Here is a 144,179-nt window from a genome sequence, read left to right on the forward strand (position 1 = left end):
AGAAATTTCTAAAATGCAATGAAGAATTAGGTTGTGAGGTTCCATAAGTTGAACGTGACAAATTTTCTAAAAAAAGAATTAAGAATTTTTGGCTTTTAGGCTGAAGACAATGGCATTTAGATCATTTTCTATTGGTCTCTGAGATATATCCTAAGTCAAAGGGGGCATATTATAACTATACAAACTGAGAAAGGGCCAATGCCAAATCACTTTTAATGTTTGTGGGAATTAACGTGGGAAAAAGGAATCCAATCTTTTAGTGGGATTCCTCTTTTTCGATTTTATGGTCTTGGCAAGCAATTGGTTTCGCTAAACACTTCTAATACAATAAGCTTGTCTAACGAACACTACTTTTGGGGTTAGTGTAGCTTACATGTTAGTTGGATAAACTAAGGGTGCAACTTGGTTCAATTCAAATTGAGAACCGAACCAAACCAATAGCTTTGGGGTGGTTTGGTTCAGTTTGGAACAAGTTGCGGTTCAGTTCCGGGTTACGAAGATGGAAAATCGATCAATTTGATTCGATTCTCGGATCAAGTTTGTATAGAACTTAATCAAACCAAAAAAACCCCTATGCAATAAATAAATATATATAATTATTATTATAAATCATTTTTGGAGTTAGGACAAAAATTAGTAATCTGTTTTGAATAAACTAATGACTTTTTATGGATAGATTTGTGATTTATTGTATGAAATTTTATGTTTATATTTTCATTAAAAAATATTACTCACAATTTATAGAATATTAGCAATCCAATTATGAACTGAACATAACCAAATCGACTTTAATTGTGTTTGGGTTGGTTTGGTTCCAATGGAATTTGGTTCGGTTCTGATTTTTATTTCGTAGAACCGAACTATGTTGGTTCGGTTCTAATATAACCTTAAACCGAACCAAGTTGCACCCTTAAGATACACTATATTTAGTGAGTTAAGCGCAGCATACATTCTGATTTTTATCAATAAAAGAACAGAAGAATGTGTTTTGTTGGAAGGTTGGAGGTGTCCTTATTTTTCCAAGAAAGAAAATACAATCAAATATTAAAGGGGGAGTTAGAAAATCATGACTCCAAAATTAGGAAGAAGAAAGAGTACAATTTATTTCATTTTTATTTTTTGGAGTGTGCAATCATAGATCTTAGCAATAGAGTGCGAATGTGATTTTTTTAAGTGTGAGTCTACAATTGGTTGTAGCTACTCTGCAAGTAGTTGCTGCCACTTATTAATCTTTACTATTATAATGTGAGAAGGTTAAGTGGTTGTGATTTGATATCAAAATATAGATCTTCCAAATGCCCCCTCTCCCCACCTTTACATTTAAATTTAAGAATAATTTATCAAAATGGTACAGTTTTTGAAATTAATTATCAAAACGGTAACTGTAGTAATTAATTTCGAAAACGATAAATTTATCGTTTTCGAAATTAATTTTTTTTATCAAAATAGTAAAAAGGTAAATTTATGTACCGAAAACACCCTTTTTTATTTTAAGTATGCATTTAGAATTATAACCTTCACAATAACTCAAAATCCAATAAAATTTTAGGATTCACTCTCTCGGTCAATGGTAAAAATAGGGGAAAATGTGAACTTCATCTTCTCCATCCCCAACGGAGAGATAGAGAGAGAGAGAGAAAGAGAGAGAGAGGAAGGGAGGTTGCATACCTCTTCGACTTCTTTGACCTCTTACGAAAGTTATTCAAAGGAAAACCCATTACAAATGAAATCAAAGATATATTTATGAAAGAGGAGATGACTGATTCGTAATTTCAATCAAAATTAAGAAAAAGGTATTTTTGAAAAAAAAGTTTTTACTATTTTTATTGATTTGATAAAAAAAATTAATTCCGAAAATGGTAAATTTATCGTTTTCGGAATTAATTGCTACAGTGTACCGTTTTGATAAATATTCGAAATGTTGAGCATGTTTTAATAAATCTACCTAAATTTAATATAATGAAGGTCAATTTTTGTCAAAATTAAGAAAATTGTTGCTTAAAAACTTTCAAGATGACAAAAATATAATTTTTACTATGTAATCATCCAAATCCTTTAATAAATATTTTAAATTACAAATACACTCTTTTGATATAGACAAATGAAAGGCACTCGCTTGACATGGCATGTGCACATAACCAAAGATCTATGGTTATGTGTACATGCCACTTTTCAAGCCAGTAGCTTTTTTTGAGTCAGTTTATCTACTCTTTGCACATGCCACTTCTAGTGCATCGTAACACCATAATTTTTTGGGACAATGATTGTAAAGGCCGATTTGTTGATAATATTTATGATAGTCCTTCAACAAAGAAAAGGGACTCTTTAGGATACCCTTTATAAAATAGTAGTGTAAATAGACCTTTTGAAGTAATTTATGCAAAAATACCCAAATCACCCTTTCAACAACTTTGAAATATAAAGAAACCGTGTATGTTTTGAGAGGTGGCTCTTCGACATTTTAACAAATAATACTTGAGATAGCCCTCGATTTTAAAATTGATGACAATCCACTTGACATTCTTATTCACTTATAGATTAATGAAAGGTGATGATCTAAATAATAAAAGAATCCTTTTTCTTTTTTTTTTCCTTCCCAAAAATGTGTCTTCTATCCTCTTAGATGATGACAATAACAACCATGACAGTTGCAATGATGGAATAAGAATGATGATTATCATCCAACTGAGTTTGATAATACTGGTAGAACTAAATTATTTGGACTCCTTCACACACACACATAGGATCACGATCCTTATACATGTATTGTCTTTTATGGGCAAAAAGGTTCGGAATGAGATGATTTTTTGTGAGGATGATCTCTATGGCGAGGAGATCGTCCTTGCCAAAAATCAGCCTATTCTAAAACTTTTAGTCCCATTTTACAAGTTGAAGAATTATTGTTCGTCCATTTTTTGTAAATCACTTTTGATGAGGCTAGAAGTTTTAGAATGGGTTGATATTTTTCAAGGATAATCCCCTCACCATAGAGATCATCCTCACAAAAAAACAACCCATTCCAAATCCTTTTACCCATATAAGACAAAAACATTGTAGTTTTATGAATAGTTTTTATGTGTCTACAGATCCTGACCCATATATATATGGGAATGCTAATATCCAAGATCTTATAGAGATGTTAGCATTCTCCAATACTTTTTTTTTTCTAATAATACCCCTACCTATTTTTTTTTCATTTAGTGAAAAAGACAAGAATATATTAATTTTTTTACATAATAAATACTTATTTATGTAATTAATAATTGTCTCTTTCATAATAAATGCTAATGGTATTTAATATTTAGAATTAAACGTCTTGTTATAATAGATTATTTGGCAGTCAGTGCAAATAAGTGTTTATTGTGTAAAGACCAACATACCCCTATTTATTTTAACTAAAAGATAAAATGAATAGAGGTAATATTGAATATATATATATATATATATATATATATATATATATATATATATATATATTTAAAAACATTGTGCCAAACATTTTTTAAAACATGGGTTAGAATTTTTGAAATGGGCTGATTTTTTGTGAGGATGATCTCAATGATGAAAAGATCATCCTCATAAAAAATCAGCTCATTCCAAAACTTGTAATCCTAATTTACAAGTTGAAGAATCGTGGATCGTTCAATTTTTGTAAATCACTTTTTGTAGGGTTAGAAGTTTCAGAACGGGCTTATTTTTGGTGAGGATGATCTTCTCTTCATAGAGATCATCCTCACAAAAAATCAGTCCATTTTGAGACTTTTAACCCATGTTTTGAAAAATGTTTGGCTCCCTTTAGGGCCTCCAAACGCTCCCCATATATATATATATATATATATATATATATATATATATATATATATATATATATATATATATATATATTAAATTGAATCAACTAGAAAACTAATGAGTTGACACAAATAAAATTATAGTAATTTTATATATATTTAAAAACTAATTATCAAAGTCTAAAATAAATAATATATTTTTTTTGATAGGTATAAATAATGAATATTCATTTTTTGTTGTCCGCAAAAAATATATATATATATATAATCCATTAACCAAATAACTTTGTCAAGTTTCTAATTAACATTACCCAGTGCATGTTCAAGTTGACCAGGTAAGTTGTTCTACCGAGTGTAGGACCGAGTCATCATAAAATCCAATCAAGTCAAGTTGGCCAACCAATTTTTAAACATCGCTATCAAATTGATTGGATTTCATAGTGACTCAGCCCCAAAATTGGTGGAACCAACTTTTTGAGTCAATATGACCGAATCAACTCCAAAATGCACTGGGTAATGCTAGAATCTTGACTGGGTTATATGATTATACATAATATTTTTTTGTGAAAAACAAAAATAAATAAATATTTTTATTTTTTTAAACATAAAAACTATTTTGTGATACTAAGATAGTTTTATTTGACTCATTTGAGTTGATACATGAGTTTTCTAGTTGATTTGATAATAGATATTTGAGTCGAGTTTTAAAACTATGTTTTGAACCATAAATTGGTCTAACTACACATAAAAAATAGGTCAGATGATGATCATTTGAGAGACTAAAATGACTATCGTTGAGAGAGAGAAAAAAAAGTGTTTTTTTTTTAGTCATTTAGATCATTTTCATTAATTTATAAGAGGAGAACAAGGTCAAAGAACATGTCACAATTTTCTATGACATGGGGATATATGAAATATTTAAGAAAACGTGGAAGGAAAAAACACACAATGTGTTGAACTTTTGGGAAAGGGTAATTCAAGTATTTTATATTAAAATATTCTATATGTCTTTTGAGGGTAATATTTTATAAAATATATCCCAAAGACTCCAATTTCTTGATGGGAGGACTTCTTGGTGTATATTTTCAAAAAGAGTAGTTATAATCTGACTCACTAAAACATGTTTGGTCGATAAGTCGTTGAGGTAGAAAATGCATAGAACCACAAAGTATGTTGGATTGCACATGAAAAATACAGTGGAAAATGAATTTTCATAGAAAATGATATTTTTCATATGTTTGATTGTATTTTTCATAAAAATTGATTTTTCACCCTAATCAAAAAGTCCATCAAAACATAAATTTTACTTTTCCACTCATATGGGTGGAAAAAGTGAAATCGACCCATATTTTTCATCCCTCAAATATTATCTTTTTTTTTTCCTATAACCATCACAATCACCACCACCACTACCATAGCCACTATCACACTAACATCGCCGTTGTCACCATCGTTGTCGCCGTCATCACCATCTCCAGCTATCTTCTCTCTCTCTCTCTCTCTCTTTTCTTCTTTTTCTTCTTCTTCTTCTTCTTCTTCTCTTTTCTCCTTCCCTTACCTTCACTGCCACCACCACCACGTCCTCCCCCCTCCCTCTTAGCCGCTCCCTCTCCCTCTCCACTCATCTTCTTTCTCCTCCACTTTTTCTTCCTCAGATATTTTTCCCATGATTTTATTTAAGTAAAATCAAACAATGAAAATTGATTTTCGAACTTTACTTATTTTTCACTATTATTTTTTTATGGATTTCAAATTTCATGAGAAGTCACTTTCCATGCAATGAAACATACCTAAAATCTTTTATTTTTAGGAAACATAAAGAAAAAAAAATCTATGATTGTGCACTTGCCACGTCAATTGTATATATTTTGGTGAGTTGTTTTTATCTTTAGTCTTTCAAAAGAAGCTTTTAGCATCATTATCTCTATATTTTTAGCAATCTAATTAATCTAACTTAACAATACTTAGGGGTGTTGTTTACATCTTTCCTATGGGTAAGGGTTAAGAATTTAAGATACATCACCTACACTTAAAAAAAAAAATCACTACCTACCCTAAATAAAAGAAAATTACTTAAAAGACCTTGATGGAGGGATTTCTTTCTAAATAACCCTCAAGTTTTGGGCGATCTCTTGATAGTCAATTTAGTAAATTTTCATTTCTTAATAGTCCTTGAATTTTATCTTAGTTTGTATTTGAAATACCCAAACTACCATTTTCTCATCTTCTTCACCTAATTCGGGTTTTCAATAGTGATTGTAATAATTTTATTTTTATAAATTATTGAAATAAATAATAAAAATATGTCTAAATATTCAAAATTAAGAGAAGTTTTGGAATGATCATCCTCACCAAAAATCAGCCCATTCCGAATTTTTTAGCCCCATGTTTACAAGTTGAAAAATCGTGGACCGTTCATTTTTTGTAAACCATTTGTTATGGGGTTAGAAGTTTTGGAATGAGCTGATTTTTGGAGAGGATGATCTCCTCACCATAGATATTAACCTTACCAAAAATCAGCCCATTCCAAAACTTCTAACCCATGTAGGAGTGTAGGGTAAAGCTTAGGGTGGGGAACGGAATATATATATATATTAAATTGAATCAACTCGAAAACTAATGACTTGACACAAATAAAATTATAGTAATTTTATATATATTTAAAAACTAATTATCAAAGTCTGAAATAAATAATAAATATTTTTTTGATAGGTATAAATAATGAATATTCATTTTTTGTTGTCCGCAAAAAAATATATAATATATAATCCATCAACCAAATAACTTTGTCAAGTTTCTAATTAACATTACCCAGTGCATGTTCAAGTTGACCAGGTAAGTTGTTCTACCGAGTGTAGGATCGAGTCATCATAAAATCCAATCAAGTCAAGTTGGCCAACCAATTTTTAAACATTGCTATCAAATTGATTGGATTTCATAGTGACTCGGCCCCAAAATTGGTGGAACCAACTTTTTGAGTCAATACGACCGAATCAACTCCAAAATGCACTGGGTAATGCTAGAATCTTGACTGGGTTATATGATAATACATAATATTTTTTTGTGAAAAACAAAAATAAATAAATATTTTTATTTTTCTAAACATAAAAACTATTTTGTGATACTAACATAGTTTTATTTGACTCGTTTGGGTTGATACATGAGTTTTCTAGTTGATTTGATAATAGATATTTGAGTAGAGTTTTAAAACTATGTTTTAAACCATAAATTGGTCTAACTACACATAAAAAATAGGTCAGATGATGATCATTTGAGAGAGTAAGATGACTATCGTTGAGAGAGAAGAAAAAAAAAGAGCTTTTTGAGTCATTTAGATCATTTTCATTGATTTATAAGAGGAGAACAAGGTCAAAGAACATGTCACAATTTTCTATGACATGGGGATATATGAAATATTCAAGAAAACGTGGAAGGAAAACTTCTCAAAAACACACAATGTGTTGACTTTTTGGAAAGGGTAATTCAAGTATTTTACATTAAAATATGCTATATGTCCTTTTGAGAGTAATATTTTATAAAATATATCTCAAAGAATCCAAATTCTTGATGGGAGGACTTCTTGGTGTATATTTTCAAAAAGAGTAGTTATAATCTGACTCACTAAAACATGTTTGGTCGATAAGTCGTTGAGGTAGAAAATGCATAGAACCATAAAGTATGTTGGATTGCACATGGAAAATATAGTGGAAAATGAATTTTCATAGAAAATGATATTTTCATATGTTTGATTGTATTTTTCATAAAAATTGATTTTTCACCCTAATCAAAAAGTCCATCAAAACATAAATTTTACTTTCCCACCCATATGGGTGGAAAAAGTGAAATCAACCCATATTTTTCATCCCTCAAATATTATCTTTTTTTTTTCTTATAACCACCACCACCACCACCACCACCACTATCATAGCCACTATCACACTAACCTCACCGTTGTCACCATCGTCGTCGTCATCACCATCTCTAGCCATCTTCTCTTTCTCTCTCTCTCTCTCTCTTTCTCTCTTTTCTTCTTCTTCTTCTTCTTCTTTTTCTTCTTCTTCTTCTCTTTCTCCTTCCCTTACCTTCAGTGCCACCACTACCACGTCCTCCCCCCTCCCTCTTAGCCTCTCCCTCTCCACTCATCTTCTTTCTCCTCCACTTTTTCTTTCTCAGATATTTTTCCCATGATTTTATTTAAGTAAAATCAAACAATGAAAATTGATTTTCCAACTTTACTTATTTTTCACTATTATTTTTTTATGGATTTCAAATTTCATGAGAAGTCACTTTCCATGCAATGAAACATACCTAAAATCTTTTATTTTTGGAAAACATAAAGAAAAAAATCTATGATTGTGCACTTGCCACGTCAATTGTATATATTTTGGTGAGTTGTTTTTATCTTTAGTCTTTCAAAAGAAGCTTTTAGCATTATTATCTCTATATTTTTAGCAATCTAGTTAATCTAACTTAACAATACTTAGGGGTGTTGTTTACATCTTTCCTATGGGTAAGGGTTAAGAATTTAAGATACATTACCTACACTTAAAAAAAAATTCACTACCTACCCTAAATAAAGGAAAATTACTTAAAAGACCTTGATAGAGGGATTTCTATCTAAATAACCCCCAAGTTTTGGGCGATCTCTTGATAGTCAATTTAGTAAATTTTCATTTCTTAATAGTCCTTGGATTTTATCTCAGTTTGTATTTGAAATACCCAAACTACCATTTTCTCATCTTCTTCACCTAATTCAGGTTTTCAATAGTGATTGCAATAATTTTATTATTATAAATTATTGAAATAAATAAATAAAAATATGTCTAAATATACAAAATTAAGAGAATTTCATTCTCCACTTGTCATTCATAATCGAATATCAGTGGAGAAATGATCACCATCCCCATTGGAAACTCCAACTAAGTGAAGAAGATGACAGATGGTAGTTTGGATATTTCAAATACATTATTATGGCCAAAAAATAACTTGTTAAATTAGCTGGTCATTTGAAGAAGAATGCAAATTGGTAGGAAACGTACCGGCTACAAGCTGGTGGGGAGGGCTGCTCTAGCACAAGTTGATCAGAAGGTTTTCGAGATTCAGAAGTGCTGGGTAAAGAACAACCAAGCAGTCAGGGTAGTGGAGAGAAGAGATAAGGGTGGGGCGGAACTTGTGTTGTTCGATAGAGAACGACTGTGGTTGGTGCAGATCCTGGAAGATGCCAAGAGTTGGAAATCTGGAAATTTATTTTGGAAGAAATCGACAGTAATGGGAAACTGCAAGATGGCATGGGGGTACGAGAACGAGTACGGACGATTTTTAAAGATATCGGAATACTCAGGACAAGGTTGGTTCCCATCTTTGTTGATTCCTGAAGGAAGCGGTGGATTAGGATGGGATAATCTATCTGAGGCGCTATTGGAACCAATAGCAATCTTCACAAATCATTAGCTCCAACCTATGTGACTGAATCAGTAGAGAGTTTTGGCGAGTGGAGGTGGGGGATTATTTGTGAAGCTGGAGATCAGAAGGTTTGTTGGGATGAGGTGGAGAGAGCGATTAATTCCATGGTTTCAACCCCTCATAAACTTATTTTTAGGCCATGTGGATTTAATACGAGAATATTTCTGTGCCGTAGGAAAAGGGAATTTGATGCCTTTAAAAATCATAGACAAGTTAGAATCCAGGATGTTGTGATTGGGTTGAAAGCTTGGTCTGCTAAGTGTAACAGTATCACGACTCGATGGGGACAAACTGGTACATGGATAGATATTGTCGGCCTACCATTTCACAGGTGGGAGCCAAAGACGTTTACCTTCATTGGTGGCCTACTAGGTGGACTCATGGAGATCAAAGAATCCACGAGGAATTTGGATGATCTCACATCGGCAAGCATTAAAGTCAAATGGAGGGCATTTGATATCCCAAGTTGGATTAAAATTCCAGCTAGAAGCGGATCAATAACAGTGGGTGTTAGAGTTTTTGACGAGAGGGGCGTTGGATTGGAGAAGATGAAGTTGGGTGTTAACAAAGAAGATGTGGTTTTATCAAATCCACAATTGCCAGGTACATTTAATGCAAATTTAAATATTAACACCGTAGATGTGGGCCATTTGGAAATCTGTAAGGAGAACTTGGTACTTTTAGATAAAGGTAAGGCTGCTTTTCTCGATGATAGTGAGGTGTGTGATACAAGTTATCGCAACCTAGGAAATAAGGAGATACTTGGGAGATCGATCGTTGACGATATTCATGTGGATCAGCCTCTACCACTAAGACACGTGGCACATGCTATTGGGACAACAGATCCAATATTCAATGCGATTCTGTGCGAGGATTTGGGCGAGCATGTAGGCTTTAAGCCCGCAGAAGTAGAGGATAACGGGTCGAGCCAGTTGGATCTCTTCTTATTGGAGATAGATCAGGCCAAGCCCACAAACACTAATCAGGCCACAAAACCTACAAAGACTAATCAGGCCATGCATGAGTTAGGTGGTGTTTGTTTGCGCTATTTTTCAGTGCTTATTGCTGAAAAAAATTAAATTCAGCACTTTTGTCAAAATAGTGCGTTTGTTTACTCGTGCTTATTGCTGAAAATAAGTGAAAAAAATTCAGCACTATTTTGATGCTGAAAAAAAGTGTTGAAGCGGTAAGCACTTCGCTTTTTCAACACGGACAAGTATGCCCTTTGTTTTTTTTGAGCATGGACAACTATGCCCTTATTCTTAAAAGGATATTACCTCTTATATCCCATGGATAAGTATATAGACACCCCACAAATTAATAAACCCACACCATAGCTAAATTATTTTGTCTTATATGGGTTAAAAATTTTGGAATGAGTTGATTTTTAGTGAGGATGATCTCTACAACGAGGAGATCATTCTCACAAAAAATCAGCACATCTTGAAACTTTTAACCCTATCAAAACAAGTTCAAGAATAGTAAATTGTCCATTTTTTTTTTTTTTGAAAACTATTTTTAACGAGTTAGAAGTTTCAAAATAAACTGATTTTTGGTGAGGATGATCTCTAGACCATATAAATTATCCTCACTAAAAATTTGGTCATTCCAAAAATTTTAATCCATATAAAACAAAACAAAAAATGGCTATAGTGTGGGTTGCCCTTATTAATTCATAGGGTGCTTTTATAATTACACATCCTTCATTTCCATCGAAAATTATTCATAAAAAATTAAGTTCTTTTTAAAGTTGATTTCAAATTTTGGTGACTTGTATGACATTATTATTTTTAATTTGAAATTTGTGGGCTTTTATAAATAGAAATTATTATTTCTAAATTGAAGATTTGAGTATTATTTATTATTTAAAAATAAATTGTATTTTAATTTTATAAGAAATAATATATTTTATTGTGTTTGATAATAAATAAGCATTTAAAACATGTAAACAATGTATAATATGATTGTAAGGGTAACAAGACAATTTATCAGTTTCAGCAATGTGTAACAAACATGATTCAGCATCTAAACAAACAACTTTTTTAGCACTTAAATTCAGCGCTTATAAGTTTCAGCGCTTAATGCTATTCAGCACTTATTTTTTTCAGTTTAACAAACAGCACCTTATTGTAGGGGTACGGGCTTGCTGATCCGTTGAATGCAACCACTAGTAATTTAGAGGTAGTGGGCGATGATACTGACATTAGCAACGTGCTGAAGGCCACAACACCTCTTAAGGGACATGTTAAAATCGAAGCCCATTATGGTTGTTGGGCTGGACAAGAACAAGGTACAAGAAAATGATGGAGAGAAGGCAATGTGGTTAGCTTGCAGGGGGGCAGAAGGTCTAGAGGTCTTTGATAATGAGTGTCTAATGTTAGACAAGTATTGCCTAGAGGCAGAAGCATTAGAAGAGGCCACGGTGACGACCCAAGAAGATGGTAATGTTGGTAATCGGATGATTAGAGTTGAGACTCAAATGCTAGGACGAGAGGTGTTGACACAGAAACGGACTGACAATATGAGGTGGGGAGGTGTGAACGTAACGGGACAGGGTGGTTTCCTTTAGCTTATCCAAGCCGTTGAAGGGGCAGACTATCGAGGGGGTCGATGTGATAGGGTGGAGCTTATAGAAAGGGGAACACTTGGAAGTTTTGAAACAAAAGGAGATATGCAGGTGGAAGTAGAGTCAGAGCCATCTCCGTTGGGAATGGTAGATATGCAGGATGCTTTGATGAATTGGGGTGGAGGAAGGACGAGACAACAGGTTGTGGAAGCCTTAGTTGACTGGATCATAAATAACTTGAATGAGATCAGTCAGTCTGCCGGATTGGTTTTAGAAGGACAGACGGAAGGGTCCAGTATTTTGTTAGAAGTGGCACTAAAACAGCGGAATGGGATCGAAGAATGTCTCGATACGGTGATTAGAGAGAGTAATCCATTAGATGAAGTGCAAACCAATATCCGAGACGAGGTGGAGTTCATATTGATGGCACAGGTGAATCAGGAGGAGGTGGAGCAGCAAGGTCAACTGCGTAAAGGGAAATAAATAGAGGGGGTGGGTGAAGAAACTAAGGGTTAGATTAGCCAAAGAAGTCCAGAAGCTGCAGAAATCAGGGGCTATAATCAAGGAGGGGGCGTCACTAGGCTTAAGAAGTGGGAGAAAGCTCAATGGAATAAATGTCGATTAGATTATTATCTTGGAATGTGCGAGGGCTAAATGATAAGACCAAAAGGGCTTCGGTTAAATCATTACTACAATCGTATAAACCTCATATTGTAACTTTACAAGAAACAAAGATGAATCAAGTGAATAAGGTGGTTACGGGACATTTGGGGTGGTCGAAATAAGGGGTGGAAGTATCTAACAGCCAATGGGACAGCAGGGGGAGTTTGGGTGCTTTGGGATAAGGAGTTGATAGTACTTGATGATTCTTTAGTGGGGGCCTTCTCTGTGTCAATCCTTTGCAAGTGTGTTGGGAAGAAAGATAATTGGGTATTTTCGGGTGTGTATAGGCCTACTAAATAGTGGGAATGCACACAATTCTGGGAGGAGTTGGATGACGTGGGTGTGTATTGGAATCGTCCGTGGTGTTTGGGGGGGGATTTTAACGTTATTAGATTCGCTTATGAAAAGCAAGGGGGATCGAGAATAACAACAAAGATGAGGAGATTTGGGGAATTCGTGAGCTGAAACAAGTTAGTAGATATTCCCCTTCAGGGTAGAAGCTTTACTTGGTCCAACCATCATGAGGTGCCCACACTAAACAGATTGGATAGGTTTTTTGTTTTTGATGATTGGGCTATGTTGTTCTGCCAACTTTCTCAAAAGACCATTCCCATTCCGGTGTTAGATCATTGCCCTATACAGTTGGAAACAGGGTCTTTCGGTAAGGGACCTATTCCGTTCCGCTTTGAAGTTATGTGGTTGAAACATCATAACTTCCAGGAGTTGGTAACAGATTGGTGGAGAGGTTTCGTTTTCTCAAGATCAACAGGGGAGGTGTTTAGAAAGAAGTTGAAGGCTTTGAAGGAAGCACTAAAGAAATGGAATAAGGAGTCGTTCAGAAGGGTGGACGTGCAGAAAAAAGAGGCTCTCTTGGGAATTGAGGAGTTAGACCGTATTGAAGAATTGAACCCAATCTCGATGAATGATAGGACAAGGAGAATGAACCTTCGTGAGAAGTACCAACGGTTAGCACTTATGGAAAAGATTAGTTGGAAATAAAAATCCAGAATTAGATGGCTCAAAGAAGGGAACGGTAATACAAAGTTTTTCCATTGTATGGCCAACGCTCGAAGTAGGAACAATCGTGTCACAAGAATAAATGTAAACGGGGAATGGTTGGAGGGGGAAGAGACTGTGGCTTAAGGGATTGTAAACTTTTATTCGAAACTGTATACTGAAGAAACATGTAATAGACCAAAACCCGATTTATTGCAATTTTCTAGAGTCTATGAGATACAGCGTGAACGGTTGGAAAGACTCGTTGAAGAAGATGAGATCTGACATGCTATTTCAAACATGAAGAGTGATAAGGCTCCCGGATCGGATGGTTTCCCTGTGGAGTTCTATAAAGGTTGTTGGGAGATCATCAAGTGTGATTTTATCGTGGTAGTTGAGGAGTTCTTCAGAGATAGAGTGTTTGATCTAGGTTCTAATTGTACTTTCATCGTTTTGATTCCTAAAGCGGTAAGTACTGAAGATATCAAAGACCTAAAACCCATCAGCTTGGTGAACACTAGTTATAAAATTATCACGAACATCCTCACAAAAAGATTAAAAGGTGTTATCCAAGGGTTAATAGGGAGAAATCAAAGTGCGTTTATTAAAGGGAGACAAATTCTGGATGGGGTTCTAATAGCAAACGAGTGCATTGACTCTAGATTGAAATCGGGCAAGGCAGGGGTGGTGTGTAAGGTGGATCTAGAGAAGGCTTATGACCATATTAATTCGCAATTCTTGGAGTACATGCTGGAGAGAATGGGCTTTGGTAGAAGATGGATCTCCTGGGTTATGACATGCATTTCCTCTTCTTTGTTCTCGATTTTGGTAAATGGATCACCCCACGGTTTCTTTAGGAGTACTAGAGGCTTTCGACAAGGGGACCCTTTATCCCCTTTCTTGTTTATTATTGTGGCAGAAGTGCTCAGAAAGATGATGGAGAAAGGTGTATAGAATGGTTCCTTCTTGGGGTTCTTAGTAAGAGAAAATAATGTTACGGTTACACACCTACAATTTACAGATGATACACTAGTTTTTTTGGATGATTCTATAGATTAGACGAGGAGATTGAGTGGTGTGCTTTGTTGCTTCGAAGCGATATCGGGTATCCCAGTAAATGCAAAGAAAAATAAGATATTTTCGATAGGTATGGTTAGATACGTCACTCTTCTGACGACTTCAATAGGTTGGAAAGTGGGTAGCTTACCTTCTTCTTATCTGGGGATGCCACTAGGTTTGGGATCCGATAGTAGAAAAGATCGAAAGGAAATTAACGGTATGGCAAGCTAACTATCTTTCCAAGGGGGGCAAATTGACTTTGCTAAAGAGTGTTTTATCTAGTATCCCAGTGTACTTTTTATCTTTACTTTCTATGCCCCGAAATGTGGAGCTTAGACTAGATAAGTTATTCCGTAACTTTCTTTGGCATGACAGAGATAGGAGTAGGAAACATCATCAAGTGAGTTGGAAACAAGTCTGTTCAAACAAGAAGTATAGTGGCCTCGGAGTTGGGAGACTTGGAGTAATGAACTTAGCATTGAGGGGAAAGTGGTTGTGGAAGTTTGGGAATGGTGGGAATAGTTTGTGGAGACAAGTTATAGAAGGCAAGTATGGCTCCAATCAGACGGGTTGGGAAAGTGGGCTGGTGAGACAATCCCATGGATGTGGGATGTGGAAAGGTATCATGAAGAGCATTCCAACATTCAAGGCGAGAATCAAGTTCAAAGTGGGCCAAGGCAACTGGGTTAGATTTTGGGAAGATATTTGTTGCGGAGATCGGTCACTTATGGAGATATTTCCGAATCTTTATTGCATATCCTCAAAAAAGGGGAACCCAATCACATCATTCCGTCGTTCATTAGGCGGAGAATGGGCATGGGACCTTGGATTTCGGAGAGGACTCGATAACTTGAAACTTGAAGAAGTTTGTAGATTACTTGATGGAGCTTCGCGTATCGAACTACGTATAGGAAAGGAAGATGAGAGAGTGTGGATGGCGAGTAAGGATGAGAGGTTTTCGGTGCACTCATTTTACCATTCTTTGTGCAATAATGGAGATATGTCCTTTTCCTCATGCCTCAATTTGGGGGTCAAGAGTTCCGAGTAAAGTTGCATTCTTCACATGGATGGCGTCTTTAGGAAGGATTCAAACGGTGGATTTCTTGATGCGACGGGGTTTGTGTGGGGCAAGCTGTTGTGTGCTATGCATGGAGAATGGAGAATCATCGGACTACCTTCTTATTCATTGTAAGTTCGCATATGGCATTTGGACTTATTTTTTGAAATTATTTGGAGTTATAATATGCTTACCACAAACAACAAAAGATCTCTTTACTTGTTGCTCGGCAATTGGATATTCGTTTGACGGCGCTAAGAGGTTGTTGTGGAGTATTACGCCATTCGCAATATGTTGGGGAGTGTGGCTGGAGAGAAACAAACGCATCTTTGAGGGAAAACTAAAAGATTGTAGCAATACGATTTTATCCATTATGGGACTTATTTTCTTTTGGTCCAAAATCTTTAAAGAATTTAGGGGAGTCTTTTTTGACGATTTTATTTTCAATTGGGATGGGATTTGTTGTATTACTAATGAGTAATTTCTTGTTGTAAGGACTTGCTAGGTTGGTTACCTCGACTGACTTGGCCTTGTTTTATTGAATGAAATGCTACTTATCAAAAAAAAAAAAAAAAATACATTATTATAAACGTGAGATGAGGTCAATGGATCATTAAGAAAAAGAAAATTTTACTAAATGCACTATTAATTAGGATTGTAACTCAGGAGGGTTGGGGATCAACCTGCACCTAACTCAAACTTGACAAACACCACACCACTCCCTTGCCCAATTTGACCTCGGGCATGAAATGCTCAAATCAAACCCTAAGCAAGTCAGGTTGGTCGGGTTAATACATTCTTCATTAATGCTAGGTAATTTAATAACAAAGATGATTATTTTTCTAATGAAAATAATCACACATTAATTTGGATATATAGATAAACAAAAAAACATACATATTCAAATATGAATTATGAGCGTGAAAGAAATCAAGATAAAAAATATTTTTAATTATAATCATATTAAGTTCGGGTTGGACAAATTGGATTGGCCGATACCTACACTCACGTTCAATCCGATTTGAGTCGTAAATTTTTTGTTGTTGTCTAAACCCGATGCCGAACCAAAACTAATTATGCAGACATGAGCCAAGGTCGAGTTGAATCCATCGGATTCGGTTTTGCCCGAACAAATCTTACGAACTACCGAGTATCAAAACACCACCTCCAGGGTATTTTAAGTAATTTTCCCTAAAATTCTACCAAATATACCCTCACACCTTATTTCGAGACGGCATTTAATGCATCTTAACACGTGCCACGTCTCTAAAAAAACGCGCGAGAGAGTGAGTCGCGCGGTGGTGTGTAAATTGAAACCCTAGAGGAGAAGGTATAAGGGTTTCCTGAGTTCTTCAGACTTCAGAGTTGAGAATTCTAATGGAGAGGGAAGAAGGCGGAAGAGAAGAGAAAGGAAGTCCGATTTTTAGAGACATAAGGCGTTATTATTGCGATTACTGCGGTCTTTGCAGATCCAAGAAATCTTTAATTGCTTCGCACGTTCTCTCTCACCACAAGGTCTCTCTCTCTCTTCTTTCATGTTAAAGATTAAGGATTTGGTTATCCAATTTAATTTTAATTTTTTTATTTTATGTTTGTTTGCATGTCTGGTAAAATTGATGTTGGGTTTCACAGTGTTGTGACCATAGATGGTTGAATTTAGGATTTGATCAGTGTTTAAAACCCTAGATCTAGGTTTTATCACTATTAGAATTACGCTTCTTAAAACCCTAATTCTTCATTTTTTTTCTTATTATTATGGAAAAGAATTGTGATCCAGAAGACAGATAAAGTCTTTGAGATCTTTGTTTTTCTTTTAGATTGACGATGTGTTTTATAGAGCTACGAAACTTCTACGTTTAGGGTTTATGACTTGTAAAATTAGGGTTTAACCTAAGATATAGCTCAAGATAGAATTGAATGGAAAAACAGTATTCATGTTGCCAACCCTATTATTTTCTTTTGGGTATGTTTGTTATGGTGAAAATTAGGTTACATTGTGACAAAGTTTGGGTTCGGGAAGAATTCAGGAAGTGAAAAATTTGTAAAAAATACCAAAGTGAGGAAAAAATTGGGAAAATTTAGATTATATATTTGTTACATATGGACATTATAGAGGTGTATAGTTAATGTTATAGCATAATACTAGACAAAATTACAAAAATTTATATTATAAAAATGTATTATTAATACAAAATTTCTAATAAACATATAATATAAAAATGATTTAAACTTTGCAAATAGATCAGGATTAAATCATCGATTGAAAGAATTATGAATTAGTCTTGACTTTTTCCAAAAATTGGAGAATTTTTTCACTATGTTTCTTGCCACCATAGAAAAATTTGGATGGCCCTATTTGGAAGATGATCGTCTAAGTGGACAGCGTTCTTGTCCATGGGACCACCCATACATTATGATGTACTGCAAAAAACTTGAAATTTTTTTGTCATCCTGACTAGTTTGTTAACATCAGGGGGATGCATCCTTGGAAATGGTGGGCTTGAACAACTGCTAAGATTTGTTGTTGTTTTTTTTTTCTGATAATTAAACTTCTAAGATTGTTTTCTTATACTCTTAATTCAGGAAGATATTAAAGAGAAAGAGGTTGCTGACAGTGATGGTGGAAATGAAGAAACAAAGTTGAATACATGTGAAGAGTGTGGTGTGAGTTTTCGAAAACCAGCTTATTTGAAGCAGCACATGCAATGCCATTCACTGGAGGTATATCTAAATCTCAGCATTTTAGTTCCATGACTATTTATTTTGATAACTAACTATTTATTTAATATTATTTTTATAATTGTATCACTGACTCTATTCATCTCCTATTATATTGTTCATTTTTGTTCCTTTTATGAAACTTTTGATCTACCATATGATGGTAGGCCACCCTTTTGACAAATGGGTTTTGTTGGATGAGATTTGATTTGCAATAGTTTTTAACAGTGAGATTTTAGGCTCATTTTGATCTACTTAGCAAAGATATGGATGCAGGATGCATGTGTATGGTGTCCAACAATTGATATGAAGTGGACACATTGACCTTACAAACCTGATAAATCCCAAAAAAATTGTATTATTTTGTATCCTCTACGTCGTCATAATGGGTCCATTATACTTGGCATAAAAACAGCTAACTTCAAATCAATCTCTTTGGCAAGATTAGTAATTTAGTATCTAAAGTCTAAGAAGGCCTTTTCTTTTTTGGGTTGGGTGCCTTTTGGAGGTTTTATATAGTTCAACCATATCAGGTACATGAAAACTATGTCCGAACAACATGTTTTTTTGTAGGATGTTATTTTTCATTTTAATTATCAAGTATTTTTATTAATTTTGATGCTTGTCAGAATTTGAATGGTTTAGAGGGAAACAGACTTGCAGGTAATAGGGATTTTTGAATAATCAAAATATTGTGGAAAACCTAATGATGTTATGGTGTGAAGCATTGGATCCCGTGTAAAGAACTCCAAAATGCGAAGAGGCGACATTCTTTTACCTTGAATGGACTAGTAACAGGTTGGGGGACCTCCTGCGAAGCTCCATCAAGCAAGCCTCGTTCACGCACTTGTCCAACTTTTATGAGGTTTGCAGACTTGTTTTTTTTATATTTGGAATGATGATTGTGTATCTTCATAAGCTAATTTCAAACTCTTTATTGTTATTTTCCAACTTCTTGCAGAGGCCATTTACTTGCCCAGTTGATGACTGCCACTCAAGCTATAGAAGAAAAGATCACCTTACACGCCACTTACTCCAACATCAAGGGAAACTCTTTTCTTGCCCTGTGAAAAGCTGCAAGAGTAGGTTTTCTTATCAGGGAAATATGAAGAGACATGCGAAGGAACGTCATAATGGAGGGGATGATTCTGGCTCATGTGATGGTGAGGGTCAGAAGCACTATGTTTGTCCCGAGATTGGGTGTGAGAAGGTGTTTAAATTTGCGTCGAAACTGAGAAAACACGAAGATTTCCATGGTAAGTTTGCTTTACAACTGCTTCTTCATTCTTGAAATTGTTAAAATAAGAGAGCTGCTATTGCACCCCGATTTCTTAAATTATTTCACCCCCCTAATTAAAGAATAAAACACACCATCCAAGCATTACAGAAGGTTCAAGTTAGTACTTCTACATTACAAAGCATTATAACACATTCAAATTACTTTGACGGTTGTTACAATTAGGATTAGCCCCATATAAAATCCTAAATCTAACAAATAGATATCTAAAAAAGGAAAGAGAGAGAGTTTCTATTGGCACCCCAATTTTTTTTACTTATCCTCATTCATTGACTTTTTTATATTCTAATTGGGGTGTAATATGTAAATGTTTTGGGTGCCAATAGCAGTGCTCTGAAATAATAACTTAAAATGCATTCAGTTGGAATTTCCTCGTGTAAGATATGCTCATTACCCTAAACTACTACAGTTAAATTGGATTCTGTGGAGGCAATCTGTGGTGAACCTGGATGCATGAAATCTTTTACCAATGTCGAATACCTTAAGGCCCATATCCAATCTTGCCACCGATACATTTCATGTGAGGTATGCGGAACCAAGCAGCTGAGGAAAAACATTAAGCGGCACATGCGCACACATGAAGCTGGCGGTGTGTCCGAGAGAATCAAGTGCAGTTTCAAGGGTTGCCCTCACACATTTTCAAATGTAAGATTCTTTTTCTTTTTTTCCTTTGTTGGATGACATTTCTTTGCTATTTATTTATTTATTTTTGTAGGATAAGCTTGGGTTCCCCTACTCCCCTAACTCACCTTACTAGTTTAGAGATTTTTTTTCTAGAAACTTGTGCCTTGCCTTGGTTAAGCTTGTTTGGAAGAAATGGAATAATTTTCTAAGCTCCTGTTTGAGTCATTTTTCTGGTGGGATAAGGGTCTGATGAAGGTATCTTTGGTTAAAGATACTAGCATTTAATCGTGGTTGCCTGATTCCCCATTTTGTTGATTGGTTCATCAATTTTTCTCTTTTCAATATACTTATTTATTTGTATATGTACTTGCAGAAATCTAATCTGAATCAGCACATTAAGGCTGTACACCATGATCTCAGGCCATTTATATGTCGAGTTACTGGCTGTGGCAAGAAATTCCCATACAGACACGTGAGGGACAACCATGAAAAAACTGGGTCACATGTTTATATCCAGGTTAGTTGTTTGGGGTTTGGTTTGTATGCATTGTTGCTATTGCTGTCCTATGGTTTTTTATTTTACTAGTGCTCTTACACAACAACAATGGAACTGCTATCTCGGTTTGCACAGGGGAATTTTGAGGAGTATGAAGAGCAATCTCGTTCAAGACCGAGAGGAGGGCGGAAAAGAAAGTACCCAACAATGGATTTACTGATTCAGCGGAAGAGGGTCGCCCCACTGAATCAAGCGCTTGATTCCGTTCTAAATCGAGGATCGGACTACCTTTCTTGGTTGCTTTCCGCAACAGAGGAGGACTAACAGTAGCAGCAAGGATTGTTGTCATGGTAGGTGGGTGTATCTTCCTTTTGAGGGTTGGTTCTCTAATAGAATAGATGTACTGATCTTCCTATATATAACCATAATATACATACATAAAATAAAAGGCTTTGGTGTTAAAAGCAAATGTTGTACAGAGATGGTTGGGAAAAAGAGGAGATGTGTAGTTAGCGCAAAATAATTATGAAGGATTGTCATTTTATCAAATACTCTTCAATTTTGGTTGGATCAACTTCCTCCTCAAACCTCAGTAATTGGAAATTTGAGTAAAGAGGTCGAAACTGACGATGAAAACCATCCCAAATTAAGGGAGTACATATGGAGATACACCCGACTTTTGAATTAGGCGTTTCTCATGCTTCCCCACCCGCCTAATGCTCTCTGGTATTTGCCTTAGCTATTGTAGATCTGGGTTTGTGATGGATTTATATTTTAAAACAGATGTATTTCTAAATAAATTAAATATTAGTTAGGATTTACCCCCTCATCCCTCTTTTATACAAGAAGAAAAAAGAGGATTTTTGGGTTTGGGAACATAGAAAAATTCAATATTTAAAAAGAGGATTTTTCACAGATGTGTGAATTTGAAAGATGATGAAGAAGAAGAATCGTCAAAGCAGAAGGAGAAGATCTTTGCGTGTTCACAAAGGTGGCCACATCTAAAAGTATGATTATTATCCAAGCAAAATTTTCTCTTCTATTTCATAGTTTCATTTTAAGACTTCCGCTAATGTACAATGTTTTATTAAGATAGTATATATTTAAAAAAAAAAACGATTATACATCCCTAGAAAAATTGTAATATTTTTTACAAAATCAATGTTTTATTAGTAGTCTCATTTAAAGTTGGGCAATCTTTTTTCCTTTTTATGTTAGGGGAAAAAAGTCATTGCCGGACAACGGTGCACTAGGATTGATATGTTCAATGGAACTTAAGTTCTGATACCATGTAAAAAACCTGATTTATTGAGTATTCTTAGATGAACATTATATAAATTCTAATGGGATATTTATAAGGAGTACATCAATCAAGATAAATAAATTAGTCTAATATAAATATTTTAATTTATTAAAATTTTCTAATGTGAAATATTCTAATTGATATTGTTATATATATTATTTTCTAACATTTCCTTCCTTTTGAAATGTGATATAATGTATCTCATGTATCATAATATGTTGTATATGGTTCTTTAACACCATACACCTTACGATAAAGACTCCTTGAAAGCTTTGAAATTTTATTTAATGTAAGTTTCAATTAACAATATTCATTATAATAAAACTATGAGAAACAAGTATCCTAGGATTGTACATATGACAAATCACGAGGACACTAACAAACAAATAAACAAACAAAAATTCTCTATTTTTTGGTCGTTAAATTAATTATTTTATATGGAACCATCCAAAAAATGTCACATGGAATTTTTTGGAACTATGGCATCAAACATTTGTATCACAGAAACACATCATGTTCGTGCCAAATTCTAATTAACTTATTTTGGGTAACAAACGTGTGCCTTCTTAGAACGCACAAAAACAAGAATTATAACAAACTCCCCCAAAATAGCCCTTATTTCTTCCTTATAAGCCAACCCTTGTCTCTCAAACACAAAAAGAGACGAGAAGAAAAATAAAATGGCCAACTATTTGCAGGTTCTTCCCCTCCTTGCAACAGTTCTTTGCTTCTTGTCCCTCTTCGGCTTCGCTCATTGCCATAATTACTTGCATGTCAAGGGGAAGGTTTATTGTGATACGTGTCGTACTGCGTTCGAGACCAAAGTTTCCGAATACCTCTCTGGTAATAATAATTTTTTAGTCAATATTTTTCCTTAAAATTTTAAATAAGATCTAAAAAGATATAAAAAATAATAATATTGATTCATACAGAAGAAAAGATTCTCTATTGATTCAAATGTTGAACATAGGAGCCATGAATAGCCTAAGTTATTTTCCCTCACTAATTTCATAGTTGAGAGGTGTTTGGGTATTGAATAGGGCTAGTGGGATCAATTGTAACCCAACCCATTTTTCGAGAGAACAAAATTGTGCCACAAAATCAAACATATTGTATTGGTGCCATTTATAATTTGCTTTACTTATTCATTTCTCTATGTATTGGTGTAGGTGCTAAAGTGAGACTAGAATGTAGAAACCGCGAAGAAGGGCACCCAACATACGCCCTCGAGGGTGAAACTGATGCAACAGGAACCTACACACTTTCAGTCGAAGGAAACCATGAGGAAGAGTTATGTGAGGTGGCGCTTGTAAAGAGCCCCGCTCCCGATTGTAGTGAATTTCTTAACGGACGTGATCGTGCCCGTGTTCTCATCACGGCAAATAATGGCATTGTCGATGCTACACGTTATGTGAATTCCTTGGGGTTCTTGAAGAAAGAACCTATTCCCGTTTGCACTAACGTTCTCAAATCTATCGGTCTTCTTCCCGACGCAATGTTACCTTGATTGAGCTAGCGGAGAAGTCGAATCTTCTTTAACGTGTGCTTATTATCGTAATTAGTTGAATTTCCATTTTTTTTTATATGTTGGAATATAAAACCTCTTAGTAACCCAAAAAATGATGTAAGGTAGGCGGACCTACTCTCAAACAGTCGTTTCACGGATTGCAAACAAATTTGCTTGAAATCCGTGCACTAAATGTTCGAAAAAAAACAAGGGCGAAGACAATACATGTCTTTTGCCCTCGTTCAATCCCTTCACCACCAATGGAAGTAGTACTCAAAACTGGCTATTTATCTTCTGCTCTCAATCCCTTCCCCTTCTCTCGTTCGTGTATTACATATTATAAAATGAGAAATTTTTTGCTCACAGAAAAGTCAATCTAAGGATTTCATAGGATCCTGATGATCAATTGTAAGAAGCCTAATAATGGTAATTTTGTAATTTGGGGATGTGCTTAATACATGTGGATTTGTCATTGGTTGATCTGTGATTCTTTGAAATTTTGGATTATTTTTTTTGTGAGCAATATCACAAAATGCTTTGGAGACCGATATCATTGAGAACAACCTAATGTAAGTGTGAGGAGAAAGGACAGGTTTAATTTTTGGGTGATCAGTTAAGATTATGATTGTTTGTCCCACATGGATTGACACACTGAAAAAATAGAACTACAAGTATAAAATTCACACCCAAACCAAATTGAAACACATAATCTAGAACTTAAAAATATTTTTGTATTTTGCTTGATTCATACTTTGAAAACGTATGACCAATTCTTAAATTTCAATTCAAAATCAATATTGAAAAAGTATATCTTAAGTTTCAAATTCAAGTCCAATGGTGAAAAATTATCATTAATATTTTTTTTTTTAAATTCTTAAAATCTTATAATTTACATCCTTGTGGCATTGGATTATATTTTTGAAGTTGAGTAACTAGATTTTGGGAATGAATCCAAAAAACTTAATTAATATTTAATTTTGGGTCCTACCAGTTTGACCCACTTGTCCAACCAATTTGGGACTACCATGTAAGTCATATGCGTCAATGATCGGTTTGGTTTTAAAAATATTGTTTATGTTAGATAAGTTTTTAAACAAATTTTATCTTCAAAATCCTCTAAATTAATGTTTTAAAGTATAGAAAGGCCTTTATAATTTTTTTTAAATAATGGTTACCGAAAATAGTAAAAAAATGACCTTACCATTGAAATAGATATACGTAATAACCCTAGAAGCAAAGGAGAATCAATGGACTTCTATAACGTTATTAACAAAATGAAAATCATCAAAAATAGTAAAATTGCCTAAAAAACAGGGTACATGAATGAATTAGGCCTAAAATTGAGTTGAAATTAATCTTGACAATCTCGATGTTTCCATTCAAATATGGTTCTTTTTCGATGATTATGAATCCGTATCTCCTCTCGGTCTGTTTGCCCCTATGGGCCTAAGCCTTAAGTTTTGGCTCTGCTTCTGACATCAATGGAAAATTTCAGAATTATATCCTTAACAAACTGCCTCAATGGCAAGCTGCTTTGTGACATAGCCACAATTGCTCAAACTCAATACTTTCTAAGACACATTGATCAAACAACTCTCTTGGCCAGGGCATGCTGACTCCACCATAGATAGAACATTATCGGCTTCACAACTTCCTTTGAAGAATGATCGATAAGTTTCTTTTGGATCTCCAAAGCTAGCAAAATTTATTGCTGAAATGGTTAGACTGTTACCGTGGCACGATAACTCTATTGTGTGTCCCTCGTAAGCCTTGTGGCACATACTGAATCAACTATGATGGTCTGGAAGTTTACTAGCGATGGGTTGCCACCGATTTCCTCAAATAAGACCAGAGTGTTCATGTCATCGAGGAGGAAAGATCATGGTACATGGTACCTATCAATGTATATAAAAAAAAATTAATAACAAATATTCAAAGAAAATCCTCATGAATTAATCGAAATTTATAATACCACAACTTATAGTGCCACATCATTTTTTTTAAAAATATCCCAATTAATGAAATGAAATACAACACACCAAACAATGATATAGATGCACTAAGAAAATGGTATCTAAAACAAAAGGGAAAAAAAAAAAAGGCAAAAGAGAGGTCAAGGGGGTGCAATTAGTAAAAAGTATAATGGTTTTCTATACCCAATTAGGTGTGGCATTATAAGCTATCTTAATCAAACTAGAAATGTAATAATCTTACCATCTCTGAGAAGATCCACCACAGTTGGTAACACATTTTTTATCATTGTAAGGACCGCGATAATCACAAGTATTGCTGCAACCCATGCAACCCAACCTTATATACCCACTTGTTCGACGACAAGTCTTTCATAATATATTTATCATTCAACTTTCGAATCAATTGAACACTAGTTATTCCAGTTAGAATCGAATCAAACTTTGTGCCGTAATTCTAGAAAACAAAAGAGTTTAGAGTGAAAAACATGTTTAGAGGAGTAATTTAATTAACACAAAAATATATATACATACCCTTTGTCCAACTGTGACACTAAGTGAAGTGATTTGATTCTTCCCTAGATTCATCTTAATTTTCTTCTTGAACTCAAAATTAAAATCGAGGTCATCTGAAGCCCATTGAGAACCTACAATCCAATCAAACTATGTTAATATATATTCATTAAAGAGATTTTAATTCTAAAAATTAATTTCCAATTAAGCTCTAAACAATCTCTTATACCCATGTGCTCGCCGTTAACATAGGTATGAAGTACATGACCATTGGAATTCACTCGTAGAGTCATGATGTCATTACCCCAAAAAAGATCATTTTCATTAAGATCAACACTACCACACAAAAAAAAAATGGTAATTAATGATTAACAAATGTCTTAAACTAGTTATTATAAAAAAAATAGAAAAATAAGATCATTTTCATTAAGATGAACACTACAAAAAAATGGTAATTAATGATTAACAAATGTAAATTAGTTATAATTTTTTTTTTATAAATAATTTCAGAAAATTACCTTGTCATGTACCACAAATAATCACTTGAATCATTGGTTGTGGCCTTCTGCTCGACAAGTTGGTGAGTAGCAAATGAACCCACACCATTAACTATAGTGTCCTCGACGTGTTCAGGCCTCCAAACCCAATTGAGGGTAATAGGTTCATCTTCAGCACTATTTGATTTCTTTACCAACACAGAGGTCTGAGTGGTCACCTATATATACAAATAAAACTTAATTAAAAAATGTGATTGTTTGGTAAGAATGGTTAAGTAAGTGCTTTGGCCTTAGAACCACGTTTAAAAGCCATGGGTTATTTAGTTAAAAACAGCTAGCTTTTATCAATATTTGGTCATTAATCTAAAATTCTAGAAACACAATTGTTTGGTAATCCATAACTATGTTCAACGAAATGCAAAAATATTTACAGAGGAGAAGAAAAAAAAAACTCCTTTTTTTTTTTTTTTTCAAAATTTGGTCTAGATTCCCACAAAAGCCATAATCCAAAAACTGGTCTAAGACAGCTTCAACCTCTTGCATGCTTTTGAATTCTGGCTTATACAGGAATCTGAAATCCGAGTCCTCCAAAAAGCACTTTTTAGGGTCTAAAAACTAAAAGTCACCTCACAAGAAAGAAGAAACAAAAAAAACATAACTCTGCACAAATATTACCAAAAAATAAGAATAATGTTTTAAATATTAAATAAATTAATGTATCACCTTGTTTAGAAAATTAATAAGACACATTAACAAAATCAAGATCGTCGAAACTGAGATTAAATATAACTGAATGTAAACAATTAGTACCTCGGGTGCTCTTCGGGGATAATAAATCAATCCTGATGTGTAGGTAGACCAATCTAAGGACCTAACACATTTCGACCCTGTCAAATCTATATTAAACTTAGTAAAATATTGAACAATAATTTTAATATTTATAATGTTGTTCTAAAACTCCAGTCAATGCTCATTGAATCAAATCGACTAGAAAACTCTTAAGTCGACAAATGAGCTAAATAAATTATATTAATTTTACAAATATTATTTTAAATTAATAAAAAATAGTTAACTTTTTTGTTATTCACAGCTATTATGTACAACCAAATAACTTGATCAAGTTTTTTACCTTACCCGATTCATTTTCAAGATGACTTGACAGGTTGATCCCATCGAGTTTGAGGCCATGTAATCGTGAAATCCAATAGAGTCGATAAAAAATTTCTACACATCATCGTCAACTTGATTGGAACCAATTTTAAATTATTTTTAAGTTGTTAAGTGTAAAATTACTTTTGTATAGTATATTTTTAGAGAACTACACCCCAATTTCTTATATTATTTATCACGCCCCAATTAAATTTTAAGACACACTCTTCAAACATTACTGAGATTTGACTCAAATTATAACCTCAACATTACAAAATATTACAACACCCGTTCAAATAATTTCAGTAGTTGTTCATAATTATGATTAGGCTCATACAAAATCCTAAACCCCAAGATAGAAATCTAACAAAATAAAAATGAGAGAGCTTCTATTGCACCCCAACTTTGACTCATATCTTCCTTCGTGATCTTTGGTTGTGAGACCATAATTATGGTAGTGGGTTTGCCCAAATTCTTGTGAACCAGATGACTCGGGTTATTAAGGTATTCTCTTTGATTCAAATCCTTATAATGTTACAATATTTGGATTCAAATCCAAATCCATGATAATTGGATCCAATTTATTGAAATTTATGAATGTAAAATATAATATTCACCACATATTCAAACAGTAAAGGAAAATATAAATTACTTACTCTCAATACCACAATTTCTTACTCCTAAGCTAAATTAAACCCATATAAACCCACTATGGGCCAAGATTTGGGCTTGTACCACTTGATTGGAATTCAAAAGCATTTCTTGATTGTTTGCTATGATGGAACATAATAAGGTATTTTAGAAACACCCCCTGTAAAAGTAGTGATATTAGGTTTACTCCCTTGTTACGAAAATGCAAGTTTAGGCTTACCCCCTTGACCGTAAGTCAACGTTGCATTTTCTTGATTATTTAACGATGAAATTTTGAATTTTTTTAAGGGACCGACTAGTTGCACACCAATCTTTAAAATAAATTTTTTTTATTTTTGTAACTTTTATTTTAACCTACTGCTTATACTCTAATACCCCTTTTAGGGTTCGACCTTTATTTTAATTTGTAGCTTTGTGTTCTTTGCTTGTGCTTTGCGATTGGTTTTGCTTGTGTTCTCTTTGACTGCAATTCAAGGTATTGATTTTCTAATCTCTATTTAGAAATTAATATGAATAGGTACGTGTAGTTGACAAAGGAATTTTTAAAAAAAAAAACTGTTTTTGATGTGTAATCATCCAAATGAAGTGCAAAGGGGAGTTTTTAAGTGATAGAGTGCAATTAGTAATGGGTGGTGTGCAACTAATTTGTCCATCTTTTAAACACATAGATTACTAAGTCAAAATTTGGAAACTATGGCAATTCAATAGCCGCACCGTTTTTAACACCTTGAATCAAGAAGTACCACTCAGCTAAGTGTTAAGACCTTATGGAGATTGTTCCCAAGGTTTTAGGTTCCAACCCCTTGAACCCCTTCTTACGCTAACCACTAATCCTGCCTAGCAAAGAATATATATATATATAGAAAGTGTTAATTAGGGGTGCAAGTTGGTCTAGTTCAAATCGAGAACCAAATCAAACCGATAGTTTTGGAGTAATTTGGTTCAGTTTGGAACAAGTTCCAGTTTGGTTTTGATTTACGAAAATGGAGAACCAACAATTTAGTTCAATTCTCAGATCAAGCTTGTATAGAACCGAACCAAACCGAGAACCGAATCCCTATGCAATAAATAAATATATATCTATATAATAATTATTATTATGAATTATTTTAGGAGCTAGGACATAGATTAGTGATATTTTTATGGATCAACTAATGATTTTTTATGAATAGATTAGTGATTTATTATATAAATTTTTATGTTTATTATTTATTTATTTATTTTATTAAAAAATATTACTTAAAATTTATAAAATATTGGCAACTTGTAAAACCAAACCAAATCAAACCAACTTTAATTCCTCTACAATTCTCAGAAGTTCTTGAGGAATATTAGTTGTGTTTTCTATTACGGAAAAACCATCCGAGAAAGAACCCAACTTTGCCCAAAAAAGTCCTGTTTGTTTCTCTCCACTAAAATTCAAAGGAGCATTCCTCGAACCATTGGTTTTGCCAATTTCCAATAGCACTTCTTCATACTTCCATGAATTTCCTTCTTAATGCACTTGATAGAGTATAAAGAATCCGAAGAAATCAGAATTCTTTTAACTTATAACTTATCTTACTCTTGCATACTTCAAAGCTTCTGAAATTGTTTGAATCTTTACGAATAATGTCCTCTGCCTCCATTCTGCTCCAGCCAGCAAATAGCATCTTCCCAGTGTTTCTACCAATTAAACGTGTTGTATTTATGTTATGGCTATTTAAACCTAAAACTGAGGTTGAGCTACTGCTCAACTTCAACAAAATTCATGGCAAAAAAATAGATAAGCAAAGTCAAAAATTACCACCAGAGAACCATGGTTGTTCTAGTGCGAGTGAATCACGCATTCCTTCTTCATATATCTATTGTTCCGTACAACATTTTGTACATTTTTCATAAATGTCGATTGGATCCCTGAAAGATGGCAGGATTCAAGAGATCCGAAATTGATTTATGAGCATCCACATGTGCAACTTACCCACACCAGCGATTTTGAAATCAACTTTATTTTCGTTTTCATATAATCTAGGCCTTGGGCCATACACAAATACCAAGCTACCATCTGAAATACCTCATTCCATGAGTATTTCCAACCGTTGAGGATATTGAAACAATCAAACAAATACAAAAAAAAAAAATTGACCTAGAAAATAAGAATCTGCAAAAGTAAAAAAAAAAACGGATAGAAATCATTCATAAAGTTGAGAATCTTGTAACAATCAAAGAAACATAAATCTTTTTTTCAACCCAGAAAACAAGAATCTTTAAAGTTCAAAGAATTGATAGAAACCTGAAAAAACCAAGAATCAAACAAGAACAAGAACATGAAAAAGGACAAACATTTACTATCTGGGGCAAAATAAGTCGGGTGAATATTAAGTTATGACTATTTGTCAAGTCACTTTAATTTTATAAAAAGAGATCTATAAACACAAATTGATACACACTATTCAAACATTTCTCTAAAATACAGAATTATTTTGTGCATTTTTCATGAAGGTCTACTTTTTTTGTATGTCCTTGAAAGATTGCAAGGTTCAAGGGATCTAAATCCACACCAAGTGATCAACTTTATTTTCCTATAATCTAGGGTTTGGGTATACACAAATACTACCATTACCTCATCCCATGAATATTTCCAATTGTTGAAGGTCTTGGAATAATCAAACAAATACAAATCTTTTTTTTTGACCTAGAAAACAAGAATCTTTAAAAGTCTAACTGATAGAAACCATTAGTAATATTGAGAATCTTGGAATAACTAAATAAATTTAAATCTTTTTCTAACTTGAAAACAAGAATCTTTAAAGTTTAAAGAATTGATAGAAATCATAAAAAATCAAGAATTAAACTTCAAGCAAGAACATGAAAAAGGACGAACATTTACCATTTGAGACAAATTAAATTGGGTAACAAACAGTCATGGTTACTGTTTGAAGAGCCACTTTAATTCTATGAAAAGATATCTATAACCTTTCTTTAGAATACATGGCTCCATTATTCCTTCTTCTTATTTCTATTTTTTTTATCAAGCCTTGTGATCAAGAGATTGGGCTCATTGTATCATGGAAATGTCTCTATAAAAATATTTTTACAAACTTGAATTTTAATTGAATTGGGAGCTAATAACATTTTAAAGAAAATAATCTCATGCCCGCCTCTGCTAGTTTATTTGGGCCTAATTTGGATCTCAAAAAATATTTAAGGTTCGAAACTGCTGATGAATGTCCCTTATCTATTTTTTAGATGACACTTCAGTTTTTGTTTTCTGTTCCAAAGAAATTGAGATTATAGTTCAATACTATCAAATACTTGAATAACAAATTCAATGGAGTGAGAATTTAGATTTAGAATCGAAAAAAAAAAAAAGAAGAATGAGAATTTCAATAATCATTAGAATTGTGGATTAGAAAAAGAGCAAAGAGTATTATCTAGAATTAAGGAGTTACCATTAAATTCTAATAAAATTTAGTTTCCCTCCAAAATCTCAAATACTTTGATCTTGTAATATGACCATTGACTAGTAAAAGAAAAGATTAACAATAACTAAAGAGCTCACTTCCACTTACTTACCTATAAATAATTGTAAAAAAAAAAAAAAAGTTGTAAATCATGTGAAGTATATGACTTTATGATTTCGTTCGTTCAACCATACAATTATCACCTGATTCCAGACTTTTTCAACTTGTTAACTTTGCAAAAGCAAACCAGTAAAAATTTATTTTTTGGGAAAATATATTTTACTATGTGCTTGATTATAGCTTCTCCAAGGAAAATAGTTTTCAGAGAGAATATCCCACCTTATAAAATTGTTGTTGAATGTGAAACACTATTCACGTGATTTTCTCACGAGAAGGTGAATTCCAACCAAAAAAAAAAAAAAATTATTGAAAATTTTCAAAAAAAAAAATTCTTACATTTATTTTCAAAATTAATTATTATTATTATTTTGTAAATCTATAAATTTCTAAAAGAGAGTTACTATTGCCACACCAACTTTTACTAACGCCCCACCAACTATGTAAAATTCTTTTATGATTTATATAGGAATTGATGTGGCAATATTGTTATTTTAAATTATTATTATAAGTAGTTAATTGTAAAATTATTTTTGCATAATATTTTTAGAGAGCTACACCTGAATTTCTTAAATTATTTTTCACACCCCAATTAGATTAAGACACACTCTTCAAATATTACCAAGGTTTTGCTCAAATTATAATCTCAACATTACAAAATATTATAGTACTCGTTCAAACAATTTCAGCGATTGTTCACAATTATGATTGAGTTCATGTAAAATCCTAAACCCAAAAATAGAAACCTAGCAAAATAAAAAGACAAAAAAAATGCCAGAGCTTCTATTGCAACCCAACTTTTTCTCATCCTCAACCATTCTTGTACTTTCTTTGTATTTATCTGGGGGTGTAATAAGTAAATTTTGGAGTGCCAATAGCAGCTCAAAAATTCTTTTTATTTTTTTCAAAATTTTTAATTACAATTATAATTATAAATGATAAATGTCACTACCAAATAATATTTAAAAAATTTGTATTTTTTTAGTGTAACATGTTCCAAATTTCATTTTTAATTTTATTAAAAGTTATTATTATTATTAAATTGTAAAATTAATTTAGCAAATAGTACTCCTGTTAATACAAAGAGCTGAGCACAACTCATCCCAAAATCTTTTTTATTTTCAAATTCATTTTAAATTTTTTTATTATTCTAATAATAAAGTATGAAATTAATTTTCTCAAAAGTTATTTATTCTATTAGCACAAACATACGAAGTTGAACACATTCTAAATTCTTTTTCTTCTGCAATTTCAAACACTTTTTTAAACAACAGTAACTTTAAGTGTGCAACACATTCCAAAATCTTATTTAGGTAATTTATTTTAAAAACCAATTTATAAATAAAAATGTATAAAACTAATTAATATATCCCAAATTATTATTTTTAACAATTAATCCTTTTAAATGATAATAAAAGGTTATGCAAGCACTTGCTTTGCTGTGAAATTGGTTACTTTGTTAATAGGATAATTATAAAAGCACCCAACCAATTACACTTTAGAGTTATTATTTTATCTTATTTGGTTTTAAAATTTTCAGAATGATCTTATTTTTTTGTGAGGATGATGAGATCATCCTCATAAAAATACAACCCATTCGAAAACTTCTAACCCCATCAAAATAAATTCAAGAACTGTAGATTACCCATTTTCTTATAAACGAGAAGTTTATAAAACTTTTAACTCATTTCTAAAACTTTTAACCCATGCAAGACAACAAAAATTGACTATGATATGGATAACCTTATTAATTCATGGGGTGCTTTTATAATTACTCTTGTTAATTAGGTCCTATATAAAATCTCTAATAATACATACCCAGAGTGGACTTGAGTTAATAATCCGTATCCGTACATTTTACTGTACCCTGTACTACCAATAGGCAAGAGTGGAATCTCCAATCACTTACCCACCGTCACTGTAATTATCGATTAAACTGTGTCAGACTTAATATAATCTTACAAATTTTTTATTTTAATTCATTGAATTAAGTTAAATAATATACAATTTTAGAGAAATTTAACCATCTAATCTTAGAATGTACATGCACAACTTCCTTATTGATCCCTCCGTCTTTAATAGTAATTAATATCATTAAGATGAGATAATGAAAATGATTAATAAGTGCCAACAAAGGTTTTGTAACTTTCATCCACAAATATAAATAAACATCATTTACATCTTTGTTAATTTTTAGTAAAAAGAATTGAAATTTGTGAAAATAAATCATATCTTCTGCAAACCCAAGTACCCTTCTGTAAATGACCAACCACTATACAATTCATTTCCATAGACGGATTACCAAAAAAATAATTCATATAACTGTGACCTTGAGAAAACCCTAACCTGCACCAAATCTACTTTCCCTTGTAATAGAAATCCATTTGTGGGGCTAAAGAAATATATTGAGATTTTTGTTGGATCTAAAAGGAATTAGGAACACTATTTGGCACGGAATTCGTTCCTGAATATGGTTAGGTTTTGTGTGAACTTGTCTCTATTCTTCGAATCCAAGCTTCGAGTAACATCTGTCATCAGTTTATCGAAACAAAGTGCGAGGTGCTGCTGTTGCTCTGCTGGCTGCAAAAACCATTAACAGGAAGCAATTGTCAGACAGGATGACAAACATACAAGTTTACACATAACCTCAGTACTACAAGCTTTTAATAAAAATCAACAGCTTCTAAATCTAAAAAAAGCAAAAAAAAATCCTTCAAACCAAGACTTTCGAAAAGAAAATTTCTAAAAATGAACAAATCCTTCATGGCAAAACCTCAAAAGATTGGTTAACTGTCGAAACATATTAGGGGAAATCATATATCATTAAATAAAAAATTAAAAAAACTATATCATTTATCATTCATCTTTGCTTATTCATATTTTTTACATACCTATAAATATTAGTTCTCAATAATCTTATTTTATCATATATTTGCAACAGCATCAGTTCAATCAGTAACATGGTTTCAAATGACTCCCCCGAGTCATCTTGGTATCATCCATCAACGAGACAGATATACAAGGCATCTCAACTATGTGGAATCTCACGAGATAAACGAGGAAACTCGGCCAAGTCAACTGGAATTTTATATATTTTAATTAAAAATAATATTTTTTTACATATTTAAATACATATTATCTAAACAAAATATGATTTTTCAAGATCAAATATCTTCTAATCAATTTTAATTTATAAAAAATTATTAATAGTTTCATATAACTATATATTTTTAAATAATTGTAAACCGAGTTAATTCGTTTATCTCGTCCAAGACAACTCGATCTCGTCCATGAACAAGCCGAGACATCAAAATGAGATTTGAAACCATTATCAGCAAGCTACATCTTAAATGAGCCGTATCACCAAATCATACCAAACTGAAATCTTACCACCAAGCAAATGGCTAATACTTGGCCGTTTAACAAAAACATATGGAAGAAAAAAGAAGTTCCATATATACGATAATTAGGATAGTCTGATTTTTATGATTTTGGTTTATTGGACATCAAACATCAAACACCAAGCTCCCACAAATTGGCACGTTAGTGCCGGGCTATCCAAGACAAGTAAAAAACTCACTAATTTAACCGCTAAAATTCAGGTACTGAGACTTGATGTCTACCCCAGTTCATCTTAGAAAAAAATGATCAAGCAGAAGCATGGAACTTACTTGCGAAGTCAAAATTTGACCTTTCAAATCAGTGAATGTCTGCATAAGGAATCATGGTCATGTCAGTTCGATATAAAAAGTGCATGTTGGAAATACAGTAGACTATAGGTTTGATTCAGAGTCCAATATTCAATAGTGCATTTGATCAAACTTTGAAGTTCAATTACTCTTTATTACAACAAGATTTCCTTTTAGAAATGGGAGTTTTTACAGGTTAAAAATATGGTTGGAACAAATTGGGTACACCAAACCTGAATCTTAGTCATTTCAGGTGAGAAAATGAAATTATGTTCAAAGTTATACAATATTCCTGACGAATGGTTAACCTTTTGAAGGACAAAATGGTGTTTATTGGGTATGTTGTGTCATCCAATAGTAACAAAGGAAGAAGCAATCTAGTGTGCCCTACACCAGGGAGAAGGGGAATATATATGACTAGAGTTTGCCCATACTGTAGGGGTTAAAGGGGTAAAAGAGGAAAGATAGTAAACTTAGAGGTGTATTATTGGAAAAGGGGGTAAAAAAGGAAAGATAGTAAGATTGGAGAGGCATTATTGAAAAAATGGTTAGAGGGGGCATTATTTAGAAAAAAAATGAGGGGGGGGGGGGGGGGGGGGGGGAGAGAGAGAGAAGAAAATAAGGTTGAAGGGGAAAGGCAATAAAATGTGGGTAGTGTTGGACCCATTCGACTGTAGCTGGGGTGGGGCGTTTATACCCCACAAAACTATAACTGGAGTGGGACCCACCGTTGTGTTTATTATATAGATGTTCACAGGTTCCATGAACTTTTCATTGACAGATGACACCAATGGCATTGTTTGAAAGGTGAGACTATTACTGGGGTAGATTGTGACACATCACACGTAGGAAAAGGAGAAGTTTTTAGGCAGGCAGGCTGGTAGCATTCTTCAGCGACAAGTTGAATTATACACAACGGTGTCAGTCTATACTTATGATGTAATCATCTTCAATTATGTCATTTATGAATGGAGTTCATCACTTGAAGCACTATTTTATTCAGCAACAATCCTTTATTTTTTCTAATTATTAAGCGTAAAAACTAGGGTTGCAACTTGGTTTGGTTTTGTTCGGTTTGAAGCCAAATAGGAACTGAACTGACATTGGTCTGTTCCATTAAATAAGAACCAAAACCAAACTAAGGTCGGTTTGGCTTTGGTTCTAGGGGTTGCCAATATTCTATAAACCAGAAGTAACATAATTTTAATGAAAAAAAAAAACAAATATATAATAAACATAAACAATATATCATTAATCTATCAAAAAAAGGATTTAATTTATCCATAAAAAATCACAAATCTATGTCCTAAGTCCTAACAACTAAAATAATTCATAATAAACTTATATATATTATTACATAAGGGTTCAGTTCTCTATTTGGTTCGGTTCTACACAAGCCTTAACCGAGAACCGAACAAAATTGACCTTTCTCCATTTTCTTAACCCAGAACTGAACAACGTGTTCCAAACCACCCCAAATCTATCAGTTTGGTTTGGTTCTCAGTTTGAACCAGACCAAGTTGCAACCCTAGTTAAAACAGGTCAATGGAAGCAAAAGCTAAATCACAGACATGCAAGTTAGGCTGCATGATCATAATTTGCTTTCATTATTCATTATGAAGCTGAAGTCAAAAAAGGTTGCCAATGTTCTCAGCAAGAGCACATTTTCTATTGAGTACTTAAGAACCTCATGCGATTGAGCTGAAGGAATTATATGAAGTTGACAATGAAGACTTAGCCAAAGTTGGGCACAATGCAAGGATGGAAGATCCGGTGATTACGTGTCGGGTGATGAATTTTTTATTTTGAAATAAAAGATTGTTCATTGATGTTAATTCATTGAGAGAAAAAGATTTAAGAGTCACGAGAGTGTGAACTTGGTGGTTGTCGTGGTAAGACTTCACACTTGTGGAGGTTCTATATAGTACCTGTTCGCTGATAGTATCAAGCTCAGCATTGGTCTGCTAAGACTCCACTGGTTGCTGCAGTCGTCAAATAAAACAATTTCAAAGAGGGTCCTCAATATCTGTAGAAACATGGAGAGGATAAAATTAGATAGCTGCTTTTGGCACCCCTACTTTTACTTATTACACCCCAATTTCTTAAACTATTTATCACTCCCCAATTAAAGATTAAAACACACTTCAAACGTTACAAAGGTTTGGCTCAAATTATAATCTCAACATAACAAAACATTATAACTCTCATTCAAACAATTTCAATAGTTGTTTACAATTATGATTAGGCTAGTAAAAAATCCTAAATAAATAAAAGAGAGAGAGAGAGAGAGAGAGAGAGAGCTTCCATTGGCACACCATTTTTTTACTTATTCTCCACCACCATTCACTTGGAGTGTAATAAGTACAAGTGGGGGTGCCAATAGCAGCTCTCTAAAATTAAATTAACATGGTAATCATGAAATAGTTGACAGATTCATAACACTACATGGAAAGAAAGAGAAAGGAAAAATATAAAGGGATACACGGTGAAGTTTAAACCCCACTTTTTCTTCCCTTTTAAGATCTAGATCAGTCAGACTCAGTTCGATACTTGCTTTAATTCATCACTAGTGTTTTAGAAACTGAACTGTACCAAATGATTCAACCGGTGAACCATTCACTTGCATGTATAACAGTCCAGGGCAAACATCAACCTGGATTTTCATTTAAAAATCTCTCCAAATCATTAGAACCTTTCATTTTGTTGAGTGTATATTTTCCTCCACTCTCGGGTGTGTCATAACCCAATTAAGCCCTGTGACCCTCATATATTCATAGTGCTCCCCTTCTCCATAAGATCGGTCTTTTGGAGTAATTGGTTGGTTAATATGGTATCAGAGCAGGCCTTTCTCTCCTCCACGTCACCCAATTCAAATCTCCGGTGCTTTGGCCCAGTCCGACCCACATGTGCGGGGGGTGTTGAGTTTAGCCCACATCGGACACAATTGCCTTGTCTCTCTCATTATAAGCTCCTAGGCCTCTCCACTCATTGCCAATTGGTATTGAGTTGGACCCTCAAATTTATCACATTTGACACTTTAAAATTAAATTATTTATAATATCAAATGCCATCATAGTTGAACCAGGTTTACCCTAATCAGATCAACCTGGCTCAAATCAATGGTTAATATTCTAAAACATTAATTTGTGATTTTGTGTCCAATGGGGTTACCAATGGTTAATATTCTAAAACATACAATCCAAACAAAGAAGACTATCTAGAGGGAACCCCTTTGAGTCCCAAACAAGAGAGATATGAAGGTCAGATCCGGTGGACTACAAAAATGTAGAGACTGTTCTCATTGAGGATGTACCTTTCTGACTCCAAAATCACAATCTATCATAGTCACAAAGTCGGAGTATGGGTTTAAAACGGAAAGGGAAAACTTTGGAAAAAAATGTTGAAAACGGGAAAAAAAATGTTGAAAGATAAAAAAATATATATATTAAAATTTATGAAAAATATATCTATCTAATGAAAATTCATAAAATCAAGTTATTATCATCAAATCCCATATTTTTATATTTATAAGTCACCAAATTCTATTATCTATCAAATCCCACATTGGAAAAAAATAAGAAAGTGCTTAATTTTTTTGTCCTGTGAAAAAAAAAAAGGGGGAATAAAACGGTGTTTTTTGTCACAAATGAAAAAGTTTAACTCTTTTAATCATCAGAGATGCAAGACGCGTTTTTTGTTACTTTGCAATCTATTGTCTTCCTTATGAGCCAACTTTCTAGGAAAAGAAGGCCAAGAACCAAGTCTATCTCCCAATCATTCAAGTTTCTCCTACAATTAAAATTCCATGGTAAACCTCTTCCACAAAAAAACCATGAATGTAAGAGTCATGAGGCTTAACTGGGGTATGAGTCGTATGACACACCCGAGAGAGAAGGAAAACAATACACTCAATAGGTGCAATGTCCAAAGGCCTTGCTAATTGAGTAGACTCAAGAAGCCAGAATCCCATTCATTGGAATCTCCTTTTTCTGGAGGATAATGTGTTTCTAGATCATGAATCGTTTAGAAAGTCACACATTTCAGGGTCTAGCAGGGGTAGCTTGAAATTAGATATTTTCCCATGCTTACAAGTTAGCTTTGAATTCAAAATAAATAAATACATTATTTGAATTTTATATTATAGCTAGTTATAAAATCATTATGAAATTATCATATTAAATGGGATTTTCATAGTCCCCTTGCTTCAAAAAATCCGGATTTCTCTAAAAATGATCACTTCGTCAGAAATTGGGTTCATTACTACTAAATTGCAGCAGTAACATTTGTTTTAGTAGGTGAAGAGTTTTGAGTTTAATGGAACAAGAGTTGTATGGCTGATCCCATATAGCTGAGATAAGGATAATGATGATGCATGCAAGATTGGAGTGTTCAATGTTGTAGACCTACGGTTAACAACGTGTCAAAGCCTGACAGTCCAGATTTAATGTCAAATCATGCTTCTACCAAAAGAAATGCAATGAAAGGCAAAGTCTGTCTTTGGTAGTAATATAGACCTGGGATCAAAAACACGTCTTCACACCAAAAACTGTTAAAAAGAAAAAATAGAAGTAATGCAAGCACACAAAGTTATAACAACATTGACAAAAGAATGAATAACAGCCTTTAAACGGAAGGATGGATCGATTCACAACGTCCTTGAGTATCAAAAGCATGCTCCTTAAGTCAAAGCTGCACAAGGAATTCAAAGGGATTTTCTAGGAAGATTTTGTATTTTAAGCGTGATGATTTAGTCTTTGGAAATCATCTATACATTGTTGTGCTTGTTTGCCCTTATACCATTTATGCCTTCTTAGGCCTCTCGTCTTCAATTTATGCTTGCTGATTTTTCTTCTAAAAGTTGTCATCTTTACTTACTAAAAGAAATTACATGCAGTCACTAAGAAACCTATTGATAATCATCTTCTAAAAGTTGCACAATAATCAATGGAAGTATTTTGCTAAGAAAGAAGCCATAACTTACTTCTGGAAACAAACTGGGGCACTCTGCAATGTGTCGAGCAAGGGTCATTACAGCTGGAGATGCAGGTGCTTCCCCCACTGTAATATTGTTGAAATAAAAAGCAGCCAGACTATCGATGGAAGATGCACACTGTCATTAAAAATATAATAGGATTAGTACAAATATGAAGAACAATTTGGCCCCCATAGTTGACACTGAGATAAAGTGTCAACTTAAAGATACACTAAATAAGAAGCAAACCAAAAGAATATATGAAACAAGAGAATGAAACTAGGTGCAACATAGATTTAACTATAAGCAGAAAGAAAGATCTACACTCAGCATAGCATTCATACCTGTGATGAGATATTGGCATCCAAATCTTTAAGTCCAGATTCAAGAGATCCAACAATATGCATAAATGTGCTTGTATCTAGATTCAAAATAAAAACAATATGATTGTTGAAGAGAACCTCCACATAGGCAAAGTACGCCCTTGTAAGCTGCAGAGAGGTGACAAAAAGTCTTCAGTAAAATTGAATTTCTTTTAAATACAAATGAAAAGAATAGCAACTTGAACAATTGTGAGTGCACCATGGTTTCTACTATCAAAGCTGACAGTAAGTGTTGGTTTTTGTAGTTCTCATCCAGGCATTGGATAATTCATTGAATGTTTCATTAGATGAGAGATCATCTAGTTAGAAGTTGATTTAATAAAATAAAATAAAAAATCATGTTTTATCTCCAAGTATCCAATCACTTGAACTTTTTCCAACGACCTCCCCCCACCCCCTTGTAAAAGCCCATGGGCCTAACTCATCCTCACAAAACCGGCTTGTAAGGTGAGGATTGCCCCAGGTTTATACATAGCCCAAGCTCATGATACCCAGGCGATGTGGGACTATCGTTCACACTCCCCCTCACGGGTAACGTGTCTCCTACATCCCTGTGGCTACTCGCTCTGATACCATGTAGAAGCCCATGGACCTAACTCATCCTCACAAAACCGGCTTGTAAGGTGAGAATTGCCCCAGGTTTATATATAGCCCAAGGTCATGATACCCAAGCAATGTGGGACTATCACTCACACCCCTTTCCCCCAGATCTGAAATTCAATTAGTACCCCCATGTTTCAATTGTTCCCGGCCACACAAAAATCCCACCTCTACCTCCATAGAAGTGAAGAAGCCAGCTTTCCCTACCCCAAATTGGTGAACGGTAATAAAGTGTTGGAGCTCTAGAACTTGCATTATTAGACAACCGATAGTTTCCCAATTCATATCCAAGGGGATAATCTGACAATCGCATGTGCTCAGGGTTGAATTTGATGTTCGAGCTATTGCAAGTGGCTTTAAACCAAATTGGTGCCCACCCGTTGAGTTTACTATCAAGCCTACTGCCTTGCTGGATATCGACAGACTTTCTTAGGTCGATAAGTGAAAACAGGAGAATGAAGTACGGGGTTGGGATTGCGCAAGAACACCATTGTGAAGATTTGGCCAGTCTCCGATTCTCCACCACTGATCAATCGTCAGCTATATCTCCTTGGGTTTCCAAAGGAATTTCGATTAGGCATTAGAAATTTAGAAGAACAACAAAGATGGAGTCCTTCAGAAGGATTCCTCCAAAATTTTCTCATCTGCAAAGAAATTCTTTGTTGTTGCCTTTATGCTTCGTTAGAAAAGGCTAAAGGATCATACACCGCATCTCCCAAACCCAAACTTGAGTCTGCCCAACCAAACACAATCCTAACATCACCATGTTGAAATCTAAGAAATTCACAAGATCGCAAATTATCATCAATGTAGAAAAATTACATACCCCAAAAATCCTCTCCCCTTCAAAAATGGAAGCCAATAAAAAAAATGGTATCTCTATCTCTCTCATCTGTCTTTGGTGAAAAATATCTCCCTCTTCAAACACTAAAAAGTTGTGAAATCCTCTAAATATCTAGACAAACAATCCAAAACGAAGCTATGAAGTATGAAATGCTTCCCATTATCTATGGATTTATTTTAAAAGCATGTTCATCATGTCCAACTATTTTGGGTTCCTAAACCTGTGCTTGAGATATAGTTGTCTATACACTGATAAGAGATGTATGGATTCTTGAGAAGAGAGGAGTCATGGTGGTTCTATGAAGACTACTTCTCTATCTCTACCAATCCAAACAGGAAATCCACCTTGAATTAGTGAAATATGAATTTGATTTTGCCATCCAACTCGATCTAGACCTACATCTTCTGTAAAGGTATGTAAAAGCAAAAGCACATACCCACATGTTGTGTTATAACTCCAAGCTATCCATCAACCAAAAGTTTCACTGGTTTGTGAACATATTTAACACTTAGAGCTTCTCTGTTCGTGAACATATTTATTTCATGAGAAATAATTTTCTCATAAAACTATTTCCCTTAGAGATTGGGTTATTGGTGCTTGAATTGAATACACATAATTTGGGTTATTGGCGTTTTATTGCCATTTGAAATTAATTGTGTTGCATAATCATGGACAAAACAATTTCAAGTCTCATAAAACATAGCTTAAAATCTTGTTTTGAAGCAATGTTTCGGTCAGGGGAAAAATTGAAGCCGTCTTGACTGAAAGATTTGAGACAATCTGAAACATTGAATTTTTGGGGTCACTGTTTCGTTTCAGTCTTTACCAAAACAAAAATGTTCCTCCAAAACATTCCAAAAATAAACGAAACTTTGAACCATGATCATATGAAGTTATATATACTATACATGATCAAACGTAGCTAAAATTCCGAGGCATTTTACATGTAGTAAGACCATTTGATACCTTAATTGAACCATTAAAAGAAGAAGAGTAACAGGAGTTAAATGTGATTGTATTAGCTTTGGCCAAAGAGTCATCCTCAAGGGAGAGCATATGCTTTGTTGGCTTCATCAAAACACAAAAAGAGGGAAGGGATAGAGCTTGATAGAGGTAAAGAAATGAGAAAAATATTTGGGGGTGAGGTGATTAATGATGGGAACAAGTGAAATTTTCTCACTTTCACGGGGAAATTTTTCCGGGGGGGAGAGAGAGAGAGAGAGAGAATAGAAAAGATTTACCGCTCACAAGAAATCCATTTCTGAGGAAAAAAATATGGGAGAATAGCAAACCACTCTCAAATCCGAACCATTTTCCCAAGCCGATCTTCTAAGCCAAAAAGAAAGAAAAAAACCACTTAAAGATGGATACATAGTTTGTGGATATGGGAGTATCGGGGACTAATACTCAAGATTTGGGTAGTGGAGTGTTATGAAGGATCCATCACTCGAATTGAGTGGGGGAACATGATTCGTGTGGTTAGCCCCCTTATAATGTTAACCAGTCAACTACTACAAGAGACCGATCTGTTGGAGAGGGGAAGAACTATGAATAAAAGAGGGTCACGGGGCTTAACTGGGGTATGACATACCCGAAGTGGAGGAAAATATACACTCAACACTCCCCCTCACCCGTAAGAGTCGAAAGAATCAAAGCCATGACCTTTCCGAACCTAACGCTCTGATACCATGTCAACCAACCAACTACTCCAAAAGACCAACCTATTTGAGAGGGGGAGAAGTATGAATATAAGAGGGTCACGGGGGCTTAACTGGGCTAGTAGGAGCAAGATTTATATGTTAATTAGGCCAAAGATTCCTCCAATTAAAAGCAAGGAACATCTAATTGGACTAAAACATGCACATACAACAATCCATTTTTATCTCAAAGGCCAAATTTGTACTTCTAGTCGTGAACCAATCAAACTAGCAGATTCTCTAAAAAATTGTGTCATGTCAGCTTTTTCAACATCAAACAACTTTATATTGTTTCATCTTATTCATTGTATTTAAACACCTTTAATCCATAGCTCTGCACGTGTTGAACATTAAAAAATACTAATCAATTTTAGTAGTTGGTCCTCTAAAATGAGAGGAAATAAAACTTTGCTAGTCTTTTAGGCATGTCCATTAATCTAATAATGAAAATACACAGCAAGAGACAATAATCCTAGAAATTGACTTCATTATGATTCTCCTTGATTAAATATTTTCAAGTTATAATATAAATAAGTGATTCACCAAAGCTACAACATTTTTCTTTTATCAGTAACGAAATTTATTGATAAAAAGTGACAAGACATTCAAAGCTACTTTTTCAAGTGTCAGTAATGGGACATTCCGTCAATTGAGGAAGGTTTTGATGACAACATGTTGAGACAATGTTTTGATATTTCATTGATATTTATTGTATTTTCTGACTATTGACTTTTTCGTTTAAATGATTATTTCCTATTTTCTTTCTTGTTTATGAACCAGCCTAGGTCCAGTCGAGCCTCAATTTACGTTGGCCATGTTTGCTAATGTAGAAGAAATGGCTCCATCAAGATTGCTTCAACATTGTGTGTTTCATAGTGAAGTCCACGGTAGTAACTGGGCTCAGACCATCATATGAAGAACTTATCAGCAAATTCTATGAGTCCGTAGAAAACATTAGATAGATGAAATGGTTCTTTTTCTTTCAACAATTTTCTTGTAACTTTTTTCTAAGATACATGTTTAATGCTAAAAAGGTTTATTTAAACACATCAAATGATTTTTTTTTTCCTTCAGAAAATTTAAATACATGCATGCACAGAACTTAGCAGCCAAAAGTCATACCTTCCGAAATGCCAGTATGTCAGCCAAAGGAATTGCTAGTATCATCTTTAAAGAAACATCAAGCACATCAGCAAGTGCTCTATCACCATATAGCTCAAAAACACCAAAGTTGACATAATTTCCAGCAAGGGCTGTCATTCGATAGCAAATCACATTAAAAGCAGTAAACAAAATAGTGTGCTTGTTTTTCAGTATATATAAATTTGAGTCGGGTCAAAAAGAAAATAGATTTTTTTTATTAAAAAAAAAAGCACACCATCCAATATAACATTGTAACTAGCAAAATAAAATGTGATGCAATGCAGGAGTAGCCAGTAAAAAATAAAGCATATAAGCCATCATACTGGACAACAGTAAAACACTTCTCAGCATCATTAGATTGGTTTCGCTGTGTTTAAATTTGCTTTCTCACACTTAACTATGAATTGAATTAGAAACTATAGAATTAAATTTCAACATATTTTCCACGAAATATACTGAAATATTTCCATATCCACAAGGTCTGACATGAAATTTAACCGTCAATTTCTTTATGTATATATTTGGGAGGAAATTTCTATTCATTTCGTGAAATATCCGGTGACACTGAATTTCGACCAAAATAATCAAATCTTAGTATAAAAATGCAAGATTTCGATGGAAATATTTCTATCAATAATATATTTCTACCTAAATGTTCATATAAGTGTGCACATATAATCGTATATGTTAAATTAGTTAAATATATTAGTAACTTATCCATACATATTCAAAAGATAATACATAATAGTTTTTTTCAATTAAGAAAGCGGTTTCACATATTACAGTGTTTGTAGATAATGTTGTTAAATTCTTAGGTTATAACTAGTAGAACATGATTTAGAGAAGAAAAGATGAAGGGGAGAAGAAGATGGAAAAGGAAATGAACTTAGTTGGTTCAGCATCCTAAAACATCATATTTCTATTGAATGGGTTAGATGTGGCCTCAAAGAACCAAAGACAACTAAAAAAAATCAACTACAAAAAAACCGGCTGATCGATCGGAACTCACATCCAATCAATCTGTATGAGATATCCGATCAATAGGTATTACATAGCCGATTGATTAGCTGATCTCGATTGATTGGAAATAATATCGGACATTAATTACAATAATGTGAGATTATTATTTCTATTTCCATGAAGCATATAGTTGTTTTAAGTATCAAACTCTTAGATACTTATGTCAATGTGTAGCAAAACATTACTGATCTTCATTTTCACAATTCAAGGTTGTCTATTGTATTTATTTTATTTTATTTTTTATTTTTCTAATAGGTAAACAGTTAGTGGTTAGCAAATGAAGTTGGGTTCAAGGGGATTTGAACGTAGGACGTGGGAACAACACTCCACACGTCTTACCACTTGGCTAAGTTGGCACTTCATCGTGTATTCTATTTTGATGAGTTACAAGTGTTTTCATGTGTGTTTTATCATTTCCTATACTTTTAATAAAACCTTCCTCGCCATTTCCATCACTTCCTCGAAAATTGTATTCATTTCCATACTGGCTGAAATATTTCCATTTCCAAGATGTGCGAAATAGACATCGGAACCAAAATTTAATACCTGGTTAGAAACAAATGAAAATTTTCCTTTGGATACTTTCCACACCATAGGCAAAGAAAGGAATGTCACCACAGTTTCTACCAAATGCTACTACACTATTAAACATCAAATTTTAACAATTTCCTATTTGAAGTCTACCACTCTGAGATATGTTCAGGGGTATTTGACGATAGTAACTGCAGCAAGCACTGTTCAAAAATTTTCTTTTGTTCATGGATAAAGTCCGTACTCATTTACACAGAAGATATATTTCAAACTAATCTTCCACCACAGGAGGGAACGAAGCATGTTTCCTATGTAAAAAAATCAATAAAAAGCAATGTGGACTTCTATGTGGAACAAGTAGCGAAGGTACAAGGATAAAAGAACAAATAATTCAAAAAACGTGCTGCTTTACAAATTTGTCCGATGCTAGGCATTTAGCACAGAAAAATGAGATAAAATGGCAAAACATAATCTATAAATCATGTCTTCCAGCCATTATGCCGCAAAAAATATTGGGCTCCACAACAGTAAACATTACATAACTGTATGGATTTACCACAAAAAGTATTTGAAACTGTATCTTTTCTTTTCTTTCTTCCTTTTTTTTTTGTTCTTTGATCAGTAAAGGGTCAGTGGTTGCCAAGGTGAAGTTAAATCCAGGACGTGGGAACAACACTCCACATGTTTTACTAACTTAGCTAAGTAGGCACTTTTAGTTAAAACTGTTTCTTTAGTTTGTGCTAAGTGCTAATTGTGTTTCTGGCATGTTTGTTTGAACTGTGCAAGTCCATGCTTCATATTTGTATCATTCTCAAACAGACTGAGAACAGTTGTGGTGCCAACATAACAAAACTGTATTTGTTTTTAAACGTTTTTAGGCATATCTTGAATTAGGTTAACTAGTTGTGAGACCATCCAAATGGCCCCTAACTATTTGCACATGCCAGACAAGGTCTAACCTATAACTTAGCGAAGAGTTTAACAAACACAAAATAGCAGGACAAGCTTAACACTTCAATTTCCAGATTAGCTGGATTGTGAAACTTGATATTAACATATCTACGTCACAGACCTGTCCAATAAATAGTAATGAGAACACCAGTTAAATTTTGGGCCTCTGACTAATTCTTTCATGTAGCAATTCTTAATAACTTCCGGAAGATGAGTATTTTCTGTTTACCTTTGGTCATTGCAAAAACATCATAAAATTGAACAAACTAGTAGGTAACCCATAACCAAACATAATAGTAAAAAAAAAATTGGGACATTCAAAAAAATATAAGCACTACCAAGCAAGAAAGTTGGGTTTGAACAAACTCGCACAGATTATACCCTGAACATTCAAATGTAAACAAAGTGGTGGATATACATACCCCTTGAAAGAATATTGAAACAAATCCATATTCCCTTATATTTGAAGGCATAAATATCTGCAACATTGGGAAGAGATAAAATCCTTGACCCGTAAGCAACAATCAATTTGCTGACTTCTCGGAAAAGAAGTATGCCATTAGGAGATGATGAGTCAAATGTTAAACGTTGTGATTTGTTCAGCACGAACTCTGCCATAAATTTTAACACGGGCATAGTAACCTGAACAAAATGAGTATTAAAAAGTGTTCACCTGTCAACAAAGAAAAATGAATATCTACCACTATGAATGTAAACGAATCCTTTTCCTAACATCAAAACAAAAAGTGAAGATAGAACCAAAATCTGAATCAACATGAAAAAGTTGCCAAAACCAAAGTCTGAAATCTCGTTTTGAGGCAATATCTCGGTTAGGAAAAAAATGCCTCAACTGAAACATTCAAACTTTCACTCCTGTTTTGGCTGAAACCAGAATGTGCCGTTCAAACATTCCAAAATGGCACGAAATTGTGAACCATATTCAAAATGTAGGAAGGAGAAATTGAGAAGAGACAAAGAGAGTGAAATTGAGAGAACACCTCCTATAAGCTAGAATAAATCCAGCATCTCAAGGAATACTTGAGAAAGAAGTTCAAAACAAAGGATCTTGGTGCATTATTGAAATATTTTATGGAAATTAAAATTGCCAGATCAAAGAAGAAAATACTTATTTTTTAGAGAAAGTATGTATGAGATTTTTCAAGGAAACTTGGAGCTAAGCCAGTGGATACCCGAATTGAACAGAGACATAGTCTTAATCAAGGTTGTTAAAATCTTAAGGCGGGGCCTAGGGCATAAGAGGCAAAAAAAAATAATGTTTTAATTTCTTATTTGTGGTAAATGTCATGAAAAAAAACAGAAGAAAGAAACGACAATAAAACAATTATGAATATGCCTTATCAAGATAATACTAGCTACCTAATAAGCCAATAAATCAACCAACTAATACGTAAGAAAAATTAATATCATGTAACCAACAATATTCAACCAATTTTAGCCCCTTTTCAAATGCCTTTTAATTTTAAACACAACCCTCCAAGTTTTGGTGAATGTTTGAGACACTTTGAGTTCTAAAATTGATTAGATCCTTCGACAATGATCTTTCTGTAAAATATTACAAAAAATTACCATTTTAGCCCTACCTTCTGAAAATTCTCTTAAAGGGAGTAACACTTAGGCAACCTAGGTGGGGCTTAGGATGACTCAAACCAAGGTTGCTCATTGATTACTTTGATATCAGAAGTTGTCATTAGGTAGAGGTTTATAATTGTCAAAGCAAGCGTATTTAAGAATAGAGGCATTCACACATCAGATGGGGCTGGCTAAATTTTAGATCACATTATTGGTGGTAATATTGCAATTTGGAGTAGTAAGAAGCATGTTGTGGTTGAAAGATCTAGTGTGGTGGCAGAGTAGCAATATATTGCACATGGCGTACATGAGATTATTTGGTTGATAATGTTATTATCAAATCTTGACTTTGATACACCAACTCCAACAAGCCCAGCTTGATAATAAGGTAACTATCAGCATAACACATTTTTTTTTTTTACCTTGTCTAACCTCTTTTGGTGAAGATATGTATCATGTGTACACATTTGTTGAGTCAGAAGACCAATTGATACATATCTTCACCAAAAGAGTTTCCAAGGATACAGTATGGGATATTACACAAGTTAGACACATCAGATATCTACGCACCAACTTGACAGGAAGAGTGTTGGAAAAGCATATACTGGTCAATTTCTTTGATTATACGTTTATTGTTTTTGTGAACTTCTGGAAAGGCAATATGATTACTTCAATCATATTTTAATATTTACATGAAGAGGAGTTGTGTAGTTGCCTAACTCTACAACAGACTCCATTAAAAAACCCTTATTTCTCTCATTCCTCTTTTCTTTTCTTTTTCTTCTCGTCTCTCGTTATTCAAACTTAAATCCTAACCTTAACTAGATTTCAATTGTACCTCACCTTCTTTATCTATTTTGGTGAATGAAACCCAAACGATTTCTTTAGAAACTCTAGAGGCCTTCGACAAGGTGACCTTAATCTCCATTTTTGTTCAATATTGTTGTCAACTTTTGGAAGGCCAATGTCAAGGGCTATAAACAATTATAATTTGTTGAATTATGTGGTCAATGAAAGAGGTCGAATAATTTCACATCTTCAATTCACTAATGATACTTAGAGTTAGCCAGATGCTTTGATCGCCTAGGTTAAGTTCTTTGGAGTTTTGCTAAATTGCGTCAATACAATCTTAGGGTTAGCAAAGAATAAGATAATTAGAATAAGAGCTCCCATGGATGTCAACGAATTGATAATGATCTTTGGCTGCAAAGTTGGATTGTTCAAGGCATCATATTAAGGTCTACTGGTTGGATCGCCTTATCGAAGAAAATTTGGGATTTGGTCGAGAGAATGGATAGGAGCCACAGATCTTGGAAATTTAACTTATTTTCCAAGTGTGACAGACTAACTTTTATTAAAAACACTTATCTAGCATTCGAATTTATATTCTCTCCCTGATTAATGTGCCTAGGAGTGAGGAAACCAATTTAATGAGTAGTTTCAAAAAAAAAATTGTGAAATGACCAAAAGGGGGCTAAGGAAATTTCATTTGGTTAAGTGGAAGATCGTGTGCACTCATGAAAATATAGAGGCTTAGGGTTTCAAAATCTTAGAATCATGAACTCAGCCTTACATGGTTGTGGAAGTTTGGTGTGGACCATGATAGTCTCTAAATGAGAGTAATAAAATCAAAATATGGAGCTGAAAACATGGGATGGGAGAGCAGGGAAGTAAGATGATCATATGGGAGAGCAGTGTTCTAAATGTGCTCCTCAAATTCCAAACGAGGATAGCCTTTATGGTAAGGAAGGGAAATAGAGTCCAATTTCGGGAGGATCCTGGTGTGGTACTCCTTGTCTAAAATCACAGTTTTTGGCCTTGTATCGTATTCAAAACTTTATGGTTGCACTTAGAGAAGAAAACACTTGGGACTTCAGATTTTCAAGAGGGATATCAATGACTAGGAAGTCTTCAACTGCTAGTAATTGTTTGTCCTTCATGTCATTCTTAGTCAAACCATTTATCATTTCTTTCATAAGCATCCAATGTTGGATTTTCTGATCTCTATTGTTAGGGGACCTTGTGATCCACCTAAGGTGAGTTTTTTGTCTAGCTAATGGGCTTAAACAGAAACTTAACTGCAGATAATCTACAACTCTGGGTAGTTTCCTGGTTATTTTTATTTTATGCATAAAGCCAGTGGTGAGTCAAGTAATCATCTATTGACTCATTATCGTTCCGACAGCCATTTGGTCTCCTTTAGCATCCATTGGGGTTCCCCTAGATCCATACTATCTTTGTTCCATAGTTGGCAGTTACAACCTTCCTCGAAGGAGAAAAAAAAATCTTCCAGTGTAAGCAATTTGATGACTTAGAAATTGTTTTTTGTGAGAATTTCCCGTTTAGTCAAGTCTGGAGCTAATTTTTAATAAATCTCGTAGTTTTGGGGATGGAGCATCTTACGTTTACAAGGGGGTTCCTTCTTAGTTTATACTTTATATAGGTCTGGTTCAACAGCCAACGAAGAAAGCAAACGTTTTGTCCTGTATGGGTTTAAAGTTTTGGAATGGGCTGATTTTTGTGAGGATGACCTCTTTGGTGAGGAGATCATCCTCACAAAAAATCAGTCCATTCCGAAACCTCTGACCCCATCAAAAGTGGCTTACAAATTAACAGTAAAAATCGACGGTCCACAATTCTTCAACTTGTAAACCACTTTTGATGGGGTTAGAGTTCCGGAATGAACTGATTTTTTGTGAGGATGATTTCTATGGTGAGGAGATCATCCTCATAAAACAACAGCTCATTCCGAAACTTCTAACCCATATAGGACAAAACGTTGGCCACCAATGTTGGCTTTCTTCGTTAGCTGTTGAACCTGACCCTATATATATATAGGGAAATGTTCAGCAACAAACATTTTGGCAAAACATTTTTCAAAACATGGGTTAGAGGTTTTGGAATGGGCTGATTTTTGGTGAGGATGATCTCTGTTTGTTGCTGAACGGGACCCATATATATATATATATATATATATATATATATATATATATATATATATATAGAGAGAGAGAGAGAGAGAAGTTGCAACAACCACAAGAGAAATGAATCGGTGGTGGTCGGTAGTTAGTGGGTGAAGGAGGGTCTAGAAACCATTCAAGTCAAATACTTCAAGAGTACGAAACAGAAACTATTGCTTCTAACCTCCGGGGTATCTGTCCAATGTGAGATGCCTTTTAAGAGAAGTGGCATGTGTGCAGGATATAACCAGTCAAATAGGAGCCCATATGTCCTGCGACTGGAAAAGAAAAACAGAAAGATAGAGAAATTAACGAAATGTTTCACAAATTGCAATTACAGAAATGACTTGAGAACTCACTTATTTGTTGCCATTGTAATTCCTCTAAGGTCCCGCATCAACCCAATCAGTGCATATTTCACAGTATCAGTGTGAAACAAAGCATCAGGTGTTGATTCCAATCTGATGAAAACCTAAAGTACCATAAACACCATTCCAAGAGTAAATGCCAAAGCCAAAAGAAAGAAACCAAATCATCAATACGAGTTCCGGTCCCAACACAGGTATGATATACCAGACACACCAAGTACCAATAACTAGGTATGCTGACATGTATGTATTTATTCCTTATATTAAGATATTTCTTAGAATACATTAATTTTAGTACATTGTATACCTCAGAAAAAATGTACAGTCATAACCTAACAGATCCTCAAATCATATTAATGACAAATAAATAAATAAACCGAATATAAAATATCTTTGAATATATCACATATTTATTTGGTAAAGTGCCTTGCCATATGCGTGGCAATGTAGGTAAGATTCAATTGGTCTCAAAATGCCATTAGAAAACATAGTTTCATTGTTATAGAGGTGATTACCATACCATCAAGAAAAAAAGAGTGAAGATATCTCCATTAAAAAAAAAACATGAACTTATTTTAATGCAAGACAATTTAGTGTATTATTAGCATGTTGATAGTGTGCATTACGTGGAAAAAAATGAGCTATCCATAAAACATATGGTTGTCAAAATGTGTATTATTGGCATCCTATAAATTTACATGTCTTGGAAAAATCAGAAAGTTTCGGTTGGTATAGATGAATGTATTGTTTTTCTCCTTGACAGAAACATTCATCCAAAACAACATTTTAAACCTTGGTCGTGCCCACCAATTTACTAATATGTTGAAAAAAAAATCCACCAACAGTTTCATGGTAATTATATTAAATCATAAAAAATGAATACTCGCATAAAAGTAATATTAACAATGTCAATTCATACAATTTGAATGAATAAAAAACCATATTTGAAAAAGAACCGTAACAGACTTCATTTTAATATAGAGGTTAGAAAACATCAACTGATATACCTGCAAAAGAGAATCCATAGAAGATCGAAACTTCACAGGGCTATCCTCCATGAAGATTAACCAGCCAATAGTGTAGTAGAAGGTTGTTCTGCTGCGAGAGCATCTACGTTCTTCTAAAAACGGAAATTGTTCACTCTGAAAATATAAGACCGTGAAACCAGGTGTTAAACAAAATTTGCACACACGTACAGAAGAAGAAATTAATAGAATTCAAATTTATGAGAACTGAAATTACAGTATGATGCCCAATCATGAATTTAATTGTATCCAACTTCAGAAGCAGCTTCCCAGTCATATATCTGCCCAAAATTACAATAGTCCAGCAAATAGGAACTATTAGGGTAAATATATCAAAGTTTTCTCTTTAAGACGAAAAAAAGAGTTAAATTCTCTTAATAAAATCTTAAGGTAATAAAACCAACCCAGATGCCAGCTCTGAAAACAAACTTAGTGTGTGATCCATGACCTCCTCACTCTGTATACAGGTACAAAACTATGGCATGATGTGAACTGATAGAACAAATCAAGTAAAGAGAAATAAGAGCTGAACCCTCACCTCCGTGTAGCACTTGAGATTTGTAGCAATTTTTCCAACAATCACACTTAGTAATAGTAGATGATCATGGAGTCCAAGAAGCTCAGACAATCGGGCATACAACTGCTGCAACAAAGATTAAAAAAAAACCAAGGATTAAGACAAAAATTTAACTTGTTCGATAAGAAAAAACAGTAGTTTCCTTTACCTTAGAAGAATGCATTGCCTGGTCACCAACATAGGACTTACGAAAATGTTGAAAGAAAGTGAGAATTGCACGATCAAGTCTTTGTTTGCTTAATTCACAATATCGCTGCCAAGAAATCAATGATGAAGACTAATGCATTCTGAAACATGGATGAAAGCATCTAAGACAAATGGGAAATGAATTAAATTTAATTTTGAAATTCTCAAGGGGAACTTTTAATTTTAAATTTGTGTGATAAAACTCCAAGAGGAGGTACCAGTAGTGATCGTGAAAAGAAACACATTCAACATGTCTATCCTAGTCTTTTTTCAATCATGGAGACATGACCAAATAGCTTAGTTACCCATTCAAAATGTTTTATGGGATGAACATACTTTCGCTTGTTGAAATACCTTGAAAAAACCTAAGCCAAAAAGACATTTTGACACTTCTTAGTTGATTATTGGTGATATACTAATGTCACATAATTAATAAAAACAGAGTTGTGGATTTTATTTCTCAAAACAACTTTTCAATCTTCAAGCATGAGAAGTGAAAGAAGTGGAATAGTTGAGAGTTCCCAGTTCACCATAATCCTTATCCTAAAGATTTGGGATCGGCTACACAAATCATTTTCTTCCAGTCAATCATGTCCAGAGCCACGGTCTTTTGTTGAGAAATCCTAGTTGGATGCTCTAAAAGACACGGCAGTGATATCTAGGGCCCTCAACATGTCTTTGCTAATACATGGGAGATGGATGTCAGATCGTATAAAATGTGTTCGGCATTCCAGAATAGCATTGATCAAGGTCATGAAACCAAAGAGGCTTGGTGACAAGGCCGGCCATATGAAGATTGTGTGTAGATGTTTTTTTTTTTTGGTGCGTGGGGGTGGGGGTGGGGGGGTCAACACTAATAATGATGAAGAAAAAAGTCATGAGGTTAAAAGGTACCAACTGGATATGTTGGCAAACTTTGTGAGTATTAATACCACATACCTGGGATCAAAACCCTGCCTTCACCCTTACATATATCAACAACAAAAAGGAGTATTACCACAAAACTAAGTTCAAAACCCCACCTTCACCCTTATGTATCCTAGATAAGGGAGGTTTGAGGGTTATATGAACATCACCAAGGACGTGTGCATGGCAATGAAATTAGCATGTGGTGTGGTGGAGAGAACCAAGTTTTAGTTATGGTGAAATTAGAAAAACATTGGCCCTGAGTTGGTCTATTGTACTGAAACAAGAGAACCCCAGTCCAAGTTGCATCATCTCTCTCCCCTTTGAAACAGAAGATGTCACAGTGTTTTGACTCTGTATCATCAGTGATGGAAGATGCTACACTGATGAAGTCAATTAATCGACGACACAAAGTAATTAACTCTCTGATCATGAGGAGAAATATTAAATAAATGAAAGGCCTAAGTTGTAGCCACCTTGACAGAAGATATAACTCTTGATAAAGTCGAATGGCAGAACTGGACTCGTATTGCCAACCCCAAATTGTGTATAAATAGCGTTACTCCATACTCAATCCGCCTGTACGACCCACATGAATATCATGTTGAATGATACAAACATACAATGAGTTAACCATATTGTGGAGAGCATCCTCAAAACATATCAAACCATTTCGACTTTCCAAACATGAAAAAGTTCACTTTGGATTGAGAAAATCTGGATAGTTAAATTAAATCATTAGTTCATATCAACTTTTCATATGATTAGAGATATTAGGGACTGATTTTAGTAACACTGATAGTTTTGGTGAGGATAACTCGCTATATGGTTGGATCGTCCAACATGAAATTCCTGCGGAACTTACAAGCAAGAGTTCAAGTAGCAAGTATGAATAAGAAGTATAGACTAACAACGAATGAAATGATATTTCTATTCCAATCCCTGCTTCCTCTTCTCCCTCTGAACTAATCTTTTCCTCACCGTAATGGCTTAGTTTCTATCATTTTAATAATATAAGTTGGATTCTAGATGTGGAAATATAAGGTGGGTCTGCATTCTTCGACAAAGCAAAAGAGTTTGTGCTGCAATAAATGACACATGGCAAAAGGATGCGAATGGAGACGAGTCCAGAGCTAATTTTCGGTTAGGATGATTTCTTTTGTGAAATTTCTAACCAAATCAGGTGAGGAGTCAATGTCAACAGGGAAGCAAATGGTCCATAACACATTGAAATGGATTAATTTCCTAATGAGAATGATCTTCATGGTTGAGATCATCCTCAACAAAAACCATATCATCTCATCTCATATCCTTGCTGGCTTATGATTTTGCAAAAAAAAAAAAAAAATTAAATAAATAAAATAAATTAAAATATAAGTTCTTTCTTATTGGTGATACCTGAGTGAGTAATCCACTGTCCATAACCTTTATCAACTGCAGAACACGTGCTGCAAGTTCTGCATCAATTAGTTCTTGTGATTCTGCACTGAAAATCAAAAGGAAAAAACCCAAAAAAGAAAAATAAATATGGTGCCCACTTGAAATACTTGTGTTAACTTTGAAGGAAGCCCTCATACCTTGTAATAGTACATTGTTTGGTCTTAAGAATTGAGGCAATAATATGAACCATCCAAGCAAGTTTTGCTTCAATCACTGAGAGTTCACTGACATCTCCACCAGTCTGGAGTCTTGATTTTTCCTATAAAAATAAAATAACCATAGTTGATGCAAAATAAACCCTTTCCCATAGAAAAGTTCACTGATGTCTCATTCAATCAAATGAGCACATTATATATACCGTATACATTTGCAGAATAGGTTCCATAATCTTTATAATATGCAGACTACTGCTTTCATACTGCAAGTCAAAACAATATCGTCTTAGAAGCCCTTAAGATCAACAGATTAAGATTAATAGATAGATGAGATGAAGATAATTGCAATGGTGGAATCAAGAATTGAAATACAATCGAAAAAATGGAACAGTTTTTTCCAGCAGAGGCAAACTAAATTAGAGAGATTCTGTTGCCACACCAACTTTTGCTAACGCCACGCCAATTTATGTAAATCACAAAAGAATTAGCACAAATCTTCGGGTGCCATAAGTAAAAGTTGGTGTGGCAATAGAAGCTCTCTGAAATTATTCTAAAATTGATGTGCTGATAGATTTCTGTCTGAATGTCCGAACCTGATATCTGCAAAGGGATGGTAAGCTGTCTAGCTGATCCTGAAGAAGTTCAACATTGTCCAGTGGATTCTCAGAGAGGTCATCAGAAAATTCAGCCTGCAACAACATGCAGCAAAGAAATGATACAAAATTCTCAATCGCTCAAAGGGAAGTCTAGGTATGTTAGCCTGCAAATTGAAACAAAGGGTAAATTACACTTTGACCCCTTGTGCTTTGGCATAATTCCATTTTGGGCCTCTAACATTTTGACAATTGCACTTACCTTCCCTTTCACACACGATCTTAGAGTTCAGATGTTATTTTACTATTTTCCCCTCTCATTTTATCTTTTTTTATTAAAAAAATTAAATTTTAAAAAACTATAAAAATGTCACTGTCTAAGCATTCACAAGTAAACCCATTTTTTTCACAGGGATATTTTTGTTTATTAAAAAGAATAATATTTAAAAAGGGATAAAATGGCCTTTATAAAAAGTAAAAAAATCATTTTTTAACTGTTTGGTTGACAGCAAGTAGACGAAAGGGGGGTAAGTGAACCCATTAGATAAGTGCAATTGTAGGGAGGTAAGTGCAATTGATGTAACATTAGGGGGATCGACAAAGAATTATGCCAAACCATAGTGGTACAAGTGTAATTTACCCTTGAAACAAATACATGTCAGAGTACCTGCACAGAGTCAAATCTTGACGTGATAAAACCTTCATTTATTTTAGGCACAAATTCATCCAACAGACTTGGTGTGTCGCCCTTCAAATAAGGTAAAGATGACACCAATCTTGACCATAGCCCTAAAAGGTAGAATACGCTGTTGCTGGCCCACTGAAAAAGAAACAACAGAACAAAATTGATTTTAAATGTCATGTAACGTTCTTCTGAATGATACTGAATAGGAATGAATATCACTGGCAAACCTGCCAAGACTGCAGAGACTTCAATGTGAATTCTGCTACTAAGCGGATCCAATCACTGTAGCCATCCATATTCACAAGCTCTGACAACTGTACACCATAATTCCACAATTATAATAACTGTGAGTAACCATATGATCACGCTCGTACATGTATGACACTGTGAGTAACTATTTACTAAATAATAGCTTTTGAAATCCATCAATCTATGTAAAACGCAATGGTGGGTCCCCCTTTACTATAGTTTTGTGGGGGATAAACATCTCATTCAGCCACTGTATTGCCTGTCCTCTTCATCCCCTTCAGCTTTATTGTCCCCCCCCCCCCCCCCCAATAATATCCATCCAATTTTACTTTTTTTCCAGTGTAGTCAAAGCGAGCGTCTTAATGGGCCTCAGCATGCCTCAAGGCAGGGCGGACCAAAGGTGCCTTAAAACATGTGAGACAAGGCAGTTTAAGTGAGGCACACGCCTTAACTACGCCTTAGTCAAGGTGCACCAGGCATGCACCTCACTAAAAATGAATTAATTTATTTACTTAAGACACTAATTTCATATTTGATCTTATACTTTTTACAAACAAAACAAAATTTATTTGAAAAGTTCAATTTTTTGGTGATTGTGAACAATTTGGTGATTTTTACTCAGCCCAAGCCCATTAGGACTTAGTTGACTTAGGACTAATAAGGGTATTAGGCTAGTCTAAGGTTGAGCCCACCTTTTTAGGGTATGGTTAGCGCTCAACCAAACCTGACCAAAACCCACCCATTGATAGCTATAGTTGTTGTTCTGTCATAGCAACAAGCCAGCAACAATAGATGTTGTTGGCTTACTTTTACTTATTTTTATTCTCCTTATTCCTCTATACTTTTTCTTTTACTGTTGATTGCTCTTCTTCTTGAAGTGTTGAATACTTTAACTTGCTTGTACAAGCTCATATTTATACATGTTATAATTTTAAAATATCTAGAACCAACCTTCCACTATTTAATTTTTATAATTTTATCGTGTCTTAGTTCACTTAGGTGTGCGCCTCAAACACTAGGAGGCCTTTGCACCTTTCGCCCTTAACTACATTATCTCTTTCCTCTTTTTACCCCCTTTTTCAATAATACCCCTCTAACTTTACCATCTTTCCTCTTTAACCCACTTTATTGTCTTTCCTCTTCTCCCCTTCCGTAATAATACCTCTCCAACTTTATTATTTTTCCTCTTTTGCCGCCCTTAACCTCAAATATTTGTAATAATACCCTTCCAACTTTATTACTTTTTCATTTTTACCCCCTTAACCCCAAGAAGCGGCGAGCTCTAGTAGGACTAATGACCGAATTTAATAGTAGTATGGTGAACCTGAATATATTTATTTAGGTTACTCTCTATAGATAGAAGTGATTTGTTACTTGGGACTTAAATTAGCTATGTATACATCACCCCCCCCCCCCCCCCCTTCTTTTTTTTCCCTTCTCATCTTCCCATCCTTTTAACCTGTAGGCCACAAATTGGCTTCTAGTGTTTAAATTTTCCTACACATATAGGTCAAAATAGTACTGTCAAAGGATTATTGGAAGAAGATTTTCCTTTAGGTTTTCTAGTTCCTTTATGAACAGTTTGGATTGCTTGCATTGGTATCCTACAATTCTTTGTCAGGCCTTTTTTCCTTCTAAGAAAACTAGAATAATGTGTTTAGTCGAATTCCAGATGTGTTACACCAATATCAAGTATCAATGAATATCCACGGCACAACAGGAAAAAGGTATCAATCACGAATTAGGGAAATGATATACAAGAAGAAAAGGTTACCTGATAATTCACTTTGAAGCGCCCAAGGAGACGGCAATACTCATGGTAATTATCATGATCAGCAAGGCCTAAGTCAGTCCAAATACATAAGAGACAAAACAGAATACATTATAATAAAAACACAAGCACCCTAAGAGGCATTCTGCACGGCAATATATTTATTTATTAGAGTATACTCTTTTATACTTCCGTCGTATGACAATAACTTCCAAATGCTGCTAAAAAATCAACAAACTTCACATGCACAGAGGTTTATGTATTAGAGAATGTTACATGCAAAATCGTATTTCCACAAAGTGATACTGGAGGAAACAAGAATGGTGGGAAGGATAATCATCAAGGATAGAGCAGAAATCAAATCATTCACATCCTCAAAGCTTTATCCCAAAGATTTGGGGTCGGCTTTGCATAAGAATCAAGTAAATTCAGAACCATTGTTAATCAAATTGGGGCATCATGTGTCAGGAGCAAAAAACAAGTCATTAAGTTGTTAGTCATTGTCGAACATTTCTGCCCCAAGTGATGACCTCTCGTTCAGTCCACTATTCTTCTAGTGAATTTGATATTCAATCTTGGAATCGCAGAATCCTTGCTGGTTTGATTTCGACAACAGGCATAGCCATCTTAAGGGACCATACACACAAAATCTGTTTCAATGATACATGAAGATTCCAAGGAAAAAATAGTCACAAAGGAGAAATGTAAAAAGGAATCATCTAACCTTTCAATTACAACAACTTGCCTATCTAAAGTTCATAGAGAACCACGTGGAATAAACTAACATATATCTCAGTGGAAGTCTTCCACTCCAAGTAATTCATCCCATCGAGCTTTATAGTGGTGATGTATAACTAAGGGTAATGGTCTGCGTGAGTGCTATGTGACAACAAACTAATCTTTGATAGTGGAACTGAAGGAGGAACAAAACTAGATACTCCCCCTGAAGTAGACATGTATCAAACAACCGAATCCAAAACTGAGAGAAAAATCAGAAGAAAAACAAAACCCTGAGTTGATCTAGGGTTTGACGACTTCTGGAGCACTAATTTGCAACTTTCATTAGAATCTTTATGATCTATTTGGGGGATATACAGCTTAACAACTCACCATAGATTCCCTCAACAAACATACAACAACACTTTGATACCATGTTGAATTCTTAGGTCATAACCCAAGGAAGATGATTTAGAAAAAGAAAAAAAAAAGAAGAATTTAGTTGGTTCTTCAAGGGTTGAAATAGCACTAATAATGGGGATTCCGGGCTGGGAGGAGATATCCCACAATAAATCGCCCAAGTGCACATATGGATTGGCTTAAAGTTTGTGTTGAAATGGTTAGTCCAGAATGTTTCTAATCCACTTTTGATGGGGTAAAAAGTTTCAGAAATAGTTGATTTTTTGTGAGGATGATCTTTGTGATTAGAAGATAATCCTTGCAAATAATCAGACCTCGAATGTGGGACAGAAAGGCGAAGAGAGAGAGAGAATGAGAACTACTTATACCACACTAGACTAGTCCCTGTAACTATTCAAATGATACTCAAGACAAAAGGTAGGCATATAGTATGGATGGGAGTAAATTCATCTCAACAAACAAAAGAATTAAGCACATGATCACTAAAATAACTAAAATAAGACTAATAAAAAATAAAACTACCACTGATAACAAGTTCAGTATTATATCATGAACAACTCAAAGAAGCGATATAGACAAAGAACAACAGTGTATTCGTGAAATAAAATACCACCTAACCCCGTTTGCAGAATTTCTTTCGTTCCTGTCATTAGATGACTCAGAAACTTTGACCGCTCAGTATCGTTTGTGAAAAGAGAGCGTCTAACAGAAGCCAGTCTCACTAAGCACTCCAATGCCTAGAAATAAGAAAAACACATACCATAAGAACAGTCAAGAACCTTCAGAGTTACAAAAGAGAAACCATGATACAAATCTTAAATGAAATAATCCAACAAGAAACAAGTGAATCGTTAATGATTATACATTACCAATTATAACATTTACAACTCTGCCAACGATTGACAAAATGAAAACCCAAGGTCTAATTTTTGGCCATTTATTTCACTAATTTATCATAATAATCTTGATCAAGGTTTAAAATGTAATTTTGGACGAATGTTTCGAGGAAGGAAAAAAAATCGAAACATTCACCAATACAAAACAAAACATTCTAAAATATTCATAAAATTATAATTATAATGTTAAAAAAAATTATATATATATGGGAAGCATTCGGAGACCCTAAAGAGAGCCAAACATTTTTGAAAATAGGGGTTAGAAGTTTCAGAATGGGCTGATTTTTTGTGAGGATGATCTCTATGGTGAAGAGATCATCCTCACCAAAAATCAGCTCTTTCCGAACTTCTAACCCTAGTTTACAAGTTGAAGACTTGTGAACCGTCCAACTTTTATAAACCACTTTTGATGAGGTTAGAAGTTTTGGAATAGGCTGATTTTTGGTGAGGATGAACTCCTCATCATAGAGATCATCCTCACAAAAAATCAGCCCATTCTGAAACCTCTAACCTATACATTGAAAAAATATTTGGCACAATGTTTGGCTCTCCTTAGGGCCTCCAAACACCACCCTATATATGTGTGTGTGTGTGTGTGTTTTAGATTATGAAATGACTTACAACTATTTATATCAAGTATATACATTTTTTCATGTTCATACACTCTTAATATGCTGTGAATACACTAACTTAGATTGTGTTAAGGTAAGTTTAATGCTACAACTTTCAATAAGCTATCAAACACTCATGGCCTAATGGATAAAGCATCTGATTTTAATCAGAGATCATAGGTTCTTTCCTAGATTTCATTTGAGAACGCCTCTTTAAAATATAACTCTTTCTCTGCCGAAAAAACAGATTTTCAAAATGACTAAAATATATTATGCCGAGATTGCATTGCCTTTTTACAAAAATTTTTGATATCATTCAATTTTTTGTTTTTTTGAAGACTCCATTGTTTTTTCTGAATTTTTCTCTTTTTCTGGTTTTGGTTTTCTTTCGAAATTTTTGATTCAAAACATTTCGACACATACCAATACAAACCGAAACATTCCGATACAAACCAGCACCAACAGAAGCATTTAACTCCAAGAATGTCTCATATTGTAATGTTAGAAAAGCAGTATGTACCAGGCATACATTCCAATGCAATATAATATTTTTCACGATGGTCATGACTTAACAGGAAAAGTGAACATCGCAGACTAGGTGAATTTATTAAAAGAAGAAAAAATTGAAGTCGATCAAACTGATGATGAAGACTTCAGCATTTGGGCAAGACATAATCTTATTTTTCAGATTCTTAGCTTGTAAACAACCACTTTTGTGCATGCAATCACAAAGAAAAATGAAGTACTTGAATCTATCTTTTTTCTATTGCTAAATCTTCCTCTTTTCTAATAAATACAGAATTTATTAAAAGAAAGAGAAAGCTAAAACAAATCAAGAAGACCTACCAAGCAAGAAATATAAACAAAATAGTGCATCAATTAACTGAACTAGCTTCTAAGCAAGTACCAAGACTAATCAAAACCAGAAATAAAACACAGAGAATAATATGTGGTGAATTATACATTAAACACATTGAGAGTTAAGACATTTAATAGACTGAGATAGATGAGAAAAGAAGTTTGAAAGAAGAACAACCACAAAAAACAGACTGATAGTGAAGACTACTATAATCTAACCTCCTTTGAAAGAGGGGGCTTGGTGATTGCATAGTAATCAAAAAATATCTGCGGAGTTGAAGGATCCTCCAGGACTGGCCTCCAAGAAGACGGAATCTGTGAGATAACCAGAGTGATTGAAGCTTTCATAGTTCAATAAAGAAAATAATTTCACGACTCAATGTGTCACACTTAAAACCAGAAGACCAAGTGAAATGAATGTATCATTTAACTGCTAATTTTTACCTGGACAGAACCAAACTCTTCAGAACTTTCATCCAAAGATGTCCCCAAAAAATCGAAACACAAACACTTGAGTGAAAGAGAGAGCGCAAGTTCCTGCAATCTGCTGCCAACTGCACATCACATGAAGGATCAAAATATCTCGAGTCACCGAGGAATCAAGCATAAAAATCACACAAAAATTAGAACAATCTTACTCTCAGTAAAAAACTAAGAAGTGCATTTTACCATCATTTTTAAGTTGACGCAACGATGTTAGGGAAATCTGAAAATTTTGGAACAGAGATTGATCTCTGAAAGAGCATGCCACCCTTCGATTGTGTGTTGAAGGCAATCTTGGATTAGGCTGATAATTCAAAAGTCAAAAGATATATCAGGGGATGTCACTTAATAGTCAGAAGTTCAATGCAAAAGAACATATGGAAAAAATTCAGCACGGAAAAAATTAAATAACAGAAAAATCAATGATATAGTGATCAAGCTAAAACTGTTGGACCAATAATTTATCCATAATTAAGCCGGTGCACTAACAAGTGGAAGATAAAATAAGAACTAAGTGGCTAATTCACAACTATGGGATGCAACAGAAGAGCTTTCACTCATAGAACTACCTAAAATTACGTATCATTAAGCACTAGAAAAATCTTTTGACAATATAAATATTAGAGGTTGGATATTTATCACAATAAAGAGAAGGTAGGCTCATACAATATGTCGTTTACATATCGTTAACACTAGTTACTTGTCATTTGTTTAACTATATAAACAGTAGAAGTTGGATATTTTTCACATTAAAGAGAAGATAGGCTCATAAAACATATAGAAATACACACACAAAAAATCATATCGTGTCTTGTCCAATACTAAAGAGTGAGGTCTTCTACAAATTAAAACTTGAGATAGTTTCCTAAATCACAGTGCAACAGCCATAGAATGCATGCCTGATGCACCATAAATAAGGTAAACAGAAAACAAGCTATAAAAGGTACACATTCTTTATCCATAATTGATCCAGTACATAGAAAAGTGGCAGGAGAAAACTTAATGACTAATTAGGTGGAAATTCCTTGACTATGGGATGTAAGTGCTTTTACTCAAAGAACTAGGTAAATTACTTATTTTTCCTAAATTAAAACCTGAGACAGCACTATGTGTTCAATTATGTAAACAATTAAAGTTGGAAATTTTATCAAATTAAGAAAATCCCAATTGATGCAGTATTGATGAAGAAATTATGATGAAAACTGATTCAAACTACAACTGACATCTAACTTGATTTTTCAGAAATAAGAAGAAATATAAAGATTAATTGAGAATAATGTGTGTTTGCTTGCAAACAAGGGGAGAACCACAATGTACAAAAAGACGCCTATGCAACTTTAAGGCGAAGACTTTTTGGAGGAAATTGCTCTCTGATTTAGTCAATCTTTTTCATCCATGAACTATGTAAAGCGTGGTCCCTAAATGGATTCATAGGCAACCCTTTCAAGGTACAACAGAGAGCCTTATAATGAAATAGTATGATCATGCAACATTATGTACTATGGGTAACTAGTTTTAGCATTCATAAAATATGAATGTTTTTGTCCTGAGGCAACATTGTAGGTGACTTTGGACCATGGTAGGTCCATGAAAGAAATCCAAATACATCGGAACCTTGTAAACCTCGAATTTTGACCAGGACCATAGGAAGTGATATTGGGGATAACACATTTTTCATGGCTCTCACATGCACGACGATGGTGGGAGAACTCTTAATGATCCTGAAAATCTAAATGATCTAATATTGAATGATACTTGAGTAATGTGGAAGGATCACAATGTGATTACATGTGTGGGTGATTTCGTTTTAGTACACTGAGTATCGATTATGGGGCAGAGTACAACGACTTGATGGTGCTTGCGTGATAGCATTGGACATAGGTACATACCCGTAGTCCATGGAGATTCCACCTCAAAGTCTACATTTATTAATACGTGTGAGAGTTTTACCATAAAGAAGAATAAGAGATTGAGTTGTTTAATTTGGTTTTGATATTTAATTAAAGATTGAAAACCACGCATAAATGGAGAAATAAAAATTTTGCAATAAAGGAAAGATCTCATGCATGTTTCTCATTAAAAGAAATACATGCATGCCTCTAAAAATAGCTTGGGTCATTCTATGAAGACAAAACCTCGTGCACACATTTACACAAGGGTGAAAATAAATTTGAAACCAAATTATTTAGTGCATGGAATTTATATGAAAATTTTATTCATTAAATAGAACAATTTAAAACCTTATGCATGCATCCACGCAGTTCGTTATTAAACCAAACTTTATTAGGATTATCTCATGCAGGCATTCATGTGAGTCTCTCCTTAATAAAATCACATTTTTCATATGCATGCATGTAAGGGGTTTTATCCGTTAAACTATATCAACTTTTGAAACATTTATAATTATAGAAATTGATTCTCAATCCCATATATAATATAAGTAGGGGACCTTCCTATTTGAAAACAACCCTACAACAATTTATTATCTACAATCTCTTATTTTTCTCTGTAAAAGATTTTATTCATTTAATTCTTGAGCATACCTATAGGTACTTGGTGTATTAAAGTTTGGGATATCTAAGGTAAAGATCCAAAATTACGATAGCGATTGCAGTTCTATCGTTCTTCATGAGATTCAGATAAATTTATTATTGATAAAGATAATTAAAAGGTATGATTTAATTTTTATATATAATAATTCATGTATTATGTCAATTGAGAATCTTCCACTTGATCCGCAATGCATGTTGCATCGCCCACAATAAAGCCTCAACACTTGGCTAATTACTGGCCATTAGATCTCCCATTGAATATAAACGCTTCTATTCTCCAAAAATGACCAAATTGTTCTTTTCCAATGAATACCAAAATTTAACCCCAAACAAAACTAAAATTCCAAATTATTTTCATCACCAAAACTTCTCATTTTGTAAAACCTATAAGTCATACCCAATTTACAACATTTTTCCTCAGTTGTAGACACCCAACTCCCATGAGTTGTGAACATATCTAGATCAGTTGGAGTCATGTGATCAACTATTATGACGATGGCGGACCTAGCATTAGAGGGAGAGGTATTGGATTTCCAAGAACATTCAAGATTCATTTCTTCTAACACTAGCCAAAAAGTTGGCCACATGATCCTTCATGCCCAACTTTGTTACAGCATGAAGCTGGGACATATCCACCAAGATACCTGGTGGATCTTCAACAATTAAGTTTTAGATTGAATAAGTTCAAGGAGTCCATGTATTGTATTAGCAACTTTTATTAAACTTTAAGGGCTTTCGTTGTGTCACCGCTCATACACTTCTTCCTTCATACAAACAAAAGTGTCTCATCAAGAAGCCATTGTGGGGAATCATGTGGACATGCAGAAAAAGAGTATTTTGCGGAACATTTTTTAACGATTTACTGCAAAGATAATACTATATTGCAAGTTATATGTCTCTTAGATTCCCTTCATTTGTCTTTGCAAGCTTTATTTCCAAGTACCATTCCCCTTGCTTCAACCATCTTAAGAAAATGGATCGCTTGATCTTCATGCCACAGCAAAATATTACCGACTTCAACAACATTCTGACTCACTCATCCTAAAACTGGCAACGATCAAGAAATTCTAGAAAAAGCTAATTCAAAACGCTAAAGATCTCACAAAAAGAAGAAAAGAATAAAAGTATGAAGGGAAAATCCTAAGTACCTAACTCCCAAATTGATCTCACAATTCTTTTTATATCTTTGTGCGAATTTAATGTAAATAGGATTAGGTGTAATGCACATCCAATTTATGGTACAACATAAAAAAATAAATAACTATTTTACCCCATTATCTTCACACTAGCCCTCCAACCGATGTCAATTGTCAAGTAGCATCAGTTTGTCGACTAAGGAGTTACGTAGTATACATGGCATAGCTTTAGTGAATAATTTGGTCGGTGGGAGAATGCTTAAGGAAGAGATATTAGGCCAACACCATCCTTGTTGCCAATAAAGTACGAGTCAAATTCAATTTGCCTCATTCCTTCATTAAATACCAGATTGGTGGAACTATTAACCACATTGGTAGTGTCACCATATAAGGTGTTGGCCATAAAAGATGAAATCCAAAATCAGCAAAGAGGTGATGAAGCCAAACAACTTCACCAAGCAAAAGAGATAGGTTTAGATTCCACCTCCATTGTGGAATTTGAAACAGTACCTTGTTTCTTACACTTCCAAGAGATAAGAAAATAGAAGTCTAAGGGCAATGATACCATAGACCTAGGTTCAATCCCCACCACCACCGAGTTACTGATCTCAGTAAAAACAGGCTTACCGATCAAGAGAGAGAGACTGGGTTCAATCAACCCCATCATCGAGTTACTGATCTCAATAAAAACAGGCTTATCGATCAAAAGAGAAAGAGGGGGAGAGAAGAGCCTAGAAAGATGTAACGACCAATAAGAGAACACCATGTCATCTAATAACCACCATAGTCCACATTTTCATATGAAATAAGATCAGGAGCTGAACTTGAAGGAAAGAATAGCTTAAATGAAGTGCCCCTCACAAATAATGCACATGACCTTGGGGACAGGGTGCAGAGATAAATGGAATAATTACCAATCAAAAATAAATAAATAAATGGAATAATTATATGGACAGCATGGGAGATGTCCAATCATGCCATTGCCAGATATTCCAGGCTCTCAAAAAAATTCCAAACAAAATTGGATATGGAAGTAGATCACCATCATCTCTATTGTGTATAACGTTGACCCCAAAAGAGGTATCCACCACTTTCTTGTCTATAAGATGGGCAAGGTTGATAAGTTCCATTAACTTAAAAGATAGTCTTGTATGGAACATGATACTTCTATGTCATGGAATTACATCATGGTACTAATATCCTTGTTTGTTTTTGAAAAGTACCAAAAGACCTTGTTAAATAAGTCTGTAGGGTTATTTTAGTCTTTTTACTTCTTTATTTCTCTTATGTAATACTTATAGCCTAATTAGGACTAATTAATAGAATTAACAATTCTCTCTTAATTCTAACTTGGTATCAGAGCTGCCTTCTCTACCTTCATCGAACTTCTTCTGCAACAAATCCCATCGCACCCTAACTTCACGTTGTTTTTCAACTCAGATCACCCTGCAGGGGTTCTCCATCTCAGTATACCCCTAATCGAAGCATGAGATAGGGATTAATATCAGTAGAGAGCCTGCGATCAGGCTGTATTCACAGCTATGGTGCTGTTTGAGATCAGCGACACCCACAATGACCTTGTTTAAGCCCTGCGACACCAAACATAGTCTTGTTTAACACCTGCGATCACAGTAGAAGAAAGTTTCTTAACAGCCAACAACAGTGAGTGGCTGTTCTGCCTCAAACGACGCTAATAGGCGACTGTTTGAGCCTTACGATCACAGCAGGTGCTGTATTTAGAGCAGACGACACCTTTAGGTGGCCTCTCTGCCCTGTGCGACACCAGTGGGTAACTGTCTGGATGTTTCCAATCACAGCTAGCGAGGTTCTACCTTGTGCGACAGTAGTGGGTGACTCTGATTAGTTTTTTAATCACAGCAAGTGATTGTTTTTCATCAGCTAACGTTAATAGGTGACTGATATGTTGTGTTATAAGTCTTGAGATCACAGCAGTAGATTTTTTTTCTTATTTTTTGATCATCGTAAGAACTATTTGGGAGTGGCAACAGTGTTTTTGAATACCTACGGAAGCATTTGATTACAGCAAGGTGCTGTTTGGGTTTGTTATAACAACAATATTACCTCGAGTCTCTATGCTTGCGAGAATGACCGCTTAGGTAACCCACAACAGTGGTTAATCAACCTTAACGTCTCTTCCGATCGTGTATTGTCACCTTTAGGATGCTGCGGTCACTTTATTCTAGGGAGTTGTGCCCTAATCTTACTCGAACTATCGTCCAATCAGAGTACTCAGACTATTTGATGGCCTCTGAGACATCTTCTTCCTCGATTACTGGTAATAATAATGGATCAAGTGGGTCTTTCATCTCACCCAACCGATTTTCCAAGTATTCAGATCACTACCGTAAAATTAGATGGTCCTAATTATCTCCTTTGGGCACGATCAGTTGAAATGTTCATTGGTGGCAAAGGGAAAATCGGTTATCTAACTGGGACAGACAAACAACCTACATAGACTGATAGTTCTTACTCCCATTGGTTTGCTAATGATTCTATGGTCCGTTCTTGGTTGGTTACTTCTATGCAACCACACATTGCGGCTGGTTTTATGTTTTCCTCAACAGCAAAACAGATATGGGATTTCGCAAAGAGTATTTACTCACAACGTCATAATAATGTCAGGATCTTCAATTTGGAACGTGAGATTTCTCATCTTTCCCAAGGAGACTCTTCAGTTACTACTTATATCTCACAGCTATGTGCTAGGTGGGAAGAGCTGACTTCCTATTCCTCATCCTATACTTGGAAAGATCATCTTGATAAGACATTATATTCGTCAATTCTGGATAAGAATCGGATTTTTCAGTTTCTAACGGGTCTTCGGGACGAATTTGAGTATGCGCGAGTTCATTTATTGGGTATGGATCCGTTTCCGTCGCTACAGACTGCTTATTCATATGTCTTAGCGGATGAGAGTTGTCGTGCAGTTGTCCTACCTCATTCTTCAAGGGATCATTCTACTATGCTTACTCGTCTATCTTCTCCACAACCCCCCAGTGGGTCTATGCCTACCCGTCAAAGACATAAGTGTGATGATTGTGGAAAGTTAGGTCATGTGAAAGCTCGATGTTATGCACTTCATGGTCATCCTAATCAGCAACGTAAACAGTCTCAACGATCTTCAGCTCATATAGTTTCTCAGTCGACTACTGATTCAGCACCTCTTTCAGTTACTACATCCTTATCGGACTCGGTATCTCTATCCCAAGCTGAGCTTAACAAGTTCAGAAAATTTTTCAATCAAATAGAGACTTCATCTCAGTCGGTTTCTACCTTCGCTCACTCAGGTACCTTTGCATCTGCAAACAATGTTTCCACCACTTCCTCACCATGGATCATTGATTCTGGTGCCTCAGATAACATGACCGGTATGTCCTCCCTTTTTCAAACGTATAGTGTTTGCTCTGGTCATCACAAGGTTCGCCTAGCAGATGGTTCTTTGTCTTCCATAGCTGGTCAAGGTCTTTTACCTATTACATCTTGTGGGAAAATTGATCTACTTGTCTATGACTCATCCTGACATTGCCTATGTTGTTAGTGTTGTAAGTCAGTTTATGCACTCGCCTCGAACATCTTATATTGCTGCTGTTTACCGTATTCTTAGATACCTTAAGGGATGTCCTGGTCAAGGTATTTTATTCAACAATCATGGTCATCTTCGCATTGAGGCATGGACAGATGCAAATTATGCTGGTTCAGTGACTGATAGACGGTCTACTTCTGGGTATTATACTAAAGTTGATGGTAACTTGGTAACTTGGTGTAGTAAGAAGCAGGATGTGGTTTCTCGGTCAAGTGCTGAGTCAGAATACAGAGCCATGGCACTTGGAGTATGCGAGTTGTTGTGGCTCAAAATCTTACTAGCTGATTTATGTCTTCCTGTGCCGGTCCCCTTCTTACTATATTGCGATAATAAATCAGTTATTAACATAGCTGCAAATCCGGTTCAGCATGACAAAGCGAAGCACATAGAAGTTGATCGTCATTTCATTAGAGAAAAAATAGTTTCTGGACAGATTTGTACTCCTTTTGTTCCTACCTCTCAACAACTTGCTGATGTTCTTACTAAAGGTGTTAGGAAAACCTCCTTTGAAGATGTCTTGTCCAAGTTGGGCATTGTTGATATCCACGCACCAACTTGAGGGGGAATGTTAAATAAGTCCGTAGGGTTATTTTAGTCTTTTTACTTCTTTATTTCTCTTATGTAATACTTATAGCCTAATTAGGGCTAATTAATAGAATTAACAATTCTCTTTTAATTCTAACTGACCTTCATATGGAAGGATTAATATAGTAACATTTCAAAACTTTTTCAAGCATAAAAAAGTCTTGGTAGACAAACTCTCTGCACTAAATTCAACCATATCGGGGAAAAATATCCCAGTAATAGCATTCAAAAGGTAAGATCAAATGTAAAACACAATATCCATGTTCAAGCTTCCATAGACTCATGGTTACAATCTGAATTAATTACAAGGAAATGTAAGCATATGAACAATAATTAAAAGATTTGTCCAAAACAATGATAGTTCACAATTATGGATTACTTATTTCTATATACCCAAGGATTTATCTTTGAGAATTATGATAGGCTTGGTCACAATTAAGAGCATAGTACGTTGTTTTTCCATAGTCAAATAAGATTACTATAGAGTTATTTCAAACTAAGGCAAGACCAACCTGATTCATCTCGGACACAAGTTGATTTAAGATCTTCAGCCCAATGGCATAGTGACCAGATGATGCCTGATATGAAAAAAAAAATTGCTTGTGAGACAAATCTGAAATCATTGTTTGACTCGTGGTTAGGCATTACCTGCATAGAACTAAGCATGAACTACTGAAAATAAACTAGACAAAGGGAAATAAAGAGGGAGGTATTGATAAGTCATCAAAAAAGACTACAACAAGCACAGCTGCATTTACACTATATATTCTTGCTTGTCTTTGCTAGCACTTTAAGATAAAAATACTTCATTATACACTAAAACAGTTATCAGTTTATGCCCGGACAGAAGATGCAAGCATGACACAATGATCCTCAACATAATATTCATAAGCATTAGAGATTGTATGTAGACATTTCTATGCAGAGATAAACTTCAGATGTATGAACAAGTCCAATTGGAAATGTGTAGTCACATCAATTGGGCCGCAAACTATCACACTCTTTTACATAAAAAAAGATGAATTTGTATCGTCGGCATAAAGATGCAAGTTAAGGAAAATTTGGTTGATTTAAGGAATAACAACAGAAAATGTTTTCTAGAAATTTGGATGAGTTGCAGCTCAGATAAATGCATTAAATATACTTTTTGACTTCAATGTCATTTTCCCAAATATAAGGTCTTTTGCATTAAACTCTATCTAGAGCCACATATTCAATCAAGTCAATTGTCTTGATATCTTGAGTTACAACCTCTATTTGTGTTGGAAGACAATTGTTCGCCCATGTCAAAATCTCTAGTTAGCTTGAAATATATATACGGAGGTGTTCAATCGTGCGGTGCTCATGTGGCTATGGTGCTTCCTAAAAAGGGTTCGAAGTATAGTGAAGTTTTGTCCTTAGTAATCGGGCCGAACCGCAAGTCGGTTTAAAGATCGTGGAACGGGCTGTGGGTATTGGTTGAATTGATGAGGCTCAAAATTACAAAACTCATAAGGGACTAACCCTAATTTGAGCTGGGCAGAGGCCCATGTCGCGATGGGTCCTTTGAGGGGCTTCCTATGGTTGAGTTGCTTCCCTATATCGTGCAGGCTCCGGTTCCAGATTATGTAATGAAGGAGTAGCAAACGATGGGTTGGTTCTAACCAATCTACAGGGGAAGGTCTTGTCCTTGTTTTGTCATCTGTGGGAAAATCTAAAGATGGTATGTGGCGAGATGGTTCAATGGTGGGGGTTTAGTATGTGCTGCCCTCAGTTGGTTCGAAATGGATGGCCAAGGTGATCGAAGGTGGGGTTGGCCTTGGTGTATGTATCAAGAAATTTGGGCTGAGGACCTGCTTGCTTCTTGTGGTAATTTCCTTAGCATCATTCGTCCATGGGATCCTGAAGTCGTTTCCAAATTCCAATTGAGGTATGAATAGAAGTTGGCAGATTGGATGTTTGTTAATGCTTGTGGTTCGGAAAGAACCTAATTTGTACATCGGGGGGGTAATTCCTAGGGAGGTTCTCGAATGGGGGAGTTATGCAAAGTAGAGGAAGATAGCTCTAATTTGCTAGAAGAAGGGGGAATTGAAAGAAGGGACAAGACAAGAATAGATAGAGGAGGTGGTAGGAAGGTTGTTGGAGCACATGTTGGATGTGGGATTAAAGTAGGGTTATCGATTGAAAACGAGGGGAACGAAACCAAGGCATTGTTGAAGGTTTCTAAGAGAAACTAGCAGAAAACTAGTTGATATGCAAAAGGTATTGGTTGTTGGCATGTTAATGGTTGTTGTAAGTACGGCAGTAAGGGTAGGTGTCGTCTTCTTGGTGAAGGGATCATAAGTGAGGCCTTTAATCTTCAATCACTTGAATGTGAAAGGCTTGAAGGAGCGCTTGAACTGAAGGACGGAACAGAAAACCAAAAGAGGTTTAGCTATGATACGCTCGCCCAAGAGTACTTCGCCTTAAAGACCAAACCCTCCAAAGAAGGTTTTGTTCCTATGTGATTAGATCTAAAAAGGCAATGGTAAAAGTTAAAGTTCACCAAAGTAAACCTCATTTGGTGGTTTCACAAGAGTCTAAATTGAATAAGGCAAATGAGCAGGGTGATTGGTGAATTTTGGGGATCTCGGAGTATTGGACAGAGACATCTTTCTTATATAGGTGTGGATGGGGTTATTATCATTATGCGGAATGCGAAATTGTTAGAAGTCAAAGACAATCTTAAAGGAGTTTTTCGATTTTAGGCTTCTATAAAAGGGTCGAAGAGGATTTCAAATGGGTATCCTTTGCAGTCTATAGGGCTTGTGGAGACTTTGAGAGTGGCCAAATTTGGGGAGAATTGGACGATATTAATACCAGATGGGGTAAGCATTGGCGCTTGGAAGAGGGGGGATTTTAATGCCATTCGATTTTCTTTTGAAAAGTTAGGTGAATCAAGGGTGACCTCTATGATGAGAAGTTTTGGTGAGTTTATTAATTAGAATGATTTGGTGGATATCCCCTTGTGTGGTGGTAGCTTCACTTGGCTTGAGATTCTTATTCGTAATAAGTTTGATCATTTCTGGTTTCTTCATATTGAGATGGACATATTAGTGTGGTTGTGCAAGAAACGATTCCCAATCCAACTTTAGATCATTGTCTTATCACATTGGAGGTTGGAGCGAGGAAGTAGCATCCAATTAAATTTTAGTTCAAGGATAGGTAGGTGATGGATCCAAATTTTAAGAAGATGGTTCATGATTGGTGCGGTGAGCATTCTTTTCATGGTCGACAGGGGGTGGTGTTTAAATCCAAACCAAAGGACTTAAGGCTATTAAAGAAAGGCTTAAGAGGTGGAATAAAGAGTCATTTGGAAGGGTTGAAGCTAAAAAGGAAATCTTAGATTAGATTGAAGCATTATATAAGAGGAAGGAAAAGGAGATGATGTTTGCATTTGACAAGGACATGAAATTCAATCTCAAAGCGAGATTTCAAAATTTGGCAGCAATGGAGAAAGTTAGCGGGAGTCAGAAATTTGGAAAATGGTTAAAAGAAGTAGACAATAATACAAGATTTTTTTAACCATATGGCAAGTTGTCATAACAGAGTGAACAATTTCAAGATTGAAGATTAAAGGAGAGAAGATGTTGTAACGCAGGGTGCAATGGACTTTTACAAAGACCTTTATAGTGAGGAACATCGAGATAGACCTAGGAAGGACCATCTTCATTTGATCATGACTCCTCGAGCCCACAAAGTTGGCTCGAGAAGTCATTTGAGGAGGACAAGGTGTTCCAAACCATTATGGGGATTTGTAAGGACAAGGCTCCATGTCCAAATGGGTTTTCAATGGTCGTCTTCAAAGTGTGTTGGGACTCGATAGGATGATATGATAGTAGTAGTGGAGAATATATTAGAGATGGATTTCTTGATCATTGTAGCCTCAACTCCAAAGAAGTGTACAATCCTTAATGGAGTACTCATAGCTAATGAGTATATTGATTTGAGAGTTAAGTCGTGTAAGCCGAGTATTGTTTGCAAAATGGATCTGGAAAAGAATATAATCATGTGAGCTAGCACTTCCTTCTCAATTTTGATGAATGGGTCACCTTCCAGTTTCTTTAAGAATTCGAGAGGTTCGAAGCAATGAAATATTTTGTCACCTTTCCTATTCATTGTCGTGATAAGCTCTTGGGAGGATATTGTCTAAGGCAGCAGTGGATAGAAATATCTTTGGCTTCTCTGTTGAGCCAAGTGGGCCAAAGATGTCCCATCTTCAATCTAATCATGATATGTTGGTGCTCTTGGAGTCATTGTAAAACCAACTAAGATTTCTTAATGGGGTCATGTTTAGCTTTGAAGTAGGGTATGGGCTCTCGGTTAATCTCCATACGAGCAAAGTCTTTTCGATAAGTGAGGTTGCTAATATGAATATATTGGCTACTTCGATTGTGTGCCAGGTTGGCGTGCTTCCTTCAACGTACTTGGGATTGTTGCTGGGGAAAATTACTATAGTAAGGTACTTTTCAAAAAAAAAATTACTAAAGTAAGGCAATTTGAGATCCCGTGTTGGCGACGATTGGTAGGAATCTTAATTCTAGGCCGGCTAGGTATGTGTTTGGAGGGGGGGTAGTATCTTGTTAAGAGTACTCTACAAGCATCCCAAATTGCTTCCCATCCTTCTTTGTGATTCCTTGTAGTGTGGAGATTAAGCTTGACAAGTTATTTCGTGATTTACTTTGACATGATAAGGAGCGTAAAAGGAAATTTCAATGGTCTGTAGGAATCGTGTCTATTTGCCCAAAAGTCAATGAGGGCTTGGCTTTAAAAGATCAAGTTTGATGAATTCGGCACTTTTAGGTAAAGGGATATGGAAGTTTGGGTCAAAAGACAATATACTTTGGAAGCGTATCTTATCAAAGTTTGGTGTGGAGGGGTATGGTTGGGGAAATGGTAAAAAATAGTGGCTCCTAAGGTTGTAGAGTCTTGAAAAGGTGCTCAAAATTCTTCAATTGTTTCTACATTTCAAGATGGAAAGGAGGAATAGAGTTCCTTTTTTGGGAAGACTATTGGTGGGAGGACTTGCCCTTGATGGAGCAATTTCTAGGCTTTTTTGACTTGTCTCAAAAGAAAGATTAGTCAATTTCCTCTTTCATGAGCACAGTGGCTAAGAAGGTTGCATGGGACTTTGGATTTAGGAGATCCTTTAATGATTGGTAGATGGATAATGTTGTGGGTTGATCAATTGCATTAAGTTGGTTCTTTTGTGCGTTGATGAGAATGATTGTAGGATGTAGGAGGGATCACGGTGTGGTTTTCTCGGTGAGATCTTTTTATCTCTCATTTCTTGAATCTAATAGCACATCATTTCCAATTTAAGCTATTTGGGGTTCAAAAGAACCCCATCCAATGCGTTATTTTTCATTTGGCCGGCAGAAATAAGGAAGGTTACGACAACGAATCAGATTATTAAGAGAGGATACCCATCACCTAGCATGTGCTAGTTGTATGAGGAGAACACAGAGTTGGCATGATCACATCCTGATTCATTGCTCAACGGCTTGGCAGATTTGGTCCCACTCCCTCTCCTTGTTTAGAATTGTTGGGTGTTTTTCATCTACTTCACAGGCTTTGTTTCAATCATGACCTCCTTGGGGGAAAACCCAGCTTCCAAGATGATCTTGTGGAACATTATTCCATTAGTGATTTGTTGGGGACTTTAGAAGGAGATGAACGGTCGTATTTTGAAAGTTAATGAACTCTCTTTGCAGGATATGGTCATTTCAATAATAAGTCGTGTGTTTTTGGAGTAAAGTCTTTAAAGAGTTCAAGGAGATGTTTTTCGAAGATTTGTTAGGAAGGTGAGAGTAGGTTTGTGGTATTGCACCTGTGTGGTTGTGTTTGTTTGTTTGGAGTCCTTGATTCTGGGTTGGTCACCTTGACCTCCCTCTCTTTGTTTTATATAAGTCTGTACTTCGTAAGAAAAAAAAATACTCCCACTGTACACATAATTAACAGCCTTCTTATCTCCTTTTTAGAGTCTTCATATCTTCTTTAATGTACCATGCCAAAAAAAGTGATATGAACTATGTGTGTCATTCGAGATTATCAATCAACTTGCAAAAGGCAAGAGGAGAGTGTTATCATCATCATCATTAAAACCTTATCTGATAAATATTATTCCTACATTTTTCCTAGCTTTCTATTCTTCTCCATGTAAGGGCATTTATGTCCATTTACCTTGTTTATTATAAATACCCTGTCAAGCTCTCATTGAGACTTGACTTTTAATCTTTTACAATTCTTCTTGGTATCAGAACCCTAAAGATCCATAGACAGTCCCCCCCTTTGGGTCCTTTCTCCTCGGTTTTGGACCCTTGAAGCATCACCGCAAGTCACCCTACACTCTTCTCTTCTGCTTCCATCTACCCCTTTAGATCTTTGAGACCAAAACCCTAGCAGCAGCCTTCGTTGGAGGGTCTCCCCTTCGGGGGCTCTTTTTTCTTTTTTGGTCGCAATCGCATGTTGCAATAAGGACCTTTCTGTGCGATTAGGTCTATGCAATAGGGATGGACTACTGTTGATTGGCTAAGCGATAAGGGCTGCTTGCTGCAATTAGGTCTGTACTGGTGGCCGGGCTGCATTACTGGTTGTCTATGCAATAAGGACGGTTCTACAGGCTGCGATTAGGTCTGTACTGCTGGATGGGCTGCACTGCTGGCTGTTTATGAGATAAGGGCTGTCCTACAGGCTGTGATTAGGACTGGACTGATGGTTGCGGTAGGGCTGTATTGCTATATTGCTTATGCGATGCTCCTGTGATCATAGGGCTGTGTTACCACTTTGCTGAGGGCTTATGCGACATAGTTGTGTTGCTGCTGGGTTTATGCATTGCTGTCTTGCTAGGCTGTTGGGTTGCACTTAGGTTTTTGTTTGGGATAGCGCTGGTTTTTCTTAACCCCTTTGAAGATCGCATATTGTGTTTGGAATTGCGAGAGACCTCCCTTTAAATTCTTTAACAACTTTTCCCAAAAAAATAACAAACCCAAAATTGAAATAACAAGGTCCTACACTTGGAGCTCCTTCCCCCTCAAAAATGTGTCTATTCTTTTCCCTCCAGATCCTCCAGCAAATAGCAAAAGGTGTTAGACTTCACAGAATACACTTAGAAGCTCGGAATATATTACCCCAAGTCAACCAAGACTCGAAAAGCTCCCAGTTTGACTTTGGAAAGCAGCCAAACAAACCAAAAAGGTCAAGAAAGTGGGACCACATCTGGTGAGCAACTGCACAGTGCATAATAATATGATCAACCAACTCGTCAGACCTCCTACACATCAAACAACAGTTTGGCATTTGGAAGCCACTCTTAATCATTGGAAGTGGCAGACCATACAAAAACTGAAACTTTAGATAGAACCTTAGCTACCCAAATGAAGGATGCAAGGAAAATGATAGAAGTATTAGGCATCGCGGAAATATACATGGAACGCAGTAAGAACACTCCTTCCCTCGAACCATCCCCTAGTCTCTGATCCTCTAAATTTGCAAAGTACAGGAATTGTTTCAATGACCTCCAACAGCTACTCAACACTTTTTAATTCCCAATCATTCAAATCTCTTCTAAAACCAAAGTCCCACGATTTCACCATGCTATCGCCCACCAAAAAAAAATTAATGGTTTCCACTTCTTTAAAGACACTTAATAGTTCCAAGAATAGCTCTATAATGGTAAATCCCCACACCACCTATCTTCCCAAAAACTAATCATATTCCCCCTCCCCACCTTAAATTTATCATTTTTGCGAAATAAGGGAGTTCTCCTAATAATAAGAGGTCCATGGTTCCCCGTTCAAAACCCCGACTAATCTCCATTCCACACTACCCTCAGTATCATTCTACTAAAAGTTTAACCAACCAAGAACAAGTAAAGCGAGAGAGGATCTCCTTGACTCAACTCTCAAACCCCTAGAGCTTTTAAAAAAGCATTTAGGAGCCCCATTTACAAGGGTTGAGAACAAGGGAGTAGTAAAACACTTCATTATCCACTTAATCCACTTCTCTCCAAAACTTGTTCTCCCCAATAAGTACTCCAAAAAAGCCCAACTTACATGGTCATAATCTTTTTCCAGATCAATCTTGCATACTAGCCTTGGTTCCTTTAACTTCCCTCTAGAATCTATGCACTCATTACCAATGAGTACCCCATCCAGAATTTGTCGATCTGCTACGAAAGTCCCCAAGGAAGGCCCAATGATATTCTAGATTTACCGTTTTCATCCTGGAAACTAAAAGTTTAGACAAAATCTTGTACACCAAACCAACCAAACTGATCAATCTCAAGTCTAAAATCTCATCCACCCCTCTTTAGGATAAATGCCAAAAAAGAGCAATTCGAGCCATGGTCCAAAAACCCTTCCCTAAAAAAATCCTCCAAAACTGCCAACAAATCCAATTTAATCACATCCCAACATACCTTGAAAAAAGCCAATGAAAAGTCATCTGAGTTGGGATCCTTGTCATTCATCATCCTGCTAGCTATGGAACGAATCTCCTCTTCTTCAAACGGTCTTTCTAGCCAAGTCTATAGGTTTGTCGAAATGTGATCAAAATGCAAATTATTGAGCAATGGCCTCACCGAGAACTTTTCTATATCCAGGTTCTTGTAGAAGTCCACCACTCCCTTGGCCACTTCTTCGTCACCAACCTTTCAAATTCTGAGCCTTCAACTTGAAAATATAATTCACCTTGTTGTGAAAGCTAGCCATGCGATGGAAAAAGTCCGGTATTGTTGTCCCCCTCTTTTAACCATCTAATCCTTGATTTCCATTTCCAAGACACTTCATTCATAGTCGCCAATTTCTGGAATTGAGCCCTTAGGTTCTCCCTTTTAATTTTACCTTCCATGTCCAGTTCCCCCCATCTCCTCAATCAATATAAAACATCAATCGCCCTTTTATTATCACCTTCAGCTTTGAGTCCACAGAGCCAAAAAGTTCCTTATTCTACTTAAGGGTGTCAATGGATAGCCGAAATCCGAATTCGAATTCGAATTCGAATTCGAAAATTCGGATATTATTCGAAAATTTCGAATATCGGATTCGGATTCGGATGTCATTCTAACATTCGAATGAATTTCGGATACGAATTCGGATATTGCGATATCCGATTCGATAATATCCGCTCCGATAACACTACATGTCATGTATTTATGTTTTACAACAAAACGTTTCTATATGTATATATGTGTTATGTATTCGTTACATACAACGAAAATTTATCTTAAAACTTCGTCTTCTCAATCTAACCCACCTTAGCCGTAAAGAACCAGACGACACAGCTGGTTTCGATCGAACTTCGACCACTATCTTCTCCGGCCGGCGAGTATCAGGTACGCATTCTCTCTCTCTCTCTCTCTCTCTCTCTCTCTCTCTCTCTCTCTCTCTCCGATCTGAACGGCTGAACCGGTCGGAGTGATTTTTCGGACAAATCTGTGGGTTTCGTCGTTTCAACTATGCGAACTCCGACAAGTCTTCCCCGGCCGGCGAGCATGCAGGTACGGCGAGCATGCAGGTACATACTCTCTCTCTCTCCGATCTGAACTGGTCGGAGTGATTTTTCGAACAAATCTGTGGGTTTCGTCGGATTTTTTATCGAATCGGATATTATCGGATATCCGATATCTTTTTCGGATTCGAATTCGAATGTTTGTCAGGATATCCGATCGGATTCGAATTCGAATTCGGATAGTATTATTTATTTTCGGATTCGAATTCGGATAGAGCACTATCCGATCGGATAGCTATCCGTTGACAGCCCTAATTCTACTTCTTCAAATTTTCCTTTTATTGCTTTCAACTTGTTTTTAAACACCACCCCGGCCTTCCAACAAAAGATAGATAGTTCCACCGAGATTAGATCAACTCCTTGAAATTTGGATGCAACAATCACATAGTCTCAAACCGAAAAGGAATCAACCAACTTCTAGCTTCATCCACCTTCAAACAAATGGGACAGTGATCCGAGGCTGGGTTAGGAACAGCTTCATGAACAATGCTCCTAAGATATTCCATCCAATCCAAGGAGATCAAAAACCAATCCAACTTGTTAAGAACTGGAATCTCCTGATGATTTGACCAAGTAAACCTCCCTCAATGCCAGATCCAACAACATGTTTCAATTTAAAAACTCACCAAACTGTCTCATCAGCGAGGTCAATTGCGAGCCACCCAGCTACTCAAAAGAAAAACGAATGATGTTGAAGTCCCCACCAAGGCACCACGGCTTAGGGCTGCCAATGGGTCGGATTAAAAAATCTCTCCCACCCATCGTGCTTGAGAACATTTCTTAAAACCAATTGTGCTTGAGAACCTTTCCCAAAACCCATCGTATTCAACCTCAGCTAGGGTTCCTTCCATAAACGCATCGTATTCAACCTCACTTAGGGTTTCTTTCCAAAACCCATGATATTCAACCTCCTCTACGAATCACTTGAGTAAATCCTCATGGGCTGATTCTTTAAAAAGGGAACAACCATCGATTCTACGTTCTTGAACTCTCTAATGGAAATTTCATCCACAGAGAATTTGTAAAAAGAGACCAAATGTATTGGAGATTCAAGAGGATGGAGTAGGTGTGGAAATCGGTGATGGGATCAAACAAGAGGAAGAACAGCTGTTCTTTGTCCCCTTTCCCTTGGATGAAGACATTAGGGTGAAGAATCTAAGGACCCCCACTCAGATTCCCCAAGAACTCAAAGTCAATCTCGTCTTGGGCCCCTTGTGAAGATAACCCGAAGCTCCACCTTTCTCTCTCCAGTTATATATCTCTCTCCCCAAACCGTAGTATTTCTCTCAAACCCTATCCATTTCTTCCCCAAAACCAAATTTATTTATTTAAAAAAAGTAGAGTTGCTAGTGTCCAGATCGGATTCGATCCAAAGATTCATTGGCCCAATCAAATAAGATTTGGGATACGAGTAAAAATTTTGAATTGGTAACGGTTTGGTACTGATCGGATACCGAACCAATCCATCGCCATCCCTTCCACAGCACAGCTTACCCCAACAAGCACTAACATCATCCAGCTCATCCCAAAACTGCAACCATTCACTTTGGCGAGAAGGACCATCCACACCAGTAAAAACCCACTGAAAATCATCCCCAACTAACTTGCACAAGAAAGAAACTGAGAAAGCACCAATTAGGTCTTCCTCAACTACAATGTATTTCTTATTAAACATAACTATAATACCTCTGCCGATGCCAATAGAAGGAAACTCCACCCCCTATTATGGATCCCAACAAATCCCTAATTAGAAGATCATCCATAATTTCCAGCTTTGATACTTACAAAACCACCAACTGGGGCTCCTCAAGGCAAAGCATTGCTTTAAGTGCAACCCTTTTCGCTTTATCATTCAAAGTAAAAAAATTATGAGACATCACTCACCATAGCTCTTCTCCCATCCCTCCTTGAGTATGTTGATTTCAAGGGAAATTCCTCGACATCCCTTTGCAGCTCATGTACTTCCCTTGCCCACCTTGCCTTGTTTTTACTCATCTTGCTGGAATCACACTCTTGAACGTCTAATTATTCTTAGCCCATGCTTTTCATTGCCAACACTTCCCATTCTGGCTGCAACCACTCTTTCCTGATTGGAAGCACACATTCTAACATTTAGCCAGGGAACAACGACTTTTTTCATACAGCAACTCACCACTTTGTTGTTCTTAAAAGCTATGTTCAGCATCAGTATTGTTTCATCGCCTTACTTCTCTAATGTAAAGCACACTGTCAACCCCACTTCCAACATATGACTTAGAAATCGGTCAGCCAGCTCCCCTATGTTGACCTAAATATCCCTTCCCAGCTGTGTAAAATATCATACTGCCAGACAGCACTTACAAGTCACAACATTCAATCGAAGATTGGAAGCCATAAACATAATTCTCAGGCAACAACCCTATCGTCCTATTCCCTTCTGGAGGCCTAATCATCGACAATATATCAGTCCTCTCCACAAATAAACTTCAACATTCAGTATCTAACACCATATGACACAGATTGAACAACCACCAGATGATTCGGAGACAAATAGAGATAGCTTCAACACATCCCCTCACTACTTCCAACCGACCAAGGAAATTCCTTGATGAAGCAGCACCAACCTTCCCAAACAAGAAACCAAAACTAAGCTCTGGCTGAGATCACCTCCACCTGGAAACTGATCGACGTCCTCCAACGTGCATTCCAATCCTTCCGCAATCGTCTCTGAAACACCGACTAAGAGAAACCCCAATCAGCTGAGGTCAAGTTGCGAGAAGATATGAGCTTGGGTCTGCATCAGGCCTGGGCCCCACAAAACTATCCAATAAAGTTAACTGAGGAACCCAGACCATGGACCCAGCCCCACAGAAACGTGATCCAAGGGAACATCAAACCCACATGGCTGATCTATTTCAAAAAGCATGTGAGAATAGTGTAATTTTTAGCAGCAAAAAGAAGTTGAACCTAGTTTAGTTGCCCCCTATCTCAAAGGAACTAATTCCTCATGTGTAGTGTCTCTTCCACATTATAGTGTTGGTCCCAAGCTCGAATAAAAGGGAGGGTTATGTCAAGTAGACAGTCAGTATAAAATTCGCCGCCTCCTAACATGAATCCTGAAAGAACATGATTCATTCAGCTAATCCCAAGCTTTTGGGATAAGGCTTTGATCATGATCTTAAAGGAAGTCCAAAAAGATAACCTCGGATGCGTGACATTCAACATCACAAAAGCCTCATCAAAAGTCTACTTTTGAAACAAGGTAGTTAATCATATGAATCCAAAGGAAAGAGAAGAACTACAGAGGCAAGTCATGAATAATTACTTATAAGCCTGTGTGTTGTTCCAGTCTTCCAGCATTGTTGATCACAAAGGATGGTTCATGGTATGTGTAACAATAATCAAGCCATAAAAAATTACAATTTAATATCAGTTTTAAAATTCTAATCAAAGAAAGTTATCTCACATAAATTATGTGATTCAATAAGTACTAGGAAGACTTGTTCGATTTAGTCAACTAGCTGGAAGTTGGAGTACAAAAAGTGAGTACTACCTCAGAATATATTTCCAAATTTCAAGTGTCCAACAAATGAAACATAATATAAATTATTGTCACAATGCAAGCAGCACCTACATCTACATCTCAGATGGCTCGAGAGTGTACTTGTAAGGTGTAGCATATGACTATATGTTGCAAGAAAATAAAAATAAAAATAGAAAAAAGAAATACATATTAGCTTCATAAAACTGTCAACCGAAAACCCAATGAAAGCAAAATCATAGACAAGACAGATGAACCCAAATTAATGAAATGGCTAAGATATCATCCATAAAAATATCTAATGGAGACTGTGTCCACCAATTTCACCAAAGCAGCTTGCATGAAACCATAATAACCAACCATAATATTCAATCATGGATGGTAAAATATAACTAAAAGTCATAATTATTACCCTAGAAATAGTGCGTCCTTATAAATGATCTGGTAAAACAACTACATAAAACCAAAGAAATTGGGAACAGCATATAGGATATGAAGGAACTGGGCTAACCCACCACAACATATAATAAAACATGAAGGATACATAAAAAAATGTGCTACACAATGGTCATTTCACCTGACTCAAAAAGCTCATTGACTCCTTAACCACCTCTTTGAACCTGTCATCATCCAACCATCCAAATTTTGTAACTCGACAAAAGAGTTGAATCAGGGATCCAGTTACAAAAGGCTGCAAATCAGGTCCTCTTGTGGCCAAATAGTTTATCAGGTAGTTTCCTTCAGACAAAGTCCAAACAAATGAATTCAGAATAAGAGCTAAATTAAAAAGAAATTTGTAAAGAAAACAATGTAGCTGCATGATCATGGATGTAATTTGTAAAGGTGATATGGCTATCTAACACAAACATCAAACAAATGATTTCCATCCCCAATGTATCCACAAAAAATTGATGAAACCCATGAAAAAGAAACATTTAACCAATAGAGTAGTCAGCCGAGCATTGCATGAAATGATATCTCCATCATACAAATGAAAAGAAAATACGTTTGGCCCGTAATGGAAGCAACTTCCATGAATTTCATTCTAAAGCATACACCATGGACAAATATCTGTGAGCAGAAAGAGAATATTACGGATATCAAGCCGAAGCTGCAAAGAGAGGCTTTTCTCAGTCACTTGTTTCAACAAGCTCGAACTAGCCAACATCAATGCATAAGGAGTCGATGCATTGTCAAGAATATATTGACATTGTGAAATGTAACTGGTATTCATAGAAAAACACTTCAGAGTGCTCTCCGCATGAGCTCGTTCGGCCAAGTCCTGTGAATTGTAAAGCCTCTCGCACAGGGCTTCCAATTGCGCTAAGCCCTCCATCGGTAATAGAATAAGAATGGTTTCCAAAATTTCAGGTGATCAAGAATCCACTTTTAAAGAAGTCAATCGATACTCCTTTATCCACGTATATCCAAAACACATCTACAAATTTCCCACAAAATGGAGTGATAAGTTCAGCAAAAAAAATTTAAGACAACCGAGCAACAAGTACCATTTCAAATCCAAAAGATCAGACGGCTAACAAAGTTAAGGAGCAGAAATTAATAGTACTACCACTGGAAATGTTGGATTATTTACAAATGTACAGCACAGTATATTTCAATCTGAAATTGTTCGATGTTACAATAGATGCTAAAAATACAAAAGAGAACTCAAGAGAAAAGGCCCATGAAGATAGTGAACAGAAAATCTCCGCCAAAAATAGGAGCAATGGTCCAACAGGTCACAGCATCAATCTGAGAAGGAAAAAAATTACAAGATAAAATATCAATACATATATATCTCTCAAGTTAAAGACTTCAAAATGTAGTTCATGGAAACTATTGATAGGTAGACCAATTGCGAGCATCAAATGAAGGTGCCACAAGATTAAAAAAAAATCATTCCATTTATGTGTAAAAAAATGTTTCTATATCACGGAAAACAGAATCATTGTCCGCTTGCCCCTAGCATGCATATCATATTGTCATGGTCTACCCAAAAACAAAATCCAAACATAGAAACTAGATCACACCATTTGTGTTTTTATAGTGTTTTCCAATCTAAAAAGAAACCAAAACAGGTGAAAAAATTCTTATCTCATTGCCCATTTTACATATACAATTTTTAAAACTTTGGATGGATCTCAATCTTCAAGTTCAGATTGTCTACAATCACTTGTGAGATTAGGGGCTATCAAAGGATTGGTTCCAGTTTTTATATAAAGGGGATAATAGGTCTGGTTCAGGTTGGGCATGGGATTATCAGTTTCAGGTTAGGCATCGGTGTCCAACTATATATAGCAGTAAAAAAGCATATTAAAAAAAAAGGCTAAACGTGAGAAACTAGGCATCATTCACACTAGATTATATTGAAACTAAACTACCCAAAATCGGAATCTACTATAATGAAACTGTTTCGAATATAAATAGGTAGATCAGAAATTGAGATAATCAATTCTGGATTCAATCAGGTATCATTGATTGGGCACTATTGCCACCCCAGCGAGAATATATTTTCCAAGTTCCCTAATAATTAAGACCACAAAATTTTCTGGGGAGAAGTCCGTGTGTGAATGCAGGGGCAGACCTATGAAGGGGCAAGTGGGGGCTATAGCCCCCACTGAACTTTTGGACAAAAATTAATTTTGACTCACCCCTCCTCATTTTTACAAATGTTAGAGATACCCCTGCAGGTCTATGGGATGCCAACTCAACCTATCTGTTGTAATCTCCTTCTTAATCAAGTTTGTTACATGAGCAAACCTTACTTTGTGAATAACGCTAGCATGACTAACTTAGTTAGATTTCAAATCTCACTAAGGGGTCATTGGGCCCACATGGCTTATCCAATTGTCAATCCAAACCCACAGCCTTCTAGATTTCATGGAAAAAATCAGATTCAAAATAAATAAAAAATACTTTTCAGTTTAATTAAAGATGTTGAAAATGAATGGCTACCAAACTCCCAATTTGAAACTGAAATTCAATGGTGAAAATTAACTTTTTTTTATAAATAAAAAAAATTCTATCAAAGTTCTTAGAATTTTTTCGTTTATAGCTCTATGGCATCAGATCATATTTTTGGATGCCACAAATTGATGTGGTTATGATCCACTCCAAGGTATGTTAAGTAACAAATTAACCCCATCAATTTGAATTTTATGTCGTGGATCCCACCTACAAGGTTTGCTGGGTAACAAACTTGATAAAGTAAGGTTTGGTGGGTAACAAACATCATAAAGTACGGTTCCCTTGGAGTTGTCAGAATTCCAAGGGAGTTTTTGTAATAAAAATGCAACAGTTAGTTCTATCAGGTAAATCTCGTAAGAAAGAAACCATCATTGTATCTCAAGTTACGAAAATGACCTTGAATATGCAGTTCACATGAACGTTTTATTGGAAGTTACTGAAATAACCTTGTGTATGCAGTTAACTTGAATTCCTTTTACTCATCCAAGACTTTATTAAAAGAATAACAATTTTATGCCGCCCCCTAACGCGACATGCTAGAACCATAGATTCTTTTCCTTGGGATACACAACTGCACATATTTATGAGGATGCACTATTGTGTATCCCAAGGAAAAACTCTATGGTTCTAGCCCATTACGCCACGTCAGAGGGCGTATGGGGGTTTCACAAAATCACGACTCTTATTAAAAAGAGGGAATTACCCACCTATTTTGAAGTTTCTAAAAGAGAGCTGCTATTGTCACCCCAACTTTTACTTGTTACACCCCAATTTCTTAAATTATTTCACACCCCAACTAAAGATTAAAGCACACTCTTCAAACATTACAAAGGTTTGGCTCTAATTATAATGTCAACATTATAAAACAATATAAAACCCATTCTAACAATTTTAGTAGTTGTTTGCAATTATGATTAGGCTCATATAAAATTCTAAATCTAAAAAATTAGAAATGTAGCAAAATAATGATAGAGTTTCTATTAACACCCTGACTTTTACTTATTCTAAGTAAAAGTTGGGGTGCCAAAAACAGCTCTCTACTAAAATACCTCTTTATATGTAACCAACATTCATAATTGTAGCATACTAGCATTCGCACCAATGGAAGGAACTCAAATTTTGTTTAAAACTAAATGTTGATTTAATAAATATTTATTATCTTAACAAAATATAATCTAGTCACTAAACATCTTCTAATCCTCTTTATTTTATATATATATATATATATATATATAATAATTTGAAAATGAAATAAGTTAAAAATAATTATAAATTGAGTTAAATGATTTATATAATTTAGAATAGATAACTCGGCAAGTCAACTCAGTATCAATGGAGGACGAGACCAGACAAATTTTGAGATTTTTAAAATCATGTTACAAGGTGGTTTACTAGTTGCACGATCACAAAATCTTTTTTATTTTATAGGAAAAAATATTTAAATCGGTTGACTCAGCTAAAAATTCTACAAATTTGTCCTAGATTTTCAAATTATTGATGAAGTCGTTGAATCTCATCATTTTAACCATCAAAAAGGATTATTTTGAGCTCTTACTATTTGTTTTGTGTTTATAAAAGGGGTCTTTGTTTGGACAACTTAATATTAAGGTCATGGTAGTGTCTAAACATCCAACAATTTTTGTTTGAAAATGAAATCATCGTTTGCAATAATGAGCCCAACATTGGAATAGAATGAGACCAAGATTATCAGTCAACCATTGTTAGCACTTAGCCCCCATTGACAAAAAATCTTGGGTCCGCCCCTTTGTGTACATGTGTGTGAAAATGTTATTGTGCAACCACACTTATTCCTCAACTAGCAAAGAATTCAATGTTTTGTCAGACCATAAAAGCTTCTCCACCATCCCTCAATGTAACAGTTTTTTCTCCTTTGACTGTTCCTCATCATTAATGGGTCCTACTTGGATGTCTATTGAAAATTCATTTATTGCCACTTTAGTGGAAAGATTGATATATTGTCAAATTAGACAATGGTTGAAATCAATAGCATCATTGATTCATGAAGAACTAGGATTTGCACACATCACTGATATGCAATCCAGACTATTCACCCTGCATGAATCAAACCCAAAAAAAAAAAAAAAAACTTTGTAAGATCCTCAAATATTAAAAAGTAATTTCACTCTGATGTTTGATCAATCTATGAGTCTTAAACCCAATCACAATTAGGTACTATTCTAACCTTTAGGCCTACAGGTCGAACTTTGAATGTCAACTTGTAAACAAGTTGGTTAAACACTAGCCCTTGCCTATTAGGATATGACTATGGGCTACAATTTTAATGGCTTAGGTAAATTGGGTTGGGCTTTGGAGAATGAACAACTTAATCCCATTTTGAGAGAGAGAGAGAGAGTATCCTTCCATCACTCTCCAATTCCACAAATGCAAAATCTATCACTCTACTTCCGAATCTTGATATTCTAAAGGAAATGGGCAAAGAGTTTTTTTTCTTTGTCTTCCGATGCTTTCTACAAGATGATTTGATTTCAATCTCCATCAATGTCGTGAACAATGGCATCCGACATGATATTATCTTCACGAGTTTTATATGCAATTAGGTACCATTTTCACTTGTAATAAACTCAGTCAACCCCAATTTCTTGTTTGATTTGATAATTAGAAATATCATTATCATGTAGATGAATCAACTCGACTATCATCAAATAGCTTGTCAATAACATGAGCAGGAAACTCCATTAGCCAAAGCATACATGACATCTGGTCTTGAACTCAATAATGATTATTTAAGAATAAAATCTGTATTGAAAATCCAAAGGAAAAAAAACCAAGTCCAAACCCTTCATTACGCCATCGTATATGCCTAAGCAACTAAATCCTTTGTTCCTTTCCTATTTAACGTTAAAGCTACAAATAGCTTATCACATCATTTCAATGTTTGAGTCATTATTATCATCATCATCCAAGCATATTCCTACGTATTTGGGGTCAATTGAACAAATCGTGTTCCTATTCTATCCAGAGCCACATTTTATGTTATTGAAAATGTACTCACATCCGCTTTGAATACTTCAAACACACATTCTTTTGAGTCTTCCTTTTTGCTCTTTTGGAACACTGTCACAAAGTTTTTTTTTTTTTTTTTTTTTTTTTTTTTTTAAATTCCTCTGAATAAGGGACCAGTCAATTAAATCAACGGATCAACAAATTAACACACCCACACCCTCAAACCTCAGATTCTATCTTCTTCAACCTTCAAATCTCAATATAAAAAATAGGGTTATTAGGGAGGTTGAAATTAATGGGTTTTTGGGAAGAAACCCAAAAGTATCATTTCTATCATTCCCCAATTTTTTTTAAAAACTTTCCCAGAATTTTCCGAATTAAACAGAGCTGACCCCTCCAAAATAATTGTCGAAACCAAAATCGTTTACTGTCTTCTAGAACCTTCAGCTTGCAAATTCCTTTCACTTACGACCTCAACCATGTTTGTGTCTTTCATCAAATTTCCAGCCAATAGTCTAAACCTCAAAATTCTATAACAAATCAAGCACAAATAAACCGTTGCAAACAAGAAATACATCATCAAAACTTCATCAACAAGTTATTCATAGCAATCAAATTTTCACACTCAAAGATCTGCATGTTTACAAATAATTCCGATTTCAACCAATCAACTTTAAATCTAAAATCAAAACAATCAAATATCACAAATATCTAAGATTAGAACCTGTAATTTCAGTCACATAGCTTGAAATATCATCGATGGATCAATTTTTAACTCAAAAATAAGCAAAACGATCGAAATGCTCGTCGATAACCACAAAACAAGATCGAAAATTGGATACAAATCCAAAAAACTAATAATTATAATAAAAATAACCACATATTCTTGTAGAAATCTAACGATTTTGAAGCTAAATTATTAGCAGAAACGTGAGAATATGTGATCTTACAGAGAGAACTTTGGAACTTTTGTTTGAGAAATTCTCAGCTTTGCGTCTGTAAAGAGTTCGAATTAGTGCATATGAGAAAACCTAATGGACAACATGATCTGTTGCCGACTTCTATGGGGTGAGAACAATGTTGCGCTTGCAAGAATTGCGAAAATTTAACGAGAGATTTACTCCCTTACTGACAAGACCTATCTATTGTAGTTTTATTAACAAAAACTCCCTTCGAGTTCTGATAATTCTAAAGAACCTTACTTTTATCTAAATTTTTTATTCTACCAAACTTCGAGTGAGACCCATGGATTCACGTTATTTCAAAATATTAAATACCTAAATCACCCTAATTTCTTTATATCAATGCATGTTGGATCTTCTCTCATCCCAACATCTATTGTCTCTCAAAAACATGAATGAAGTCCAAAAAGGAAGTTTTTTTATTATTTTATTTTAAATCTAACTTTTACCAAGAAATCTAGATGGGTGTGTGTTGCATTGCCAATGTGGCCATATGGGTTCAATGATGGTTTTATGAGAGATAATTAATCTTAGATCACAGAGGATATAATAGGATATTCATTTAAAAAATTAAGGGTATTATAAGTATTTAATTTTAAAAAAAAGATGTGAGTCCCCTCTAAGATTTGTAAAGTAACAAACATAATAAAGGTTCCATTCGAGTTGTCATGACTTTAAGGGAGTTCTTACCATATCAAGCTTCCTATTCTACCAATCTCAGAGTGGGACCTACATCATTTGGAAATAAGACATGATACATTGCTTACATTGAACAGTGTGGTCAATGTTGCATTGATGTGGCAGTGCACATATAACCATATATTTATATCCTCAAGATATAAGTTGAAAAATCAACTGTTAAACAATCCAAAACAATGTTAAATGCAGTGTCCAAGGCATTTAGTCCATCATTTCCTTCCAAAATATATATTTCTACCAACCTTAAGGTGAGACCCACATCATTTTAAAATAAGAAATACCTGTCACTCTTGGTTCTTAAAATCATTACCTGTTATAGCTTTCTCGCCTCCCAACATCTATTCTCTTCCGAAACATGGATGAAGCCAACAAAAAAAAAAATCTATCTTTTACCATGAAATCTAGAGAGTTGTGGTACTACATTACTAAGATGGGTCCAATGGTAACTTTGTGAGATAGAATCAATGTTGAGGGAAGGATACGATATGTAATGATTTAAAGAATTGAGTGCATTATAGGTATTTAATATTTTGAAATGATGTAGGGGTCTTACTCCACATTCTGTAAAGTTACAAACTTGATGAAGTAAGGTTTCCTTGGAGTTGTTAGAACTTAACTTAGTTTTTGAATTATCAATTTTTTCATTCTACCAATCTTTGGCGAGACCACTCTATCTTTTCTTTCATATCGAGAGAACTCCTCCCCACTCCCAGTGGTTGATTACGTGATCAACCACTTAAGATTCTTACATGGAAGCATCTTCAAGCTAGTTCAATTAATAATAGGATTCAATTTTCCACTTATGATGCTTTTGAACAACAGATTTGAGATTCCTCGATGGATTCTCCGTTGTCATTCATTAGGAGATCAACTTGAGTACAATTCAAAACTTGCATTCAATAGTTTAGCTAAAAATTTTGCCAAAATAATTTTAGAGGCAAAAAATCATAGTCCAGTCATTTAAATTTTATAAAAATAATTGTTGTAAGACCCTTAGACTTGGGGTAGCTTTGCTTTAGCTTTCGCATTTGCATTCGTTATAAGGTGGTCATAAGAGTAAAAAAGATGGATTTCTAAAGTTTGAATAGTATAATTATTATATTTTAAAATAACATAAAATAAACTTAAAATTAAGAACACAATATATGAAACCTTTGTAAGAGTTAATAACAAGGCAAATTTATCAAAACGTGCACCACATTTTTAATTTCTATAGTTTACCGTTTTGATAATTAATTATGAAAATTGTACTTTTTTGGTAAATTTCTCTAATAATAATATACACACGATGCATCAAAAAAGTATGGCAAAAAGATTACCTTTTCTTAGTTAAGTAGGATTTTCAAACAAAAATTTATCGAAAAACCCAAAGAGAGAGAGAGAGAATAATTTGACCAGCCAGTTGACAGATGTGATGGATGATGACTTTTTAATAGTGAAACCATGAAGAGCATATTATCCAATGGGATTGTTGAGAACAATTATTTAAAATAATAATAATAATAAGATTTTGTTGCATCGAATATCTTGGTACCTTAAATTTGAGTGAACTAATTTCGGATTGAGAATCTCAAGAATATATCTTTTAGCTACGCATACCACAAACTAGTGAATAAAAGATAACGAAGATATGGTTAAAGCAATAACTTTATTACTTTCGAGGTATTTTTTGTACTTTAATAGATTTTCTTCATCTTATTGAAACATGATTTTTTTTTTTAAATTACAAATTTTATGCTAAATCTCAAAAGTAAATAATCAAAAATAGTTTGAAACAAATTAAGTATCAATGCGTCTCGAATACTAATGAGAAGATTTCGGGTTAAAAACCTTTCGTTATGTGGCCTACTTATGAATCTTAATAGTGTAAGCTAGCAAAGAAAACAAATGAAGATTACGAGATAAACGTTGAATCTCGTAGTGAATGGTATAATAGAATCTGTTACGCCTCGAAATTCTAAAGATCTCTCAATTAGAATCTCGAGGTATAATAAACAAACCATTCGTTCTATGAATAACAATAGTCAATAAATTATTGTTTAAACAATACCAACACAACGGAAATATATTTATGAGATTGAGGATTATGGATCATATTTATGTTTGATGTTGACTTCTGTATACTCTCGATATTTTGGTATGTATTTCCATTGTATTGTCATTGTTTAAACATGAATTATTGTTTATTGTTATTCATAGAATGAGTGATTTTTTTTTTTACGATACCTCGAGATTCTAACTAAAGAATCATTGGGATTCGTGTTGGGATTTCGGGGCATGACAGAATCACAGATCCAAAGTGACTCTTAGTCATTATAATAACCCATAGTTAAATGATATGGCAAAATTTCTAGTAAAAAATGGACAATTTATCATCTTCAAGAGTAGATCATGTGAATGTCAAAAGTGTGTTTTTTTCCATTTGAGGAAAAAAAAAAAAGGAAAATATTTGTGCAAGAAATAGAAAATGTTATTAAGGATACTTTTTTAGTATAAAACATAAGTTCGTGATTTTTAGATACTTGCATTAACAAGATATAAAATTGATTAAAAACAAATAATCGAGTGAATTAAGTGTTGAGAAGTGAAAAAAAAAATTAATTTTCCAATACGAAAATTACTATGACATGGAACACTTAACCTATTAATTTTCCAACTTTAACTTGTTTAAAATACTAAGGGTATGTTTGATTGCATGGAAAGTCACTTTTCCATGGAATTTGAAATCCATGGAAAATTAGTTGTGGAAAATAGGTAGGGTTGGAAAATCAAATTCCATTGTTTGATTTCACTTGGATAAAATCATGGAAAAAATATGAGAAAAAAATAAGAAGAGGAGAAGGAGGAAGAAGATGAGAGGAGAGGGAGAGGAAGAAGAAGATGACGAGGAAGAGGGAGGGAGGAGGATGTGGCGGCGACAGCGGCGACGACGACGACGACGGCGACTGTGGCGGCGGCGACGACGACGACGGTGGCGACGGCAACGATGAAGGTAAGTGAAGAAAATGGGGGGAAACGTGGTGGTAGTGGTGGTGGAGGAGGTGAGGGATGGAGAAGAAGAAAAATAAAAAAAAGAAAGAGAGAAGGTGGTCGGAGACGCAACCGACGGCGACGGCGACGGCGACGGCGATGGCGATGGTGATGACGGCGATGACGACAACGGCAATGTTAGTGTAATGGTGGTGGTGGTGGTGGTGGTGGTGGTGGTAGGGAATAATTGATGATGGAAAATATGAGTGGATTTCATTTTCCCACCCATATGCGTGGGAAAGTGAAATCCATTATTTAGTGGACTTTTTGAATGGGGTGGAAAATGAATTCCATTTCCATGTGCAATCAAACACTTGAAAAATGTCATTTTTCATGGAAATTGATTTTCCACCTTATTTTCCACGTGCAATCAAACATACCCTAAAAGTTTTCAAAGCAAGGCAAACCAGGGCTCCTTAATGGATCAGGTCTTGGATCTTTGTGTTAGTGGATCGGGTTTGGGTTGCTTTACTGGGCCTGCTTACTTGTTTGAGCTGGGTTCGGACTTGGAAATTAGCCCATTGTGCAGGTTGGCGTAGCTGGGGTGACACTGGGATATACTGAGATTCTCACATTGCTGACGTGGAGGTGCGCACATAACCATAGATGCTTTTACGTGTATCTTGAGGAAACACATTTATGGCTATCATATCAATGCAGTGAGAATCACAGTGAAAAGCAAAACCCTCGGGATTTTCCTTTAAGAAATACCAATGATAAATCGACACAGAACTGTTGATCTGTTCCTTGTGTATCCCGAAGAAAAACATCTATGGTTTTTTACCATTGCCACGTCAGCCTTGTTACAGACCGCATATGTTTTGCCATATGAAAATTTATGGGTTCCCAAGCCAGAGCCCAAGCCTAAGCCCAAGCCCAAACATTGATCAAACATAATCCAGCTTGGCCCGATAACTAGATGGGCTTAGGGTCCAAAACAAGATCTATTGAAAGTTGAGACGGCTTGCTTCATCATCTCATCCCTCACAATGGTTTGATTATTATTAACAAATGTTGACAAAATTCTTGTTACATTTAATTGGTCAAATCAAGCACAAATTGGATGGTCAATGAATTTGTTGACTTTTTCCAATTGTAAAAATAAAATAAAAATGCAACAGCTGGAACAATCGTGATCGTCGGATCAACTTGGTTTGACCTTGATGGTACACTAGTCTTGCATGTGTTCCACGTGTCTTTAAAATTAAATATGGTAAGATGGATTTAGAAGAAAAACCAAAAGGAGTGGATCAAAGGTGACTGAAAAGAGCCGCAAAGTAAGGAATATTCCTTGCAGCCAATGCTTGCATCATTTGCTTGCAAGAATGAGAAGAAAGAAACGTCTGGGTTTCTTCATGAGAAGCTTAGGGCCTGTTTGTGTTTCATATAGACTTCTGCTTCTAAGAATTATGGAAACAGAAATAGTTGAAGCAGAAGTAATATACTTGTGATTGTTGTGAAAAATTGAAACACCTAAGATAATAAGAATCACATAAAACACAAGGATTTACATGATTTGGGCAGTGTGCCTATGTCCACGGATTTGATCAAGAACAATCACTATTTTTTTTTTTTTAAGTTTTATAGTCCCAAGAGATCTCTATTTATAAAATCGAGAATTACTAAAATATATACATTTCCCCCAAATAAGAGATCTCCAAAAATAAAAAAATCTTTAGAAAATATTATACAATGGTCCTTTTCATACCCCTTAAAAAATTCGGACTAGGGGCGCTGCCCTTTGCACTCATGCAACTCTACGTGCAACAAAATACAAGACATTTACACAATAATTGCAATATTATTGTTTAGTGAAAGAATTTTTTCGAGAAATAACTCTTTTGAATATATCGATAATTATATTAGATATTTTTATTTAATTAATAGGTTGAGATCTAAGAAAATGAAATAAAAAAATTCAATGGTTAGACAACTTTATCTTAGTAGTGTGTCATGTATCTCCATGGTACTCTTTTATTCTCTTAGGTAGATAAGTGAAGATTATTGGTCATTAATTAATATATTTCTACCATTAAAATGTCAAAATTCAGTTACTAGGCTTATCTTCTTCTTGTTTATTTTTCTCTCTTTGTTAGTCAAGGGAGACATGAATTGATCCAAATTGGCTTTCATGTTTAAACTATCGGAATTTAGTAATTTTTTTTTTCATGAATCAAATGACTCTTATTTAAAGAGTTGTTATAATATGACACCCCCTCTGACACACGTCCCTATCACAGAATCGTAGATCATTTATTTTGGGATACACCAAAAAGGATTTATGATTATATATATCCTGAGATAAATGATCTACAATTCTGTGATGAGAGCGCAAGGGGCGTGTGTCAGAGCGGGTGTCAGAAAATCATTACACTTATTTAAAATATCTTATGAGTATGTGAAGGGTATTTTAGTCATTAAATAAATATTATATTTAGGCTTCAAAGTCTAATTAGGTCGGAGCAAATTTTAGGTAGGATCCGATCCACTGACCTAAAATCTCCTTAGGTAGGTCGAAATGTCCAACATAGGGTTGGTTGACCCACTCACATGGCATACTCAGGAGTCAGGAGTTTGGAAATTAGGTTACATCAGTGGGTTAATTAGCAAGAAACCAGCCCTTGAGAAAACTCTGAAAAGATAAAGCTGATTTTGCTTGACGTCACCCACCCCCACGAGCTTCTTGTCCTTTCTTCCGTGATTGATACTCAAAAATGGATAAGGACGAACGAGGATAATCTTTGGCATCTACTTCTTTTCCTTTTTTTGGTAAATTAATTTGATATAAATGTAAATAGAACATAGTTATGTTAGACTATTCATGTGTCCTACACCATAATTATGCATAGAGTTGTCAACTAGAATAGGTGGTAAAGTCTTTGAGTGAGGATACGAGAGACTTATTTTCAAATCTTGCTAATTAAGTTACGAAATTCGTTAAAAAAAATAGGTGTACCAATAAAATAAAATATAATAATAATGTATAGAATCAAGGTAAATTAACTATAAAAAAAAAAAGACACTCAAAATTCACTCATCTGACGTGGCATGTGCACAAAATCATATATATTTTTTCTTAAGTTAGATAAGGAAAATATCTTAGAAAATCTTGGGGGGATTTTGTTTTTTTTACTGTGTTGATGTGATAGTCATAGATGTCTTTTTTCGATATACGAGTGAAAATCATCTATGATTATGTGTGCACTTCCATGTCAAAAATGTGAGAATTGCCGTAATTCCTAATGTCACCCCAGCATTACTCAAATATCTATGGTTTTGTTCAATTAAGTGAATTTTGAGTGGTTTTTTTTTTTTTAAGTGTTGTCCTTATTCTTATGTATATGGGTGAGGCTACAGCAATTCATGAAGAGGGATTCATGGAAAACATGCATGATCCCAACAATTTAAATATAAAATCCATCATTTGAAATTTATATGCATCTTGACCTTATATATAATAGAAAGCTGTTATTGACATCTAAACTTTTACTTATTACACCCCCCAAGTTCTTAGAATATTTATCGAACCCAGATAAAGTTCAGAACATTCTTCAAACATTACAAAAAAATGTTATCAATCAACCAATTTCAATAGTTGTTTACGACCATGATTAGGCTCATATAAAATACTAAACTTAATAGAAATCTAACCAAAAAGAAAAAATAGAGAGAGTAATAAGTAAAAGTTGGGGGTGCCAATAAAAACTCCTTATAAATACACACACACACACGCGCGCGCATGTCCTCTTTTGGGTAAGGGGGTAAAGGAGAAAAGTTAATAAAGTTGCATTCTTGAAAAGATGGGAAAATAGGAGAGAAATATAGTTGGAGGAGTATTATTGGAAATATTATTTTAAAACTCAAAAATTAGACTTGAGTCGAGTCAAGTCGAAAAATCACAATACTCAACCGAGTTAAACTAAAATACATAAAGCTAAGGGTGCCCTTATCTTCAATCTTCAATCAATTGCATTCATTTTCCTCCCTAAAACCAGCCATCTTCTATCTACTCTTTTCATCTTCTAACTCATTCAACCATACTAACTCACAAACAAGATAGGATTTTTGGGGATGTAAAAGACCATAAATTTGTTGGCATAATTTTTTTTAAAAGGATGAAGCTGATAGATTAGAAATAAGGTTGGATCAAATGAAGAAGTTGAAGATAATGAATTTTACAATAGAATAATAAAGAGTTTGGTAGATGGGTTTGATGAGAACGAAGTTGAGAGCTTCAAGATAATGTACTTCTGAGTTCAACAATCAATGATTATTTCCAAGAACAGATTTAATAGATTAAGAGCTTGAAGATGGTGAATTTTAGACAGAAAAATCAAAGGTTTTTGGAAAGAAAAAAAATGGGAGTTTATGAAAATGGGCTTCAATACTTGACTTGTTACAGTTTAGATTCGACTGAGTTTTGATTAGAGTCCTTTGCGTTTTTGAGTTGACTTGAAAATTTGTTATATCGATTTTCATCATCGAATAACCTCAAAATAAAATTGAGTTGAGTCAAAGAGTTTTAGATTATGATTGAAAAATGGGAGAAGATAAAAGGCAATACAATTTTTCGAGTCAACTAAAAAACTCAAACGACTCTAATCAAAACTCAGTCGAATCTAAACTGCAACAAGTCAAGTATTGAAGCCCATTTTATATATATATATACATTCTCATCAAGATATATAAAGATTGTGACAAAGGTAGAGGACAATTGAAGCCGTCTAAGAACCTTAGAAACACCAATTTCTCCATCCTTGCAATTGTAATATCAAACTAAATTCAACAAAGACATAAATAATCATAGATAATAACATTAAAAAGTTGTATTGCCACACCAAAATTTACTAATACAGCGCCAATAGTGTACAATTCTTTTACGACTTATATAGGAATTAGTGTGGCATTACTAAAACTTGGTGTGGTAATAGTAGCCCTCTAAAAAAAATGACAGTAACAAATGGCACCATCAAACTATAATTGGAATTTGAGATAGAGGATAAAGAAGACAATTGTATTTACCCAAATGACAGAAGCAATAGGAGAAATCGGCGTTGACGGCTCAAGTCGACGGTCAGGAGAAGGGATTACAGATGCAAAACCCTCTAATTAAACTAGAGAGAGAGAGAGAGGCTTTGAAATGGAGAGGGGGTGGTTTTAGGAGGTTCGGGTGGTTTCTAAGTAGTCGAGGTGATTATTAGTAGGGATTGCTCCCAACCCTCGGATCTTTCCCAAGTCAATCTTAAACCGATAATATAGATTTGGGGTTATATGGATTGAAGGTCCACCTATCTCCATGAATCACATGTCCATGTTGCATTCAAATAAATTATTTTTTTTCAATTTAAATATCTATTATATAAATAAAACATGATTTTATCACTAACATTTTATAATCTATCTTATTCTATTAGGACAATTATAAGTGTTTTAATTTAAATATATGTAAATAAATCGAGTTAAATGGATTGTCTCATCCGAGAACAACTCAGTCTCGTCCATGGATGAGATGAGACGACAAACCGAGTTTTGAAACCATGGTTAGAATTGACTTTTATGTTTTTAATGAATCGTTGGCTTCAAAAATCAATTAAATCTCGAATTGCATGCATATACTTCTTAAAAGACAAGGCAAAATTATAGGATAAAAAACAACATTTACTCATGATTCTTGTTGATTGCAATTCTAATTCCACTTAGGGTATGTTTGATTGTACATGGAAAAAAATGGTGTAAAATCAATTTCCATGGAAAATGAAATTTTACAAGTGTTTGATTGCACATATCCATGAAAATTCATTTTCCACCTCAATCAAAAAGTCCACCAAAACATGGAATGGGTGGGAAAGTTAAATCCACCCTTATTTTTTATTCCCAATTTTTTCCCACTTACATTTTCTTCTTCCCTACCACCACTATCACCACCATCACACTAACCTCGTTGTCGTCACCATCACCGTCGTTGTCATCATCATCGTCGTTGTCATCACCATCTCCGACCACCTTCTCTCTCTCTTTTCTTTTTCTTCTCCATCCCTCACCTCCACCGCCATCACCACCACGTTCACTCTTCATCTTCCTCATCATATTCTTTCTCACTTACTTCTGCCACCACTACCACGTTCTCCCTTCTTCTTCCTCACTTACCTTCGCTACCGCCACCACTACATCTCCCCCCTCCCCCTTCCCTCTTCCTCCTTATCTTCTTCTTCCTCTCCCCCTCCTCTCATCTTTTTTCTCTTCCTTTTCCTTCCCTTCTTTTTCTTTTTTTCCTCATATATTTTTCTCATGATTTTATCAAAGTAAAATCAAACAATGGAATTTGATTTTCCAACTCTCCCTATTTTCCATCACTATTTTTCCATGGATTTCAAATTTCATGGAAAGTCACTTTCCATGCAATCAAACATACCCTAATTAATGAGAATTGGAATCAAAAAATATGATAATTCTCAATTCTAAGTATGCCTAGGAATCAAATTGAAACTGATCAACCCATTGACATTAGGGGTGTCAATGGGTACCCATTTAACCAAAACTGAACCAAAATCGAATATTTCGGTTCCGGTTCTATTTTTATTGGAATCAATTAAAGCCCGGTCTAAAATGGAATCGAACTAATAGGAACCAGAACCGTTAGGTTCTATCAAATGGATACCCATGAGTACTCGAAATTGATTTATTTTGTCATTTTTTTCCATACTATAGATGATTTAAGGTATTTTTTATTTCAAAAATAAATGCATGTTATATAAAATTCTTCAATTTTTCATATAAATTATTGATTGAAACTTAAAATTATTACTTTTAACAAAAATAAAATTTTATTTTTGAAAAAAAAAAAAAAAGTTATTTGTATATTAAGTAAAACAAATTATAACTAAGTTAACAATTTTGTTGTTAATATGTTTGAAAGGAATTTTTCATTTATAATGATTTGAATTACATTTTTCTCATTCGATTCTTGAGAATCAAAACTGATGGATACCCGTGATTTTTGGCAATTTCGATTTTGGTTCCATTTATTTTAGAATTGGATCTGGATCCGACAAGAATTACAAACTGAATTAATATAATAAGTATGATTCTAAATTTCTTAGGAATCGAATCGGAACTGACCCATTGACACCACCCATAATTTTAATAAATTTAAATTAGAGTCATGCTGGGGTGACACAAATGGAGATACAAAAGTGATAAAATAATGAGATGGCACGCACATAACCGTAGATGTTTTTTCGTGAGATACGAGTAAAAAGCATCTACGGTTATGTCCATGCCGCATTATTTTTGTCACTTTTGTGTCTCCGATTGTGTGATTCCAAACATTTTATACAGGGTTTGGATGACCTCACCTCATCAACCAACTTGGCAAAATAGGTCTTGATAATGTATGGATACAAAGGGAGATGGACATAGAAAGAACAAAATATGAATTTGATTGTTTGCTGATCATGATAGGATTGATGACGAATTTGAGGTGGGCCAGAGGCTCTAGTTCACACTTGTAGGGGTTTATAGTGGTGGAGACAAGCAAATATGCAATTGTGATGGACTTAAAAAGATACTCAGCAGCACAATTTCAGGGATATGGTGGGCCTACTCCACTTATCAATAATTAGTTGAACCCACACGCATTTACAGCTTACTTATCTTTCTCTTACGTCCGTTTGCATGGCATGTTTACGTGGAAGTTAAAGAGTCTTGAAACGTACCTTTATTCCCTTACACGCTCAAAATGTGACTCCATCACTGAACCCGTCCCTATCATAATATTAGCACACACAAAAAAAAATATTTTTATTTTTTTAAAGTTTTTCAAAGACATGTTCTTTGTTATTTTAATGACGAGGTACCTGTTTGGGAGAATAATATTCTCCTACCAACTATTCTTATCATGAATAATGTTTTATTCATATCGCACTTAATGACGCGAGAGTGGATAGGAATCATTGATGCTTTTTATCGAGTTACGAGTGAAAAGACATCTATGATTCTTATCTACTCTCACGTCATGAAGCGCGATATAAGATTCCAACTTGAGGTCACTCTAACATGATTCTTTTAGCATTCATGCAATTTGTTTGAAAAAAAATGAGATCAAGAGGTAAAAAATAAAAAATAATAAAGAAAATTAAATAGATAAAAGAGAAAATATAGTAAAATTAGAGGAAGTGAAGAATAAAGGAAATAAAGTAGCTCTATGACATCATAACTTGATTTGGGGTTTAACCCATAAAACTATTATAAAAAAAAATTGAGATTAAAAGGGAAAAAATGAAAAATAATAAAGTGGCTTACAAGGGTAAAAGAGAAAATATAATAAAATTAGGAGATGTGAAAAATAAATAAAATAAAGTAGATCCCAAATAACTATAATTTAATGTAAGGGGTATTATTAAAAAAGATTAAGATTAAAAGGGTAAGAGATGAAAAATAATAAAATAGATTAAATAGGTAAAAGAGAAAATATAGTAAGATTAGATATGGGACATCTTCTTTCGGGTAAATGGGATAAAAGTGAAAAAAATAAAGTTGGAAGGATACTATTATAAAAACTAAGATTAAATAGATAAAAGATGAAAAATAATAAAGTAGATTAATGGGGTATAAGAGAAAATATAGTAAAATTAGATAAGGTAAATAATAAAAGAAATAAAGTGGGTCCATGACACTATAGCTTTATGGGAGGTTTAACCCATAAAACTATAAATGATTGAACGTTTATGTCACATACAACTATTCTAACTTAGTTGTAATTGTATTTTATTATATATATTGGGAGACAAAATTTGTTTTATATGACTTAAAAGTTTTGGATTTGACTGATTTTTTGTGAGGAGGGTCTTTATACTGTAGAGATCATCCTTAGAAAAAATCAGTTCAATCTACAACTTCTAACCCCATCAAAAGTGATTTATAAATTAACTGTAAAAAATGAACAGTCCATAATCTTAAACCATTTTTTATGAGGTTAAAAGTTGCAGATTTGACTGATTTTTTGTGAAGATGATCTCTCTGTTGTAAAGACCACATTTAAAAATCAATCAAATCCAAAAATTTTAAGCCAATATAGGACAAATTTTGTCTCTCAAAGTTGTCCTCCGAACGAAACCATATATATATATATATATATATATATATATATATATATATATTTTCCTATTACAATGATAATTTTCTCAAAAAGATAAAAAAATGCAACAAGTAAGCAATTATTTCATGGAAAATATTGAAGTTATAGCCCATATCATTGCGTTAGACATTGAATTAATATGGAGGTGTGTACAAAATAATAGTGACTTTTCCTCAAGATCCAAATGAAAAGCATCTCTTGTCCCATGCACACTTCCAACTCAACTCAATGGCTAATGCAGTATCCTATATAGTTACTCTTGCACAACACTTATTTCGTAGAGGGGGTGATACACCCTTATTCAATGTACCATTTAAAATTTGAATTGAATTTAATTATTGAAAAAAAAAAAAAAGATTCATGCATTTTTACACATTGAAAAGAGAAGGAAATATGAGAATAAGTTAAAGGTTGAGACATGATATACAAAACATAGATAAACTTCGTACATCTAAATAAAAATATATAATAAAATTTATATAATTTCTCATATTTGATTCAATTGATTGGGACATGATTGATCCATAGCTGATTTGGTAGATTGTTAAATCAGATCTAATTATCAAATTGAAATACATTTTGTTTTTCTGGCTACATGAACAAAAGATGGATGTGAACTCATTTTCAATGATAGAAAACATGATTATAAACAAAATTAAATGGAATAACATAATTCATTTAACTGAATCCCAAACTTTAAGATGAGACTTTGATGATGATGCTCCACATGACTGAATTCTACTCTTGTAGTAGAACAATTTTTTTTTTTTTTTTGTGTGTGTTGATAATGCATTTTTTCGAAAAGTTCGATGAAGCTCCACTTCAGAATGCCTTATAGTAATCTCTTATGGGCCCACTTTCATCTTTTCTATTATAATGAGAGAAAGCGGAGTAGCAATAGTTTGGACACCGAAATTTGAGTGGTCATAATGCCAGCACTTTTATATTTTAATTTAAGCATGTACAGATAGAAAGTAATTTTGGGTGAAAGTAGCTTTTAAAAAGTAGAAAGTAATTTTATATTATTTTTTAAAAAGTTAGGATATTTTACTTTTTAAAGGTGATTTTCTAAAATTAATCCAAAATAGACTTTTTAACTTTCAAAAATAAGAAAGTTATTTTTTCTTGTGTATCTAAACAAACTCTTAATCTAATCAATACCATTATTACAAATGACTAGCATCCGACTTTCACTAATTGATTTGGTAGTTTTATTTTCGTGTATTTGAATATAGTATGAGAAACATTTTTCTTACTAACTTAGTAAGATTTTAAGCCTTACCAAGGGTTGTTTTGCTCAAATGTCACATTAGCAATCCAACACCATAGCTTTCTAAATTTTATTATAAAACACAAATCTATTTTTTTCTCCAAAAATTTAATAATTTCTTTCAGATTTTATCCATAATTTTGAAAATGCACAATTATTGAACTTCCACATAACTCCCAAATTTAAAATTAAAATTCAATGGTGAAAAATAAAATTTTTATTATTTAACTTTCCCCCCAAGAAAATTCATTGAATTTTGTCTTCTAAAGCACCAGACCATGTTTTTGGATGCCACAAGGCGAGCTCAATAACCTTTAGTGAGGGTGAAATCCTTACTAACTTAGTAAGGCTAATATATTTATTCATGTTTGTGAAGACGACGATCCTATCTTTTTCTAATATTTAGAGTTATAACATATTAAACCAATAAGTTGGAACAAATCGACTGATGGGATCTATAATTTATGCTCTGGTTTTGATTCTATTTAGACTACGATGCCCTAGGAATGAAAAATTCCCTTTTTAATTTTGAATTTCCCAATAATTCCTTACCCCATAAATCTATTACAAATACAAAAATCACGAATCATCTCAGTGATTTTTTCTATTTACATTGAACGGTGTATACACACCATCCAAGCAAATAGATGGTTATTTTTTATATATTATAGAATGATTATTCTCTTCTTTTTTCCTCCTTGGATCATAATCCAATCAAAACTTCTTGAGTTATCATATCGTAATCTAGAGAAAAATGTCTTGATTCTTTAACTTTGATGAAATAATAATAATTTCGTTCATTGGTATACTACGTTTGATTCGAACTCATACAATATTTATATATCGTAAATAAGACTAATTTTATGCTCATGAGATTAAGGTGGCATTTTAAGAGTGAGATAACATCATGCTTTCTGTTTAAAAGGAACAGCAAATTTGCATTTCTTAAAAGAGTTGTGTTAGGGTGAATTAGGATTTACTACGATTTTTACGTTCCTGGAGTGGGGTGCGCACATAACCGTAGATGTATTTCCTCGAGACACGAGTAAAAAAAAATCTACAGTTATATACGCACCTCCACATCAGAAATGTAAAAAATCGCAGTAGTGTCCTTAAAAAAGACGCGTTTGTTCCGTGGGTATCAAAGCTCAAGTTCTCGTGTGGTTTTTCGCTCACAATGCTCACAGACTAATCAGTGCTAGCCACGTCAAACATATGAAGGTAGTTTATAATAACAAGGGTATTTTTGTGAATTAGGATACCATTAATACACGTGGGTACATGTGATTGGTTGATCTAATATTTTTGTGAGCTCTGTAAACAAAATTTTGTGAGCATATTTTTTTTCTCAAGTTCTCAATTCTAGTTCTCTAGATTCTTTTGGGTGGCCTCTTGGAGCACGTTAGCAAAAGCCAAGAACGTGGTGAGTCATGGATTTATTATTATAACTTGCATCGGGATTACTATCCGTCCGATGTTCTTACTGTTGGGTCAACTTATCTTGATTTTGATAATCAGATAAGAAGAAATGATGGTCAAGTCAATAGTTGGACTTTATCTCTCTAGTTTATATCTGATCTCTCTCTCTATTCTAGACTTGTCGCCGCAAGAGCGAGAGACACACTTCTCCACTCATGAGTTCTGTGTTTCACATATAAAGGTTAGGGTTTCTGTTTGTATTTCATCATCATCTTCGCTATCTATGTCTGTCTACTTTGGGTAGGGTTTCGTTTCGTTTTGTTTTGTTTTAAATTAATTTTATTTTGTTTTTTACTGTAAATTCATGTTGATGTGAAGAGAGTTTTGTGGGATGTGGAGTTTGATGGTCTCAGTTTGTCTAATATCAGTCTCTCTGTTGATCTAATTTGATTTAATTTAAGTTTTTTTTCTGTCATTGATTCTAGTATCATCATGACTTTGATCTCTGCTAATATTCAATATTTTAAACTCTGTAAAATTCGAAATTATGATGAGCTCTCATTGTTCTGTATTGGGAATTTAGGATTCTTATGCAATTCCCATTTTAATATTTTTAAACTTGATTTTTTATATTTTATTTTTGAAATTTATGATGAACTCTTATTGTTATGTATTGGGAATTTTGAATTCTCATGAAATTCTTGAGTACATTTCTTTGTTGTGGATCCTAAGGAGCACCCCTAACACATCTCATGTTGATTTCGTTTTATATTTTGTATTTTCTTCTCTGATTCTAGGATCCGTTCGACATTTTTTAAATTTATTATTGGTCTTATTCCTGGTTTACTAATGGATTTTTTTTTTTTTGGTGTTCTAAGTTTGATTGATGAAGTTGTTCCCTTTTATTCATGATTGGTCAGAGGTTTTTTTTTTTTTTTTTCTTTTTCTTGATAATATGGCGTTGAATACTTGACATAAATTATTGTAGAAACACATTCAAGGAAATGAGTTGCTCAACAAACGAGAGTGGAGAAGACAGATTTGTCTTGAAGGATCAGAGGGATTCGCCATCTATTGACAACGGTAGCTGCGAAGAAGGCTTTGAAGATGGTGTTGTCCTGAAGAAAGGGCCATGGACACCCGCAGAAGATGCGATTTTGGTGGATTATGTGAAGAGGCATGGAGAGGGGAATTGGAATTCTGTTCAGAAGCATTCAGGGTTGTTCCGTTGTGGAAAAAGTTGTCGTCTTCGATGGGCTAATCATCTGAGACCAAACTTGAAGAAGGGTGCTTTCACAGCTGATGAAGAAAGACTGATCATCGAACTCCATGCCAAGATGGGGAACAAATGGGCTCGGATGGCTGCACATGTATGTATAAAGCACTATTTCCCAGCTTTTCGAGTTATATGTGAATACCGGTAAATAAGTTCTAGCAAAGCAACTTGTTCTCACCATTGCTTGAGTTGATATAGTATATTTCTCTTCTTGTGTGAACCTTATAAGCTCGAAATTTCTAAATCATTTATTCAGGTATGTTGTACTTCATAAATATTTTTATGCACACTTGTTTTCATATAATTAATTTGTTTAAAAAGACATAAGTTATTGGCATGTTAACCTAGCTAGTGCTTCTGCATATTGATCTCGAGTAAATATTTTTATTTTTGGGAAGAAACATTTCTACATGAAATATTGTGGTCTTTTTCTACGTAGACTATTTCGATTGATTTTCAGAAAAATTGGATTATGTAAGATGCTTGAATATGTCACAAACTTCTCTATTTTGAAGTCTGCTTGTGCATAGGAATTATAAAGTATAACAATTTGTGGCATATACTTTTCTGTTTCCTTAAATTTATAATATTTAGTAAATTTCTATTTCTTTTAAAGGTAATAGAGTATTGGTTTAAAATATCGAGCATAATGGTTATGTTACATTGGTAATGACAAAGACCCAATATCTTATCTACTAATTAATACTGAGATTTCACTAGCTCATTTTACTGTTTATAACAGCTGTTGCAATGTTATGCAACATTTTTATTTAGCATTTTGTTTTTCTATACAAATGGGTTCTCAATTTTAAATAAGGGTCTTATTTTGAATTTTTCTATTTTATTTTAAATGTTGTTATAACAGCATTATAATTGTTTAAAATATTGATTTCGTACTCAGTTTCAAATTATTTTTGAAACACTTTATTTTGACCATATTTTAATATGAACTATGGGCTCCACTTCCATAACGTAACATTGTTATAATGGTTGTGAATCGTGACGGTATTGCCAACCTACTACTACCCTCTATCAAGAACAACCTGAAATTTTGGTTAGTGAAATTATTCATTTTTAGTGGTGGAACATGTCATTATCACCATCAAAACCTTATTCCAAGGATTTTGGATCGGCTAAAGGAATCCTATTCCTACATTCCACACTGTCCAGTGTCACGTCTTCTATTGTTGGAAGTGTGTTCATATCCTCTTTTACCGTCTCAATCCACATTTTTTTGGGTCTTCATATCAATGGTGTAACATGTAAGATGCTTAAATAAATCTCAGTGTAGTAAGATGTTTTGAGGGTTCCTTAGTGTATGTACGTATATTGTAATACTGTAGAAGAGAGCTAAAATACTATATCATTGTATTTGTCCATACCCCCCTTGGTCAACAAAGGTTGACTGATACAAGGTCTAGTATGCCCAGGGATCATATAGTCTTACATGGGAACAAGGAACGATTTAAAGCATGTAAAAAAATTATACAAATAACCAATATCATTTGAAGGAATATGAGTTGAAATGAAAACATGTAATTCTTTCTATAAGTTTGAATAGAATTTTTTCTTAACTTTCATGTCTCTCACTTTCTTGCTTTATTTTCTCTCTTGTTTTCAACGTTACTTTTTCTGAGTCATTTCCTCTCTTTTTTAAGTTGCCTGGACGTACAGATAATGAGATAAAGAACTATTGGAACACTCGAATTAAAAGACTACAACGTGCTGGATTACCTCTTTACCCTCCTGATGTATGTTTGCAGACAGTGAATGAGATTCAACCGACCCAAAACACCAACGAATTCAACAGTATGTACACACAGCATGACCTCCTCCAAAAAGATTACGAGTCTCCCAATGTCATATTTGGTAATTTAAACACCAAGCGAGGGTTTTTATCTTACGCACCAGTGCTTCCTGATATTTCTGTTGGTAACATGTTGACTCAACAGCTTGGTTCGTCCCAAAACAGTTTCATTCCCCCTTCAATGTATCGCCCTAAGCGACTTCGAGAATCAGAAAACTTATTCTCCGGTTTTAACTCTATTGGTGGGAAGAAGCATAAGTCCTTTGGGTTGCCTTTTCCATATGATCCCGACCCTTTCGGTGCAAGACATGGCAGCCATGCCTTTTTAAATGGCAATACTATCTCTGCTTCTAAGCCCATTCATGGAGCTGCGAAGTTGGAGCTCCCTTCATTCCAATATCCCGAAACTGATTGTGGTACGTGGGGAATGTCTTCTCCCTTACCACCTTTGCTTGATACCGTTGATTCTATCTTCCAATCTCCTCCGCCAACTCAACTAGTACAGTCAGATTGCCTTTCATCATGTACAAGTGGTCTGTTGGAAGAAATGTTTCATGATTCAAAGACTTTTAATAGAGAGAAGAATCCGTCGTGTGACCCAAGCATGAATTCTTCTGTTGTGACGTCTAGCAATGGATTAGATGGTTCGACTTTGAATATGGGAGAGACAGAATGGGGAGAATTCAGTGATCCAATTTCTCCTTTGGGCCATTCTGTTGCATCAGTTTTTGGTGAATGCACTTCAATAAATGGTGAGTACACTTCTTTATTTAATCTTTGTAAAATAAATATTGTTAATTTCATCATTGAAAATAGAACCAGTCTAGCCTTGCTAACTCATTAAGATTCAAATCTTACCAAGGGTCATTGGGCCCACATGGATTTTCACAATGGAAATCCAACACCACAGCTTTCTAAATTTCATGAAAAAACTCAGACTCAAAAGAGAACAAAGAATTTTTTTTTTGAGCTTGATCAAAGGTGTTGAAAATGGATGGCTACCGAACTCTGAAATTTAAAATTAAAATTCATCGGTGAAAGTTAAATTGTTTTTGAAGTTCTTAGAATTTTGTCCTCTATAGCCCTGTGGCATCCAATCATGTTTTTGGATGGCGTAAGGTGATTTGGTCAGGATATTTTTCTTACTAACTTACTAAGGAAAGTGTTTTTGTTGAAAATATAGTTTCTGAATGGTGCTTTATGCAGGATCCAATATAAAGAATCCAGAACCAGTTGATCTCATTGCCACCCCAGTTGGAAGAGACACAGAAACTTCGAACCAGTTTGATTTTTCCAGCCCTGACGCTTTACTTGGTGCGGGTTGGTTTGACCAAAGTTACGAGTGTGCCAAGGACCATTCCTTCATGAATGATGCCATAGCATCACTTCTTGGTGAAGATCTCTGCAGTGATTACAACCACATACATGATGGAATGTCTACAATGGATCAATTCGTTCCTTGGAATAACTTCCCTGCTTCCTGTCAAATGCCCGAACTTCCTTGAAAGATTCTTGGCTCTTGATTTGTGTCGGAGATTCTTTTTTAATATGAAAGGTGCATAGAAATCATGGTTATATTGCAAGATGGGGACTTAATAGGGTATATGCTCAATCAGATTTTAGTTATGAGAATATAATACTTCACATTTAATGTGGAAACATTGCTATTCAACTGGTTTCTATTATTTGATGGATATTTAATTTGATTATAGTGATTTACAACTTAAATATTATTAGTTTTGTTGGACAAGAGAATGGAATTATTGTGCTGTATTATTGGTATGATTTTGAACTTCATGAAGATTATATTTTGCAATCTTATGTTTGATATTTGCAACATCATCAAAACCTTGTCTAGAACATTTGGAAATAAAATCAAGAGTGGTTAATTCTTCTTTGTATTAAATCTTTTATCTTTATTTATGAAGGTTTGAATTGTGTGAGATCTCCTGAGAGCTCTGGTTATTAGCAAGCAACAACCGCATTAAGCTTCCCATTTCGGTAAAAAACGTGGGGATCATGCCATTAACTCTATTGTTTGAGATAATCAACAAAGTGTGGGTGTGATTGATCCATCGAAGAAGTTGTTACTGAGAGTAGAGTGCAGTCTTCAAGTGTGGTGGCATCTTCGGAATTTGTCTGCTTACGATAGTTTTTTCCTAATTGGATTTCCGGGAGTGAGTCCAAGCTACTAATCTAATCTGGTATTGAACAACCAAGATGGGATTGAACCAGTAAGCAAATTGGAGTTGATATCCAATGTAGACGAGTTCTCTAAATTAACTAAGATTCCAATTCTTGGAATTTCGTCGCTTGGAATGGTACCTGTAAATCGATTTTGGTGCGCAACAATGTCTTGATTCCAACTTAGAAAGCTCTGCTATAGAATTTGTTACTGAGATCAATCAGAGTGATTTTGATAACCCATGAGTCCTGGAGTGATTTGAAGTTCCAAATTGATTCTTCGAAAGCTGCAATTCGTCCAAAACTATGGATTTACTTAAAAAAGTTGCAAGGAACAGAACCATTGAACTTAATCACTAAAACAGCTTCTAATTCCAACCAACCCATTTAATCACTAAAACAATTCCTAGATAAGTCCAAGGCCGGCCCACCCCCCCAAACAAAACCATCAAAGCCACCTTGTTTTGATGGAGAAGATCAGTAGATCTAGTTAGTAAACAATGCCCTATTTCTTTTCACCTTGTGGGGGCTTTATTAAATGGGCCGAACTTGGGCTTTGAGGAATGAAGAGTAACAGACTGTTTCTAATCCGGTCCATTAACATTTATACTGTCCTTCTTTGATACCAAAGATTAATAAATTTTATTGTAAAACAAGATCACAACTTGGGTCCATGGCTCAGTGGTAGAGCATTTGACTGCAGATCAAGAGGTCACCGGTTCGAACCCGGTTGGGCCCTTAACATATAAAGTATTTTCCTTTAAATCTTTTTTATTCCTCATTTGATCATATCCAATTTTAAACTAATCTAAAATATCCTACCTAATATATGGCATGAAGAGTCATTAATTGCATATTATTATTATATATTGAGGGAAGTCCCGTAGTCTTCTTCACTTAAATATTGAGTTGTGATGAATGCATGCACTAAATCATACGCGATTGACGTGGGAAGGACACAAAATCATAGATCCTTTTCTTGGGGATACACAAGAAAAAAGATCTACGGTTTTTTAGCCCTTGCGACATCAGTCGTGTACAAACTGCGTTTGATTTACCGTGTGCATTCATCGTTACTCTTAAATATTTCATATTAAGAGAAAGAATGTGCTTGCTTAATAAGATAAAATGGTAACAATATGACCTATTTCATCCCGAGATAATTTGTTGTTAATAAAAGAATACATAGTGTAGAAGGGCTAAATGTAGATAAAGGTCTTAGGTGATGTTAATGATGATCATCATAGGAGGGAAGATGGTATTTCCTCAGATCAAAGGGGAAGCTCTTCCAGTAAGAGGAAGGGTTCCCTTCAAAAGAAAAGAGATAAGAGATCAAATTAGGGTTCCAACCCCTTTTCCTTGTTGCTCTAGATTATTATTTATAGGCAAAAATTAATGGAAAGCCTTATTAAATTATATATATAAATGTAAGGGAAAATTATTTAAAAAAAAATTATTATAAAAAAAACAATACATTTGTTATAATTATCAAATCGAACCCAAATTGGCACTTGAAGTACCGAATTTTAAAAAAATAAAAATAAATTCAGATTTCGGTAAGTTTCGATTTAAAAAAAGAAGAAAAGAAATACTAAATAGAAGCTGTTTTTAGTGCACACCCTATTATCTGTTGGTTCACAGTCCAACAAACATTTGACATGTGGCGCAATGACATCAATAATAGAGAGAGAGAGAGATAGCTTCTCTCTCTTGCTCCGGGCCTACATATTTATTTTTTTAGATTTAAAATCTTAAAAGGGTTGTTGGACCCATGTTGATCATCACATTGACAATCCAACAACACAGCCTTTTAAAATTTATGAAAATATTCATATTGAAAAAAAGAAATTAAAATTTTTTTTTTTTTTTTTGAGGTTGATCAGCAGAGAGTATTACTTTTGGGACGATTTGCATAATCATGGAGATGATGAGGGAAGAATACATCGAGATGCGTAAAACACAACATCGAGATTTGTTACAAATCTTGAGAACTTTTTTACAAATCTAGAGGTATTTTGACGGTGGATGAGACTTAGTAAGGCCTGTTTTTTTCCCTCACTATCTTAGTAATTCTAGTCGGACTCTCATTATGTTTTGGATACCACATAGACGGGAGTCAGGAAACTTTCCTCTACAATTAAATAGTATTTTCTTTTAAATAAAATAAATAAATGTTTTAGACTTCCCAGCCTGCCTCTGCAGTAAATAGGTTTGGACATACAGAATTTAAACATGTTTATGACTTTTTTACTTAGATGTAACCAATTATATGGCAATATTTGTAGTGGCTTTCAATAAATGTCATAAAATATTTTTAAACCCCTCTAGTTAGCATTTCTTTTAGAGTGTTTTAGTCATCCCTTCCATATTTTGGATAATATTTGAGATACCCCCAATGCTTTCAAAATTATGACATCACCCCTTTAAATTCAATTGTCGTCTACGGTGGACAGATAAAAAATAATCCAAATTCCCTTATCTTCATCTTGTTGTCAAAACCTTTTTTTTTTTGTTAAATTTCCTTTTTCAAAACCTATCATCTTTAACCGTTGATTTTTCATCTTCTATCTTAAGATTCTATCTACTTCTTCCTTTAAACCTCTAGGTAATATAAGATTCTTGGCAGAGGTAGAGCCAGGATTTTCTTGTAGTGGGGGCAAACTATGGTTAGTTGTATAGTTGAAGAACTTTTAAGATGAATTATTTGAGGGAGTAATTCAGAGGTTTTTGATTAGAAGTCGAAGAAAAAGATATTTAGGTTATTTCCAATTAGTATATGAGAAGGCTTAGTCAAAAGGCAATATCATCAATAAAAAATTGAAGAGAGGGGGAGGGGGAGGGGCAAATGGGGAGAGAGGTGAGGGAGTGGGGACAAATGGGATATGTAAATAATTGAAAATATAGAGGTGTCTTAAAAGTTTTGTGGGGACAATTGCCCCTATCAGCTCCTTACTAGTTCCGCGCTGGTTCTTGGGAGAAAAGAAAACAATGGAAAATTGTGTACAAAAATCAAGCATCAAAAGCAAGAATGAGTACAATGCATCGAATATGACAAATTTTGGGCAAAACATCAAAGGTTTCGGGGTCATCTAATATTGAAGTTGAGGGTATTTAGATCATTCAACATTAGTCTATAAGAGAAGACCAATGTCAAGTATCATTAGTTTGATAACATAAGGTTGAATACAATGCTTTGAATATGACAATTTTTTTTATTTTATATTTTAAAGATGATTTAAGGTTTTCTTAGATTTTAAGTATTGCATAAAAGTTGTTCAATTTTTCAGATCCAATTTCTTAATTTTCTTACATTATAGTTTCTCTGTTCTTTGAATTAGTAATCGAAATCCCTTAATTTTTTCCCCTTTGTATTAGTAATCAAAATATCTTAATTTTTTTTCTTTATATTTATTTTTACGGACAAAAAGGGCATTCTAAACAGCTGACACGTTTCATCAATGGTACTTGTCCCATACCCGACCGGTGGGTCTAACCGATTGGACCCAAAAATGAAACATTAAAGTCAATATTTTTTGTTTCTTCCCAAAATTGGGTAACTTCAACTTCAAAAACATAATCCAATGTCAAAGGTAAATTACAAGATTTTAAGAACTTTTAAAAAAAATTAAAACAAATTAAGAAGTAAAATGTAATCGTTGGATTTGAATTTGAAATTTAAGAATTTATTAGCCATACATTTTCAAAGCATGGATGAAGGTACCAAGTCCCCAAAAACATATTTTAATTTTATTTTTCAAAGAATGGATCCAGGCACTAAGCCCTAAAAAAAATATTTTAATTTTTATTTATTTATTTTAGTCTGGTCTAGATATGAGTTTTGGGGTTGTCTTTTTTCCTTGTGTATCCCGAAGAAAAAGATCTATGGTTCCGTGCACATGCCATGTCGGTTAATCACGACTCAATTTCAAATCATTTGCATCACCAGGATGGTAGGGTGCACTATTAGTGTCTCAGCCGAAAATGTTACAAGGCAATCTTGTGTTGTTCCATGTGTTGCAAGCTATGTTGAAGGGGATGACAATGGCTATAGACTTGAATATCCATTAGAGCTGATCCAAAAGTGGCTATCGAGTATATCAATGAAGCAACCAACCGATCAAGGTTATGAAGAGTAGAGCTGGCAAATTCCATGAGATAGAATTCAGTTTTTTGCTATAGAGAATGTAACAGTACTACTGATTTTTTAGCATCTTATCTCTCTAATCTTGGAAATATTTTCTTGATTACTTTCGACCCGAAGTGATCTGACAAATATTGTCTGTAAAGATGGGTCTGGGTCTGGTCACACATACTTTCTTCTAGTTGGTTTCTGCATAATAAAAAAAAAAAAAAAATCATATGCATTGGAAAAATATCATAATATATGATAGCTTTAGTTTTAATTTTACATCGCCATGGCATGCTTTGTCTATCTAGAGGTATAGACACTCTCATGTATATATAAAGGGTCAGGATTTGTGTACGCATATACCTACAACGTGTTTTGTCCTAGTGGACTAAAAGTTTCAGATTGAACAGATTTTTGGTGAGGATGATCTCTATGATGAGGAGATCATCCTCATAAAAAATCAGTTAATTCTAAAACTTCTAACCCCGTATTTATGAGTTGAAGAATCATGGACCGTCTATTTTTTATAAACCATTTTTGACGAGGTTAAAAGTTTCGGATTGAGCTGATTTTTGGTGAGGATGATCTCCTTATGATAGAGATCATCCTCATAAAAAATCAGTTCAATCCAAAACTTTTATCCTACATAGAACAAAACACGTTGTAGATATATGAGTAGATATATGTGTACACAGATCCTAACCTATGGTATGATCATCTACTCAGACAATTCTTCTAAACTATGTGGACAATCTTCTTCTAAACTATGTGGAGATGGAAACTTTGTGAACTTGGCAAGATATTATATGTTTCATGGGTAGAGGACGTGGACATCATCTACTCTTCCATGAAATCTCTTGCCACCCCTTCTTTTATCTGTACGTGGATGAGGTAACTTCTAATTACTCTTTGACACTAAACTCAGACGAGCATAACATAACAAAGAGGTAAGTAGGGAAACAAGCATTGATTAATTTCAATGTGATGAGAATATTATCCACTCCATGGTCAACCTTATTAACGATAAATTGATATAATTAACATTGAAGATGTGAAAACCGACACTTGACCGCAACTGTTGAATCTCACTCTACTTTATGGTAGGGGTGCTTCGGTTTAGAGCCAAATCAAAATTAAACTGACCAAAGTCAATTCCATTATATGGGAATTAGAACCGAATTAAATTGCTCTAGAATTGAACCGAATTAAATTGCATTAGAATCGAACCGAACCAAACCAAATCGATCTTAATTCGATTTGGTTCAGTTTATTATATATTATTTTTCTCTTCATGGTACTCCTGCTCTTCCTCCAACATTGAATTCAACTCAACCTCCTTTTCTCCTAAACCCTTCTCACCACCCCATCATCATCACCAACCCCGAAACCTAACCACAACAACAGGACACACACAGAGATGCACACAGTAATCACTCACACTCTCAAGCCTTCCTATACTACTTCTCCTCCAAGCCCCAAACCCTTGACTACCCATAATTACAGCACTCAACCCTAACCTCTCAACCTCCAAACAAAGCCTCTCTTTCATGTCGTGATCTTTAACAATATGAAGCTTAAAAGGGATCTGAGCTTCCACTAATGGCTGGGCTAGATTGTTAGCTTTAGTGGTCGTAAAGTCATCGTAATCGTCTTCAATCTTTTGTTGCGATTTTTCGTTTATATCAACAGATAGGTCAATTGAACTCCAATTTGCACCATAGAGAATACTTGTGGATCGAACATGGAAGAAGATACCAATGCCACTTGGACGGAGGTAGTTTTGGACGGCATCCCCTCAGCTTTGCAAGAGACTAGTGAGAGTAGAGGAGGGAAAGAAGGAAAGAGACACCCATTTCCTATATTCATTAGGGTTTTGCAAAAATCTTAGATTTCATTTTAAATAACGTATTTGTTCAATTCTCGGTTTGGTTCGGTTATTTACAAAGTCTGAACTGAGAATCGAACCGAACCCATCGTTTCTTCATTTATTTAACCCGAAACCAAACCGTTAATCAATCCAAACCGAACCAAATCAACCCAAAATTCATTGTTTGGTTTGGTTCTCGGTTTGAATTAGATTAAGTTGCACCCTACTTTATGGCCTTAAGTTAAGCCCCAACCCTTGTTCTTCTGATAAAGTAGGTGTGAGGAGCCACCTCATCCTCGTGAATCACTAATAAAAACTTGAATTAACAATCTATTCGACGATAATTCAAATATAAAATCATGAATATCAAATATCGAATGAAATAAAATAAGTGACTATGTATCTTTATATTCTATTTATTAAAGACATGTACTATTTATATATATTATTTGATAAATCATATTTTATTTATCAATGAATAGAAAAATAATATATAATGATGAATGATTCCCTCACCTTATTTTTTCAATCAGTTTTCTCCAACATCTCAGTCTTATTTTAATCTTTCAAAGCATAATCCTAAAATCATAAATTAGTTATAAATGGGTCATTCTAATTTCTTACCTAACAAACTCTTTCTTTAAAATCGAAAAAATGGTTAACATGATAAAATAAAAGAAATTCATAAAACATTTGTAATAAAATAAAAATGATAGTTTTAAAAATATAAGCTAAATGATTACCATGATAAGGATACAGAAGTCACAAGAATTTTCCAAATATGTGAGTTGGTCCAACCAAATCTTACTTTTCAATGCTAAGGAAAGTTATCATCAAAATATGAAAAATTAAGTCAAATAATTATTTCCTTCATTGAACTATTATATCGTAGAAATGATTGGTTAAACATTTATAACCCAATTGTTGCTAGTAATCCTCATATTAAATGCATTTGATCACATGTTAACTGTTATGGTAGCTCAAAGGCAATACATGCATGAACCATGGAGACCCCCTTATACATGACATGGTTAGATTTCACATGATACACATTATGGTCCATTTAGGCCATTTGTTCGTTTAGTCTTTTTTTGATGGGTAAACTGGACTTGAACCCATGACCTTAAAGTTGTTTTGCAATGTGTTAAACCAACTAAACTAACTAAACCCATTTGTTGGTGTAGTTGTCATCATCAAAATCATTGCAACTTTTTTAAGATGAGAATTTAATTACCTATGTGGGCCAAACATATATGGATTCAATGGATCCATTTTAATTCACTACATCAAAAGTCGCAAAAAAAAAAACAACTGTCTTAATTATGATGCCCCACCAAACGCTAACACAAATCCTAATGTCAAATCTTGAGGTATTAGGTGGCACCTCGAAATTTTAATATGGTTTCCTTTGTTTATGTTAGTTTTCCAAGGCACTCGAAAACCTGATTGAAACTAAATATAATATCCTATATAAAAAAAAATGCCAAGAAATGAACATGCAACGAAAGGTTATATACATCTAACAATGTAAAGATATATTAAAGTGCGAAAGTTTAACAATATACAGGATTACGAAAATACTCTCACTCTAACATGAACCTAACACTCATCCTAAAATTTATATACATCCTAGAAGAAAATGACAATACTAATGGGTGTAGTCCCAATGTTTACCACGCAATGGACTCTGGTCGTCTATATGACCAACCATATGCTCATTACTCATCAGCTCCGCGTCCACCTGAGCAACTGCAAGTTCTGAAGTTAAAAAAATAGAAAGGAATGGGTGAATAACAATGGTTACTTAGTAAGTATACAAACAATTTTTACTAATAACCTTTTCTAAATATGATCGAACAAGCATATTGAAACATTTCAATACATGTAACGTTTTACAAATTAAATTACGATTAACTAGTACATATAGCTAGGGATGAACAACTAAACATTTTAAAAGATTCACGTACTATAACATTTGTGTTTGTACAATTCTAATTTATGACATTGAAGCAGTAAACATGCTTTTCGTTTTATAATTCAAAATAGAGCAACATATACATAATACATAATGGTGGAGTAGTGAGGAATTAGAGAGTTGGGATTCTATGATTAGATCGCTCACAGTCGGAACAAGATGTTCTATAATAAAATATTAATTCCTGATTTTGTGACCGATCGTTGTTTACCACACTTGCGGGATCATTTATCCTGCTCAAATTGGCCGTTTAACATAATCGTAAACAATGGGTATCTTTTCTATATGTCAAAATGTTTGACTACTCTATTTGTTTGTGATTATTAACTAATCATTTTCGTCTATACCTATCAGACGTACATGTGATTCCTATTATATAATTTCATTCGTGTATGACTACCTTTACATTATAAGTTCACAGGTAAAGATAGAGAACAATAATTTTGGATTTCAGTTGTGACTCCACTCTCATACGCGTCCCATACCACATATGAGCCTAAATGTCCCTACCGTACATCCTAAGATAATTTATTATTCCGGATGATACGACGCATTATCCCTTCAAGCATTCACAAGCTATTTAACAACTCACAAAATAGTTACATATATATATATATATATATATATATATATATATATATATATATATATATATATATATATATATCATTTTTTAAAATAAATGAGAAATTAACATTACAAGATCGAGAATGGATATCCAGTTTCCTACCATGCAACTGTGGCCCTACAACCTAAAATGAATAACAGTGCAAAAACATAAATTGCGTTTTATGCTACAGAAAGTACATAAACATGTAACCAATATCATTATCCCTGGATATCCGTTCTTCAACCTACACACATCACAATAATGTAAAATGCAGACATCACCCCTCGAGCGTGATTTTTACATTTTACCGTTTTATCACCTTTTTCCATTTTTTGGTGTTTTCACTTTTAAACTTTTCAAGCCCAATATTTTTTTTTTCAAAATTTCAAATTTATTTTGATCATTCAATCGAAAACTACCAAATTTTAGTTAAAACGAGTTCCCAATAAATGCGTGAAATCAAACTAACAAAATTGAGAAAGTTGGTAAAATTTTGGCCAAGTGTTAAAAACACAATTTTTTAAAATTCTTTAAATTAAAAATAGATTTTTGAAAATGAAAGCCTTGAACAAAAGATTCGACATCATATAATTTTTATAGTTTAATTCAAAGTAACGCAAAATATATTCACCTTTAAAAATCTGACGAAAACGTTAAAATTTACGTTTTATTCTTGAAACCAAAAACTGGATTTTGATCCTTTGAGATTTGGATTTTGAACCCATTCCTATTGTTCCGAAATGGGGGGTAAAACCTAAATTTTATTAATAAATTAAAGTAAATGAAAAGTAAAAAAATTAAAGAGGACATTTACTTAAATGTTTTTAATGAACTACATGGTAGACAAAATCATACAAGCTGTGGGGAGAACAAAACAAAAAAGAGAATTTCATTTTTTCCAAACTTTATGTTCTGGCGATGGCGCCATCAATGGCTAACGATGGCACCGTCAGCAACTCACATGTTGCTCGAAAATTTTGATTTTTCAACCAAATCTTCAGGTTTCTTCACCAATTCTTCGATACATTGTCTCACCCACAAATTGATTGTTAAAACACGATAAAATGCATCAAATATGAGGGCCTTGGTGTGAATTTGAAACAAATGAAAATGATTCTACATTTTAAATCAACATTACAATTTCGATAAAAGCCCTAGATGTAAGTTTTTAAAATCTACGACTACTAATAAGAATTGAGAGTCCCTTACAAAAGTCGTGGTTGTCGGAGGTAATAAACTAGCACGGAAGTTGAGAATTGACATCACGAAGCTCGAGGTTTAGTGTGTTTGGTTGTAAATGAACGATGGTTTGTAAAACTTCTCGATGATGGCACTTTCCTTTCCTTCTTTCGATGAAAGATGGATCTAATTCTTACTCTATGAAACCTTTGAATAGAATGTGTTGAAATCCACTCGAACTATGTGGATGATTTTTTATGGAGAATGGGGAAGAATAACGGAAATGGACAATCAACAATGGTGAGGTTGTAGATCTTGTCGAAGCCAACAACTTTTCCTTCTTCGTCAAGCTTCAACTCGGACTCGTTCACAATGGATCTTGATGGGAAGGGGTTGAAACCATTGGGTGTTAAATCGACTAGGGTTTGAGTCGTGGAAGTAAAGAGAAGATGAAATAAAAGAATATGTTTATTCTTTTATAAAGAGATGGAGGGGTATTTTTGGTATTCTTTCGTTTGTTTCTATTTTCGATGGTAACTCGACTTTCCAGACTAGGAAATCGACGGATGAATATTCTGTTCTTAATGATTTTTCATTGTGAAACTAATGGTGTGATCAAATTTTATTGATTCTCGCTCTAACGAAAATTCATTCTTTTAGGTCCCACTCAACATGAAATTCGAGGATTTTATAATTTTTTCATTCGAACTCGAATTCGAGCGTGCTTACAAACTAAAATATATTTTTCGACTATTTTGAATCTAATTACAGAGTCAGTTTCCGTTAAAAATGAGCATAACCAAATCCAAGTGTTTTACTCTAAGTCCATTTTTTAGAATTTTCTCAAAATTTCACTATTTGATTTCTTCGAGATACTAGTTAAAGACTCGGGATATTACACAATTATTATAGTGACAGTCGTTAATAATGAAGTCGTTTTTCAAAAGTTACGAACATTAACGTCAAAATGTCATAAAAAACGACTATTAGTAAGATTTAAAATCTTACCATGGGTTGTTGGGTTACATGGATTGTCAAATTACCAATCCAACTATACATACTTATAGGTTTCATGGAAAAACTCAGATTAAAAAGAAAAAAATTTTAAAAAAAATCTCTTTGAGCTTTGATCATAGGTGTTGAAAATGGATGGCTACTGAACACCCACATTTAAAATTAAAATTCAACGGTGAAAATTAACTTTGAACCCAAATTCGTTCAGGCCAGCCCCCTCTTCAATTGGGTTCAACACAAGTTGAGTTCACACTAGCCCACCCAGGTTGCAGCCCTACCCCAAATAACCTTCTTCCAAGTCACTTATTCCAAAGTTAAAACCCAATACGATTTGCTAGATTTGATACCAAATGATACGACAACCATTACTAAAAAAATACCTTAATTCATTTTGGGCCCCCAAATTAGAGTTGCAATCTGGGTAGGTTGGAGGGTAAACCTAGGCTCACCCTAAGTGGTAGAAGCCTCAACCTGAGCTTGAGCTTCTAAAATCGAGTTAAGCTCGCATTTGCTCGTGTTAGTCTGAATTAGGTAATTTTGGGTGGGTTGGATTCATTGAACAACCCTAAATTCATTTTGATTTATTGTTATTTTTGCTATTATAATGAGAGAAGGTGGAGTAGAAGTGGTCTGACATCAAATTTGGGATTCCATAAATGTCCCTGCTTTTACATTTAAACTTAATATGATCAGAGTCATTTTAGTTAAAAGTGAAGAAAGTTACAGTGCACACCCCTAGAAAATCTATTAGTTTGAAAATTACAAAATATCCTTTTAACCTTTAATCAATATTTTAATTACAAATAAACCCTTTTGATGCATGTGCATTTGCGCATGACACCTTTGAATATCTTAAACAAGAAATATAGCATTGAATACAAGACCGACCATTAGTGAAGTAAATCACATACAACCTCCAAATCCATTATCGTAAGAATACTTACACAAATCATACTAAATCAAAGCCCACATTAATAATATATGATCGTCCACAAACCATAATAATAAGACCAAAAAAAAAAAAAAGAGAAACTAAATGGAAAAAATTCTCGACGATGCTCCCTTCACTCCTTGGTACTTAATGTCAATACCATTAATGAAATGACTCTTCATCTTCAAGAAATCTATGCATACAATATATGAACATGTATAACAATGGATTCAAAATCCATTAAGCGGTGAGAGTCCGTAGGTTGTGTAGTATGAGCAACAGCTCCTCGAGACCACCCGTTAGGGCATACCCTCACTTACCTGGTGGGTATGATGTGTGGGCCTTGCAAGCGCCCAATGAAGGAACCCATATGCCTTGGTCTAGGCCCTAGGGCCTCACCCGGTCCCACTAGTCGGACGTAAGTCTGGATACCCACGTTAACAAAAAACAAAAAAAAAATAAAAAAGACAAAAAAAAAACAATGGACTCAACGAATTCAGAAACTTCTACCCTAGTTTATAAGTTGAAGAATCATAAATTGTCAATTTTTACTGTTACTTTATAAACCACTTTTAATGGGGTTAGAGAGTCAAACATTTTTCAATATATGGGTTAGAAGTTTCAAAATAGGTTGATATTTATGTGAGGAGGATCTTTATGGTGAGGAGATCATCCTCACAAAAAATCAACCCATTTTGAGACTTCTAACACCAATTTACAAGTTGAAGAATCATGGACTGTCAATTATTTGTAAATCAGTTTTGATCAGGTTAGAAGTTCCACAATGGGCTGATTTTTTGTGAGGATGATCTCCTCACCATCAAGATCACCCTCACAAAAAAATCAGCCAATTCCCAAACTTCTAGCCATATATTGAAAAATGTTTGGCCTCCAAATGCTTCCCATATATATAATATTAAAAAAAATACTTTAAAAATAAATACAAAAATATGTAACTAAAATGGATATATTTATATATTAACATTGATAGGGTTGAGTTGGGTTACTTGAACCTTCAACCCGAATTGAGGTGGGTTGAGATATTCTAACTAGGACTGTCAATAGATGCTTATCGGTTCGGATACAACAATATTCGAATTTGAATCCAAAATTTTTATTTGATATCCGAATTCTAATTCGACGGATGTTCTAAAACTCTATCCGAATTCGAATCCGATCATCTTATTAGATATCGGATAATAACCGATTAAAATTCAAATAATTTGTATATTAAAAAAATATATATAATTTTCCTTATCCAACTGATTTTTCATTTTAAAAAAAAACTTATTATATATTTATATTATTTATATAACAAATAAATAAAATAAAATAAAATAATATATATTATTTATATAAAAAATTAATTAAATAAAATAATATATATATTATATATTATATATTATTTCGATTCGGATTTGAAATGTTAATATTCAAATCCGTATCTGTATCTGATAAGGATTTGAGTATATAAAACTATCCGAATTCAAATCTGATATCTGAAATTTTTGGATAATATCCGATTTTTTGAATTCGAATTCAAATCGGATTCGAATTTTCAACTATCCATTGACACCCCTAATTCTAACCCAAGCTGAATTCATCTTTTACATAACCTGGACCACGCTTGCCCATCAATCACGTCGAGCCCGAGTTGAGTTCAGGCCAGTCTACCCATCAATCAGGTTGAGCATGGATTGAGTTAACAGTAACCCGCCAAGGTTGCAGACCTACCCCAAATAACCCCTCCCAAGTCACTACCATTTGCTAGCTCTGATACCAAATGATACGGACTCCACCATTGCAGCAAAAATACATAAGTAGTAGTTGTGTGGGACATTAAACCCATATCTTTGTGGGGGGTCCTAACACAAGAACAAGATAGCTAATTGTTCTTGGTAGATGACTTGGTCAAATGCATGAGGGGTTAAAACAGATTAATTTGGATAAATCATAGGTTACCAAATAAATAAAAGTTTTTACCCTAACGGGTCAATACCAATTCAAAGGATTTATGGAAAGAGGATAAAGACAAGGGTATTTTAGTATTTTTTCTAAAAATCTCTCATACAAGACCATGGAGGGAAGTGTATCTAATATTGGCCAAATCAAGAGGGGGTTGTTATGACTTTGAAAATGGAGGGAAGTGTATCAAATATTGGCCAAATCTAAGTATGGTAAATGTTGGGAAACACAAGTTAATCTAAGCCAGGAAAAAAAAATGGAAAATTTACAGAGCTTAACAAACTGAATTTGACTAAGAAGATTTTCAGATCATTGAAACAATGTGGACCTCCCTCTTCTCTGGGGGAGATGATCACCTTGGTGTGTGTGTCATTGGATTCTTCCGAGTCGGAGTAAGAGAGATGGGAGTTAGAGCAGCTCATCACAATGGCGAATATTGTATTTGCAGAGAGGACACGTTGCGTTTATCCGAAGCCATTTGACGATGCATCCGCAATGGAAGTGATGGTTGCAGGGAAGTGTGTGCAGCTCCACCCCATCCGCATAACGAGAAAGGCAAATGCAACATTCCTACAGCCACCATTGCATAAGTTTTAAAAAAAAAAAAAAAAAAAAAAAGAATATTTCAGGAGATTAGATTCATGAATTTGGAAATATCTTTAAAAAATTCTAATCTTCTAAGAAAAGAATGTGAACACAAAAAGAAGATTTCGAAGAAGAACAAAGTCAAGGAACTTGGTCTATATCGATAAAAACTTAAACTACCCAAAGCTATTGAAACCAACATAACCTCATTTAAGACCCCCGAACATTGACCACAAATGTGCATGGGTAGATTCCTCCAAAAAGATCATTTAAGAGCCACATTGTGGAGGGTACATCTTAGAACAACCCGTAGCATTTACAAATTACAAATTTTTCTATGGGTCTTCGGGGCTAAAAAAGGAGAATTTGGAGTCCAATAACTGATTCAGCTTGAGTTGATGCAAAGATTTCAACAACAAACACCACCACCCGAACCCTTCAAACGGCAATCCATGACAGAGTCATCCAATATCCCATCAATAAAAGAGCCGGACTAAGTCTCCAATGTTCTTTTGTTCCATAATGACACACTCCATGGTTATAAGTTATTACTAAGAGGATCAGGCCAACCTAATTACTAACTCAAGCCTAATGTTGGACCCAAATCAGAACAAATATATTGGATGTACAAGGTATTCAAATATCCCAACCACATGCCCTAACCCATGTAATCAGATCAGAAAGGTGGGTTTTACAATTAAGCTGCTGTATTCCATTAAGGGGCATTTAACAAATTTGTACACAAACACAAAAAAAAACTCAGGGTAGAGAGAAACACAAGACTCTTTCCTCCTTTATCTCTACCCTTGTTCTTCTTCTTTTCTTAAGGTATAAATTATGAAAGCAAAGAAAAAAATTGGCTATCGAAAGCAACACGAAAAAAAAAAAAAAAAATACCACGATAAAAGAGAAGTAATCTATGGGTTTATGGTTAGATGATCCTAAAGAAAGAACAAAATTGAGAGATGCTCACAGAGTCCTCAGGTGGAAGAGAAATTTCACTTATGGAGTCACTGGTGCTCGGTTCCATAACTACGACTGCAACTTCTAGTTTCTTATCTAAATCAGGTACCCACAATTGGTTAATCTGACGGAACTTATATCTGGGAAGAATCTTGAGATCGTCTTCAGATGCACCTTCCTGAACCACTACAGCATATAGAATTGCTATAATGCATGGCAAGCAACAGCAGAGAGCAATGCCAATAATACAAGCCAACCCAATGCAAAATATTGCAAAGAACACATCAAAGGCAAGAAATACCACTGCTAACCTGCACTTAATTTAACAACAAAAATCGCTAAGAGCTTTATATGTTAATCAAAATAAGGCTGAACTTATCAAAATAAAAAATAATAATCATAGTCAAGTTGAATAAGAAATCAAGATTTAGTGGTTCTTCATGATTTTGCATTTGAGTTACTGTGGTGATTCTCTCATTATTTTGTTGTAAAAAAAAATGCTTCGAAAGGTGCATTTTCAACAATGTGAAGATGACTTGGGCGTTATATTTTTATGGTAACAGGCAAATTACACAAAACTACCTCAAACATGCAATATGAGTCTTACAATGTGTTTAGGAAGAACACATCTTTGGGTAGAGAGCAAGTGGAAGACCCAAAAGAATGTGGAGATGATGGAAGCAAAAGTAAACTTACTTTCAATAACAAAAGACTCGGCTCTGATAGTGGCCAGGGCCTCTCTCCAAAAAGGGATAAGTCTTGAGTTCAATCCCCCAGGTCGGCCACCCATAGGGATTTATCCCGGCTTACCTGGCATGTGTGGTATTGCATATACCCAGGATATTTGGGCGAGATATGGTGCTCTAAGAGGCCAATTGCCTTGCCTCCTAGTCGGGGACTACTGGTCCGGACACCTCAACCATAAAAAAAATGACTTTGCCCTGGACGTATTGGAATGGACGAAAGTGGATTCATTTAGCCGAAACCAAAGGTTTGGGATAAAACTTTGTTGTTTCAACCAATCATGATCCCATTCAAATACTCACAAATATGCATTTGTGGCAATTCCCAATGTAACAAGTTAGACATACATGTTCTTTTACGATGTTCTATGGATTTAATATCTAATCATTTTTTCCTGAGCTATCAATATTTTCTTCAACTCTCATGAAGATGAAGGTTCCAAGTCACAAAAACTAGTTGTTTTTCTCATTGAAAATTTCACACACTTCCATTGAAAGATGCTCTATAAAGAAACTGAAAATTTTGAAGAATGGTTCTTACCAGTAGAGACGTGGAGCATCTTGCAAAAGAAATTGGCCACCCATAACAATCCAATAAAACCCAATCACCCACCAAAAGAATGAAACCATTGTATTCATTGATTCCAACCTTTTTGCAACGCTGAAGTGAGAACAAGAAAAAGGCAATCACGAAAAAGAATAATAATATATTCAATGTCTACAGGGAAATTCGACCTCATAGAGTTCAATTCCCATTTTCAACCCATAACCACTATGAGCCCGAATAGAACTTCTTAGGTAGCGATACCAAATCAAATATGACAATTAGTAGGACCATAATAAGCAAAGCTTGGGCTAAAACATAAAAATCTTAAAGCAATTATGCCTTTCAAGTCATCCTAGACATTATCCTATAACAATAATTATTTCTAAGAAAAATGTCCATTTAGTGCTTCTACAATAAATTGAAGAATTTATTAGAATTCTGCAAGATCAGTTCGTTCTTTTTACTCTCTTTTGAATGATGTGATTCCTACTGAGAGGTCCACAAGAGATTTATCTTGTAAAATAACGAGTTTTTATCATGGTTTTCAAACTCATCCTTGGTGACATCTGAGCGACCAGTTTCAATGACTCATCTGAGATTTGAAAAATCAGTCGATATTTTGAAAACTCAGCCGAGTTAACCTGGTTTTGTACTGTTCAATATACAAAATTAAATTAATTTTAAGAATTTAAATGTTTGAATTTTATATAAAATAACATTTTGTGATTAAGCATCTATTAATACATTTATAAGTGCATTGCTTTAAACAGGTTTAAAAGAAATTGTATTTTCAGAGGCTAGGTAGGCGTTTGGATAGGACTCCTTAGCTACTTCTGACTCTTGCGGGGAGTTAGAAGTCGTTTGGATGCGTTTGTATGAACTACTCCCTCGAAGAGTTACTCCGCGCAAGAGCAAGAAATTACTCTTTATGAAGAAGTCAAGAAAACCTATTTCTCAAAACTCTTCTTGCGGGGAGTCAAAATCTAACGGTTCGTTTTACCAAAATACCCCTAACTTTATTAATTTTCTATGAAAATATTTCTAATTCATTTGCCTTTAAATCAAACAAAAGAAATATTTATTAATATTAAATTATTTTTTTAAAATTTTGAGTATAATGGATTTAAACACATTATATTAATATTTAATATTTAAAATATTATATTATATTATATTAATATTTATTATATTATATTATATTAATATTTATAGTTAAACACATTATATTAATATTTAATATTTAAAATATTATATTATATTATATTAATATTTATTATATTATATTATATTATATTAATATTTATTATATTATATTATATTAATATTTATAGTTAAAATGTCAAAAATAATATAATTTGAAGGCATATTATGACACTAAAAGATAGTCTGTCAATTTTTTTTTTAAATTTTGAGTATAATGGATTTAAACACATTATATTAATATTTAATATTTAAAATATTATATTATATTATAATAATATTTATTATATTATATTATATTAATATTTATAGTTAAAATGTAAAAAATAATATAGTTTGAAGGCATATTATGACACTAAAAGACAGTCTGTCAATTTTTTTTTTAAAATATTATGTCATATTATGTCAAAAACAGTCAGTCAAATTTTTTTTAAAATTTTAAGTATAATGGATTTAAACATATTATATTAATATTTAATATTTAAAATATTATATTATATTATATTAATATTTATAGTTAAAATGTCAAAAACAGTATAGTTTGAAGGCATATTATGACACTAAAAGATAAAAAACAGTAACTGGTATAATATAAGGGTATTCTGGTCTTTTTTCTAGAAGTCATGAGAAGTCAGTATGGTTCCCAAACAGACTTCCAGCACAAAAGTACTTCTGCCAGTACTTCATAGAGTTGATTGCCAAACGCCATTTCTGCACAGAATTACTTTTCCAGCTCCTCCATAGAGTACTTCAGCTTCTGTTCTTTGGAAGAGTAGTTCTGCTCCTGGTATCCAAACAGGCCCTAGATGATTCAATGAGTCATCTCATCTCGGATGGCGGTTTGCAAACCATTCAAAACCGGTTTGAAAGAAAAACATTTTCTTCCTTAGTTTTACAAATATATGGAGGAAGAGATAACTAACATGTATATATGGGTGGCGTTCGGATGCCCTAAAGAGAGCCAAACATTGTGCCAAACATTTTTCAATGTATAGGTTAGAAGTTTCAGAATGGGCTGAATTTTTGTGAGGATGATCTCTATGATGAGTAGATCATCCTCACCAAAAATCAGCCCATTCTGAAACTTGTAACCCCATCAAAACTGGTTTACAAAATTAGACGGTCCACATTTCTTCAACTTGTAAACTAGGTTTAGAAATTTCGGAATGAGCTGCTTTTTTGTGAGGGTGATCTCTTCACCATAGAGATCATCCTCACAAAAAATCAGCTCATTCCGAAACTTCTAACCCCTATTTTGAAAAATGTTTGGCACTCTTCAAGGCCTCCAAACGCTTCCCTATATATATATATATGGATTAGGATCCGTGTACACATATATCTACTCATATATCTACAACGTGTTTTGTCTTATGTGGGATAAAAGTTTTGGATTGAGTGGATTTTTTGTGAGGATGATCTCTATGATGAGTAGATCATCATTGCCAAAAATCAGCTCAATCCAAAACTTTTAATCTCGTCAAAAGTGGTTTACAAAAAATGGACTGTCCACAATTCTTCAACTCATAAATATGGGGTAGAGGTTTTAGAATTAGCTGATTTTTGGTGAGGATGATCTCCTCGTCATAGAGATCATCCTCACCAAATCAACTTAGTCCAAAACTTTTAGCCCACATAGGACAAAACACGTTGTAGATATAGGAGTAGATATATGTGTACACGGATCCTGATTCATATATATATATATATATATATATATATATATATGGGGGCGGTTCAAGGGCCATCTGAGAAACCGTCTAAGAAAACTTTCGTTTTTCAAAATAAGGGTTAGAGGTTTTGGATTGAGCTGATTTTTTGCAAGGATGGTCACTATGATGAGAAGATCATCCTCACAAAAAATCAGCTCAATCAGAAACTTGTAAATCCATCAAAAGTGATTTACAAATTAGTGATAAAAAGTGGTAAAAAATCGACGGTCCACATTCTAAATCACTTTTAACGGGGTTAGAAGTTTCAGATTGAGCTGATTTTTTTTTTGGATGATCTTCCCATCATAGAGATCATCCTCACAAAAAATCAGCTCAATCCAAAATTTCTAACCCATATTTTAAAATTTTATTTACCGTCGAAAGTTTTCTTAGACGGTTTCTCAGACGGCCCTTGAACCTGACCCTATATATATATATATGGGAAATGTTCAGCACCCTAAGTTTTACCACACACTTTAACAAACGTTTTTTGTCCTACATGGGTTAGAAGTTTTGGAATGGGCTGATTTTTGGTGAGGATGATCTCTATGATTAGAAGATCATCCTCCCTAAAAATCAGCCCATTCTGAAATGTTTAGCCCCATGTTTACACGTTGAAAAATCGTGGACCGTCCATTTTTTGTAAATCATTTTTGATGGGGTTAGAAGTTTTGGAATGAGCTGATTTTTGGTGAGGATGATCTCCTCACCATAGAGATCATCCTCACCAAAAATCAGCCCATTCCAAAACTTCTAACCCATGTAAGACAAAACACGTTTGTTAAAGTGTGTGGTAAAGCTTAGGGTGCTGAACGGGACCCTATATATATATATATATAGGGGCGGTTTATTGGACATATGTAAAAACAATGGTTTTTTAAAATATGGGTTAGAGGTTTTGGATTGAGCTGATTTTTTGCGATGATGGTCACTATGATGAGAAGATCATCCTCACAAAAAATCAGCTCAATCTAAAACTTCTAAATCCTTCAAAAGTGATTTACAAATTATTGGCTAAAAATCGACAGTTCACATTCTAAATCACTTTTAATGGGGTTAGAAGTTTCAGATTGGACTGATTTTTCTTTTTCGGATGATCTTCCCATCATAGAAATCATCCTCACAAAAAATCAGTTCAATCTGAAACTTCTAACCCATATTTTGAAAATTTATTAATGTTACATTGTTTTTTCATATGTCCCTTGATCCGTTCCCTACATATATAGCATTGGGTTCGGGTGTCGGGTTGAGATATATTAACCCAGACTTGCCCATTAGTCGAGTTGAGTTCGGATCAGCTCACCCAGGTTTCAACCCAACTTCTATTACGATATATTAAAAAAAAAAAGAGTAAATGGTTTTCTGACTCCCCCACGTGGCAAGCTAAAAAGAAAAAAGCATGGGTCTTGTTAACTTAAAGTGCAATGAATACACTTTTGGATGAGTCACTTCGGAAACCAATTGAGTCGAGCCGAGTCGAATCGACTCGTTCTAAAACTAGGATTTGAACTCAAAATCACCATGTTTTTACCTGCTATTAAGGCTCTGCAAAGACGGCAAGAGCTGATCTTCCTCATCTTCCCAGCCATCACCACCTGAATTTCTCCTTAAATATTCGAGATAAACGAAACCCACATGCAAGAGCCTCTGCAGAGCGTAACCAACGATCCAAACCCTAAGAGGGATCGAAGGCCGCTCCCGAATCGTTGACAAGAGAACGATTCCAGAAACCAACACGAACGCAACATTCCAAATTACATCGATTATAACTACGGGTCTCGAGTAACCCCAATCGATCTGTCGATCCTCTAATTGTACCCCAGTTGTGTCTCGGACCAGAATCGATTGTTCCCGAATGATTCGGCGGATCATGGCGCGTCTGTCTGTCTTCCTGTCTGATCGAGAGAGAGAGAGACTCCTGTTGTTGATGGTGGAGTTATCACTTATGGGTCGAACCGAGCGCCATGAGCTGGTGAAGAGTCTTCTTCCTCCATTGCAGAAAGTACGGAGAATTTGCAGAGAGTGGCAGAGAGAACTGGTGGAAATGTAACTGGGGAGAGAGGGTTTAGAGATAGAAAGAAGATTTTTGCTGTATCTCTTAAATATCAAATGCTTGATGTCGTTTTATGCTTTGTTTTCGAATATTTTTTTGGGTCCACAAACCTTATAGGATGAATCATTTGGTAGATTATAAACAAATATTCAACTTGACATTGAGAATTTGACTATCTATATGTCTCATAACTGATCATGGTTTCAAATATGGGTTGGACCGACCCAGCCTGGCTCAGTCTACTACTTAATCTTATAAAAATATTTATAATATTTAAATAAAAATTTATTTTTTTAATAAAGGTTAAATATATTGTCATAAGTAAAATTTAGCTTTACTCTATAAGCTGTATAGATTAATAAGACATTAATTGTAACTTCAATTGGATAGTCTTCAAGCATGGACAAAAAAAAAATTTGTATGAAAATTTTATTTTATTTCATTAAAAATATTGAATTTTAGTCATTTTATTTAGCCCGAATCCGACCCGAATCAAGTCTCAATTTGTTAGAATCAGACTAGGGCTTAGTGGACTTAAGCTCGATACTAGTACAGGTCTAATTTAGGGCTCAACCAAGCCCGAACCAAACCTGCCAACGGACACCCTTAGACAGACATGGCATCTCCACTATGTTGTATCTCACGATATAAATGAGATGATTCATATGAGATTTTGAAAATCTTGATCGAGTCCATCGGAATTTTATATATTTTACTTAAAATAATTAATTTTTTTTATATTTAAATTTATATTATTTAAATAAAATATGATTTTATAATCAAATGTCTTCTAATCTAATTTATTTAAAAAAAATTATAATTATTTTCATATAAATATATATGAATATAAATAACTTAAAACCGAGTTAAATGATTTATTTCATTGAAAATGAGTTGACTCATCCAAAACAACTCGGTCTCGTCCTCGAATGAGAAGAGACGTGTCAAAGCGCACCAACTACTTTGGGGACAGGCAACGTTTGGGACCATCCACCTTACAGACAAACTTGGTTATGACCCCAATGGTAGAGTTGTTCATGTGGGGTGCGTTAACGTAATTTACAGTTGGGCGTACGGTCTAAAACATCAAAGCCATAGTCGTGGATAACATACGTACTGGGACACTCAATGTTTGTGCTACTAGCCAACAACTGGCTCGTTGTACCATTTAGGGCTTCAAATGGGTACCCATTTAATTGGAAAAATGCCCTTTATACAAGGGTCGAATCAAATTTATTGCTTTGGTCTGATTAGATTTGGAATAAGTTACAGTTTGGTTTTGGGTTACGAAAATGGATAATTAAAAAAATTTGGTTTTATTCTCAGTTCAAAACTTGTATAGAATTAGTTTATAAAAAAAAAAAAACTTGTATAGAATTAAACTGAGAATCAAGTCGTGGAGTAAAAATAAATATATATTAATTTAGAGAGTTGCTATTGTCATACTAATTCTTAAATAAATCTCTAAAAAAGTTGCACAAAGTTGGTGTGGTGTTAGTATATGTTGGTGCGGCACTTGTAACACTCTTAATTTATCATGAATTATTTTAGACTTATATTTTATGAATAAATTAATGAACTTTTTTATGAATAGATTAATGACTCATGAAATTTTATCTTTATTTCATAAAATTATAATATGTTTTGTCTTATATGGACAAAAAGATTCGGAATGAGCTGATTTTTTGTGAGGATGATCTCTATGGTGAGGAGATCATCCTCACAAAAAATTAGGCATTCTGAAACTTCTAGCCCCATGTTTATAAGTTGAAGAATTATGGAATGTCCATTTTTTATAAATCACTTTTTATGGTGTTAGAAGTTTTGGAATGGGCTGATTTTTTCCAAGGATGGTCCCTTCAACATAGAGATCACCTTTACAAAAAATCAGCCCAGTCCGAATCTTTTTATCCATATAAGACAAAACACATTATAGCTTTATGTGTCTACGGATCCTTACCCCATATATATATGGGGTCCCGTTCCCCACCCTAAGCTTTACCCTACACTTTAACAAACGTGTTTTGTCTTACATGGGTTAGAAGTTTTGGAATGAGTTGATTTTTGGTGAGGATGATCTCTATAGGTTAGAAGTTTTGGAATGAGTTGATTTTTGGTGAGGATGATCTCTATAGTGAGGAGATCATTCTCACCAAAAATCAGCCCATTCCAAAACTTATAACTCCATCAAAAATGGTTTACAAAAAATGGACTATCCACGATTTTTCAACTTGTAAACATGGGGTTAAAAATTTTGGAATGGGCTGATTTTTGATGAGGATGATCTTCTAATCATAGAGATCATCCTCACCAAAAATCAGCCCATTCCAAAACTTCAAACCCATGTAGGACAAAACACGTTTGTTAAAGTGTAGGGTAAAGCTTAGGGTGTTGAATATTTCCCATATATATATATATATATGCATTCTTAAGTTAATGTTGGGAATCAAAATTTGTCTTATATGACTTAAATTTTTTGAATTGAACTGATTTTTTTTGTGAGGATGATCTCTAGAGTGAGAAGATTTACCCTTATAAAAAATCAGTCAAATTTGAAACTTCCAAATTCATCAAAAGTGATTTATAAATTATAGGTAAAAAATCAACGGTCCATAATTCTAAATCACTTTTGATGAGATTAGAAGTTTCAGATTGGACTGATTTTTTCTAAGGATGATCTCCTTATCATAGAGATCATTCTCACCAAAAAAAAAAAAAAAAAATCAACCCAATACAAAACTTATGACAAATGTGTGTGTGTATATATATATATATATATAAATTTTTAATTAAAAATATGTTACTTTCAAGAAACTTTATAAAATATTTGTAACCCATAGAATCAAATCGAACCAAACCGATCTTAGTTTGGTTTGGGTTGGTTTGGTTCTATTGGTATTTTGGTTCGATTCTTATTTAGTGGAATGGACCTATTTGGTTTTGTTTCAATTTAGCCTTAAACCTAACCAAGTTTCACTCCTACTTTTTTGATCTAAAATGCAATTGATTATTAGTTGCTCTAAAATACCCAAACTAAATTTATATATCTTTGAAAATTAGGTTTATTAAAATTAATACTATCTGATTATACCCACGCGTCATGAAATAGATCATCTCTTCTAAAAGTTCATTACTTGTAAAAAAGATGAATTTTAATTTTTGAAAGAAAAAAAAAACCATATCATTAGTGGAACAAATTATAATTAAGTTGATACTTCGTACATACTATGTTGATTTTTTTTAAAGGAAAAAAACTTTCTGATGATTTGAAATATTTTTTTTTCTATTCGATTCTTGAGAATCAAAACAAATGGGTACTTGTGTATCTTGGTGATTCTGGTCCGGCTCCACTTATTTTAGAGTTGAAACTGGAATGGATAAGAATCTGAATCGAAAAAAAGTAAAATGATTATACTTTTAAGAATCTTAAGAATTGATCGAAATTGACCCATTGACACCCTTAGTACAATCTTTTCTTTTGTTGAATCTACACGCTAATCAAATTATTTTACAAATCTAACAAGATATGCATATCAAAGACCCCTAGGGGGTTGGCTCAACGTTAAAACTAGCAATATGGATTTACTTCATGTACTTAAGTATTCGAAACTAGGTGGTCTCTTGACTTACTTTGTTGCACGTTATAAAACTTTTATGGGGTTAGGACATCCCTATGGTAGGACTAGTCCATTCCAAAAATAGTGTGGGGAAACCTGTCACATATTAATAAAAAAGTAAAATTATTTAAAGGACCCTAGTGGAGGATCTTTTTTCTAAATAGACCATAAGTTTTGGGCGGTCTCTTAATAGTTCATTTAGTAAACTTTTCTTTTCTTAACACTCCATGGACCTCATTTCACGCTTATAAAGTCTTTGAAATACCCAAACTACCCCTTTATCATATTCTTCACATAGTTAGGTTTTTCAACAATTGCGATCATTTTTTTACTATCACTTCATTTTCGACGATCTTTGATCATGAATGATGAATGGAGAAGGATATTCTTTTGATTTATTTTGACGTTTCGTTAAGAAAAATAAAGAATGAAGTTGAGACCCTAAATTTTGTGATGATTACATCGTAACTTTTGATTTGCAACTATGATTTATGAACATTGGGTATTTAGAGGAGATTTACCAAGTATCGAAGTTGAAAAAACGAAAAAAAAAAATGTAAGATCTGGTTCACATTGCAACACCAAGTTCACCACTTTTTATTGTCTAGTTTAACATTTTTATTGTTGAACTCACCACTCAGTGGCAAGCTCACCACATTTAATTATTTCGTGTTGAACTTTCCACTTAGTGTCGAGTTCACCACTTTTTGTTGTCTAATTCAACATTTAATTACTTATTGTCTAACTCACCACTTAGTGTCAAGTTCATCACTTTCTATTGTGTAGTTCAACCTTTAATTACTATCGAGTTCGACAATATCTTCATAAGAAAAAAAATCTTCAAACTCGACAATAATTAAATAGTGAACTACATAATAAAAAGTGGTGAACTCGACGCTGTAAATATGAATCACATTTTCGTTTTTATTTTTGAGTTCGATATTGGATAAATCACCTCGAAACACCCAAAATGCATAAAATATAATTGCAAATAAAAAATTACAATTTAATCATAAAAAAATTGAATCTCAACTCCATCTAAATATTCAAAAGTAAAATAATATCATTCTTCAATCGTCATTCATGATCAAAGATCATCAGAAATGATCAACAATTTTCAGAAATGGTTGTAATTACGGTTGAAAATCCTAATTATGTGAAGAAGATGATAAAAAAAAGGGTAATTTGGGTATTTCAAAGACATTACACATGTGAGATGAGGTCCAAGAATTGTTATGAAAAGAAAATTTTACTAAATCAACTATTAAGAGACCACCCAAAGCTTATGGACTATTTAGAAAAATTCACTTTGCTAGGGTCTTTTAAGTAATTTTTCTAAAAAGAAAAGAAAAAGACATGTATGTCAAGGGTTGGTGGATCCAATGGAGCCTTATACAAGGCATTTTAATGAGAAGCACATCAAACTTTTATGTTATGGCAACAGCAAATTTTCACTCCATCAAAATCAGCACTCCTAAAGTCGAAACCGGTAGAGACGGTACTGGTGAAGAGATGGTTTGACCGTTTGTATTATTAATTGGGGTTTTTTTTAGTATCCTAATCATTTGGACGTTATTTTGTCCACTTACATGGGAATGAGAGTACAGCTGTACAGGTTACCTGAGCTGTCAGTTTGTCTTTTTTACAAGTAGTAAAATATTTTGTCTATGGGGACTAGGTTGGGTGCCCATTGTACCCATTTAACTTGATCCAAACCGAAATCAGAATGGATAGAACGGTTATGGGTCCCTTTTTATTGGAATCAATTAGAGTTGGATCTATAAGAATCGAATCGATTGAGAATCAAATCGGATCATGAGTTCGAAAGTGAGTCGGTGCATGTCTTGATGGGTATGGCTTGGCCAAGTTCCGTCTTCTATTAACGGAAAAAAAAATGATAGATATTAATTAAAATAGATAATCAAATCTATTTAAGGAGAATTTTTTTTAGGGTTTCAATTCTGATTTCTTTGACTTGGGGATTGAAAACGAAATTGATTGAAAACGAAACTAAGAAAAACTAATGGTTCTGGCTCATTTATGAAGGAATCGAATTGGAATTGACCCATTGGCACGCCTAGTCTAAGGTTATTAGTTTTTATCTTTTCTTTTTCGCACATGGTACAATTTTAATAGAATAATGATAAATTGACTCCCCTTCTGACAAGCTCTCCCCCACATGATTATGCAGAGAGCAATAGATTTTTTTTTCGAGATACACAACTACATATATTTATAGGGATGTGCAATTGTGTATCCCGAGAAAAATCTATGATAGCACAATCACGTGAGGAGAATTGGTCTGAGGGAGAGTTAAAAAGTCACGTCTCATTTTAATAGTCAATGGACGCTTTTGTATCCAACAATATTAAATTATGACTATTGAGGGGTTCAAATTTTAAATTTTTTTATACATAAATAGAGGTGTCTCCCTCAAGAGAAAGATACCCTATTTGACCAACAATCTTGATGTGCATTTTCTCTTTGCTTCGATCTTTTTGGAACACCACTAAGAGAAGCCATCGACACTTTTTTTATTTTGGAATTTCCACTAGACTTTGGAGGGTCCAGCTTTCAACTTTGAATGAATAAATTATTAAAATATTAATTCTTCATCTTCTTTGATCATTATAAATCCATCCAATCTTCTTCTTCCTTTTCAAGCTCCCTTTTCTTTCTATAAAGGCTATGTTTGGATTGAGAGAAAGGAGAGAAGAGAAGAGAAACTCAATTTCTCTCCTTCATGTTTGGATTGACAGGAAAGAACTTGGGAGAATTTTGAAATTTAAAAATATCATAAAAGAGATTTAGGGGTAGAGTTGAAATTGTAAAATATTTTAAAAGGGTTCATCTCCATTTCACTCCTCTTCTCTCCACTTTTGGAGAGAAAGAAAACTTATATTTTTTTCTCTCCTCTTCTCTCCAATTCTTTTTTCTTCTCTCTCCACGTAATAATTCAAACAAGAAAAATGGAGGGAAACTCAATTATTTTCTCTTCTTTTCTCTCCATTTCTCTCAATCCAAACATAGCATAAAAGTAGAGAGAAGTAATTAGAGTTCTTTATCTATTGAGATAAGGAAATACTTTGTTCTCAAATTTTATAAGGGTAATATCATTTATTTATCATAGAGTGCGGATCGTATGCTCTCTAAAGCGGAGTGGACTCGGACCGAATCTTTATTGTTGATAGTGTATTTTTCTCTCTCTCCTCCGTGGATGTAGGTAATTTGTCGATTCACGCAAATCTTGTGTTCTTTGTGTGTTTGTCTTCATCTTTATTTTTGTTTGCTCTTTTTATGCTTTCACACAACAATTTATTTATTAAATTCTACGAATTAAAGATGGTATAATTAAGGAATCCCATTTGAGTTAGAAAATTAGAAAGATCCTCATAAGATTTTTATTAGGAAACCATGACAGATTGGAATCCTACTAAAAGATGAATTGTAAACCCTTTCCTCTCATTTATGTAAGAAAGGAACAGTCCTTATTACAGTAACCCTAAATCTTTGAAGTCTTCATTGCTAGAGAATTTTTGGTTCCATCAATCACAAAACAGTCACCATCCCAATGCATAGAGAGACAGAAGAAGGTGAGTCTAGCATTCAAAAAGATGGATCAATCCGATCAACATACAAGGGGTATTAGATTTTATTATACAAATTTTCTCTTGCTCAATTAATTGATCTCGATGGCTCAAGGTACGCTTCCTAACAACTTGATTGGAGGATTATCATGTTTAAAGGTTTCGTTGATATATATAAGGAAACGTTTGGAGGCCTTAAAGAGAGTCGAACTTTTTTCAAAATAGGGGTTAAAATTTTCGAAATGGGCTGATTTTTTATGAGGATGATCTCTATGGTGATGGGATCATCCTCACAAAAAATCAGCTCATTCTGAAACTTCTAACCCTAGTTTACAAGTTGAGGAATCATGGACTGTCTGATTTTTGTAAATCACTTTTGATGGGGTTACAAGTTTCAGAATTGGTTGATTTTTGGTGGAGAATATCTTCACAAAAAATTCAGCCCATTATGAAACTTCTAGCCCATACATTGAAAAAATGTTTGGCTTTTTGTAGGGCCTTTGAATGCCACCCATATATGTAAAAGTCTAGTTGGAGTAACATTGAAATGTACATTGATTCTGACATTTTGATGTTGTGGTGCACACATAACCTTTGATGCTTTTCACTCGTAGCTCGATGAAAAACACCTATAGTTATGTGTGCACTACCACATCAGAATGTACAATCGATGTAGATTTTAATGCTACTTCAACATTATCCTATATATATTTATGTGTGTGTGCATGCATGCGCTCCTCAATTATATAAGCATTGTAAGATTTAATGTTCATGTGGAATTAATTTTAGAATAGTGTAAAATCTCACATGTCTTTGTGTCGAAGAAAGAATTTATTCTCTGGTATTTGGAAACTTTGCTCATCAAAGTAATCGTATAGCCATAGATATGTAAAAAAAATGAAACAACAAAGAGAATAGAATATTGCACACAAAACACAAGGATTTATGTGGTTCGGTTGTATGCTTACATCCACGAATCAAATAAAAAATCCAAGCACTATTTTCTTCCAAGTTTTACAGCCTTAGAGATCTCTAGTATTAAAAAAAAAAAAAGCAAAGAAAATGTTTCTCTCCCCAAAAAAAGAAAACCCTTAAGAAAATAATTACATAATTTCCATTTCTTTAACCCTAAAATATTTGGTTTGGGGGGCTCCACCCCCAAGCCCTTGGGCAAGGGGCTCTCTACCTCCGTACCCTCAGCCCATTGACCAGTGGGATTCCCTGCACTCCCGTACCTCAATGGGCTCGGCATCCATGTTGTACCCCCAATAGAATACAAGACATTTACACAACAAGGTCAATTTTTGTGTGTGTGTGTAAGTGATAATATGATTTGCGAAGATTTCCAATGGTTGAAAAAAACTATAGAAGAAGCAAAAGGAGTGATCACGGGTCATGACACCTATCGAATGCAAGAACTGATATTCAATATTTTGGTTGTGGTCAATGAAATTCATCTAGTGGAAGTATGTCGATTGTTGCATTTCCTCTCAAAAACCACTTAATCAAAGCAACCATACAACCTTAGAGTCTAGGATTCAAGCTTTGAAAGTGTCAATTTTATAGGGAATTCGAGTAGTTGGATGATACCATCAAGAAGGCCAAAGAATAGTCAACGTTTAGCTTATCTAGAATTAATGCAAGTAGTTGTTTTTTTTTAAGGGACTATTGGTTGTAAAAAAGCTAAGGTGACCATCAAGGTTGACTTGGATGAACTTTCTTTGTTTGAACATTGCAAATAATGCAAGTGTAAATAATAAATGTACACCAATTGATATTAGAGTCGTGCTGGACTGACATAGAAATTGGCATCGATTCACACATTGTTGACATGGACGTGAGCATAGAACCTGTGGGGGAAAATTCTCAAGCATGGACACGTGGCTCGAATGAGGCCCCGAAGTGTGGACTTGAAGCTCGGATGGACTGCTATATGGGCCCAGTTGGTTAGACGCCTCGGATGCACGGACGCCCAACTCAATCCATCATATAGCACGGACGGCGTACTCCGTGAATACAAGTGCCAGTGTAGGTCGGCAAGACGAGTCTGACAGATGTGCCATTGATTGACAGTTCTGACAACCCATACTATGTCAGATCAGCTCTGATTATTCCAGGATTGATAGAGCAGTTGCAACTACTCCTGCAGCTTACGTGTTAGAGGGTGAGCTAACTGTCCTGAGTCACTTCAAAGAATGACACTGAAAACGATCAAGTTGGATGCTTATAAACGGAAGAGGACCATGGGCAAAGTGGATGTTCTTTTTCTTCTTCTCTCTGAACTAGATTAAGATTTTTAGACTTAACTTTCATAGTGTCTAACTTGATCGTCGGAGTGGGCTTAAGTCGCAGGTTCGCCCGAGTAAAGAGATGAGGAAAAAGTGTAGAGCAAGATTTTACATTTACAATTTGGCACCGTCTGTGGGAAACTTACAAGGAGAAAAACGACCAAAATGGGAAGAGCTAGAGGCGAAACACGCGGAGAGCCATCAAATCCCTTACCAGTAGACTCACCCCCAAATGCGTAAGACCCCATGCTTGCAATGTACAACTTACTCACAGAGATGAGGGAGGAAATGCGCAGGGGGTTGGAGAAACAGAATGATGAAATAACGAATATAAGGAGGGAGAATAAGGAACTCAGG

The 144,179-nt window shown here is 34.4% G+C and overlaps 6 protein-coding genes and 1 non-coding gene across 17 annotated transcripts; 4 read left to right on the top strand and 3 right to left on the bottom strand.

The window, feature by feature from the left end:
- Positions 1-16,854: 16,854 nt before the first annotated feature.
- Positions 16,855-21,208, top strand: LOC147386955 (transcription factor IIIA-like). The gene is made up of 6 exons (XM_086423624.1): positions 16,855-17,110; positions 18,179-18,316; positions 19,275-19,569; positions 20,020-20,255; positions 20,608-20,751; positions 20,866-21,208. Exons 1-6 carry the CDS (start codon positions 16,973-16,975, stop codon positions 21,052-21,054), a joined length of 1,140 nt encoding a protein of 379 aa, XP_086279750.1. The 5' UTR covers positions 16,855-16,972; the 3' UTR covers positions 21,055-21,208.
- Positions 21,209-22,669: 1,461 nt separating this feature from the next.
- LOC147386956 (olee1-like protein) lies at positions 22,670-24,012 on the top strand. Its single transcript, XM_086423382.1, has 2 exons — positions 22,670-22,876; positions 23,203-24,012. Exons 1-2 carry the CDS (start codon positions 22,714-22,716, stop codon positions 23,538-23,540), a joined length of 501 nt encoding a protein of 166 aa, XP_086279508.1. The 5' UTR covers positions 22,670-22,713; the 3' UTR covers positions 23,541-24,012.
- A 1,805-nt stretch (positions 24,013-25,817) lies between these two features.
- On the bottom strand, positions 25,818-29,972 carry LOC147386957 (beta-galactosidase 15-like). The gene is made up of 5 exons (XM_086424653.1): positions 29,895-29,972; positions 26,542-26,738; positions 26,253-26,359; positions 26,045-26,157; positions 25,818-25,967 (listed from the first exon to the last, which is right to left on the bottom strand). The coding sequence occupies exons 1-5, from the start codon at positions 29,970-29,972 to the stop codon at positions 25,818-25,820; spliced, it is 645 nt and encodes a 214-aa protein (XP_086280779.1).
- Positions 29,973-33,997: 4,025 nt separating this feature from the next.
- On the bottom strand, positions 33,998-92,240 carry LOC147386958 (uncharacterized). 9 transcript variants are annotated; one of them, XM_086422201.1, is made up of 30 exons: positions 92,028-92,240; positions 86,699-86,877; positions 86,221-86,563; positions 85,703-85,863; positions 72,590-72,655; positions 64,387-64,504; positions 64,162-64,271; positions 63,937-64,032; positions 61,963-62,089; positions 60,219-60,286; positions 58,423-58,509; positions 58,178-58,330; positions 57,511-57,606; positions 57,121-57,180; positions 56,900-57,021; positions 56,721-56,808; positions 54,379-54,483; positions 54,192-54,296; positions 54,058-54,110; positions 53,871-53,934; positions 53,636-53,770; positions 52,620-52,732; positions 52,445-52,538; positions 48,133-48,352; positions 45,188-45,318; positions 40,886-41,032; positions 40,551-40,679; positions 37,498-37,595; positions 35,552-35,590; positions 34,292-34,460 (listed from the first exon to the last, which is right to left on the bottom strand). In XM_086422201.1, exons 3-29 carry the CDS (start codon positions 86,459-86,461, stop codon positions 35,575-35,577), a joined length of 3,003 nt encoding a protein of 1,000 aa, XP_086278327.1. In that variant the 5' UTR covers positions 86,462-86,563; positions 86,699-86,877; positions 92,028-92,240; the 3' UTR covers positions 34,292-34,460; positions 35,552-35,574. The 9 variants fall into 9 exon arrangements, with proteins under 9 accessions (XP_086278333.1, XP_086278332.1, XP_086278327.1 ...); XM_086422200.1 differs by having other exon boundaries at positions 86,696-86,877; XM_086422204.1 differs by having other exon boundaries at positions 54,192-54,293; positions 61,966-62,089; positions 86,221-86,877.
- Positions 92,241-107,690: 15,450 nt separating this feature from the next.
- LOC147386959 (transcription factor MYB65-like) lies at positions 107,691-112,409 on the top strand. 3 transcript variants are annotated; one of them, XM_086423138.1, is made up of 4 exons: positions 107,691-107,893; positions 108,582-108,963; positions 110,633-111,428; positions 111,883-112,409. In XM_086423138.1, exons 1-4 carry the CDS (start codon positions 107,703-107,705, stop codon positions 112,179-112,181), a joined length of 1,668 nt encoding a protein of 555 aa, XP_086279264.1. In that variant the 5' UTR covers positions 107,691-107,702; the 3' UTR covers positions 112,182-112,409. The 3 variants fall into 3 exon arrangements, with proteins under 3 accessions (XP_086279264.1, XP_086279266.1, XP_086279263.1); XM_086423140.1 differs by having other exon boundaries at positions 107,700-107,834; positions 110,528-111,428; XM_086423137.1 differs by having other exon boundaries at positions 107,753-107,893; positions 110,528-111,428.
- A 1,118-nt stretch (positions 112,410-113,527) lies between these two features.
- On the top strand, positions 113,528-113,599 carry TRNAC-GCA (transfer RNA cysteine (anticodon GCA)). The gene has a single exon. It is a non-coding gene; the product is annotated as a tRNA-Cys (tRNA).
- Positions 113,600-126,576: 12,977 nt separating this feature from the next.
- LOC147386961 (E3 ubiquitin-protein ligase At1g12760-like) lies at positions 126,577-134,336 on the bottom strand. The gene is made up of 4 exons (XM_086423368.1): positions 133,809-134,336; positions 129,363-129,482; positions 128,089-128,389; positions 126,577-127,100 (listed from the first exon to the last, which is right to left on the bottom strand). Exons 1-4 carry the CDS (start codon positions 134,147-134,149, stop codon positions 126,939-126,941), a joined length of 924 nt encoding a protein of 307 aa, XP_086279494.1. The 5' UTR covers positions 134,150-134,336; the 3' UTR covers positions 126,577-126,938.
- Positions 134,337-144,179: the final 9,843 nt, after the last annotated feature.

Source organism: Akebia trifoliata, chromosome 14 (genome assembly GCF_017979445.1).
Source record: "Akebia trifoliata isolate Shusen 1 chromosome 14, ASM1797944v1, whole genome shotgun sequence".
NCBI classification, from domain to species: Eukaryota; Viridiplantae; Streptophyta; class Magnoliopsida; order Ranunculales; family Lardizabalaceae; genus Akebia; species Akebia trifoliata.

Bases quoted from the DNA above. Each gene is read 5' to 3' on its own strand.
- LOC147386958 (XM_086422206.1), bottom strand. From the start codon at position 86,461: ATGGAGGGCTTAGCGCAATTGGAAGCCCTGTGCGAGAGGCTTTACAAT. The intron at 57,181-57,510 runs GTTCGGACATTC...TTTGACTTGCAG, and splicing joins CATCCCTTTGCAGATATCAG to TATGAAAGCAGTAGTCTGCA. The intron at 48,353-52,444 runs GTTAGAAGCAAT...CATTTTGTTCAG, and splicing joins ATTGGACAGATACCCCGGAG to GTTACTATGCCCGTGTTAAA.
- LOC147386956 (XM_086423382.1), top strand. From the start codon at position 22,714: ATGGCCAACTATTTGCAGGTTCTTCCCCTCCTTGCAACAGTTCTTTGC. The intron at 22,877-23,202 runs GTAATAATAATT...GTATTGGTGTAG, and splicing joins AGTTTCCGAATACCTCTCTG to GTGCTAAAGTGAGACTAGAA.
- LOC147386961 (XM_086423368.1), bottom strand. From the start codon at position 134,149: ATGATCCGCCGAATCATTCGGGAACAATCGATTCTGGTCCGAGACACA. The intron at 129,483-133,808 runs GTAAAAACATGG...TTCTCACTTCAG, and splicing joins TTGCAGAGCCTTAATAGCAG to CGTTGCAAAAAGGTTGGAAT. The intron at 127,101-128,088 runs GTGAGCATCTCT...TGGTGGCTGTAG, and splicing joins CTCTTCCACCTGAGGACTCT to GAATGTTGCATTTGCCTTTC.
- LOC147386959 (XM_086423138.1), top strand. From the start codon at position 107,703: ATGATGGTCAAGTCAATAGTTGGACTTTATCTCTCTAGTTTATATCTG. The intron at 107,894-108,581 runs GTAGGGTTTCGT...AAATTATTGTAG, and splicing joins TCTATGTCTGTCTACTTTGG to AAACACATTCAAGGAAATGA. The intron at 108,964-110,632 runs GTATGTATAAAG...GTATGTTTGCAG, and splicing joins GGGCTCGGATGGCTGCACAT to ACAGTGAATGAGATTCAACC.
- LOC147386957 (XM_086424653.1), bottom strand. From the start codon at position 29,972: ATGCTATTTGCTGGCTGGAGCAGAATGGAGGCAGAGGACATTATTCGT. The intron at 26,360-26,541 runs GTAATTTTCTGA...TTTGTGTGGTAG, and splicing joins TATTTGTGGTACATGACAAG to TGTTGATCTTAATGAAAATG. The intron at 26,158-26,252 runs GTATAAGAGATT...ATTGGATTGTAG, and splicing joins TGTTAACGGCGAGCACATGG to GTTCTCAATGGGCTTCAGAT.
- LOC147386955 (XM_086423624.1), top strand. From the start codon at position 16,973: ATGGAGAGGGAAGAAGGCGGAAGAGAAGAGAAAGGAAGTCCGATTTTT. The intron at 17,111-18,178 runs GTCTCTCTCTCT...CTCTTAATTCAG, and splicing joins ACGTTCTCTCTCACCACAAG to GAAGATATTAAAGAGAAAGA. The intron at 18,317-19,274 runs GTATATCTAAAT...AACTTCTTGCAG, and splicing joins TGCAATGCCATTCACTGGAG to AGGCCATTTACTTGCCCAGT.